The sequence below is a fragment of the Dendronephthya gigantea genome, unplaced genomic scaffold (genome assembly GCF_004324835.1).
Source record: "Dendronephthya gigantea isolate DGI-Jeju-01 unplaced genomic scaffold, DenGig_1.0 000092F, whole genome shotgun sequence".
Taxonomy (NCBI): Eukaryota; Metazoa; Cnidaria; class Anthozoa; order Malacalcyonacea; family Nephtheidae; genus Dendronephthya; species Dendronephthya gigantea.
Genome location: NW_021163102.1, coordinates 4,984 through 141,059, shown reverse-complemented (window position 1 = coordinate 141,059; position 136,076 = coordinate 4,984). Strand labels below are relative to the sequence as shown.

Sequence of the window (136,076 nt, the reverse complement as noted above, 5' to 3'; positions counted from 1 at the left end):
TTGTGTTATATTTTCGATGAGGTGATGCGCGGGAAGCAGTTTTGATGGATGCAGTTACGGGTTAACTATAAAGCTGAAGCTACTATATAGTCACTAGAAAAAATCAATTGAAACCAAAAATATCCACAAAACCGAGAAAGCTGTAGATATAGCTACAACAGTACAATTTTTGCTTTCATTACCTGAAAATCAGGGTAACAGCGGGCTCATGTAAACATTCATCCCCTTAGTAGACTTAGTATACTGTAGATCTCAAATATAGTACAGTTTAACATACACCCACGAACATTGCTCGGTGCTCTCAAGGTTACGGCTTTATAGACCAGGATGGACAGATTACTGAAAATAGAAGCCATTGTAGTTGGCTCTTTGATTTCTTTGATTAAAACAAAGAAAATGAAGGTTACGGTAGTAATATCTGGCAGACTTATTCAGTAATATGGCAACCCAGTCATAGACACGTCGGCTGACTTGCAGTGTTTCCACCGATGCTGCATGCCAATACTTATTTTGGTAAAGTGTTATATAATCAGAGTGGTAGGTTACTGAATAAATGAGCCAAACATTGTTATAGACGGGCCTTAATTTGCTTTCTTGGTTTTCAAAACAAAGAAAACAAAGATTATGCTAATAATAATTGGGCAATATATTTAATGATCTACCTATATAATAGCCCCAATCCTAATTTATATTGAAAAAAATTCAATATATGATGTTCGATAAATAAATGTTGGTGACATTGATCAGGAAAAACGAAGATAGAAATTTAATAGACAATAGAATATTCACTGGCTGCCATATTAGTTTTTTGTTTGGCAGGCTCGCCGTATTCTTTAGATAATTAAGGAGATCATGCATTCTTATCGAATTTCATACAATCATAAGTTATGTAATTTTCTTTCCATATACTGACCGAGGGATCATCTGCATGTGCATGCATGTCTCTTTATAAATTACACGGGTTTATATGGCAAGGTAATGCATCACTTAATTTACGTGTTATATATACCGACACACGAAAACAGGAAGTTCTCCAGTTGGTTTGCGGTTTGTTTGAGTCAGCATCCTTTAGCACCGCCCAAGAATATATTCCCGCTTCATCGACAATATATAATGTACATAGCTTCGCGTGCCTTCTGGTCATTCCCGACATCGTCTCAGTTAGATATCTTATAATGAAGATAGCACGTGGCTGTTTAAAAAGCTGGATACTTTTTATAAAACTATTATTTTTTGTCGTTCACGTTCAGTCGGGTGAACCAAGAGGAACTTTGCCTAAAATTAAGCGTGGCGTACAAGACATAATCCAGTATGGTGAAAACTATCATAATATGGTAAATATTACAAATCTCGAAACTATGACATGTGATCATGAACAGAAAAGTTGCAGTTGCGGAAAAAAATATGGTTTTAATACTGTCGTTTATAACACCGATGAGAAAATTGTAAAATGTATAAAAGACGAAGATGTAGCTGGTGATATAGTTGGCCATGGTAAGTAAATCATGTTTGTTGCTCATTCGTACTATTAAATTTTCTTCTTTTCACTGATTGGTTAAAAAATTTCCGACGATATAATAAAACATATTCAAACATTTATATTTGTGAACGAAAATCAACTAACTTTTACCTTTATCTATAGCTACGATATTTTCCCACGAATTTACATTTATGATATAACATGCAATATCAAGTTCCGTTTAGTAAATACCGCAAAGCGTTAATTGTTCCCACAACTTTAAAATTAGTTTTTTTATCGATTTGAAAACGATACAGTGCGCACCTGTGTCGTAGAATGTTCTAACATACTCGTACCCAAGGTCTTTGACGCATGTAGCCGATGACACGACAAGGTCAAGGTTAAGTGAAACTATGAAGGGAACTTGAACACTGATCAGCTGGAACATTCGAAATGCAACGAGATTTCAGTTGCTTGCATGCTGTGGTTTTCATCTTCAACTTTTGGTAGGGGAATACTGTTATAACATGCAGTTTAATCATGCACTTTCGATAGCTAAGTCCCATTAAAACATATAAATTATGTAACGCAATAAAGGCATGGATATAGATTACATAATTTATAAACGAAAATTGATTATATAATTCACACTTAATTATATTCATTCTGCATGATTAAAGTTCACTTGAATATCACTTTGGATACTTAAACGCAAATATAAAGAATACAAGAATACAAGAATACACATTCAATCTTGCTGGGTGATGGACAAATATATAGAAATAATGATTGTCAATGAATGTTCTCCGGATTTAAAATAGTTTTTTATTGAGCTTTCGACTCGGTACGTTTCGAGTTTTCTTCAGAATATCTAAATTATTTACACGTGTCTAGCTTTATATATTCAAGTTTCACGCTGTTCTTTAAGACTCTGTATATACGTTGTTATATATATTCAAAGCGATATAGCTCGATATACTAGCTCATGTTTGCAATTCATGCCAGTTCGATTTGCATGCATTGACGCGAAGCCTTCCGGATGTTCATGCAGTGAATTGTTCGTATGGACAACTTGTGTATCATGCTGTTGTCCTGTTGTCCTTACCCAGCATCCTAGCTAAAAAACGAATTGCCGGCCACTAGCACTGATTAAAATTTTGCTTGCCTTGACAGATGGAAGCTACTTGAAAAACGGCAAAGGAGAATGTTTAGGAGTAAAAAATCGGATCATTTCTACAACAAAATGTTCTAAGGATGATCTCTCTCAACGTTGGTTATGGACAGGAGTCGGACATATACTAAATTTAAAGGCTCTTAAATGTTTGCAGTGGAACACTTCTACACGAGAATTCGCAACAGAACAGTGCAATGCAGCAAACAATGTCCAATTATGGAAACCTATAAATATCGGGAAGACCTGGAAAGTTACCCTGTCAAACGATGCTCTAAATTCCAGACCCCTTTTCAATAACTTCACAGGGAGTTTGCTAATGTATAAAGGTAACCGTGCTTGTGTTATATAAGTATAAAGTAGTATGTACATTCAACTAGTATAATTCCTAAAGAATGCGTGATTTGTTTAAACGCCCACCCACGTTTTCACGAAAACTACTTAAGTAGCATCTTTTCGTTATTTGTCTACCACCTGAAGATTCCTATACGGATGAAACAGACTGTAGTGGAAGCTTTTTGTTAAGAAAAACTTCTATAAATTATTCGAAATTCTATCTAGGTATATTGTATTGGCACCCTCAAATATGTATTTAAATACCACCTTTCTATAGGTTGTTATCGCTTTTCCCGAGATGAACTGACGGTTGTGGTGAAGAAACGAAACTGTAAACGCGTTTTTCACAACAAGAACTGTCACATCAGCCTGACCATTAACGCACCAATTTTCTATACACAAAAACCAGCTTGCAATATCATATGGAAAAACTCCATGTATTCGGTATTTGGTGAGGAGTGGAAGCCATTTTCGCTAAAAGATCCTGAAATGTTCACGTTGAATTCCATTGATACAGAAAGAACCTCTTTAAATGTGAGAAGTATTCTAGCTAGAAGTATTCTATATATATATATATATATATATATATATATATATATATATATATATATATATATATATATATATCTATATGAGGCTGATATGTGACGTATTACTCATATCAAGTTACTCTAACCAATCAAGAGTCACAAAATCTTCTTCTCAAATCACAAACCAAATTGTAAGAGACCGTGGCACAATCTCTATATTGCGTGCATTATACAGCCACAAAAGATCAGCAGAGCTATAGCATAGAGGCTAAATTTGAATTTCCGCACTAGATATGTTTTCAGTAACGGATAAATTTCATTTTACCGACACGAGTTTTTGTTTTCGTTCCTATAATTATAGATGGCAAACGGCGAAAGATTTTTTGAACAATGGTCGGGTACTCTGATTAGGCTTTCTATGAAGTGCAACAGTGAAGAACACTGCGTGGTTTTGAAGATCGAAGGATCACGGGAAAATGTGAGTATTTCTATATCAGACAAATATTTGTGGGAATTGTAGCATGCATATAAAGTTACTTTTTATAGGACATAGGCCGGCAGTTAAAATGCTGCATGGAATATCATTATGCAAATAGTGTTATTTAATTTCTTCAACTTACTCCAATATTTTTCTTAAGTTTATTGCTACAACAAAGAGACGAAACCTCGGCATAAACCTTTATTATTTGTTGCTTGATCCATATTCATACGGAAAGCTCCCTCACCCTGACTCAAACTCATTGAGTGTGATACTTCAATTTTTTTATGACGTTTCCATGGTGGAATTCCACTCGAATGAAAGCTTGATTTTCAGTTTTTTACCTTGAATCCTTTCACTTGTTGAGAAAAATCTTTCACATTGATCAATAATATTAAAATGTTAAGTTTCACACTCAATAAGTGTGAGTTAGCTTTTTGAACACAAGCGTAATTACGACTTAGTCACAATATAATAGCCCGCTATGTCTAACGGGACTGCAAACCCGAAATAGTCGCTCTAATAGTTTCCCTCTAATAGATAAATCTTCCCATCTATCACTATAGAAAACTCAGAACGTTTCGTCACCAACAACGTCAGCGTTAAATAGCACAACAACCTCTGACAACTCAACATCCTCTCCTGATGGTTCACAAATGTCTTCGATGTTTTTTATTGTTCCTGTTGTTGTGTTCTTTTGTCTACTTATTGTAGCACTTGTTATTATAGTGTACTATCGACGGCGTGGTAAAAGGTGCGTACGTGACGATTATTGCGTATGTTAACTCTTATCAAATAAGTAGTGCAGTTTTGTGTGCGACTTTCATCTTTTAATAGATGTGAACGAGTGGATAAGTTACGGATGTGCAATTAATAGCATTTAACAGCAGTGCTTAACACTGATCATGCAGAGCAGTAATTCTTAACTATTATTCTTAACGTATCTTTATATTGTAGAGATTTCGAATTCCAGAGACTTTCTCTGACCTTAAGAGCTTCAAGAAGTATATAAATCGATGCATCGGTCCATACGACTGGACGACTGACTCCTTGATTTGCCGCCATTTTGTTTGAAAATTTTTGCCGTATTTTTTTTGATATTCGTTTAGACGATCAAATTTTGACGTTTGTCATATTTTTTTTGACGAGAAAAACTGACAACCCAGCTTTTGAACAAATGCATTTGTCAAATAAAATTTGCTGCAAATTCCTAATTTACACGGTCAAAAAACATTTGATAAATGAAATTTGACAAAGAAAATTTGGTCGTGTAAAAGGGGCTTAACACTGATCATGCAGAGCAGTAATTCTTAACTGTCTATACTCTTTAACATCTATCAAAAGGAGAAAATCGCATATAAAAGCACGTCATGCAAAGAGGCTTTAAAGCACATAGCTAAAGTAAAAGGTACTGACACTTTCTCCCCCGTCTGTCGTATTAATTATAGCAGGACCAGTTGGGGCTGGGAATTATAGTTGGTTAAAAACTGACCGTATTCAGTTGTCATACCATATTTAATATACAATCTTCTAAATCTGCCCACGCGATTGGTCAAGATCAATCACGTGGTTTTTTGTTGCCTGGCGACAGATCATGCGATATAACCAATGAAGATTGTGATTTATTCGCAATAACCCATGGAAATCGTGGTTTTTTCAAAATTAATATACAATCTTCGTGCATTGGCCTAAATCAACTCGATTGGTCGAAATCAACCACGCGATTGGTCAAAATCAACCACGTGGTTTCTTATTGCCTGGTGACAGATCATCACAGTCTGTCATAGATCTTCAATGCAGCAATCAATGAACTCAGATTGTATATTAAAAATGTTAGAGATTTTATGTTCGTGTTTTGTTTACAAATAAACGCACTTGCTGACAATACATTGAACTCGAAATTTCAATATTGAATTTTCTCGTTCATTGACATTGTATGGTCAGCGCGTGCGTTAATTTATTTGTGAACAAAACACTCAAAAAAGTTTCTAACCCCTAAATACCTTACGATACACGTTAAAATTTATCCTAATTTCAGTTTTTTTATATATTAATATCCTATTATAAAGGTTAAATTCAGAGGAGGATCATCGTCCTTACGAAGGTATGTGCATATTTGATGCATTTGCACGAAAACTTCACATATTTTTATAAGTTTTAAAAAATAATAGGAATGGCCAATCTATGATTACGTAAAGCTGTGCACTTTAACAAATTGTTCTGCATGTATACCTTAAGAATGACAGAAACACATGTACAGTGAAGTCAGAAGTGAGCACTCGAACTACACAGGAGAAACTCCCATTGTTGTGACCATTTAGTATTCCTATGTGTATGTGACCATCAATTTAGTATTCCTTTTTTAAATATTATTAATTCATTATATTTATGTCATTTTTCAGATTCCTCAGCAAAGCCATTTGCGTGTTACGAAGATCCTGCTCTGTTCACGGCGGAAATGCAGGGACTAACTCCATACGATAGTCCCGGAATCACGATATGTTCTGGGAACCATTACGAGCGGCCTAAAGACGGCCCGGACCAACCGATATCCCGCCAAAATGGTAAAGACAGTAAAGAATTTCAATACGATTACGCAACACGCGAGGAAACCTCCCAACTTCCACACATACTAAACGGTGACATAACTTTAGCGGACGAAACGTCTGGTGCCGCAAAGCCTCGCCGGGAACAAAATTCCGATTCACTGCAACCAAGTGAGAAACGAGAGCAACGCATAGTGAAGACACCTATCTATCAGACTTTAGAAGAAGACTCGCCCGAAAATGATAGTAATAAATCAGCCTACGAAGAACCACACAAAAATCCAAACTCACGTGCAAGCGACAAACCCGTCTATTACACTTTAGAAGAAGATTCGCCCGCGGTTGATGATATAATATCAGCCTACGCGACACCGCACGAAAATAAAGACTCGTCCACAAGCAGCAAACCTATCTATCACACATTAGAGGAACATACACCCTAGATTCATGTTGCAGCTGAGAAACTGGAATATTGTAGAATAAAGAAACCCATCTTCCAGGCATCAGAGAAAAAACACACCATAATCAATAAACACGCCAACCTCGTACCCAGGGTCTTTTACCTCAGCTCCTTGGTACGAGGTTGTAAACATGCGTGCAGGACACGATAAATAGCAAAAGAAAAAATTATTCATATTTCCACAAATGCGCATGCATGTTCCCAGCGTTAAAATTTGGTTAGTAATCTGGGTTAGTTATCTTTTTTCAGTAGAAATTCTGCCATTATTCATCGCTGGGTGTGTTTAGTGTTCGTAACGATAGTAACTGAACATTAATACAATTACTCTTTTTCACGTATAGCTATATATAGTAACATGTAATATAAGAACAACAGATCTTAATGTTATCCAAAATTTTTTAAAAATATATTTTATGCTAATGATGTTTTTAAATAATAATTATCATTTTGGCAGCCAAGACTTTGACTTGCGCGTGTGACACTCGCGCGCGTGTCGCGCTTACGTTGTTTACCTTGAAAAAAATTAAACAATTTTACGAATTGTTGGTCAATGATCTATAGCTTTATTAATAATTCGCCTGATGAAAATCCTTCGGCAAGTTGGATGTTTAGACTATAAAAGTATTCCATCACATGAAACAGCACGACTGTGAGCGCACGTTTAGTAAACCTGTGATGATTTTTTTTTATTTTATGGATACAAGCCAGGGCCGATAATAGAGAGATAATTTGGAGGGGTATTTTACTGTGAACTAAAACACTCGTAGAACTCATGTACGCCACAACCATAGAAATAATAGACATTACGTCACAACCATAGAAATAATGTCTATTATTTCTATGGCCACAACGCCACTACTCTCCAGGACCCTGCGCCGAGGTGCGTATTTTCCGTATAATGCGTCACGCCATAGATTCATATATATTCACAGACTGTAGAGTGTACAATATCCTGTATTCCTGTTCTGTTCTATACACGTTCTATACTCGATCCAGTTTCGGTCCTGCATGTTACCAGTTCCAACTTTATACCAGCAGCGCCTGACAATAAGTATCTATGTCTGTATCGATGGCTTATCGATGTAAGCCGTGCAAACACAAGTTCTATCCCGTACGAAAAGTAATCGTACGTATCATAGTGAATCGATTATCGTGTCAACGTGGCATAATTGTATTATTTAAATAATCTGATCAATAATTTGGTTCTGTTTTGTAATGGGAAATTATGCTTTTGTTAGTAGCAGTAGTACCAGTAGAATAAATTTGAACTCGTTTATTGAAATATTGCAGTGTTTAAAACACACAAATGTTTAAAACGAAACCATAACGTTGGCCCTCTCAAAACGACGTGTCTTCGCATGGTCACGTGACCACTCTTGCACGACAAAACTAACTAGGGGGGAGGGGTGCTTCCCGCAAATGTCTATACCCCTCGCACTTTTCTAATGAGTTTTTTGTCACACAAGCAAAAATACGGCCCATCCTAAGAGAATATAATTTGTTTCACATCTCTCTTTGATCAGCATCAGAATTTTCACAGCCAGTATTATCCGCCCATGGGTAGCACGTATAGCTAAATTATGACCACTCCCTAATGCATAACATTTCCGTTTTCGATATTGGCACTATACCGGAGTTTACATCCTGAATAGCACCGCCAAAATGTCTAACTTCACAATTCTCACTTCATCGACAATATATAATGTACACAGCTTCGCGTGATTTCAGCTCATTCCCGACGTCTCAGTTAAATATTTTATAATGAAGATAGCACATGGCTGTTTCAGAAGCGGGATACTTTTCATAAAACTGTTATTTTTTGTCGTTCACGTTCAGTTTAGTGAACCAAGAGGAACTTTGCCTAAAATTGAGCGTGGCGTACAAGACTTAATCCGGTATGGTGAAAACTATCATAATATGGTAAATATTACAAATCTCGAAACTATGACATGTGATCATGAACAGAAAAGTTGCAGGTGCGGAAAAAAATATGGTTATAATACTGTCGTTTATAACACCGATGAGAAAATTGTAAAATGTATAAAAGACGAAGATGTAGCTGGTGATATAGTTGGCCATGGTAAGTAAATCATGTTTGTTATTCATTTGTGTACTATTGAAATTGGCAATGATAAAGCATATTTAAACATTTATTACTTGAAAACCACTTGTTGAGAAATCGTTCGTTTGAGAAATATTCGAATTAAGAACAGTCACGTTGAAGTATTTTATTAATTTACAATTTACATGCATTCCGTATATTGATATATTTATTTATGTTTATGTTTATATATGAAAAATAACATACAAAAGAAATAAGTTATAAGAAAAAAGAAGTATAGAATTTGCATTCCCCCCCCCCCCCCAATTAAGGGTCTCACAAGGTATAGCCCTGCTATAGAGGGTGCTAGTTTAAAAAACAACTGTCTGGCCATGCAAGTGCATCATTAAAATTTTTCTTGCCTTGACAGATGGAAGCTATTTGAAAAACGGCAAAGGAGAATGTTTAGGAGTAAAAAATAGGATCATTTCTACAAGAAAATGTTCTAAGGATGATCTTTCTCAACGTTGGTTATGGACAGGAGTCGGACATATACTAAATTTAAAGGCTCTTAAATGTTTGCAGTGGAACACTTCTACACGAGAATTCGAAACAGAACAGTGCAATGCAGCAAACAATGTCCAAAAATGGAAACCTATAGATATGGGGAAGACCTGGAAAGTTGCCCTGTCAAACGATGCTCTAAATTCCAGACCCCTTTTCACTAACTTCACAGGGAGTGTGCCAATGAATAAAGGTAACCGTGCTTGTGTTATATATAATCATAAGAATGCGTGATTTGTTTGAATGCCCACCCACGTTTCGACCAAAACTACTTAAGTTGCATCTTTTCGTTATTTGTCTACCACCTGAAGATTCCTATATACACGGATGAAACCGACTGTAGTGGAAGCGTTTCGCTAAGCAAAACTTCTATAAATTATTTCAAATTCTATCTATATGGTATTGGCACCATCGTATATGTATTTATACCACCTTTCCTATAGGTTGTTATCGCTTTTTCCGAGATGAATTGATGGTCGTGGTGAAGAAACGAAACTGTAAACAAGTTTTTCACAACAAGAACTGTCACATCAGCCTGACCATCAACGCACCAATTTTCTATACACAAAAACCAGCTTGCAATATTATCATATGGAAAAACTCCATGTATTCGGTATTTGGTGAGAAGTGGAAGCCATTTTCGCTAAAAGATCCTGAAATGTTCACGTTGAATTCCATTGATACAGAAAGAACCTCTTTAAATGTGAGAAGTATTCTAGCTATATATATAGCTATATATATATAGCTATATATATATATATATATATATATATATATATATATATATATATATATATATATTTATTCATTTACATAATTCTTAAAAAATTGGCATCGCTACTCTGAGTTTCATGCCACAGAGGCAATCATCAGGCGACTAAATTTCAGTTCGTTACAAGTTTGATGACGTGCGACTTTCTTGTTTGCGCGTGCGTTTGAAGTTTCCTGCCCAGAATTTTTCTCGGTGGCGGCACTTGGCGAAGATCTCTGATCTTTTGTTCAGGAGTTTGTTTGCGTCACCCTGCAAAAGACACAGTTTTTCTGCAATACAGAGGTTGCATCGTTTAGCACCCGGCGAGTATGCTGGCGCGCGTTTTGCGATGGACCAGGAAAGTGTAAACTTCTTATTATTTTTTTTAAATTCCAAATATACTTTGAAAGTTCAGTTTCCTTCTCGTACCTGGCGTGGTTAAAGGACTTTTTATGGTTGCTGAATCTTGATTTAAACGAATTCGCGGTCATCCCGAGGTATTGCTTGGTCTCATCTTCGCTATTTAATTCAATTTCGGCTGAATAAACCACGTTCTTAGATAGGCACTTTTGGTCAAGTGGACATTGTGAGGTATTTCTGCAGTTACAATAACGGGGTAGTTGCTCCTCAGCAGCTTGGTTCAAGATCTTGTTGTTGTGTCGTGATATGATGTTTTTCACGTTTGGCATGCAACTGTAGCTAACCTTGACTGTGTTTCGGTTGAACAGCTTGTGCAGAGGGCTAGAAATTGGAAAATGCTTGTCGATGAGTCGCAGGAAGTCTCTGGCAACATTTGTTTTCACGGATTTACTAAACGGAGGATTGAACCAGATTACGTTTCTCCGCCGTGTTCTTTTACGTGAAGGGATTGAGGTGATTTCGGGATTACTGGGGGAATATTTTAATTCAGCATTAAAGTGGCTTTCTTTAAGTGCACTTTCGTAGACATGTTTACAAGCGTCAAAGGATTGCTGATCGGAGGATAAGGAGGATACACGTTGGTTGATGGATTTAGGAATTTGCTTAATGATAGACGGTGGGTGGTTTGATTGGCTGTTAATATACTGAGGGTCATTGTTTGGTTTTCTGTATGGTGTGAATTTGCCGTTGTTCAAATTAAGGGTGATGTCTAAGAAATTGACGATCTGGTGGTTAACCTGCGCTGTGATCTTTAGACCGATTTTGTCAAAAACATCGAATAAATTCTTTCTTGCAACATCAGCATCTCGTCCATTAGTGCCTGGAATTAGCGCCAAACCATCATCGCGGTAAAGTCCAACATTATCATTCCCCAACTCTTGTGTTAGCGTATTGAGAATGAACAGGCCGACTAATTCACAAATCTCCGCCCCATCGAAACTTCCCATAGTGACATCGAACATGGAATCGGCGTTCCGTTTTACCCAGGGCATATCTTCCTTAAACAGCAGAGATTTTCGTGCATGCTGGATAATAGTGATAATAGTTATTAGCGATGCCAATTTTTTAAGAATTATGTAAATGAATAAATATATATTGCTCTATTTGCTTGCAGTATTGAGCACTCTTTTATCTCATACGAAGAATTTCTTAATAATTGTTTATATATATATATATATATATATATATATATATATATATATATATATATAGCTATATATATATATATATATATATATATATATATATATATATATATATATATATATATATATACACCCATTTGCAAAAACGTTGGCCGCGGATAGATAGATAGATACTCGAAGTCTAATTATATAGAATTGCATATGATTACATTTGCATGGGATTTCAATCATATTACACAACATATGCCATTATTGAGGCTTAATAATTGAGGCTTATATGTATTACTCATATCAGTTAGTTACTCTACCCAATCAGGAGTCACAAAATCTCAAATCACAAACCAAATTGTACGTAAGAGACCGTGGCACAACAAAAGTTCGGCAGAGCTGTAGCATTGAGGCGAAATTTGAATTTCAGCACTAGATATGTTTTCAGTAACTGATAAATTTCATTTTACCGACACGAGTTTTCGTTTTCGATCCTAATTATAGATGACAAACGGCGAAAGATTTTTTGAACAATGGTCGGGTACCCTGATTAGGCTTTCGATGAAGTGCAACTTTGAAGAACACTGCGTGGTTTTGAAGATCGAAGGATCAAGGGAAAATGTAAATATTCGGTTTATAGTTGACAAACATCCGTGGCGCAAAGTTACTTTTTGGGATAAAATGGGAAATGTTTGAATGTTGGACAGCGCTATTCACCGGGGTGGCCCCTGTATATAAAAGACTAGTTAATTTGAACTGTAGTTAAGGACAGAATTGGCCAATCAGAGTTGTGTATTTCAAGGATTCAGTCAACTAGGATTTATATAATCACTAGGCAAAATGTAGTTAAAGAGTTTTATACAACCAGCCCCAAATAGTTGTTAACTGTTTTAACTCCAATACCCCCCTTAGTTTATTGCTTTAACCAAGATATCACACTTCAGCATTGTTCAATTAGAGTTTCTCTTATTTTTTATAAGCTCCATATACGTATATATTGACTACCTTTCAAGAATTTCTATTTCGAGGGCTGAAATAATCACCATCGCCCATCGGGTAGATAAAGTGAACTCAAATAAGACTGGAACGCTCACTCTGTCGGAAGTTTGAAGCTAAGATGGCGGACACTGAAGCCTTTCTGGTTGGTATGATCCAGGCCTCCGGCGCGGAAATTTCGTAGATAAAATGGCGGCAATTATGATTTTTCCTTTGCAATTTCCGCTCTAGAGGCCTGGATCATGCCTACAAGAAAGGCTTCATGATCTGCTATCTTGGCTTTACTCATTAATGAGGGAAAGTCAGCGAGTGAACGTTCCAGTCTTATTTGAGTTTACTGGGTGGATATAGCTATCCCAGCTTTCACGCCCCCTGCTGACATGCTTGCATATATAATGTTTTAAGTGCATGATCATGAATGAGTGGGGCGATTTCAATTAAGAGCACCTATCTGTATTCCTGCATGCACGTGTTTATAATCAATCAATAATCATGCACCTATATCTTGGAAAGATACTATATATATAATGTGTACATTATTTTTTCTTTTAATTCACAAGTCTCACGTGAACTTTGAATTCTGTTTTCTTTTTCGTTAATCGAAGAAAACAACAAAATCAACGACAACAGCAAAAATGGCAGACACAACAGTGATATTAAACCATAAAGATAGTAAAGAAAGTTCAGTGGTAACTATCGTTATTGCAGCAACAGTCTCTGGGCTTATCGTTCTTGTGCTTGTTGTGGTCTACTTTAATCGAACAAGGTATCTGCGTTTATATGATGTTAACCTTCTATTTATCAACTTCATGCACGGATAGAGTTATTGCATGAAGTCAATATAATTAATGTACGTAAGATAATCAACGTTATTTGTAGATTACAACTGAAGTTTATCATTTTCATGTGCAGAATAAATAGAGGTCCATTTGCGGCTATTCATTGCTGTATATGCCTGAATTTCTTCGTGGTTTATTTTGTTTACGGTGTTAAACTATACCGTTATAATTATAATAACTTGTAGGTACACCACGTAAGTATTAAATACTGCAAAGCTTTCGGTCCGTTAACCCGGACCTTCATCAGTGCAATTACTTGAATACACGTTTGCGCGTCACTTAAATATCATGTTAGTCGTGATTAGTTTGCTCGCGCTATTAATTAAACCGTTTCATTTAATTAAGTTCTAATCAATGCGCGCGCCCTAGACAAGTATTTGACTAAGTATTTGACTTTAGTTATGGCTAATTTATTCATGGAAGAATTTGAAAAGAAAGCTATAGCTACAGCATAGCTACAGCGCTATAGCTACAGCGCTTTATAGCTACAGCGCTATTAATTAAACCGTTTCATTTAATTAAGTTCTAATCAATGCGCGCGCCCTAGACAAGTATTTGACTAAGTATTTGACTTTAGTTATGGCTAATTTATTCATGGAAGAATTTGAAAAGAAAGCTATAGCTACAGCATGTTTAAAACCTGGTTTCTGGTTTAGATATGTAGATGACACATTAAGTAGTTGGTCGCATGGTTTAGAAAATTTGAATAAATTTTTAGATCACATTAATAGTATACACCCTTCAATTAAATTCACATTAGAAATACAGAAAGATAACTCTATATCTTTCTTAGATATCTTATTTGATGTAAAAGAGAACGGGACTTTGGGCCATAAAGTTTATAGAAAACCAACACACACTGACAGATATCTGAATTATAGTTCATTTCACCATCCTAGCATTAAAAGATCAGTATGCAAAACATTAATCAACCGTGCCAAAACAATTTGTGATCAAATAGCATTGACTCAGAGTTAAAGCATTTGAAGGATGTCTGCACATGAATGGTTATCCTAAGAAATTCATAGAACATGCTATGAATGAACAGCAAGACAGAGGCAAGACACGGAATATCTATCCTCTGTCTGTTTACCATATATTGGCCCAGCTTCATATAAAATCGTTAGGATTTTAAAAGAAGTTGGAAATACAAGTTTACCATTCTAGCAATAAAAATTGTTTCGCGCTCTTTACACACACACAGGATGGCGTCGATGAACAACAGAAACCTGGTGTGTACCGCATTCCATGGAATGTGGTTTGGTTTACATTGGAGAAACCGGTAGAAATCTCAATACGTCTAAAGAACATAAGACGAACTGCGAGAAAGGTAAACTGGATAAGTCTGCAGTAGCTCACCATGCGTGGACTTATGATCATCGCATTAAATGGAACGATGCTACCATTTTAGCAAACGATAAGTTTACTGTCTCTCGTAAAATGAGAGAATCTATTGAAATTTATAAACATCAAACTATCGTCCAAGAGGGAAAGCCACTTAATAGTACGTGGCGTGCTCTTTTCGGTGTCTCTTAGTCAAATACTTGTCTAGGGCGCGCGCATTGATTAGAACTTAATTAAATGAAACGGTTTAATTAATAGCGCGAGCAAACTAATCACGACTAACATGATATTTAAGTGACGCGCAAACGTGTATTCAAGTAATTGCACTGATGAAGGTCCGGGTTAACGGACCGAAAGCTTTGCAGTATTTAATACTTACGTGGTGTACCTACAAGTTATTATAATTACTAAAGTCGCCATGCAATCATACAAGAAAATTATACCGTTATACTTTACTAAAGTTAAGCCTGCAGGCTCATCAAAAATTCCAACCGGCCATGCACTATTTGCATGATAAACAATTATTGGATGAGGTTTTTGTGATATTCACAGTTATCAAGGTCGAGGTAAGCGTTATCCGAGACCTTGATAACTCTGCATATCACAAAAACCGAATTCAATAATTGTTTTATTATACATTTGAAGAATAGTAAACATAGTATGTTAGAATGAAAAACCTTATTTAATAGCAACATCCAAAAATACATCAATTATTAATATATAAATATATTCAAATGAATACCGCTTGTTAACCACCGCAGGCTCACTTGCAGATAACTCAGTTATCTGCTAGCAGATAACTGAATTTTGCGTGATTGCGCGATTTATCTGTCAACTATTAGCCAATCAAATTGCTTTTACTACTACTGTATAATGTATAATAATATATGTTAACCGTTTTCCACACGGCCTAAAATTTGTCCAGTGATTTTCTCATGCATATTTTCTGCGGTTTAGCGACAAATTGTCCAATCGGTTTTACAATCGGTTAATATAGAGAATAATAAAAAAGATATAGGCGAAGATATATAGATGCGGTTTATTGAGAATATTATCGAACGCGAGTGAGTGCAGCAAACGAGAGAGATACAAAAGAAGAAATAAATTTTATATTTTCAAGCATCCATGTATTTTTGTTTTTATTATACAATAAAAAACTGGGTTTTTTACTCTTATCTCCCAGGGCGCGTACGACGGCTTTCGATTGGTGGATCAAACACAATAATCGCACATGTGTTATTATCATGAATTATCTCTCACATCATGCATGTTTTATAATCGCTTTTGACATGATGGCATGGATTCGCCAATAAAACACTGCATATTATATAATAAAGCATATTATACTTTATTTTGTAGGTTTGTATGTTCAAAATACAGAAAGAGAGAGGATCTAGGTAATTATACATCTGCATGGTGCTCATCGGGCACGTTTTTGCAATATGTGGTGAATCATTTGCGGTACTGATTACTAGGGTCTAGTTTGCACGACACATTTTGGAATGCAACTACCAACTGAGTTTCGTTTTTATAAGTAAAATATACATCGAGTAACATGGAGTCTTTAGCTTATAACTAAGAATAATCCCAAAATTTCGACTACATAAGGATAAGTGGATAACAAAACATATAATCGAATTAAATAGTGCAGAATGAAGTATATTTCCTTGTTATATAGAGGTAATTTTGAGCGCACGAGGCCGCGTATAAGAGCTATGTTTTACAACTTTGGGAGAAAATTCATTCCAGAATGCTTTGTTAGTCAGTTTTGAAAATTTGATTTAAACTGTACCTAGAAAATGGCGCATATTCGTTGCCGTATAAAAAGGCTAATTGCATGGTTAGTTTGGCGACCTTAAAATAGTAGAGACAGAAGATTGTTACAACGTTCACTATTATAGTTTACTAGTTCATAGTTTACTATCTCAACCCACAAGCATTCTGTTAACTGAACAGAAATTACAAAAATTGCTTCTTTTATACCAGATCAAAATTCTTTACCGGTTGCTGAAGAGTTGCCAGAAATGCAAAACCTTTCTAACAACCAAGCAACTCCAACGGAATCTGAAATTTATGTTATACCAAGAATAGAACAAGAATACCTGTATAAAAACACTAACCATAGAATATCGCGGGCGCAATCCCAAGGTCCTGAGTACGAGAATCCAGAGAGGCCCAAATACGAATCTCCTGAAATCCACCCGAACCATCAATACGAGTATCCTTCTCTCGGCGCGACAGGAAAGAAAGATGTCGGTGTGAAGGAGGGCGAGTATTTTCCACTTAGAAGACCGCTATTTGAAAATAATGATGATGATCTGTCCGGTTATACATCTCTTTTGAAACTGAACAGTTCACAAGGTTAATAAAGTTCAAAGGGAGCAACGTAATTGTTTACAGTGCGTATTATTAAGCACTTTTGGGACCGTTATATAAACAGATATTAGGAAACTCGTTTTATTACATAGCTTTATACTGCCTGCCTGCATGGTCTTCTCGGATGACAAGAAGTATTTGTTATTACATGCATCTCCTCTAATGTGTATATTTGATATTTCCTGTTCTACATGCAGGCCAAGATCTAGAAGCAAATTTTAAACAAAATACAGACCCGCGCATACGTCATAAAGTTAACGTGTCTCTCACAACAGAACAATTCATTCATTGTTTTGTTTATTGTACGTGTTCAAATACTATAAGAACGGTTGTGTGAAACAAATGTACGATTGTTATGAACCGTGCGGTTAAAGTGATTACTGGTGCAAATTACGATGTCAGTCCCAGGCATGATATTGCAAAAATCAAATTTAGACACTCTTAATGTCAGGCGTGCTAAATTGAAGAGTGTTCTGTTGTATAAGGTCCTTAATGGACTTTCAGCTCCGGGCGTGACTAAAAATTTTATAAAACTCCGGGATTTGGAGGGCTACTACAATCTGCGAAATTATGACACTGATTTAAAATTACCAAAACCAAGAACCAATTTTTTAAAACGCAGTTTCAATTACAGTGCGTCAAGTATGTGGAATAATCTTCCGACAGAAGCAACAAAGGTTACCTCAGTTAGGCACTTAAATTCAAGCGTTTAATCTTAAGCCTTACATTTAATCTGTAATATAAAATTATTAATTAGTCTTTTATACATTTATCTCTATTCTTGTAAATATTGTACTATTTTCAATTTGTCTTTGTATTATTCACACGCCCCCCCTGGAAATCAACTATTATTATAAAGTTGAGGGGGGCTAGCGTGTTTTAAATAAAGTGATGATGATGATGAAAAAGATTATCAATATATTTAGTTTAATCACGTGGAAATAAATTTCACTCATGCATGCAGGCGAACATGTAATGCTTATAATGCCGTTTGTTTTTTAGCCATATTGCTATTTGTGGAACCGATATAATATTGAGGTTTTGAAGGCCTGCTGTTTCAATTTAGTGGTTTGACGTTGCCGAGGTGGCATTATTGCTATTTCTTGCAGTGCATGAATGCTTTAAAATTTCATATGACTATAACCATATAGTTCGTCTATATATAATTTATATTCGCATATATGTTTGAATGATATAGTTCTTGACGCATCATTCGTCTGTTATAGTAACTGGTATAGTATGGGGACTCCTAATTGTGCACTCTTTTGCCACAAAATATAATTTTTTGCAAATGATCAGACAAGATCAATGCACATAAACAATGTATGATTTACGCCTATTGGGCAGTTGAAACACTACACTGATTGAAAGCAAAACAAGTAAATATAATAAGTGTCGTCCTTTTTCACAGCTACCGTAACGTCCGTTGCGTATAAACACGACAATTGCAACTTAAATTTTGCAGCCACCATGGGCAGTCCAGGAATGCTTTGCGTGTGGCCTATATTGAGTATTTTCCACGCAGTGCACTTCTAGGCTATACCCACACAGCCACTGTAGGCAGAAAATCTAACAATACAAATATCAATACAAATATCCTGAAAACAAATATCAAAACGAACATAGAACAAGACTTTTTACAAACGAACAAACTTAAACGCCTCATGAACCTGCAATTGTAATTAAATATGCCGCAAGATAAATACAAAGCACTCTACAAGCATGAAATGAGAAAAAAATCATACGGCCCATCATAAAAGAATATAATTTGTTTCATATCCCTCTCAGATTAGCATCAGAATTTTCACATCCAATATCTGACGCCCATGGGTAGCACGTACTTTATGACCACTCCCCAATGCATATAACATTTGCGTTTTGCTTTCGAAAGACGAAAACAGGAAGTTCACTATACCGGAATCTGCCTTCTGTAACACCGCCAAAATGTCTAACTTCGCCATTCTCCGGCACTTCAATATATATTGTATAAGTTCATGTGCCTTCAGGTCATTCCCGGTCGACATCGTCTCAGTTATAAACATTTTATAATGAAGATAGCACGTCGCTTTTTGAGAAATGGGATACTTTTTAAAAATCTTTTACTTTTTGTTGTTTATGTTCAGACGAGTGCCTTGCCTGAAATTGTGCGTGGTGTACAAGACATAATCCGGTATGGTGAAAACTATCATAATATGGTAAATATTACAAATCTCGAAACTATGACATGTGATCATGAACAGAAAAGTTGCGGTTGCGGAAAAAAATATGGTTATAATACTGTCGTTTATAACACCGATGAGAAAATTGTAAAATGTATAAAAGACGAAGATGTAGCTGGTGATATAGTTGGCCATGGTAAGTAAATCATGTTTATTGCTCATTAATTTGTACTATTAAATTTTCTTCTTTTCACTGATGGGTAAATAAAAATAAAGTCCCAAATGATATAATAAAATATATTCAAATATTTATATCTGTCAACGAAAATCACTAACTTTTACATGTATCTAGCTACGATATTTTCCTACAAGCTTACCGCATAAGATATAACATGCAATATCAAGTTCCGTCTAGTAAATTTCAAAAATCAAAGAGTTTTGTTCCCACGACTTCGAAATTACATTTTCTTTCGTTTTCAAAACGATATACAGAGCCGGCGCCTGTGTTTAAAACGTGTCGTAAAATGTTTTACCTGCTGATCGTTAGTTATTGATGCATTTAGTCGACACGCGACAAGGTTAATAAGCGAAACTATGGACAGGACTTCGATCAAATCGATTATATAATTTATATTCAATTCAATCATTTACATTTAATTATTCTGATTAAAGTTCACTTAGCTAAATATATCATGCAGTTTCGGGATACATTTAGACACAAGTATAGAATATACAAGAATGTATATATTTATCTTGCTGGCTATACTGAACATATGTATAGAAATATTGATTATATATTCTAAGGGACTAATAATATTCATTATTTATTCTATAGCGCGATATACTTCAGGTAATCTGAAATGGCCGGAGAGGACTGGGGCTAGTTGTCAAATTAAAATACATTTCTCTTGAAATATCTCTTGAAATATACTTTATTTCGGTTTCAAATTTATGCCAGAACTATAGTTCTTATAACTAAACATAATCACAAAATTTTGACTAGTTTCTTAAAGAATAACAAAAGATCTAATTGATTACACACGGGAGAATGGACTTCTATTTCAACAAACGTTTTGAACGCTGATTGGCTAAAATATGAGCGCGTGACAACCTGGCTGTTATTACGAGTTTGAATCGTGTGGGAAAAACCTTCCGGATGCTCATGCAGTGAACTGTATGTTTACACTGGACTAATTGTGTTCCATCACCTATTGTGATTGGCGGGCGCTGCCTCGGCTGGATGTTGAAGTTAATTTAACGTCTGTTTTCTATGACCGTTGCTCTGATTATATGTAGTAAAAGAACTGTGTGTCGATTCCACTTACTCAAATGTTTGTTTCCTTGACAGATGGAAGCTATTTGAAAAACGGCGATGGAGAATGTTTAGGAGTAAAAAATCAGATCATTTCTACAACGAATTGTTCTAAGGATGATCTCTCTCAACGTTGGTTATGGACAGGATTCGGGAATATAATGAATTTGAAAGTTCATAAATGTTTGCGGTGGAACAATTCTACACAAAAACTCATTACAGAACAGTGCAATACAGCAAACATTGCCCAAATATGGAAGCAAAGCGACCGGGAACTTTTATCAAATGGCAGAACCCTTTACAATAATTTCACAGGGAGTGAGCAGTATCAAGGTATGGTTGTTATATTATGTAACTATGGGTGATAAAATTAGTGAAGAAGATATTTTAAGCGCTCTTAAGTAGCTTGCATGAGATTTAGCAGATCAAAATTTTAAAATTTAACAGCTATATAATTTTATATATCTAGCTCTATATATACCTAGGTTTTTATCGATTTCCCCGAGATGAACTGATGGCCATGGTGAAGAAAGGAAACTGTTTTTTTCACAACAAGAACTGTCACATCAACCTGACAATCAACGCACCAATTTTCCGGCATCCTGAGAAACCAGCGGCTTGCAATATCACATGGAATAGTTCCGTGTATTCGGTATGGGGTCAGAAGTGGAAGTCATTTTCGCCAACAAATTCTAAAAAGTTCATGTTGAAACCCATTGATACAGAAAGAATATCTTTAAATGTAAGTATTCTATATAGACTGATATGTCATATGTGACGTAGTTGACTCAGGATCTAACCAATCAAGAGTCGCAAAGACATCTTCTAATATCACAAACCAAATTGCTGTAAGACACCGTGTCAAACAATCACACACACACCTATCTCAATTGCAGCATTATACGAGCACAAAGGATCAGCAAAGGTAGTAACGTTACGATAGAGATCTGAACCTCATTCCTATATCTAATTATAGATAGCAAACGGCAAAAGATTTTTTAAAAAATGGTCAGGAACTTTGATTAGGCTTTCGATTAATTGCGTCATTGAAGAACACTGCGTGGTTTTGAAGATCGAAGGATCATGGGAAAAAGTGAGTACGACTGCATGCACCCACAGCCATTCAAGCATTAAATTTTATACGGCAAACGTGAAACACATATACGGCAAAGCTGAATTTCTAAATACATCAAAAATAGTCTATTGCTTTCTTACATTACTGTTAAACATCACGAGTTTAATGTAGAACGCTGGTATAATTTAACGAAATTGCAGCACACTCTAAGATAGTGGAGTTAAAACACGAAGTTTGTTTAATAGCGGTTTGTTAGCATAAAAAAGCCTAACAGCCTCAACAGCTGAGGGATGTTCAATTACGACTGCAATATATAGTTAAATAATACGTTCTCGTAACTCAGCCAAGTCAGTTACACATATTAAATTTAGTCATTCCTCTTTCCCTCTTTTGCAAATGTATTAATTTAGAAAACTAAGAAAATTTCGTCACCAACAACGCCAGCGTTTAATAGCAGAACAACCTCTTCCAACTCAGCATCCTCTCCTGATGGTTCACAATTGTCTTCGATGGTTTTTATTGTTCCTGTGGTTGTGCTCTTTTGTCTACTTATTGTAGCACTTGTTATTATAGTGTACTATCGACGGCGCATGAGAAGGTACGTACGCGAGCGATTATATTATACATACATAAAAAACTCTATAATTTATCACGTTAGCCTCAACAGCCAGCAGTTGGCTGATTTCCATGAAGGGCGTGAATTTAAGCTGAAAATATCTAAAATATTAGGGTAGGAATATATAAGGTATATATGGGAAAGAACAAAATACAGTATATAAGTAAGTACAGTAAAATACAGTATATATTTTGTACTTGGAACTCTTATTAGTCGTTATTAAAAACACTTTAATTAGATAATAAGGACATATAGCTGCATGGCACAAGGTGCTGACAATTGACAATTTCTGCTTGTCGTATTAAGTAAGTACAAATCGTAAAATTAATAAGTAGTATATATAAATTATATCAATTATTAACTGGATCAGTTGGCGCTTGGGAATTATAGTTCGTAATCTTGTATAATCTCGTAATTTAGTATTTTTGCACAAGTTAATATAACAAATCCTACATATTTATTGGTTATACTCTGCACCTTCAGGTGAATAACAAAACCGAAATTGCAAAATGGCGGCTAGACGTTTTGTGGACGTTTCTTACAAAGAGACAAGCGAACAAATGCAGTTCTTGGGTCAATTCACTTGTGCAAATATACTAAAACAATTTTCGTTTTGGTGAATATTCGCCGATAAACGCCGAGCTTAAGGCGAATAATTGTTAAATATTATGGAAACAGATGATATTCAGTTTAAAACTATACGTTACGATACTATGGTATGATGATATATGTATACGTTAAAACAATTCTAATTTCATAATTTTTATTAACATATTCTATTTAAGGTTAAAGTCAGAGCAGGATCGTCCCGTAAGCGAAGGTATGTGAACATTAGAATAATTTGCAGGAGATATATTTTTGAAAAAAAGTAAATTTAACAAATAATAGGAATGGTGTATATAATATAATTGGTGATATATGCATTTAACAAAATGTATTGTAAAAATAAAGCTTAAGATTGACTGAAAACATGTGACGGAAAAGCGAGCACTCAAAAATGTTGTCAGAGTCAGTCAGACAGCGTATCCTATAAAATTCCCGTATCGATGAGGGGATTTTAAAAATGTAAATGCATATAAATATATAAAACGTGCTCTCAAAATACAATGCAACCACATTCACGAGATCGCACTATAGATACCAATATCAATAAATATGAATAATATATTATATCAATTTCATTTTTCAGATTGCTCAGCAAATCCGCTCGCGTCTTATGAAGACCCTACTTTGCAGAAATACGATAGTCCCGGAATCACCATTCATGATGCGAATCATTACGAGAGGCCTACGGACATCCCCGACCAACCGATATCCCGCCAAAACGATCAAAACGACAACGAATTTCATTACGATTACGCAACACGCGAAGAAACCTCTGTACTTTCATTTGGTGTCGCCAAGCCTTGCCGGAAACAAAATTCCGATACCTGCCATTGCAGTCATACAGTTGATAATACGGAGCCACTGCAACCAAGTGAGAAACGCGACGATCAGGCTTCAGAGGATGACTCGTTCTGGGCTGATGATGATAATAAACCAGCCTACCAACAAGAACCACAGGAAAATCCAGACTCACATACAGCCGACAAACATATTTATCACACTTTAGAGGAAGACTCACCCGAGAATGATAATAGCTAGATCATGTAGGCAACACGATACCGCACGATAATCAAGACTCATGACTCATCCACAAGCAACAAACCTATCTCTAACACCTTAGAAGAACGTACACCCTAGATTCCTATTACAGGTGGAAATTGGAAAACAAGAATACCGAAGAGGAATAAAAAGAAAAACACACCAGACTCTATAATAGATGTGTGCAGGACAAGATAAATAGCAAAAGAATGAATTATTCATATTTCCACAAATGTATGCATGCATGTTCGCTTCTAACAAAATCTAAAAAGCTAAATAACACAGTAATTCTAGTTTCGCGTTGTTTTCAGTATGCATTTAAATAAGCAGTTTCATCTTCACGACTTCACAAATTTTCCAACAATTAGTTTATATATAGACATCACGGTCCGTAGGTAAATTAATGTCTATATAAACTTATTCCCCAATCAATTTTTTTGCCTACAAGGCACATTGTGACAAAGGGTAACTTTTATTTTCTAATTGCGATCATCTTTCCGATATTGGGTGTAAGAACTTTTAGTTCTGATACATTAGGATCATTCTGAAGCGGAAACGGATTTACGTGTCATGTAAAAGGAAATCCGATAAAAACCTTGACAACTCAATATATTCATATAATATTTTATTCGACAGCCTCGTGCCCAGGCGCTTTAATGTAAAATATATAACGTTGCAATCAGGTATTGTATGGAGGTCAGCTGAAAGAAGCAAGCGCACAGGGGTGCTTGGGGTGGTTTTTGTTTAGCGAGGAAGCCAAAACCACCCAAAGCATTAAGCACCCCCGCACGCTCGCGTTTTTTTCAGCTGACCTCTATGCAAAAACTGAATACAACATTATTTTTTTACTATTAATAAAGCGCCTGGGTACGAGGCTGTATCACTGAGCTATATAATAATTCCTGGAGGACCGGTTCGTCATTTTTCGGTAACTTCGCCGCCATCTTTTTGCACAAAAAAACATGGCGGATTTTGCCTTCTGCGCACTGCGCAGAAGTTTTGCTGACGCCATATGGTCCCTTTTGCCCAGGGTAATTACCACTGACCAGGCTCAAATCTGAGCCCGCTACGAGAGATGCTCCCCCCTGGTTTATCTAAACAACAGTATTTCCCCCCTGGTTTTTTATGAATATTTTTTTTGCCGTGAAACATGAATTGGAAACCTTGCTGTTTTGTATTTTTCGATTTATTTTTGTGCTACAAAGCGTTGCAATAAGGCGTTTATTTCAGTTCTATACAATCGTGGACGCTGTTTTGCGAATGCCAGAGAAAATATTAATATTAAAACGTAAAAAAAATTGTGGACGAAGGATTTTTATATACGATTAGCTGACAGGTTATTTTATTTATTTATTTATTTTCATTATTCATACATTTCTGTATAAAATTTTTGAAAATACTTGAATATTTTTCGAGTCTTGTCAGAAATTTGGATTATCTTTCGGATATCAATCGCCGACTAAAGGTTACCGGCAGAAAATATGTTGTTATGTGATGTTTTCCTTAGAACATCATGCTTATGCATATCAGCCCATAACTCAAGGAAAAAAAGGCCAAACCTCATGCAAGATGCTGGGCAGCTGATTATATAGTAATAGTACTTCAAGTCATTTGCATAGGATATTTTCATTCAGGTCATTATAGCTAGCCTAAGTTACCCCTATCTTACTGTATCCCAAGTAATGCATTTTCCAATCATAATCATATTCCAGATAATGCAAGGAAAGGCTATGGTAAATAACAAAAATTTTATTATAGTACCAACTACCAAGAAGAATATGGTACTAGTTGTGCTATTAAACAAATGTCTCATGAATTCATGAAAATGCAACTGAGCCTATTCATTCCTCCATTAGTCTATAATCTATTAACCTTCAATTCCTGATTAGCCCCATGATAATATTCCTTTGAATGGTGGGGAGGGTAAAACTGTCCAGAAGTTGCTGCAAATTGAAAACAAACTGCTCAGTCAATGCATGTCTGTATAAATTTATTTTCCATTTAAATAACTATCTTAACTATGACTAACAAAGTCAACATGGTAAAATTAACAGTTTAATGTTCCAGTAATTTGCAAAAAAGCCATCCCCAAATTCAATAGCATCTTCATCCTAAAAAAGAGAGATCAGACCAAGTTTAACTGTACTCAATAAAGTACACCCAGAGGACAGAGCCAGAGGGGAATAAAAACCATTGCAAACTGATTAACAATCAAGCTTGTAGCTTGATCAACAAGGTGCAAGATGCCAAGAAGTCTATTAAGCCATGATTATTGACTTTGCATTTGACAAGGCAAACAAGATAACATACTAGACTTTTAACAACCACTGTTGAAATCTGACAGTAAAATATTTTGTATCAGCACTCACACAGTCATCATGTTTAATGTTTTAAATTCATCTAAAGGATCAATAGAGAGACTAATAGATTCACTGGGAGGATTGAATATTGATTCATCTTAATTGTTTGGCTGAAAATACTCATGAGTTGGCATTAAATATGAGTGAAAGCTCCAGTGCAAATGCCATAAGAGTTCTATTCAAAAGCCAAAACTGGCAAGACATAGCCAAAACTCAAAAGATCAGTTATTGATCCTTTTTCATAAAGTATAGTTTTTCATAGCGTAACTAAGTCATGTACCATTGATCAAAAAGGCTGCACTCTGCAGCATATTTGCCGTTTTTAACATTAATTTCAAAAGAAATAAACTGCAACAGACGCTTTGGTAGTTGTCTATACCAAAGGCGAAAAACGAAAATGTTGTGAAAACCGGCTTACCTGAGGTAAAAATTGATATCCCGATAGGTGAATTAGGCCATTCACAGCATCATATGTAGAGCGAAAAATCACTTCTCCATTTAACTTGTTGAACAGGGAAAAAGAGTCTTTTTAGATGAAACGCGGAGAAAATATATGCCGAAAACAATACCGAAAACCAAAAATATTTTCATAAAAATCGGGAGGGTGATGGACACGTTTTTGACTTTGTATCGCGGTATGTCAGTGGTAATTACCATGGGCAAAGGGGACCATGTGGCGTCAGCAAAGCTGAAAATCCGCCATCTTTTTCGTTACACTTTTTGGTGGCGAGCCGGTCCTCCAGGAATTATTATATAGCTCAGTGGGCTGTATATTCGACCATTGCATATCAAGATTAGACTAAAATGACTTAACCTAATTGGTCGGTTTTGTTGTTTTCATAAACTCATTGTCAAACCTATTCCTGTCATGGCGTTAGCAAAAATAATAAATCAATTCTAATCGTGCAGTTAATATGCAGTAAGTATTAACCAAAGTTAACAATTCACACGATGTCATCATACTTTGGACTTGCCGTCTTATGTCTTGTCTCAATAATCGAGGTCAGACTAGAAGCGGCTTTTGTTGTAACTCGAGGGCAAACAGATAAATTTACAAATGATAATCCCAGCTCGGTCAGTGAGTGTGCTGAATATTACGCGAGATGTCAGTCAGCTTCTTGCGAGGTCTGTGTATGTGATAAAGAAATCCCGACCTACGTGGCAAGCGAGAAGAGATGTATGAAAGACCATGAAATATCCCCTCAGTCGGGTATGTTATGCTTGAGATATTGGACTTAATCCCTAATACATATGCATGTTTATGTTCTGTCGACTGACTCCCGCGAGCACTTTTCACCGATTGCAACAGACTATTGATATTAGGGAACCTTAAGCATACAGGACGGCAAACGGGTCGAAACGAACTTCTTTAATTAAATTAATATTTTGTGCTAATGATATGTCTTTGTATATTATTAATTGTATAAATTTAATTGGGTTATACCGTTATAAGACTTTTGATAACATTAGATTTGTGTTTGGGAAGAATTCTATGGATCACAACTTGAGGTGGTGCTCGCTAGTTGCGTCTGATATACAACAAGACGTGAAAACCTGAGATTTTCCTCGAGATTTTCCGGTGTAAATATAGCGTGGACTAGGTCTAAAGCCCTCATGTTCATATCTTTTCAAAGACGCATTGTATTGATAGCTGCAACAGTCGTGAGTCGTCGTGTAATACAACCATCTTATACACATTCTTACTTGCATAGGGCCCTATTTGCATTGAACCGCGCCTGATTTATTGTTTTGGTGTCGGGTTACGAATAAGCAATATTTCTTTCACGCTAAAAAATTGAGTACTTGATATTAGGTAACCGCGATGTTCTGCAATTTTTGTGATTAACCATAGTAGTTGGTCCCATTATTGTGAAGAATCAACATTTGATCAAATTCGTTGGAATTCAAGACCAAAAGTTTCTAGCCAGGCAACATCCAAGACGAAGAAATAGGTGTTAAGATATATGTGACCTATTTCTGTTATTGAAAAAATCTAATGTCATTCTGTGTAGTTGCAGTAGAATTCAAATAACGGACTTGAGATAAAAATTGAATAATTGTCTGTCTGAAAACCGCACAGGATATATTAACAAATAACAAGTCATCACAAATTTTTGAATTTAAAATTTTCACAAAAAGAAATTTTCACATCTCTTCAGTTGCTCAATTCAAACACCATTTGGTTGGTATGTAGACTGGGATAATCACTTTAGTGTGAGCTTGTTACTATCTAACTCACATAGAACCACCTTAAAATAATCAGCATTTTATAATTTAGATCATTTTATCATTATAGTTCATCATTAATTTCCAACAATACCTGAAGAACTTCAGGGCGTGAAGTTGCACTCATCGGTATATTGGATTCTAATTTAAAGTGTTGTTTATTTTAACTTTACAAATTACAATGTATACATAACTTACAGTTTAATTCTTTAGATTATTTTGGATACAAACTGCACATACATTATTATATATGTAAACAAACTATGAGTATATGTAGTAACTTGTTTGAACTTAAATATTATTGTTATATTGCAACATATTATTGCACAGAATAATGCTGAATTATGTAAAGTGTAGGAACAGCAGAAAAATGGTAAAAATTTCCAATACTAAATACAAATGGCACAAAACAATTTACAGATAGGATCAAAGCATATAAGCTTTTGTCTAAGACTGTTACAGTATGAAGGAGTTTGAATGCATAAACAGTTTGAACATGAAAGTGTTTTAAGGTGAATTGACTATGGCTGTTAACAAATAGGTACCAAAAACCCAAATCCAGGATGAAAGTCCTGAATCAAAAGTGCCCACACCCTAAAACAGTACTGATGACATAGCTCTAAATTCTGAACCACAAAAACTTTTCTGTATTCTATATAGCTATTCTGAATGCAGTTATAGTGTTTAGCATGGTGGATTTTAGGAGTGGTTAACCGAGAGTGTCTAGATAACATAAGTTCAACAAGAAAATGACTTTGTTGGTGTGTATAATTTACTCATTCACTAGGCAAACAAAGTCATGTATTCTTGTTTGGTTTTTTTTATTGATAGGATAGGAAAAATGCTTATTTTAATTCAAATCAGGATGAAGTTCATGATGAATATTGTTTTGTTGTCTCATATAAGTCACATAACTATAATATAACACATCACATCTTACTTACCCCCCGCCAAAATATTGACATTTGCATGACAGCGTGCTTGAGTCTTGTTCACGAATTTTCTCTTCGATTTTTAACCAGATATTGTGTTACCATTCCAAATCTTGCCGTTCGCTGCCCGAGAAATGCCACTTTCTTTATTCCAAAATAAACAAAATTGAATGCATTGAAAAATTCATAATTTGGAAGAGTCAAATACGTTTATAGTACGATCTTTACAAAAAGAAGATAATGTAAAGATTCGATTTGCTCTCGTAGCTAATATTGACGCAAATATTTCATTATTTTGACATACAAACAGCCCGAGTTAAATTGGTTAGTGTGCTAAGCACACATTTTAGTGATTTTAAACGTTATACCATATACGTCCTTAAACTCCCCCCTGAAATCTCGCCTACGGCTGCCACGAGTTTTCATGAATATTGCGCAAGCCACATAGTACCTCTTGCAATAAATAGTTAATACATGCCTTCATAGCTGCACTGCCTGCACAAGTGGATTATATAACATTGAACAACTCAGATCACTATGATTAGGGAGTATGATATATTAATGGCTAACTATGAATTTCATCAGAGGGGTGTAGGAACACCATGAGCGGCACACGTACGCCCCCCCCCCCAAAAAAAAAATAAACAATGCAGTTTGAATACTTTTGATGCAGTATGAATGGTTTTTAAAGGCTTTCCGTGTCTGATTTGTATGCTAAACCCATTTTCTTTCTCTTTAGTGCCCAAATACAGCTCATTTTCTATATCCAGTGAATTTGGGCAATCTTACATAGCAGCAGAAAAAATCTCAAACAAACTGGATCGCGAGACCGAATATACAGGAAACCAAAATCAGTTATGGTTGTACACATCTTCAAAAAAACTACTGAACTTGAAAACACTGAAGTGTCTCGATTCTAGAAATCTTAAAAGGTTGGCTTTGCAGCCATGTTCGGTCAACCAGACAGAAAACCAAATGTGGTATTGCAACAGAAATTCACGAATGGTTTACCGTGTAAATAACGGAGTTAAGTTATATCTGGAATTTTCAGGCCATTTTCAGACGAGGTTTTACGACGATTCCACTAAATGGGTAGCAGATAAAGGAACTAGTGCCCAACGTCGATCAGTATGTGCTTTACCTGTCAAATACAGAGGTTTGTAAAATGTTATCGTGATACAGGTTTAAAAAGACGAATTCCCTGTGCAAACAAACAGTGCATGCCAGCGAAAGCTCTCGCATATATTTCAAATCAATCAATTCCTAAATCTTTTACCAAAAAGACAATTAATCTTTTTCTACAAACTCAAGCGTCTGTCGTTGAAAGAAGAAAGAATACGTCGACCTTTGGACTATACACAAACTGTCCTCCATGTTATAGATAGCTACGTGCATCCATATTTTCTATGTTTTTTCCCCATCTATAGTCTCACTTTCATTCTGAGATATCAGGGACCACGGAGAAGGGGTCTCTAAAAAACATTTTAAACTAGCTGCAGCTGGTGACTTTAATTGAACATTTTCAGTTCTGATACTTTCTGGCACGTTTCTCCGGGGTTTTATGTATTGGCTTATCATGCTGCATTTGGAAAAATCGTTATACGAAATAAAAAAACGGCCTAGTTTACAATAAGTAAAATGTTGAATATAGCCTTGTGCACCTTCTATCCATTCTCGGATACACCTTCAAATTCTAAAAATTGTTAACATGCTTCGCCCTAATCAACAGAGATTCTGCAGATTCTACCCTTGACCTACAATTCCGCTTGGCCACTTCAGCTATATAATGTCTGACTGAAATCATGTCATTTCCCTTCAAAGGATGTTACAGATTCACAAGCGGTTCCTTAGTCAAAAGATTGAGTGCTAAACCACAGTTAAATCCAGATAAATTCGAAGAGATGAAAATTTCAGCGCCTATTTTCAGACAAGAGAAGGCCAAAAATCCCACTTGCGTTCTGCTGTGGAATAATACTGTGTTCTCGGTGAATGATCAGCCTTGGACATCCGTGTCAGCGTATGAGAATAACTTTGACAATAAGGGAGTGACAGAGCCGTTGGGAGAAGTTGTATTTCGAGTGAGTATTAATGTGTTATATAGACTTGAATATATATTTGTAGTCTTTAAATTACCCTATTAGTTTAGCTCGACTCCATAGTTGTTCTTACAAAAAAAACATCATCACTGAAATGCTGCCTCGGATTTGAGGACGGGAAAAACCGTAAGCCTCTAGTATATATGTAGCTAATGGTCCTTACACTCTTCCCTCTCCCGGGGGGGAGCTATCCACAATTATAACACAATATAAAAGTATGGCGTATTTCTAGGACTCTGCAAGAGTGTGTGGGATTGTGTGGGATATACTTGCACGACATTTAATCAGTATTATTGATTTAGTAAATCTCACTTATATGGTAGTGACATATGCTAAAGCAGTTACTGAACACCGAGAGAGGGCAGATGAAATTACAAGACAATTAATCTATGTACGTGCTGTACCGAGTGCTTCTACAAAACCAAACCTCTAAAACATGTTGATAAATCAAATTTCAAATTTCTGTCGTGTTTATAGTTTAACGAGAAAGCAAAAACAATCTGGGCAGGTGCTCTGATGAAGCTTATGGTTCGTTGTATATATGAAGAGAACGCAAATGGGGAAACATATGAAGAACATTGTATTTTACTTAAGTTTGATGGAGTGTTTAATCAATCATCACGAAAGGTATGTGACATTGAATGAAAAGAAAATATTGTCAACAAGGCACTGATTCTGAATGTAGTGACGAGATACTATAAAAGGCATGCATGCCAGTAGAAATAATTATTAGAGAAACGTTGTGATTTGGAAGTTGATTTTGAAGTGCATGGTAGATACCAGAAAGATTTCCTAGTGTTAATTTTTAGGAGATATCAAAATTTTGTAATATTGTTTGGACCCATATTTTCCTCTTGATTTGACTTATAAAGCGGTAGCCATTTTATGCAAAAATTATATAAAATTTGTGATCGTGAATAGTCTCCCCAAGGCTGACCAAAGACGTATGTTTACAAAGGTAGGCACTTCATGGCCTCCAAGCTTATCAAAGTCATCATCATCTGACTCAAGCTACAAAGCAAGTACTATTGGTCTGTCTGTCGTATTGGGTTTTCTACTTATCGCAATAGCTATCGCCGCTGTTGTATCGTACAAGAGGCGCAGCAGCAACACTAATGATTACACGAAGCCGATTTGTGACGCTGAAGACCTGTAAAAAGACATCGATTCAGACTCCAGTCGAGAAACACGTGATTAACTGTAACTCAATGGGATCATTTATGCATGCAGGGCGCAGTAAAACAGCTATAATACTGTATGGTAGGGGCAAGTGATGTTGGACTGACGTTCACACGCTATGCATGGCAGTACTGACAGTGGCTAGGTTTTATCATCGGTGGTAGATTAGTTAGGTTGATTAGGGTTGAATGGAAACCAATTTTTTAAAAGACATCTAACGAGCTCTAAATGGAACTTTTAATGCGTACATTAGTATAAGTTTTATAAATTTTAATCATATTAAAAAAAATTACATTCAAGCATTATACACTGGCGGTCAAAACGAACTGCTCAAAACAAGTTAAATTGCTCTGAGATGAACGTAACTGTCCCTCTAACAATATATACGAGTAAACATAGACTAGATTACATGCTAAGCTACATGAAATATTAATATTTTGTTGACCCTCCTTTGGCCTTATAATTGATGACGGCCTTACACCGGTGTGGCATACTTTCTGTTAAGGTGGTAATCGTCACGGCAAAAGAAATTCATCAATATCCTAGGGACAGTCTTTACAGCAACGCATAAATCATAGACGCTTTATGAATGAATTCCTTTCTTGCGCTATCCCCTGGACAATGTCCCACAGATTTTCAATTGGTTTAACGTCTTTTGACAGTGCAGGCCAATCCATTTCTGTCACTCCCTCTTCCTGAAACCATTGTTTGACTATATCTTGGAGGGGTGGCAGGTTGCATTACATTAATGAAATATTGCTCGGAATAAGAGAATTATCCAAAATGCCTTAGTATGAAGCTCTCTCCTATATTCGCTTCTTTTTTATGAATTTGTATCTAAAAAGTTCTTTTTGACTGCTAGTGTACACTAAAAGATTGATTGTTATGATTCCTGTTACATACGATATTAATAGCAACATTTGAGCAATTCTTTTTGACCGCCAGTGTACTACATGGTTTGTACCGTGTATACATGCATGAACTTTACCACATTTCCTTCAACATATATCCAAATTTGCAGTCGTGCAGTACGTAGATGACATGTGAATCGACTATTGAAGTATGAACATTGCATGGGGAAATCCACTCTCTTAAGGCGGTTTTTACGTCACCATTTTTTACATAATCTCGGGCCGGTTGTATAGCTATAAAAAGGTAGTTAGTGGCAGAATAGTTGGTGGCAGAATTGGCCAATCATGCAGAATAATATATTTTTTTAGTTAACTACCATTTATCTCCCTAAAATGTAGTTAAGAGTTTTATACAACCAGGCCCCTGCCGATAAAAATTTTTTAAGACAATATTTTGCCATTGAAGCGTTACAGTTTACAGCCGAGAATATCACAAACTAGAACCATGTAATCAACCCAAAGCCAAAGGAATCGTTCTAATTTGCAAATAAAGCACATATTAATGAAAAGCCATCGAAATGTTTTAATTTCAATTCAATTTCAATTCTTAATTAACACCAAGCTTTTTTATTTATATGCAGATATATATATATATTTAACACCAAGCTTTTTTATTTATATGCAGATGATATATATATATATATATATATATATATATATATTAATATATATATATATATATCATCATTCATATCGCCATTGCGATAAATTTTATGCTGGAAATTTCAAACGCACGCGCAAACATTAACAGTGCGCGTGAGCCGACCGTTAATCACGCAATCCAACGAACTGAATTTAATCGCCTGAAGATCGAGATAATCGTGAAACTCAGAGTAGCGATAGCTAAATAAATTCATTTTAAGACTTAATTTCATCTACTATATATATATATATATATATATATATACTATATAGTAGTGTACAGTCTCTACCACAAACGGAAATCTTTTTAAATTACCATTATTATATACATACATATATATATATATATATATATATATATATATATATATATATATATATATATATATATATATATATATATATATATATATATATATATATATATAGCAAATAATATGTTTTAGTAATCCTTATATATGAATTAGATTAGATCCTTGCAGACTAGCTTGGATCCCCAGTGCGCTCTCTTTACATCAGCGAAAATTCGTCTGTATATTGCCTTTCTATATCGTTCTACCATATTTTTTGAATGGACATCATGCAAACATATCATCAGATAAAACATCAATTATAGTGTCACTTTGGATACTTATCGTATTATTAACAAATAATTATAAACACATGTCTATCATAAGCATTGAATTATCTGAAGATGTGACCCGATGTGACGTACCTATATTGTAGCTCTTATCTCTAATTTTCTATTTCCATGCGAGCCTGACAGGAATGTCTATCAAATGCATCTATATGTAGTGCACATCTGACCTCGTCTGAAAACAACATTTTAGCAAAGATGTTCGCCAGCCCACCACGTCGGTCAGTTGCTTTATCAGAATCCTCTACAGCCGATGTGAACTGCTGAACTGCATGATTTAGAAAATGTTAAAATCGTTTGGGAGCTCATACTGTATTCTTGGAATCGGCTTAGTTGTGTTTAGCAAGGGCTACACTGACAGATCGCTTGACCTTATTCGTGGCAAATTCCGAGACAAGTTTGTCAATCCATTTTGTACGAATGGCAGTTGTGTGGTGGCCTCATGTGAGAAATACAACGCAGTGTGCGGTTCTAATGGTTGTAAATATTGCGTTTGTAATAAGGACAACCATAGCACCACCTATTTTCCTAGTAAGGAGGGCAATTACGGACAATGTATACAAGATTCAGTCTTGGCAAGAAATTCTGGTAGGTTGTTAAAAAGTATATATAATTCGACCGTTGTGATTGCAATCATCTGTTGCTACGGGCTGCAAATCTCCTGATTATAAGACTTTTAATGCACACGTGCATTGAAATGCCACCAAAATAATTCGTGGATAAATAAATATTTTGGGAACACAAATGCAACGAATTCGATTAGATGTACTAATCGACTAAACTCAACTAAACCTTCTATGTCATATTACGCAACGACACATCCCAGTGAATTTGAGCCAACAATGTGAGATAATGGTAATTTGAACTACATCAGTGGACCCAGATAGCTATGGCATATGGGTGAATGCTATATAATGATCACACATGCAGGACAACAATATAACTTTAGGTGGTGCTCCTTACCTCCAAAAGGTGGCTATGGTCGAAATCACGTGAAACAGGGGAGGGGGAGGGTTCAAGGTGTATTTATCAATATTGCTTGAAATAACCCTAGTGCATGGTAATCCAACGATTACACATCGGTTTGCTAGAGTGATTTAATAACGATGAGGTATACTTAGACGACGTTTGCAGTCATTTAGAGACCCAGTTAATGCATGTTTAATGTTTCCCAGTTATATACACCGACCATGCAGATTTTATTGCGTCTTTAAATATAATCAGTCGACTTCAGCCATTTTGAAACGATCTCAGTTACAAATCTAGTTACAGTGTTTTAACATTTTTCTGCAGGATGCTTTAATCAGTCCATCGGTGGAAAGGCAATGTATATTTTGAACACAAACATTGATAAACTTCATAATATTGAAAAAGTCAGAATCGGCTTCTATCCTTCGTCAAAAACACGATGTAAGCTTTGGTGGGCAGGTTCGTCGTTTTCAATCAATAACCAATACTGGAAACCAACAACAGATTTTATAAATGATTTCTCACTGTCCTTTAACGTTAGTGCAAATACACGAAGACCGTTATACGTGAAGGTATCTAAGAATTAAGGATGCTACTAGGTTCAATTTTGTGTCATTTTTATCATGGTAATGTTAACAATCTCGTTTAAATTGATTGAAAACCGCATTTCAGGTAAATATTCAGGCCTACAAACGTTGGACTGGAGCCGTACTGAAGCTGAAATTTCAATGCTACACTCAAGAAAACAATCAGCCTCGTCATAATGAAGACTTTTGCACAGTCTTTAAATTCACTGGATACTACAGAGCCTACCAGGTATTCAAAATTTTAAACATTCAGTTAGGAACACATCCGAATTCGTCTTCAATTAATCATTGAAGTTGTCATACATAAATCATAATACTTATGACTGTATGGAACCAATAATATAGAGCACGTGAAATGTCGATCGACGAACAACTCGTCACAAGGAGATTCTGAAAGTTAATATCATCAGCCTTGTTTTACACATCATTACAGTCAAATCAAGTCAAACCCATTATTGCAACAGCATTATCATGAATTACTTATATATATATATATATTTTATTATTTTGGCTGATGCAAGTGCCACGTACTAATTGCCAACTTCGCTAATTGCTGATGCAAGTGTATACTTACCTATTAAGCTATAATTCTGTTTAATAGTTTAACTATTTGATGGCAAATTTGTTGATTTCAACATACTTCCACGTCATTTTCGCTGTACTAAAAAACCGTTCTTAAGGCCGAAACACACCGCACGTGTTCCGCCAACGCGACGCGATTTTCATTTACGAATTTTTCAGTTTTTAAAAGCCGCTAATTCTGACAATGCTGTGACATTCTTGGCAATTACCGATTAATTGCATATTTTGACTGGTCTGGTAACCATAACTCGCAAAATGCTTTCAGAATTGAATCTATTTGCTTTTGAAAATGGAAAATTCGCGTCGCGTTAGCGAGTCCAGTCCAGTGTGTGTGGGCCTTTAGCAGTGGAAATATGCAAATGAAGTGAAATTGAGGGGGGGTGAGAACCTGATGAGAGTTTAATGATATTTATTGCAGCATTCTAGAAACGAGCAACATTGCCAGAACCCTGTGCGTTGTACGTGGCGGCTCTGTACTGACACACGCAAAATTTCGTGATTTCTTTCATATTACAAGTTGTCAACAGAACGTATCCTAACCCTAATTCTAATCCTAATCTGAACCGTTAGACTTGCAGGATGATTGCTCCAACAAATCAGTACATTCATTGTGTAATAATATTCTGGAAAATATTATATTTTCAATTTTTTCATTCTAAGTCTAACTTAAACAAGGCATTTTGACCGCGCGGAACGCAACGAAGACAGAATTTGATGAGATAATAATGAGAAGTTAATAAAGCTTATCACCTCTTTATCTACTGTCTCAATTTATTCGACGCGACAAAAATGCGACGACAAAACCAGGCTTTATCGAAGAAAATAAGTCTTGCGAAAACATACAACAGCCTGGCAATCTCTCTGATAATCGACGCAAGTGGTTACCAGCTTCCTCTTTATTTTCAGTTGTGTATTTTTTATATCTATAGATTGCGCCTGTTACTGTTGAAACACTGGTTTCCCCAAATACAACAAAAAACTCGACAGATGTATCGACATCAGGCCGTAAAACAATGCCAAGACCTGGTGATCAATACCTAGCGAGTACCATTGCTCTATCTGGTATTTTATCCTTAGTTTTCATGTTTCTTGGGTTTGGAATTTTTCTCTTATTGCGAAGTCAAAAGCGACACGACTCTGAGGAAGCTACGACGGAAACAGACTTAGGGACAACGCATCAAGAACATGAACTACAACTTCGAGTTTGAATCGAATCTTTACCAGAGACATGTCACATGAGAAAATTGCACCCTATTAATATTCTCGCAAGCGAGTGATTTATATCACAAAATTTAAAAAGAAGCACTATACTCTTCCAAATTAATTGTCACGCAACCCATTGCTATATACAAATTGCGTGGAAAATTGCACCGTGTAATACATGAACATGCAGCAGGATTTAATACTAATAATAATAGAAGAGCCCGAGCATTCTCACTGAAAAATGTAATGAACAAAATTTATATAAACAAAAAATTTTGAGAACGTTCTGTAACATCTTTCTTCGCGCTGCATGGTGTTAAATTTACATGCAAGTTAATGAAATAAGTTGGGTATATTTCTTGACCTTGCTTTTTGAGGCAGGAGTAATGATAAATGGTTTGATATTTTACATGCAATGTACAGACTGAACAAGCGAGGTCAATAGTCTGTTTGATTATCCAGCTGATCTGAGATCATGACGTCGATATAAGGCGTCTCGACAAAACTGAGTTATCATGCATGCGCCTGGTGTTATTTGTCCCTATATACTTCTAACTAATAGTATAAAGGACGAACATTTTAAATTCTATAATTTACAGTTGGCAAAAAATAAACGTGTTTTCGCAAAAATACAATAAAATTACTTGATATTTTCGAGGTTCGAATTAAGTCATATGTAATGAAGGAAATGATAATTGAGTTTTGTCGAAGATTTGCTTCTGATTGGTTGATTTTTATACCCAGATCAACTGGATATGGCTAAACTGCATGAGACACCGGGATACTGGTCTATAAATACGGCCAGAGTAATAAAAATTATATATACGGACCACGGTCCGGATATGGGTTTTACGGCCCGCTCGTCACTGACCAATCAGAATAGAGGATTTTGAGAAGCAATATATAATAAAACATTTTATTGCATCGAAATAATCGCGAGAAACATGGAGGATAATACAGTGAAACACAAAACAGTAACATTTTCTGCTTAATATATATTTACCACTTTACAATATTTTTTAGCATTAATAACAATACGAGCAACGGTGTATACATAAAACTAAAACGATGATATCATCGCGTCAAATCTAATGATTAAATCATATAGCATTACTTTTTATATTCTTTTTGTCACCCATGTTAGTGCAACAACGCAACTGCTAAACTATAAAATAGCATGCACCACTTAATATAAATCGCTACCATTACGAATTAACCGTTGAAACTTTACAATTTTTTCAGACCTGAGTATATTGCACCTCGGAAATTTTTATTAACTGATGAGTGATGTCACACAGTATTACAGTGTTACACACACAGTATTATATCACTCAGGACCGTTAGTATGTCCTTATAATGTAATTCATACACTACCATACAGAATTATCTAAATACGTTTTTTTCGGCTTGCCGCTGTTGCTATAAGGTTCGCGGTTTAATCTGGCTCAAACCGGCCTTTTTTATTTGTCGCATTTGATATTCTACGCTTCTACTTTGATACCTCGCTTCTTTATTTCAGAAATTAAAGTTTCGTATTTCTTCCTCCACTCATCTCGTTGCAGTTTAGCCAGATGTAATTCAAAGCCAGTACCGGCAAGTTCTTTTTCTAAATGAGAGTTGTTTTCTTGTAAACTTGTAGTTTCATCAATTTTTTTCTCTCGACATGATCGGGCGTAGCCACGATTCTTTAAAGTTCTACGTCGATGTTTTATTTCATTAACGATTTTCTTCGGTAAATATTTTACTCTTAAATTTAGTTCCTTTGTATCAAGAGCTATTAACTCTTCATCGTCAAAATACGCGTTGGGATTAACCGGGGAAAGAGATGGTACTTCGGCAGCGGGGCTTGACGTCGAATTCTCACCGAACGAGGTTTGTGCACTTCGACGACTTCTTGACTTCGTGTCGGATCGACCCCTACGGCGTCTTCCGACAGTACATAGCGACGCGTCTTTGGTTTTTGTCGAAATAGCCGACTCTGAATTCTTGGTATTGAATTCGGAAACGTTTAATTTTGGTTTTTTATTTTTATGTTTCTGTTCCATTTCGGGAGGCCTTCGCCTTTTTACTTCGCCGAAATGAGTTCTTTCGATTGAAGTTTTACCTTCGACTCCTTTGAGCACATTTTCATCAATTTTGTGAAATTTCTCTACGAAAGAGTCTATCTCGTCACTGTTTGTCAAAGATTCAGTTACTTTTTGGTTTGGGGTACAAACGCCCTCCTTTAAAGCGAGGTCAAGCGAGTTCGTAAAAGCGAAGTCCGGGTCGTCTGCAATAACCTGTGCATCATTTACAGTGCTTGCTTGATTGTGAGGAAAGACAGGACGGTGTTCTGGCGGTTGGGCAAACGTATCTGGTTGCAACCAGTTATCCAGACATAAATCCTCGCTGCCGCTTTTACTTGGAAGCCCCTCACTTGAAATTTCTTCGCTGACGCATTCTAGCTCTTCCTTGTTACCAAACAAAATATCACCCATCCAATTCGATGTTGGATTTTGGAAAGCCGTTTCGTTGTTTTCAATGTTATTATTAATCTCTTCTTCTCGTGTCTGCGATTCTTTGTTATAACTCTCGAAGCTCGATTCAAAGCTAAATTCGTTGTCCATGAAGTCAAAATTTAGGCTCTGTACATCTTCCATCGTTTCTAAGCAGTAACCCAAGTGTTTTAACCGCCACCAAACGTTTTCAGATGAATGAAATGCTATTTTAACACTGTTTTATAATGCTTTAATTTTGTTGTTCACACAACGCTGTACAGAAGGGAAATACTCTTTTCCCTTTTGTGTCAGTCGCCTTATGTAAGTCCTCATCATGTGATAGTCTAAGTAACATCTTTAACCAATCAGCGATCAAGACCACTTGCATATATCCAACACAAACTCCATGACGCAACACTGATGTATTACTGAATGAAAACATACAGCAATGAATGAATTCTACTATATCTTTCTTCATTTTTATACAAGGTGGACATTACAATAAAAATTTCCACTCTTTCAATATGGGAGCAACCGAAATATAGACATTAGACGTTTAAATGTGAGGCTTCATCAGGGTTTTGGAAAATTGTTTATATACCAAGAATTCATCTTACTGGCATTGGCATTACATGCATGCAATATACACCCATATATAAACCATATCTCCCTAGAACGACGTAGATATAAACTGTACATCAAAGAGGTTTTTGTGATTTATGCAGGATGAGCGTTTCATCTTAGTAAGACCGATAGGCGATAGCAAGTTTGCTTGATAAATGCGACAAGTATTGCAATTATTTCCTTTTAAATTCTTGAGAAGTAATTTATGCATATTAAATGCAAGGGATTTCCCCGGTGTGATATACTTGTTGTTTTCCCCGTTCCTAGTAACAGTATTATATTACACCCGATACAAACATATAATCTAAGCAATATTCATATAATCTTTTACACGAAGTATATCTGAATAAATAAACAGGAATCATTTCTCTAACAATTCGTTCATTTTACTTACTAAAATTCGGTAATGAAACGTAAATTTTAGACGTCCAGAGACTAACAGCAATGTCAACCTGTCACTTTGCAAAGCAACCATGCACATACAATGGAAAGGGAATTTGACTGGGCCAAAGGGAATTCCCTTTTCTTAATGAAAAATTCCCATCTACAAATACTGAAACGTGACAAAAATTTTCGAAAAATAAGTATACACGATAGTAACATTTCTGCTTGCGATGGTTTTACCAAAATTATCACGTAACACACCAAGTTTAAGTCGTTCAACAGATTTGCAGCCGTAACAACCCGTCGCTTTCTAACAACTAACCACTCAATTAGAATAAAAAGGGAATTTCATAGAGTCCAAGGGAATTCCCATGTTCCCATAAAAAATTCCCGTATTTTTGGCGCCGAAACATGACACAGCGTTCCAAAGTCCTCCAGTGGGTGGAAATTCGAATTTTTTGAGTGAAAATTGTTATTGAAATGTGTTGTTAGTCGTTGCATTATTTGTGTATTATATTCATCGTTTTAGTATGAATTTGAATAAGAATTATTGAAACAAAAATTTCGACTCAGTTCAAGTGTATTTACGGCAACATAGATTACAGAAGGACTCAAACAGTATTTGTATTCTTGGGTCAATATGCCGGTATAATAAAGTTTTTAGCTACATAATTCGTAAAATATCCCACCGTTGTCTGATTGCAAGATTTCAAATTAAGGAAAGAGATCACACATTTGTTTCCGGACTGAACGGGAAGCCTTTGCCACCAAATCTCATATTTCATGGGGTTGTTAAGGAAATGGTTCCGAATTGTAAAGGGGAAAAAGAACTAATTAACCAAAATAGAGTTAACCACAAACTAACACAAACTGGTTTGTACGCTTACCAGTGGTTGAGAATAAATTATTAAAAATTGTTTTTGATAATATTTCATCTTTATATACATTAAAACGAGCCAATTTTTTTCGCTGTTCGAAAATCCAAGAACCCGCTCGGAGTCCCCGATTTCATTTTTAAGTAACTATGCACTGATAGAAACAATTGATAGATAATGAATAGTTTTTCTAACATGATGAATGAGCATTTCAAACTCGGGGCTTTGACCTCCGTATAAACGCAAGAAATGGAATTACGGTAAGACGAATCATGTTCATCATCAAGACTAGCACAAGATTGCCGTCTAGATAAGCTCGTCCACCCGGGTTCCTGGGATGGCCATAAGGAAAATCATTAAGTCAGTCCACTGGTATAGTTATATTTATTATTATTTATCCAGAGGGACTGGGAAAAAATTATGTTGTACAGAGAAATCACTGGCGCACGCTCAAATTAGACGCATGCATGTATCAATCATATATATATTGTAACATTCAAGATCCGTCGCCAACAAAACACATTTATATATTTTAATTTATTCCTTGGAGATGATTATGGCTAAACCTGTGTAGCGCGTTGTATGGATTAGGCCTAGGTTATACGTCACATTTTGATCGCGTCGAATGCAATTCAAACAATAGGTAATGAGATGATAATAAAGCTTAATGAGGTTTATCAGCTCATTATCTATTGTTTGAATTGCATTCGACGCGACCAAAATGCGATGTATAACTATGATATAACCTATGGGCCTTACGTCGTTAGGAAAAAATCGCGAAAACCTTACAATGTACGCACGCGCCAACAGCTGTATACATTTGAATTTACTGCTTAAAAACTTAATTAGCGATATTTTATATACAAGCTGTTATTATAACTGATTTATTTTAATGATGAAAATGAATAAGCTGCAAACTATTATTATTGTATTTGCACAAATTAAATAAAATAAAAAAAGCAACTCAATCAGTTTTTAAATTGTTAATTATATTGGCAAATATTAAGGTTATACAAGTGCAAGGACTTTGCATATTTAAGAAATCACAAGAAATTTCGATACCATATATAAGTTTCGAGTACTTCCCGTTTAAGGCTGATATCGAGCGGTGTCGATACCAAATAAACGGTAATCACTACCAGTCAGCCTATATACCCTTACCCTGCTGCGTCATATTTGGGACCTTCGTAAAGAATTCATTCATCCTGTTGGCTGGCTTCATTATTAGAGAGCGGCAACTTGCTTGCAATCAAACGCTGTTTTGTTGTTTATGACATACGTCAAATGGCTTACAAAACATTTTTTGTTCAGTGCTGTCTATGTATTTTAATTGTTTGTCCAAGCGGGATTACAACAACATCTATCATCATCAATCGAGAAAAACACGACAAATTTTTCCTTCAAAACTTGACACATTTGGAAAGTCAAAAATCTAAGCAAAGTCCGGAAAATCTGTGTAAGAGTTTCAAAGCTGAATGTAAAAATGACGAATGTGAATCTTGCCAATGTAGTGAAGAGGATAGAAACACACTTCTGCTGTTAACTCCTACCACAGGCAATTGTACTAAAGACCAAGATATTATACCTGAGTCAGGTAAGGAAGTTTATTTGTTAGTATTGCTCTTTACTGAACTTATATAATATTTATTATTTATGGTATTACGCTTAATTAATAAAAATTGTATAGTCTATAGTCTATAGACAGGTTTTGAACAAAATGCACATGTATATAGTTAAATTAAACATAAATTTTACCGGCGGAAAGGCTCAAAATTGGTCGGTGAGCGGTGATTATAGATGATACTTTTCGGAAATCCACAATTGTTAAAACAGAGACAAGCTGATTCAAAGTTGAAAGTTTCAACATTTTAGTAACCAATGGGAACTATACATGGTTGATTATGATGCCATCTTTCAGTATGTGAAATATTGTGACCTAAATAAAACAAAATTACCTATCAATGTAAAAAATTCAATACAAGACCAATTTGAATGATATCAATATGCGAGACTATAGGCCATGCGCTGTCTGTATTTATGACAGACATACTTTCGAATTCTCTGTCAAAGTGTCTGTCAAGTAGTGATTAAGGACTTTAGCTATTCCATGCACCGTAATATTGATCTGTTACAGATGCTTTAGACTTGGATGTATTTATGCTTATACTTGTAGAAATTTGATGGTATATTTCGAAGCCTATATAGACAATGCAATGAATAGCATATTTTTCAATTCAATTGTGGACCAAAGTTAATATATATGTGGTTAGACAAAGATTCTTTGCTGCATAAAAAATATCGTATTATACGCAATCCAACTTATACGTGATGCGGATACGTAAATCGGGTTGCGTTTACAATATACCAAGGCGAGTAGAAATATGCATCACCTTCTAGGTAATAAGCCTACGCCTATAAGGACATTTGATGATTTACCTTGTTTGGTAAAGGCGGAGGAAAAAAGAGATATAGTAGTCAGGAAAGGGAGAGCCGTGAATGCACAGGCCAAGCATGCAAGATAAACTCTAAGACTAAGGCAAACCCCATGCAAGATAAACTCTAAGACTAATGCACAGGCCAAGCAAGATAAACTCTAAGACTAAGGCAATACACAAGTTATTATGAGTTACGTTGTACAATAAGTCGTAAAAAAATGAGTTTGGATTTTTGAACGAAAGTACATGCATGACAGAGGTGCGAGAAATAATAATATGACATAATTCGTCGTAATTCATAAGTCGTATTTTTTTTAATTTGTTGTGAATCGGTTTTCATATATTGCATGATAACGCATGACAACGAATTACGACATGTTACGTGCGGCGAATTATTAGTGACATATGAAAACCAGCCTTTAATAATATATTTAGGCAACACAATGATGATTCCAATTTATATTAACATATTCTTAGTTTTTTCCCAAACATGTGCTCTCCCCTTTTCACTTTCATACTAACTCTCCTTACGAAGGGAAAGGCGATGCGCGGGATTCGAGGGTAAAACACGAGAGTTGAGAGTCGAAAGTGTGATCGAGAGTCGAGAAGTAGATAAAAAGTCGAGAGTTGTGTGGGAGACTGGCACTATTGATAACGTAATCATATGGGGTTTCAATCGCATGTGATGTCGGCAACATAATCGTAATTTGAGACGAGGGCAGTTAGACGAGAGTGTGTGTGATAGTTAGGTGTGATGTGAACAGCCCGTGCGCTGAGTGGGATTTTCTGTTACTTGCATAAATTTATAAAACCTTTGGGATTGTGTCGAAGATTAAATCTTGGCGAAGGCAGCATTCTCGACAGTTGAACAGAAAGTTGAGAGTCGAAAGTGTGATCGGGAAAGCTATAATTATTAAAACAAAATATAATTAGATCGAGTTTACAATTTAGTCTAAATCTTTTTCTTTTGCTATATTATATAAATCATTTTTTCCGTGTATTTATATTTATACTTATGGAAGTTTGGGAGAAGTCGAAAATCGAAATAATTTATAAATGTGGAAATCCACTGAATATTTCTCGTTCTCCCAAACCCCCACAAGTGTTCGGTGTCAGAAACACGTGATGGGGAATGTTTTCAATACCATATGGGTAAACTATAGTGTGCAATTATAAAAGGCATAATTAGCTAATTGCTCTTCTAATTTTTTTCTAGTGACCAATGAACATTTTCTGCTTTCAATGGAACGCGGTTCATCTTGTCTTACGGTAACTGGGAAACGCAATGAAAACGTATTTGGAACGGATTGCAACCCGTCTCTTAACATGCGCATGCGTTGGATATGGGTAAATGAAACGGGAAAAATTCAACTTATGAATGCTATGACACTGCAGTGTCTTGAGTTTGTTATACCTATGTCAGCATGTGACTCGTCTGATGGTACAGTTGAATATCCTGTAGTTATGAGGCAATGTGATAGAACCAATAGGCAACAGCATATATATGAAAAAGGTAATTATATATATACCAAAATGTGCGACGGAAATTGGAAATTTTACCTTGAAATCAATGAACACAGTAAGAAAGCAAAAAGTAAGAGAAGTAGCACGGGACAAGTTTGGAAAAACGAGTATGATCGTGGGCCTTTGAAAAGGAAAACAATTACTTACAACGGTCAGTATTGCACATGCGCTTATATCATAAATGTACGTGGAGGGGGTGCAGCAACATTTTTAGGTCCGTATACGCCTATATATGGCTATGATGACGTATCAGGAGTTATCTAAAAAGTATTCCATCCGGATCTTATAACAAAAATTATTAGACGACTTTAAAAGCCCTTTTAAATAATTAGCATAAATGACAAATTATTTTTTATTGGCCATATATGTCATGAAATATTTTTAATACCCAATAGTACCTTGATTGTTACCAGGTTGTTACCGTTTTTCAAACGAAACATTCATGCTTTATCTGGACAAAGACGTTTGCTCTACAAAGCCATGTACTCGCAATTTTTTTGCCCCAATCTTCTCTGAGAACTCGCAATGTAGCATTATATGGTCGAAATCTACTATCATGCGGAGTGATATGTGGCAGAAAGTTACGAATATGACAAACAAGAAACCGATTTTCATGAAAGGAGTTTCAAAGCATCTCAAAATGTTAAAGGTATATATAAGGAGTAATAGACCTTTTTCATAATGACGTCAAACGCGGAAAGTCTGATGTTACACGAAATTTGATTGGCTCGACAGTTTTGTGAAGCCAATTAAATTTCGTGTAACATCAGACTTCCCGCGTTTGACGTCATTATAAGAAAGGTCTATTATCTTGTACTACGAAGGGCATAAATATGATTTGTATTCGAAATATTGTAGCCTATATAAAAATCAAACATTTCGAAATTCTCGTTGTATTATTGTCGATTGTATTTTTATTGTCAGTTTTTCTGTTAAGATTCAACATTCGTACCGTTTGACATTTTTCTTTTGTCATGCACCTGGTTACTTATTTATTTGAACAGCAGCTTTGAACTCACAAAAAAGCATCATCAGACAACGACTATAGACGCTATTTTTTCATTTTGTAACGTGATGTAGACATGCAGTTGCATGTGTTATTTTAAATGAAACTTTCATGTACAAATGTTAAACTTCACTGAGTTCAAGAATTTGTTTCTACAATTATTTAGATCAGAGAAGAAGCATTCAACATCTTCAACGGTACATTGTTAAAGTTGGCGATTTCCTGTAAAAACAAAACCCACGAGTCAAAAAAGGAGGATCACTGCTTGCTTCTTAAGTTTAGGTTTAAAAAACAAGCCGATGTGAAGGAGGTAAGTTTTTATAAAATGCAGATCCATGCAGATCACCAGATGGTTTTCAACAGAAAGTTTTGTGGCGAAATCATTCATCTTTTTGTGTCGACCGCAAGGGCTCCAAGGCTTAGAAAATTGATTCCAACTGGGTTCGTCGTGCATGGGGCCGGGTGTTTTGCTGCGATTATGAAGTGCGTTATAAACTATATCTTAAACTACATCAATTCGAATTTATCCATGCAGGTCATTCTACAATAAAATATGCCACCATATACACATGCAGAGCCGGATACCGCGTGACTTCAAAATGTCCTGAAATCTTGCATGCAACGTAATTTTAGGATGACTTTTAGGTTGAATTTCACAATGGAATGTGAAGTTGTAGTTAAACTACCCGAAACGTAGTAAAATAAAAATTTTGAAGCCTCTCGTGTTGTACATCCTTGAGTAAATAATACTAAAAATATAAATAAATTAATTTCGGGGAAAAATAACCCGCGTTGTTTATATGATATCACATCTCAACTCGTATAGTTCCGTATATAAAGTCCCGTATATATATAAAGTCCCGTATATAACCTGTATAGTCCCTATAATTTATATATACTTTACGCTTAATGTATGCTACCGAGGGAAATAGTGAGTTATTTTTTCCCAAGAGTCTGAATGTTTCCCGAGACGAAGTAGTACATGTACATTAGGGCCGTTTGTTATATAGGAACAAAAACATACATCCTGTTACACAACAATTTCATTTCAAAAAAAAAACACTTTACTTTATTACGACAATATGCGGCAACAATTTTTCACTTGTGTTTCTCTGCATGGCGGGAAACATTGCATTTATTTCAAGTCATGTATGTGACTACGAATGAACCAATCACATTTAAAATACACAGCACCTATATATATATATATATATAACAAAATCGTTTAAAATCTGAACTTATGGCAGTTCTATTTTCTTTTTCGTAAATTAGTGGAAAATGAAAACAATATCAACGACAACAGCAAAAATAAGAGACACCACAGTGATATTATCGCCGACAACAGCAAAAGTGGGAGACACCACAGCGATATCAAAACATAAAGAGAGTACAGAAAGTAAAGAAAATTCATTCGTCACTATCGTTATTGCGGTCTCAGTCTCTGTGCTCATTATCGTTCTGGTGCTTGTCGCGGCCTACTTTTATCGAAAAAGGTATCTAATTATCACTCTATGCACAAGCTAGGATACTTGCTGTGTTGTAATTTGAAAAACAAAAAACTGAGTTAGACTTTAAAAAATCAGAGTGAACCATGCATGTGAAATTGTCTCTTTGGTGAAAAATGCGTGAATATATAAAGCAGGATAAGAAGTGCTTACAATAAAATCAATATATTAATTGTATAATGGGGAAGGTCACGGTGGATCCAAGGTACGAGTCAGAATGAATTACCAGCTTTAACTTGCAATCGCACAGGTAGATATTCATGTAAAAAAAATAATAACCAGTGGCGTTGTTATGAAGGTATTTTGAAATTTGAATTGGAAATTATAGGCCGTGGAATTTATTGACTTTCTCTGAATCCGTCACTGGCAGGTCGAGTTGTGTAAGAAACGTTCTTTTCCTGCTAAACATTTCTGTACGCCTTAATTACTTCGTGGTTTATGACTTTATATTGTGTTCGCCATAAGTTAAATCATCGTTATTTACAAAAAATCCTATCCGAAACATTTGTATATATTACACCTGTTTCCTCACAGCTTCATTATAACTGATTTAAATATTTTCCAGTTATATTTTGACATTTTCTGCGGTCAAAATGCAAATGGCAATATGCAGGAAAAAATGCCCAATTAGATGATGATTGCATGATTGTTATATAACAAAAAGAAATTTTAAGCTGATCGAACTTTGAGGAACCGCCCTCAAATTTACCAAATAAGTAGTCCAATCGGTTTATTATTATAATCTATATTTGTTCTCCTTTGAATAGGTTTGCAAAAGGTGAGAATTCAGGTAATTATATCCTTCACAGTTGATCCCGGGGTCTAGTTTACACGTCATATTTTGGTTTTCACGTTTTCATGCAGTTTGGGTCGCGTCAACTGTGTTTCGTTTTCATAATTAAACTAACAATATACAGGCTTATAGCCTAGACGTATACATATTGTTTCACGTTTTTCCTGTTGCACCCACGACGGCGGAAGATCGTTAAGTGGAGGGTACCAAGTACACTGTAAAAACAATCAATTTAACAAGGAACTACCATATAATAATGCGGAACGTGAATATATGAATATTAGCCCCTCCCCGTCACGTAACGATGCTCTACCGCAATTGTGGCCTTTCACCTAACAAACCGTTTTACTGAATTTCTTTAATCATATCAGGCAAACAATGGAATGATGTCTGTCATTGCAAGTAGTTAGGTAGCATATAAAGAGCTATATAATATACCATTGTTATTAGCTTTTCTGACGAGGACAAATATATAAATTCCGCCATAATGCGGATACTTTTTCAATTTTCACGCCTGTAAGCGCGGGGGCGCGTATAACAGGGACTTTAATGGGAGTAAACTCATTCCGCGAATGATTTTTTAGTTTTTCTGAGAAATTTATGAAAGCACTCAAAAAATTATCGACACGATGCGCCAAAAAAAGCACAAAGGATTTTAATAGCTAGGCTGGATTACATTCAACCCTAGTCAACTCTCTAATGTTGTACTCGCGTAGCAGAATTGAAAAATACTTCCTTTTATATAACAGATCAAAATTCTTCACCGGTTGTTGAAGAGTTGCCAGAAATGCGAAACCTTTCGAGCAACCAAGCAACTCCGACGGAATCTGAAATTCATGCTATGCCAAGGGCAGAACAAGAGTACCTGTATGAAAACACTAAACAAAGAATATCGTGTGCGCATTCCCAAGGTCCTGAGTACGAGCATTCAGACTGGAGCCCCAAATACGAATCTCCTGAAGTCCACCCGAACCGTCGATACGAGTATCCTTCTCTCGGTGCGACAGGAAAGAAAGATGTCGGGGTGAAGGACGGCGAGTATTTTCCACTTAGAAAGCCGCTATTTAAGAATGACGAAGATGATCTGCCCAGTTATACATCCCTTTTGAAAACTAAATAGTTCATAAAGTCACAAGGGAGCACAGTGATCGTTTACAGTGCGTATTAATAAGCAACCACTTTTTTGAAGCTTTTCATAATTAATTTAACACATCGTTTTACGATGTTTCAAACAGTCTAGTCTTCTTGAAAGGTATTAATAGGAATGAGTCTAGTCTTCTCGGAAGTCACGAATACTGAGAATGCAATCATATTTCCTCAACCGATAATTAATAGGTCTTTTATGAAGTTCGAGTATATTCATAGCGTGCATGAGTCCTGTTAAAATAGCGTAAAATAAAGTTTCGAAATTTATCCATGTCGGTTGTTTGAATCACTGTTTATAGTATAACGGCAAATTACTTTGAAATTGAAGAAAAATAATTCGGTGACAATTTTTGCTTTGTGGATACAGTGACAGATATACTAACAAGGAAAGTACTCCAAAGCCGGAATATTTGGTATCAGCTGGCCCACTTAATTTATGGGGGGGGGTATTCATTTCTTCATGTTCACATATCATAGGAACTAGCGTACAGAGGAAATCAGTCAGGTATAAGACGAATATATGAATGTGCACTCCCCAAAATTAAGCTTCTATAGCTACGACCCTATTTAATTGTCATTGAGGGTGGGGAGTTTCTCCTATGAATGTTTAATATGTTCTGCATCTTTCATGTACTTGCAACCCCCCAACACAACACAAAGGTTCTTTCATTGTTTTGTATATTATATGTGCTCAAATTCTAGGAATGGGTGTGTGAAGCAAAGTTTCCTTTAAAAATGCAACGAGGGAGGGAGGGTTTGTGTTAAAAGGATATGCATTCTTTCTAAAAGCTCTCTCGTTTGTTATTGTATCTCTCTATGAGGACAGTCATATGCAAATAAGTTTTGGAAGCCCAGCCTGCCCAGGTGTACATGAGACAAATCTACTTTCTAGTCAAACTTTGAAAAGTTACCAAATGAATATACTCGCGGTCTATCGCAGGCTGGAAATAATTTCAATCATAAAACCGAATAGAGTGGACTGGAATACAACTTTATACGACAAGTTACTTTGTAATATCACATCGGCAATTGCGACGGCAGCTAGGCTGTTTTAAGGTCTGTTCACACGATCCAATAGATTTGATTCACCTAATTCTGATGTATAGAATGTAATCTCGTTATTGATAAAGCGGTAATGCGTTATTGGTTTAAGGGTTCAAGACGCTTAACCTTAATATTAAGTGAAGCGCCACAATATTTGCTGCCCATATATGTTGCAAGTCAACTGATAACTAATGGGATCTGACAAAATTGGATAACCTTAACCTAGCTACCAAAACAACTGTGAAAGTAGAAAAATTGTAAACGTGGATATTGATATATTCATGCGGTGATTTATGCCATGAACTATATATGCATGTCACGGTTCTGGCATAACACTCAGTCACCCCGGAAGTTACATGTATAACACTAAATATAACCACATGATATACCACAGGATATGAACAGAAAAGCCTTTAGAGCTGTCATTGTTGTCACATTCGACGAATAACAAAGAAATATAGTTCATACACCTTGGCTTTACTTCGAGTCCTCATTATTGAAGAGTGGCGACCTTGTTACAATCAAATGCCTCAAATGCCGTTTTGTTTTTATACACACGTCGGTATGGCGTACGATATATTATTTGTTTGGTACTGTTTATACGTTGCAATTGTTTGTGCTAGCGGAAATACAACAGCAACGATTGAAATCAAACGAGGTAGATATGATAAATTTACTCCTCAAAACGTACATCTGGAAAGTCAAGGATCTAATCAAACAGCCGAAAATCTATGTAAGAGTTTTAAAGCTGAATGTGAAAATGATGAATGTAAATATTGCCAGTGTCGTGAAGAGGATAGGAGCACATTTCTGCTGGAAACTCCTACTACAGGCAATTGTACTAAAGATCAAGATATCATACGTGATTCAGGTGAGAATGTAAATGATTAATGTTGATATGTTTATAGTATTGCTATTTATGGAATGTAAATATTGAGGTATTGGAGAGTTTTATAGATTGGCATCTACAGTGTAACCCGCTGTTTCACTTTTGTGGTTAGCCTTTTAAGGTTGAACCATTTAAATATAATTATTATAAACCATTTCACTGTTATAAACAGAGTGTATTTAGCCATCAAACTTTGATATGCCGAAGCCAATATTCCCCCCCTTCAGTTATCGTTCGATTTACGCCACTGATATGAACAAGGTATAAAATTTCCTAAGCCAATCAATCATGACCTTTGATACCCTATATAAAACATTGAAACATTGCATAGGTAAACAAACAAGTAGAAATATGTATCGTCCTTTTTTACAGCTACTGCACAACGACCGTTGCGTCTAAATACGACATTTGCAAATAGCCTGGGGATGACGAATACCCACCATTTTGTGGGGTAATTTCAATTTTCTGAAATGAGTCAGTTAAAACAATTACAAGTATATGAAAAGCATTTTTGTCGAGTCAATACACCATTTGAAAAATAAATGCAGCCTAAAATAAAAGACAGCTGCGGTGACGCTCGCGAATTTGAAGAAAGTACCCTAAAAATGGCGGCATATTCGTCATCGTTAGAAAGGGTAGCCCTGCATGGGTATATATATACACCCATTTGCAAAAACGTTGTCCGCAGATAGATAGATAGATAGATAGATAGATACTCGAAGTCTAATTAGAATTGCATATGATTACATTTGCATGGGATTTCAATCATATTACACAACATATGCAATTCTAATTAGATTCGGGTATCTATCTATATCTATCTGCGGCCAACGTTTTTGCAAACGGGTGTATATATATATATATATATATATATATATATATATATATATATAATATATATTATATATAATATATATATATATTATATATATATATATATATATACAGGGTGTATCAAAAAAAATGTCCCAAATGTAAAATTTTCGTTTTTCATGGTATTTTGCAGAATTTGGGAAATTTTTGTCTTCCTAGAGATAGTTAGAACTTATCTGGTATACCTAGGCCAAGTTTGGTTTTTCATTAACAAAATTATGTTACCGGGGGGGTGGTTCATTTTCACTGATATTGAGAGGGCTTGCGCGCGAAAATGTGAAGCTGAAATTGAGATATTATTTAGCTGTCTAAAAGTAGGAAAGCTTTTTAACTGTCAAAGTTTCAGGAAAAATAATTCATACTGGGAGCAACGCGCGACCTCTAAAGGTGACAAATATTTCATTGCGCGCAGTGGATTAAATGCATCGTTGATTTTCGCGTGACCGATCTCATGCAAGGCTGTGCAAATGAATAAATTAAAGCGAGAAACTGAACACATAAACAAAGCGATTTATTCGTGATGTTAATCCTCAGCATGTCCACCATTTCATTCTAAGCTAACTGCGGCTCGTCTGAGCATAGTAAACACTGAACAGCAAACCATTTGTCTGTCCATTCGCCTAGACTTGCCGGTGTTAGCGTAGGCGATTTGCAAGAAAGAATTTCAAACGAAATGGAGAATTTGAGGCAGGACAGACAAGTGTGGTTCCGCCTTTCAGTGTTTACCATGCTCAGACGAGCCGCAGTTTGCTTAAACACCCTTTTACTCTTAATTTATATTAGTGTTATTAAATCTTGTTATTAAATCGCTTCGTATTTTTGTTCAACTTCTCGCTTTAATTTATTCATTTGCACAGCCTTGCATGAGATCGGTCACGCGAAAATCAACGATGCATTTAATCCACTGCGCGCAATGAAATATTTGTCACCTTTAGGGGTCGCGCGTTGCTCCCAGTATGCATTATTTTTCCTCAAACTTTGGCAGTTTATTAAAAAGCTTTCCTACTTTTAGACAGCTAAATAATATCTCAATTTGAGCTTCACATTTTCGCGCGCAAGCCCTCTCAATATCAGTGGAAAGGAACCACCCCCCCGGTAGCATAATTTTGTTAATGAAAAACCAAACTTGGCCTAGGTATACCAGATAAGTTCTAACTATCTCTAGGAAGACAAAAATTTGCCAAATTCTGCAAAATATCCTGAAAAATGAAAATTTTACATTTGGGACATTTTTTTTGATACACCCTGTATATATAAATATATATATTATATATAATATTATATATATATATATATATATATTATATATATATAATATATATATATATATATATATTTCATACACAAAATACCTAGGCTAACTATATAGTACAGCCAGTATGCAGAAAAACCAATTAACCAGATACATGCATGCATGCAACCCTGTTCACCGCGATATTAGGTAGTAATAGCAATATAGTGCTTTGGAGTTTGGAAAATTAAATTTACCTCTGGAAATAAAATAACTATATAATTAAGAGCCGGGCTTGTAAAGAACTGTCCCTTATCCTTTATATGAACTAGAGTGATAGGTTACATTCAATAATTCAATAACAAAGATGCAATCCCTATAATTTGAAACAAAACCATGTTGCTATAACGTTACAAAACTTACCACTTAGACTATGACAAAATACATAAATTAAATTGACCGAAACTAATAAAAAAATATAGTAAACTAATCTCTGATAATTTTCCTCGCTTCTTACATGCGAATTACGATTTAAAACTACTTTAACATGACAAAATACGGCAATATTTTTATAGTTTTTGATCAAAAATATTTCGTACGATGCGGGATGACAGTGGTCCCTGTATTCGTCATTGTTTTGAAATATTTTACATGATCCTATTGGTTGAAAAAAGTTCGTTCAAATACCTTACAGTTTGTTTATTTTTTCAACCAATAGGATCATGTAAAATATTTCAAAACAATGACGAATACAGGGACCACTGTCATCCCGCATCGTACGAAATATTTTTGATCAAAAACTATAAAAATATTGCCGTATTTTGTCATGTTAAAAGTAATTTTAAATCGTAATTCGCATGTAAGAAGCGAGGAAAATTATCAGAGATTAGTTTACTATATTTTTTTATTAGTTTCGGTCAATTTAATTTATGTACTTTGTCATAGTCTAAGTGGTAAGTTTCGTAACGTAAAAAAGAGCTTCCTACCTTATGTAATTATATAATACATTACATTGACAAATTGCCGAAAAATTCTTCGCGCGAAAAAATATCGCGCAATTTTGGGCCGCCCATGGTAATACGTCAGTATTATAATGACCTAAGCCGGTTGTATGAAAGCCGGATAGCGCTATTCACCGGATAGTGGTTTTTTCAGCCGTTCTAAAAATGCTTGAAGAGCAATAAAATTTCAGTGTTGGGACCAACAATTGTTGAAGAGGATCCTCGATTTAGGAATACTAAGATTTAATCAAACTTATACCCAAGAACGGGCGATTTTAAAGCTATTGAAAAAACCACTATCCGGTGGATAGCGCTATACGGCTTTCATACAACCGGCCCCGGTTGTTCGAAAGGCGTTTAGCTTAAACGGTGCATGGATAAGTTCAAAATAGAAAACAAAATTATCGATTTATTAAACAACCGAGCTGAAATATTCGATGTGAATAGTTCAATTTTCAATAGAAATACAAATCAAACGCATAAGATGCAAGTTCAGCCATATATACCCAAAATCTATTAGAGTATTTTAAAACTTTGGCGTATCCACCGTTTAAGCTAAACGCCTTTCGAACAACCGGCCCCAGAGCTTTATAAGGTCTCCGCCATACCATAAAATACGTGATATACTTATATTTATATTATATATAACGTTGATGTTTTAATTATACATATAATAATCTCTCACCTTCTAGTACCAAATGGAATTTTTTTTCTTCGAAATCAAAATTACGGTAAATGTCTTACTATAAATGGAAATCGCATTGAAAAACTTTTTGGAACGGATTGTAGCTCGTCTCTAAATATGCGTTGGATATGGTTAAATGAAACGGGAAAAATCCAACTTATGAATGTTATGTCACTCCAATGTCTTGAGTTTGTCAAGTCTTTGTCTACATGTTCGCATAATAGAACATTGGTTAAGCATTCAGTAGTTATGAAGCAATGTGATAGAACCAATCGAAAACAGCAAATCAAGACCTCTACACGTTATATATTTGCCAAAATGTGCGGCGGCCAAGCCAATTTTTACCTTGAAATCGACGAACATAGTAAGGGAGCAATAAGTAAGACACCCAGCTCGGGACAGACTTGGGAAAACAAGAATGGAGATCTGGACAGGAAAACAATTACTTACAGAGGTAAGTATTGTACGTGCTTATATGCAGGGTTTATAACGAAAAGCAGAGCACTCAATCTAATGTAATCTCAGTCTTATACATCCAATGAAGATTTATCTGTGAAAGTTGTGTCGATAATAAACCAAAGCAGGTCTTTCCCAGCCTCGTACCCAGCTACTTCAGAGGTGACTTTGAAAGCCACCTCAGCGCGTTCGCTTTTTCACATTTGAGCTGACTTCTATACACTAGCTGGATGTAACGTCATATGTTAATTTACTAGTAAAGTGCCTGGGAACGAGGCTGGGTCTTTCCACACGAGTCTGGGTCTTTCCAAACGCTATACGTATTAACACGATACGCACTCCCTTCAACACACACCCTCCGTAGACACGCTGAAGACGCCACTATATGGTACGCGAGTTAACACATTTGGTGGAAACATTTAGTTGGCGTACAAACTTCTGTCTCTTTAGCTCTGTCCTGACATAGCTTTGGTAACTCTTAATCATAGGATGATATATAAGGCCAATAACTGGAGGGTGTTTTAAAAAAGGTAGAGTGTGTTTTTAAAAAAGTAGACAGTTTTGGAATAGCCACAAAAATTGAGTTTGCATTGTTCTAAGGAAAATTTTTTATCCCAGATGTGTTACTTTGGCTCTTCTAATTCTTGAAACTATTTGATTACATTAGACACTGGTATCCAGACAGGGCGTCTGTCGTCGGCCGCGTCGTCAGCGCGCGTTGTCGCATCTTAGGCTCGCTAATTAGGGGGGGGGACGCGACTGATTTCCTTGTTAGCGATTGCTTTTATGGCTATATATGAAGATGCTCCTCTCCAATTAAGCTTTTAGGGAAAGCCCTCATTATTTTGAACCATCTTAAAAGTGAGTGCACAAAATAGTATGTTTTACGAGAAACAAATATTCTAAATATATATTCTGGTAATTTAGCATGCTTTTTTATTTTTTTTAAAACAATGTGTAGCTACGCCACGTTTATTTGTTAGCCGTATAATATAGCTATACCCGCCGTATATGAGCTGTTTCCTAACCTGATTGGCTGACACAGAGCTACTATCGGTATTAATTATATGTTATATAGCTCATATTCGGTGAGTAGTGACAAGAGCCAGTAATACAGTGAGAATTTGTGGTGAGGATTTCATAACAGTTTACACATTTCTTTATTACTCGGGCTACCTACCGTAGGTAGACCGAGTTGAAAATTGGGCTCGGTTTTTCCTTTTGCGTGACAAGTTCACGAAAATCACGCGTGGGCGGCGCGAAGTCTTCGAACGAATCGAAATCGTTCTAGGATCTTTCTCGCGCGGGTGTCACGAACATGCCATAACGCCAAAAATTAGGCGTTACAAGCTCAAGCGAGATAACTGTAGCCCGAGCAGGCCTCTTGTTATTATAAAGTTCCGGCTTTATTTTATAAAACAATAAAACCATTCGCTCTCGATCGTTACACAGGGTGTCTCAAAAAAGCGGACGCTATTGAATTCACCTATATATTGTTAGAATTTGAATGGCATATAGCACTATAAGTGGTCCAAATTGTCATTGAAAATGGACGCTGCCCAGCACTAAGCTGAACGCAAAGATGAATAATAAAAAATAACCTTGCGAAAATGATAATATTACAAATTAATCCTATGGCTATGACCAGTTCGGGAGAAAATGGTTCAACTGACCACAGAAGAACGAGTTTTTGCTGTTATAAATTATACGTTGACTATAAACAATCGGTTTATTGGGTTCAGGCCATTCAAAATTCAAACAAAAAGTGATTTCAACCGCGTCCATTTTCAGGAACACTCTGGAGCACTTATTGCATGTAGCGCTATATGCGATTCATATTCCCACAATGGGTTAATTCAATAGCGTCCACTTTTTTGAGGCACCCTGTATATGGCGGTTCGGCTTCGCCTCGTTTGCTATTCGCTCATAGTCTCATACATGATTCAAGCTCACGGTATAATTGTTACATATATTTGCCATGGACATTCTTTTTAACAATAATGTATAAATGCTTTGATGTGACTGGTATATATGAATTTACCCTGTATTTCTTTGAAACCGGATAAAGTCAGTCATGTAGGATGCAGAGTCAAGAAAATGTATAACTAATCGTGGGATAGTTGAAGGTGAATCAATTATGATTTTTGGTGCTTCGCCTGATGGAGATAAATTCTACATAGAGGTTAAAGGCGTCTTAATTTTGAGTGGAATTATACACACTTCAAATTCAAGCAAGGAACAGTTGATGAAAAAGAGTCAACTATAGGTCCTGTGGCAAGAGCATTGCACTGGCATCAACTGTTCCTGGCTTGAATTTTAAGTGCATGTGTATAATTCCACTCGAATTAAAACTCTTAACCCCTAGAACTCATGGGATAACTTAAATCATATATACGGTATAACGAGAGGTAATTTCGAAAATATGTGATGCTCCCGTTTCCAACTTCGAAACCGTAATTTGAATTCACGGAAATTGTCAATTTGACTTGATTATTTTGTAAAAAGATCTATGTTAATGCATGTGGTTCTGTCACAATTGTCAAACTTATGCAAATTTTCTTTTACTTTGTACGATTGCATGCGAAGGCCTAATGATTACTTATATATTTTTAAACATTTGAAATTAATTAGAACAGCTGGCTAGTATTTTATACAGCTTGTCGTGTTCTAAAGATGCAGTACATGTGAGAGATTCATTCAGAGTTTCATACTTCATCGTGCAAGTTAATAATTATTGCTATATCCATTTTGAGGTTGCTACCGTTTTTCAAATAAAAAGTTAATGCTTTATCTGGACAAAGACGATTGCTCTAAGCCATGTACTCGCAATTTTTCTGCTCCAATCTTCTCTGAGAACTCGCAATGTAGCATTATATGGTCGAAATCCACCATCATGCGGAGTGATATGATGTGGCAGAAAGTTACGAAAATGACAAACAAGAAACCGATTTCCATCAAAACCATTTCAAAAGACCTTAAAATGTTATTGGTAAGAATTAACATGTGAGAGAAACTTTGATAACTTATAATTTGTAACAGAGATTGAAATTGAACGCTGAATACGTGCAGTATAATGTTAGCTTATACAGTCAGTTATATGCAATCTTATAGACAGTTTACGAGATTTTTTATGAGTTAAAATCGATGAAAAAACACGCCCAGTTAATGAGGAGTCGGTTATAGTGTAAAACTGAGTGTCTAACATCTAAGTCATCTAAAAATTTGGATAAGGTGTGAATATAGTTTTCAAGTTCAATACTTTGTATCATGATTGGTAACCGTACTGGTAAAAGTATAGCCTGCACGGCACAATTAAGGCACATGATGTCGACTGTCATAACCCCTGTGCACAACTTAACTGATGGTTCGACATTCTGTTTGCATTTTTATTTGGTTGATACTGATTTATATCGTATTATATTTTAACATTGTAACTGAGCACAGCATGCAGTCATGACTACGTTATTCTGGCTACAATGGATACATGCAGTGTCTTCTGTCTTAGCCTCTCTATCACTTACCAAATACACCATAATATTTGCTTCCACAATTATTTAGATCAAAGAAGAAGCGTTCGACATATTTAACAACTCACTGTTGAAGTTGGAAATTTCCTGTGAAAACAAAACCAACGAGTCAAGCAAAGAGAATCACTGCTTGCTTCTTAAGTTTAGATCTCCGCCAAAAAAAGTGGGATCAACGGTGAGTTCGAATATTACAGATACATATCATATATACAAACATACAATTACATTATAATCGTGCATTTAACTCCCCATTAGAACTTTTCAGTAGCCCATCACCATGCAGACTTGGAAAAAAGTGGGATCTCGAGATTCTGGTTCCTGTGAAACATTCGTCTTTAGGCCCGTTTACACTTGCAATTTTTGCTGCGATTTTATGTGCGATTTTCCTCTTTTGATAAATTCACGTCACGTTCCTTACCCTTTATTATAAAAGTTTTATATAATTACTTATAACATATATATATAAGTAATTGTCGTCTATATTCCAGCTGATGCATGGGATTACGGGACATTGTATATTGTTATAACCAGGCGGTTTAGTGTTCTCATGCAATTGAGAAAACGTGGGTCGTACCCAATGTGGTCAATGCTCACCGGTTGCACTACCATATATATAGAGCAAAAATATTCATTATATTCACCTCCTGATATTTGACAGCCTGCTATTTGGGCGTTCACGTCACAGGCATGATTGGAAACAAAGGTTCCCTAGCTCGTATATGAAATGACCATGATGCTGTTTTCTTTTTAAAAACATGAAAGATGACTGCAATACCGTCAACAACAATACTAACAGCAAAAATGATAGACACCACAGAGATAGCATCAACGACAACAGCAAAAATGACAGACACCACAGAGATAGCATCAACAACAACAGCAAAAATGACAGACACCACAGAGATAGCATCAACGACAACAGCGAAAATGGCAGACGCCACAGAGATAGCATCAACGAAGCAACAGCGAAAATGGCAGACGCCACAGAGATAGCATCAACGACAACAGCAAAAATGGCAAGCACCACTGTGCCTGTGATATCAAACATAAAGAAACAAAGAAAATTCAGCAGTCACTATTGCTATCGCGGTCACAGTTCCTGTGCTCATAATCATTTTGGTACTTGTTGTAGCCTACTTTATCGAAAAAGGGTATGATTCAGTTACAATACTAACGATCACGACAGACTTAATAAAATACTATAGTATACCGTTATATCTAATATTTTTCTTGCCTCTCTCATCTTCACATTTCTTTATTATATTACATTCCTCACTATAAAGTCAGTCTAGGTTTTCACGATCTGTACGAAACTCTTCTCATACAAATTTACTAACATGTATATGCATTAGGGGGGAGAGGGAGGGGCAATTAAATTAACGTGTTATACGTTTTTAAATTTGAAAAAATATAGCAATATGCAATTCAAAATAGCAAATTACCTTGGTAAAAACCTTTGCATCCATGCTGATGGCACACGTGCATGCTGTGTGCACGAATTCTCATAGTTAATAATAAAGTAATATAACCATTGAAGCTCACGCAGTAGAAGCTCATGCAGTATCTTTTCATAGGCTAAAAACAAAAAAGGTCAACCAACAACCAAGTCCAAGGTATTTTTTACCTAAAATCTCAATTACCCTTTGGGCTTTTTGGAGTGTATATATAAGAAAGAAAGATTGTGATCGCAATTATGCTATATTATGTTGATTCTTTTTAGGAAACAATCCCAGCTATACCAGAGTCGTTTATGACGCTCCGAATATTTACACAACACCTGGCAAAGAAGGTAAACTGCATGCATTTAAATGACCGCATCTAAAACAGGTATAGCTATAAAGCATCGGGAAATACAAAATAACTATTAGATTTATAATAAATCATATATAGATGGAAAATACGTTTGTTGTTTTTCCTTTTTCTTTCCCATTTCCCAATGATGCATGGTTATACAGTGATTTATCGCGGTTTGGGGGATTGTTTACTTTGTCAGGACTGTCTAAGAAGTCAGATAAATGCCTCTTTAATACCATCATATGTTGTAAGTTTCAATGAAAGCCATAACATTAATTGAATTTATTATATGGCACGCGATCACGTGACTAAAATGGCGTGTGCTGATTGGTTCTTTGCCGGTCTGGAATCCCCCAGTATTAGACCGTATCATTTTTATTTAACGAGTAAAAAAAAGTTTTGGAAGCCACTGAACAGTGCTTGCTTGGCGACTGGCTGGCGAAAGAGCCGGCAAGAATGCTGCAGCGCATTGTATAAATAAATAAACTAAATAATCTATGCCATATAATAAATCCCTTATTAACCGAATACGTTCGGTCCGTACTGGAAAAATATCAGACCTCGGTCTTTTATGTACGGACCTCGCTTTTGCTCGATCCGTATACGTACTGTCAAGACCTCGGTCTGATATTTTTCTAGTACGGACCTCAAATTCGGTTAATAAGTGGTATATATTTCGTTATCTATAGAGTCGCCTGCCAGATATGAATATATCGATAATGCCATTGTAAACCCGAAGCCAACCCAGCCTGAACTGAAATACGACTACGCTACAAACACTGAAATACCGCGCACAACTCTGAATATGAAGCCTGAGGATGCTGCTGCCCAACCTGATCTACAGTATGACTACGCCAAGGACACTGAAATACCGCGCACAACTCTGAATATGAAGCCTGAGGATGCTGCTGCCCAACCTGATCTACAGTATGACTACGCCAAGGACACTGAAATACCGCGCACAACTCTGAATACGAAGCCTGGGGATGCTGCTGCCCAACCTGATCTACAGTATGACTACGCCAAGGACACTGAAATACCGAGGACAACTCTGAATGCGAAGCCTGGGGATGCTGCTGCCCAACCTGATCTACAGTATGACTACGCCAAGGACACTGAAATACCGCGCACAACTCCGAACACGAAACCTGGGGATGTTGCTGCCCAACCTGATCTACAGTATGACTACGCCAAGGACACTGAAATACCGAGGACAACTCTGAACACGAAGCCTGGGGATGCTGCTGCCCAACCTGATCTACAGTATGATTATGCGGCGAACACTGAAATTCCAGAACTTGATTCGAAGCCTGAGTCGGACACTCCTAATAATCCACTGTATCATTCACTTGAAGAACCCAGCCCACCCCCGACAGCTGTTTATGCGACATTAGAAGAGCCAACAGATGAAACAAAGCTGGTATGTATATTTAAAATTCAAAATCTCGCACTTTATGAAATAGTTTGTCAAGCTTATTAAATCAAGACCTTCCCAGCAGGTGCAATGACATTAAGACTAGCTGAGTGACGAAACCCGACAGTAGTTTATCAAACTTGATAGAAAAAGTCACTATACTTATAATCTGTAGCAGCATATTGACTTTAATAACCAAATATCAAACGAGCTAGCTGCATGCTACATTAATTCTTGCATGTGTATAAAAAATTGAGAAAGCTTTATTATAGGAAGTAGGTTGACAGAATTTTGACAAACCTAAAATACTTTGCTGTGCTTTTAGGCAACCTACGACACACCACACTCGGGCGATCCAGTGTAATATTTTTGATGATTTAAACGAGACAAGTTAACAGCCGTGAATTACACTACATTGTTTCCTTCTGCTAAAAATGGTTACCGTTTTTCGTGGAAAGTTTTCGCATGGGACATGAAATATCCTTTTATTCAAAAGGATTGATTTTTATAGGTTGTGCATGTCCTAGCTTTTGTAAATTATTTAAAGTAATAGCATTATAGCCATTGTAGTATAAGAGTCACTTCAATTTAAAGTCGAAGCATGGTACGGCGTTATACAAGATGAGTTCTGGTAATTGATCGAAATAATCGCCTCCCTACACTACAGGCAGTTCCTATGTATGCATGGACGTCTAGATGAACGGTGAATAACGGACTTATAGTTGTTAATTGCTTGTGATTTACACCATGTAAAATGCGTATACGTTTTCTGACGATCTTTTCTAATTCGATATCTATCCCTTATAAAATGATGCATATATTTACGTCAATATACTTTATTTGGTAGATATACAGCAATATACTTAACATTTATCATAAGTGTAAACTAGGGAAGTTTTTATATATCACAAATAGTCATAATAATTTTCTGTACATAAAGAAAATAACGAGTAAATATTTCAACCTCTCAGCTGGCGATCAATAAATAATAATGAATATTTAGGTGCTTTTTATATGATCTCGACTACCAGGGTCAGGGACGCCCTGTACCTCCCGAGACAACTTTACCAGGAAGTGATAGTGCCTATTCACTATTGCGCACGCGCAGGAAAGAAGGTTAGGTTTAAGGAATGGTTTAAGGTTACATGAATAATAGTTGTCCCTGCGCATGCCAACAGGGTTACCCTCTTTCGTAAACAGGGTGTTAGTGAGATAAGAATTCGTTAATTAAGAATTCGAAAGCATTTATTTTGCATTATATTATTCTAGAACTCCACAGGAAGTCCATGCAATCATGCATGCATGAAAAGGTTTAATCAGTATATACTTATTATAAAAAACACGTATTTAAGAGGTTCTGCTTTATATTGATATTATAGTCATTCTTAAAGCTGTGCTGTACTTTCGCCAGATCTTAGAAATCGCCGGTCGGCCTGTAGAAAATGTTTTATTACATTTTATGTTATTTGGTTGTTTGTCTGAGGATATGCGGAAGTGAGGGCAAAGATGACTTCGAAATAATTCGACGTAGACAAGATATATTTAAAAATTTTGATTGTCAATCCTTTACAAGTGAAGAATGTTCTTGTGAATATTACAACGCTGAGTGTGTTAACCTGACATCATGTGAATACTGTCGTTGTTCAGAGAGCCACAGCACTTTTATGGTGAGCAAAGATGGTCCAATCTTTGGAAATTGCACGAAAGATGAGAAAATAGTACCGACATCAGGTAGTTATACTTCGTTATTGCTGAACTACATGTGAAACATTATCGAGCTAAGATTTGAAAGCCAATTTTAAGCGATGGGGCAAGAAAAGCCGACATATTGTGAAATATCAATTATGGCCACCAACTTAGCCTTAGGCAAATGGACAAGCAACGCGCAACAAATCAGTCCATGTATGCATGGCCAGAAATACGCGACATTTACGCCCAAATACTTAGAGTGGGCACGCTAATCACCGGTCATTACGTATCATTACGACGCATGTTATATCAAATCACTCAAATTAGAGTAAGAAATTCCCTTTTCAAGGTGGTCCACTAGAAAAAAAATCATGCTGTTTTAAAAATTTAAATGTATCCCATACAAAAAACGCGAGAACTGAAACAAAAACTTTTATTAATTAGGGTTTTTTCCGGGCAAACAAAAGGGGTCGATTGACTTATTCTATTGTTTTATTGTTCTATTGTATTGTTCTCTATATAATTTATGATATATGCAAAACTTTTTTGTCGCTTTTCTTAGCAAACTAAAATTCTCATTCCCCTTACTTTCGTGCACGATAACTCAAAAAGTAAAGCTAACTTCATAAAATTTTCATGGTTGACTTTAAAGACAATTGGGTCGGAGGTGAACCTAAAAGTGGCGTATTCCGTTCACTCTAAGTAAATTAAATAGCGACTGTTTATTTTGGATAGATCGTGGAGGTTTTATATTTATAGCCTGTAAAACGTTTAATACTGGAAAAGTTTTATTTATTATAGGTTTAGCTCCGAGGCAAAAATATTTAGAAGTAAATAAAACCAATTCCGTCGTTCTAGAGTCAAAACCTAATCTGTTATCGTGTTTACAAAAATCGTCTATTTTCCAACATTTGGTGTGTGTGGTCTGCGTACTTTAGTGATTGAAGATTCGTACAAGTCGTTTTTCACTCAGAGCAACTTGGCTTGCAATATGGCATAAAAAATTGTACGAATTAGTATAATGAGATAATGAAAAATTTGCATGCCTGTTAAGCGGTGTAGTTTTGGATCATGCATGAGTATTACCTCAACTTTATATAATCCTAAATGTGACGATAACCCCGCCCTGACTATAAAAACCCTAGAGGGCTATAGATTGTGAATTAGCAATTACATTCGTGGATTCTGCATGAATATGCACTTGTTACCAGTCTGGCAAAATACTCATAATACCACGAAAAATTACACTTATATTGTGATTGATTTTTCTTTGCAGTACCAAATGAAGCATTTCAGCTGATTAACAGAAAACATGAAACCTGTGTAAAAATTGATCCGGCACACAATTATATATTTGGAGCAGATTGTTTTAATACCAAGTTAGATTCGAACAGATTGTTAACTGATATGCTTTGGATATTAACAGCTGGCAAAGAAAAACTGCAGCTCATAATGAATGTTAAAACACTCAAGTGCATTGAAGGTCATGGCGAAATGAGGAACCTGACCATGGAACAGTGTCAGAAGGGATCTGATAAGCAGAAAAATTTGTGTCGGTATTTCTGTTACCAGTGGGGCAGAAATTGTATAGGCATGACATTTTGGTGGAAAAAAATTGGTTTGTATTTACGTCTACCTAATCCCAAAGACTACGCTATCTCAGCTAGTTGGAATAGTAATTTTTGGAATACTCAGCTATGGTTGAAAACCGGCTCTTGCAAAACAGCAAAGGCCTACACAGGTACGAACTATGCTATATATATATATATATGTACTTTAATTGTATAGTTTATATATAAAAAAACTTATAGTTTAAAAAAACTGTCTATAAAAATATATATTAGCGTGCATATATAAATGTATAAATATGTATATATGTAGCTACATTATAAACAAATAATCAGCAGTATATCATTGATATAGACTATATATAAAGTAACAACTGTAGTCGTTCAGTGTCAAGCAGAGCATGCACAGACACACGTGCAAATATGCATGAACAAGACATGTCTTAATTGTGCACACAAGGAAGGCTTGGCAGCTTAGGACAGCTTTCTATACGTTGGGTCATGCGTGTCGGTGTGATTTTTCAATGCTGCATTAGCTACCAAAAAATTGTCACCCCCGTGTGTGACAGATTCTCAAACTTACAGGTTTGAGATGGATTTCATTTATTTGATGACAGATTATCTTAATTATTAATATGTACAAATTTCATTCGTGCATGTTCACCCTTAATTTGTAAATTGTACATATTCGCAGCCTGAACCGTGCATGCCATGCCAATAAATTAAAACCTGGTGTAAACGGCGTAGACGTGGTGTATTTGAGGTACCACCACATTGACCGGGCTCGCTATGGTTTTTCTGTGCATGGCTGTTTCCCGGCGTCACCCATAAAAACGGGCAGAAAACTTTCACTTCAGCCCTTATGCACAGGACCTTCTAGACTTCTACAAAAACTGCAGTTAACCTTGACGACGAACTAATCAACTAAATATATCGGATTTTCAAATTAAAATTTTTTTTGCATTTTAAGTGTAAACGACTTTTGTATATGGTGTTGTAAATTTGACTGACTTTCCTGACAACCTTGTCATAGAGGCAGCCAAAAATTGCGTGATAATTTGAAAGCGAGAAATTTTTTGGCAATTTCTCAGTTTACTCCTCAGACATAATGATCTCATGCATCCTTGATCTCATGCATGGACCGATGGATGATCTCACAGAGCCTGTCCAAACGGTTTCTGGTTTTTTATCGTTTTGTGTTTTTGAGAATACAATAGAACAAATTACACTCCTATATATATGAAAGCAAACATTCTGAACTCAACCTGCAGGTAATTGATGGTAGCTGTGACGGCGAATCAAATCAAAATCATGCATCTCCAAGTCCCTTCCGTTACTGACTATATTTTTATATGTCCTAATTTGTCATTTGAACTTTCAATAGGGTGTTACCGTTTTTCCGATGGCTCTTTTATGAAATACCTGAATTATAGCGAACCGAATTTTAAACTACAGATTTCAGCTCCAATTTTCAGAGAAAACGATAGGAATTGCAAAGTAGACGACATGTTTGAATGCATCCGAGATGGCTGGAACTGGAAAACAACTGGCGGCGGTCGCAGCCTTTTTTCCATCAAAAACGAAACTAATTCCGTAAAAGTGTTAACGGTAAGAACTAAGAAGACAAAGGATGGCCTTGAGTCACATCAACAGAAAACTAGATTGAGACATAAAATTGAACATTTCACAAGAAAACCATGCATATAAGAATATATAAGTTCGACAGGAACAAGGCCATGCAGCCAGAACTTTAGCTCTTTCAAACAAATGGCAGGGTAAAAGCTTTGAGCATACACTGAGCACAATTTTAATAAAAGTTCGTGCATGGACGACAGACCGAAATACAATTGCAAGCAGGTTTGTCAGGTGCATGTGCTTTTAGGCTTATATTATGTATAGAAGCATTACGTCTTACGATATAGAGCACTGATATCCGCAAAAGACAAGAAATGTCATTGCAGGAAGACTCTGAGGCTTTCTCAGCTACAAAAGAATAAATTACACATTAAACTAACTAACTGTCACATTTCTAAACCAAATAGATTAAATCGATGTACTTGTTGAAACAGTGGAATGGTTCGTTGGTAAAGCTGAACGTTTCATGTCATGAGGAACAACACTGTGTTCTTCTTAAACTCCAAACTTTATTCCAAAGACATTCTTCAGAGGTTAGTTTACTACACTGCAGTTTTAAAAACTGTCCGTCCATTCGAATTAGGAGTATAGACAAACCTTTTCCTATTTTCCAGGTACCTCCTATATCGTCGACTGACACTACATCGTATACAGACTATGACACCACTACGCATACATATACGGAGCAGTATTCCTCGAGCCATACATTAACTGATTATTCATCGAGCAGTACAACAGCCGCATCCACCAGTGCATCATTCAATGATTATTCATCGAGCAGTACAACAGCCACATCCACCAGTGCATCATTCAATGATTATTCATCGAGCAGTACAACAGCCACATCCACCAGTGAATCACCCAATGATTATTCATCGAGCAGTACAACAGCCGCATCCACCAGTAAATCACTCAATGATTATTCATCGAGCAGTACAACAGCCACATCCACCAGTGAATCACTCAATGATTATTCATCGAGCAGTAAAACAGCCACATCCACTAGTGAACAAACTACGGAAAAGGAAGACACACCCTCTGTGACCTCTACAACAGGAAACTCTAATCTTGGTCTCAGTGCGGAATCATCGGGGGAGAAAAACTCCACTGTTGTTCCTGTTAGTGTTACTATTACACTTCTTTTAGCAGCCCTGGCAGTGGCAATAGGAGTTTTAGTCTACTACCGAAGAAGAAAAAGGTAGACAAGCCAGGGGTGTGAAGTATCAATAATACGTATGGTATTTTACAATATTCTTTTAAAAATCATGTGAAGTCCGTTCTACGCATATCTTCTGCTCATAGAGAATGAAACAACATTCAAGGCGTCACAACATGACAGTTGGTATATTAAATAGTCAGTTTTGCCTTGCAATTGTTTTTTGTAAGACCAAAAAGGTTTGAACTGACTAATCATTAATTTCTGTTACAGGACACAAGTTCCGCAGAACAACGCAAACAGTAAGTGCTATGGTGTTTTCATAATTAAGAGATGATGTTGATCAGGGAATTTTGATCTTAAAATCATTACGAGGTTATTCATCTTTTCTTCTCCGCGAGACCCTTGCAATCAAGATAATTATGTGACACTGATTATACGCTATTACACCCATACAACACAAAAACTTTTTTTCCTCTCACATTTATGCATTATATATGCCATTTCTGATTTCACTTATCCCACAGCCTCTGGTAACGAGATTGACAGCTTGATATGATAGAATGATAATGATTGAGAGATTAAATATCTGTCTAATCGCATATTTCAGATTTTGGAGTTGTTAACTACAACAATGAAATTTATGAAGATCCTGATCGAAACTATGAAAGGACAAAAGAGGATGACACCAGTTCTCAAACTGTTCACACGAATAGCGACACTGGCAGAGGGTTAATTACGAATACAATATCTCTAGATTACGAGACACTAAAAGAAAATCGTTCCGATGTATTATTCAATCGACCAGGAACTTCCTCTGGCGCCAATACCCACGTCAACACTGATATACCAAGAAAACCAGAAGAAACAAAGACAGCGCCTGAGAGAGGACCAGAACTGTACCACACTCTAGAACAACCGCCTTCTGATGATTTCTATAACTACATCGACAACACCAAAATCAAAAACCCGTCAGCGTCACCTGAATTAGAGTACACCTATTCCAAAGACACTGATATACCCAAAAATCCACAACAAACAAAGCTTGCACCCAAAGGACCTGCAGTGTACGAGACATTAGAAAATCCGTCCTCCGATGACGTCTATAACTACATTGACAACACCAACATCGCAAAGCCAGTCACATCGGAACAAGAGTATACTTATGCTACTGATACAAACTTGGCAAGAGCTGGTCAAAATGGAAAGGGAGAGCCTTCTGCAAGTGATGCAGTTTATCATACGTTAGAACAAGACCAAACCCTACTGTCTAGCTTTGAAATCCCGTCTGAGACCGGATCATGTGTCCCTCCTACCGATAATGATCTGTATCACACACTGGAGGAACAAAACCAACCAAATGTACCTGTTTATTCAACTTTGGAAGAAGGTGATGCAGAGAACGCACAGGTGAATGAAAATATGTAAAATTTTATATCTCATTCCTAAAATAGTCGTCTTTTCTGAAAACACTATTATTGAGTCGGACACTCCTAACAATCCAATGTATCATTCACTTGAAGAACCCAGCCCACCCCCGACAGCTGTTTATTCGACATTAGAAGAGCCAACAGACGAAACAAAACTGGTATCTATTTATTTAAAATTCAAAATCTCGCACTTTATGAATAAGTTTGTCAAGCTTATTAAATCAAGACCTTCCACATTTTTAAATGCCAGCAGCCAACGTGTTGGAAAGTTGCAATGACATTAAGACTATAGCTGAGTAACGAAGCACGATAGCAGTTAAACAAAGTTGATATAAAAAGTCACTACTTATAATCTGCAGCAGCATTAATTCTTGCATGTGTATAAAAAATTGAGAAAGCTTTATAGGAAGTAGGTTGAGAGAATTTTGACAAACCTAAAATACTTTGCTGTGCTTTTAGGCAACCTACGACACACCACACTCGGCCGATCCAGTGTAATATTTTTGATGATTTAAACGAGACAAGTTAACAGCCGTGAATTACACTACATTGTTTCCTTCTGCTAAAAATGGTTACCGTTTTTCGTAGAAAGTTTTCGCATGAGACATAAAATTTCCTTTCATTCAAAAGGATTGATTTTTATAGGTTGTGCATGTCCTTTTGTAAATTATTTAAAGAAATAGCATTATAGCCATTGTAGCTAGTATAAGAGTCACTTCAATTTAAAGTCGAAGCATGGTACGGCGTTATACAAGATGAGTTCTGGTAATTGATCGAAATAATCGCCGCCCTACAGGCAGTTCCTATGAATGCATGGACGTCTAGATGAACGGTAAATAACGGCCTTATAGTTGTTAATTGGTTGTGATTTACACCATATTAATTGCGTATACGTTTTCTGACGATCTTTTCTAATTCGATATCCATCCCTTAATAAAATCATGCATATATTTACGTCAATATATCTTATTTGGTAGATATACAGCAATATACTTAACATTTATCATAGGTGTAATACAGCAATATACTTAACATTTATCATAGGTGTAAACTATAGGGAAGTTTTTATATCACAAATAGTCATAATAATTTTCTGTACATAAAGAAAATAACGAGTAAATATTTCAACCTCTCAGCTGGCGATCAATAAATACTAATAAATATTTAGGTGCTTTTTATATGATCTCAACTACCAGGGTTAGGGACGCCCTGTACTTCTCGAGACAACTTTACCAAGCGTTGATATGATAAAATTGCAAGCAAATAGGAAGCGATAGTGTCTATTCGCTATTGCGCACGTGCAGGAAGGAAGGAAGGAAGGAGAAAGAAAGGGTTAGGGTTACGGTTACATGAATAATAGTTGTCCCTGCCAACAGGGTTACCCTCTTTCGTAAACAGGGTGTTAGTGATGCGTCTTTTTGTACACCATGCATGTATATAATTAAGAATTCGAAAGCATTTATTTTGCATTATATTATTCTAAAACTCCGCAGGAAGTCCATGCAATCATGCATGCATGAAAAATGTTTAATCAATACTTATTCCGAAAATACGTATTTAAGAGGTTCTGCTTTATGTTGGTATTATAGTCATTCTTAAAGCTGTGCTGTACCTTCGCCGGATCTTAGAAATCGCCGGATCTTGGAAATCACCGGTCGGCCTGTAGAAAATGTTTTATTATGTGTTATGTTCTTTGGTTGTTTGTCTGTGGATATGCGGAAGTCAGGGCAAATATGACTTTGAAATAATTCGACGTAGACAAGATATATTTAAAAATTTTGGTTGTCAATCCTCTCCAAGTGAAGAATGTTCTTGTGAATATGAGAACACCGAGTGTGTAAACGCATCATGTGAATACTGTCGTTGTTCAGAGAGTCACAACACTTTTATGGTGACTGACTATGATCCAACCGATGGTGTTTGCAAGAGAGACGAGGAAATAGTGCCAACATCAGGTAATAGCTGAACTGCGTGTGAAACATTAACGAACTAAGATATATGCAAGCCGTGAAATTTTACGCCACGCGGCACAGTAAAATAACTGGCCGATCGATACATGGCGATAGTGTGAAATCCAATTTTAATTTCTTTCACACACGTCTGAGTTTGTTTAGATACCAGCTGTGTGCTTGTATTATTTTTTGTACTGTAGTAAACTGAACTATACAGTATAGTTCCCCACATTCCTGTCGTATAAATTGTGGTGCCCTATGAACTAAAAAAGGCCATACAGAAAGGCCATGCATGCATTGCCATTGAAAATTGTCCTAAAAGATCTGGACGAAGCTCGTCTAAAATTCTATGGTGTTAATATCGTACGTGTTTATCATGCTAACTTGCATGTATCAACAAATAATTATGCATAGCGAGTATAATTCGAGATTAAACACTTTTAGACTGTGCGCACGGTGACGTTTTCGAGCGTTTTCATTTTCGTTTTCATGCCAAAACGATTTCAAACACCGTCAATTTAAAATATAAGTTGAAGCTAATTAAACATATTGAGCATATTTTCCCTTGGATCGTGAGGATAACGTGTCAAAGTAGTAAAATAGATAAAAAAAAAACGCTCGAAAACGACGCTCGTGTGCACGTATGCGGGCCTGATACAATTGCCTTCGACCAATCAGAGCACGCCTTATTTTACACTATGTACCAATAAGTACTAATTATTGTACTGGCCTTCGTATAAAGCCCCGTACAGACGGGCAAGTTTTCCTTGACATGTTTTCTTGATCAGTTTACTTGCTTGTGGCCTGGTGTGTATGGCGAACAAGTTTTCGCTAACAAGTTTTCTTTGCCATGTTTTATTTGCTCGTGTCTACGTGAAAAGTTTGATAAATTTTTCTTGACAAGTTTTGCGATAACATATATGTCGAGTATATTTTGCGACAAAATGATAAAATGAGTTAGGGCCTAATCTCAAAACAAATAAAAATGATAAAATTTCCAAAACCCGCTCAATTGGCTCGAAGATATTGTTACGCAACTTCCTATACTACGTTTTTCTTGACGGCCGTACACGCGAGTATGTTTCCTTGTTGAAAAACTGGCATGACTAACTTTTGAACATGGCTCCTTGGTAAGGAGAACATGTCCATTTTTTGCGTACACACGAGCAAATAAAACTTGGCAAGGAAAACATGCCCATCTGTACGGGGCTTAAATGTAAAGACATGAACTTATCACTGTTTTGGCAAATGTACATGCAGGGTGTATAAAAAAATATTCATAAATATTCGATCTTTTGTGATTGAATATAGAAAGCAATACAGTAATTATCATAAATATTTATAGTGTGTTTTTTATGCACCCTGTATAATACCGCGAATAATTAAAAACATAAACATTGATTTTTTTGCAGTACCAAATAAAGCATTTAAGCTGATGCACAAAGAACATGAAACATGTGTAAAAAGTAATCTGGAAAACGAATACATCATAGGAGGAGATTGTCACTTAGATTCTCACAGATTGTCAACTGATATGCTATGGATATTATTAACAGTTAGTGAAGAAGAACGGCTCATAATTAATGTTAAAACACTCAAGTGCATTGAAAGGCAAGACGAAAGTTCGAATGTGGTCTTGGGACAGTGTCAGAAAATTTCGGATCAGCAGAAAAATCAGTGTCATCAATACTATGAGCATAATTACTATATATGGGGGTTTGAGTGGGACAACAACAAGTATTTGCGTCTACCTAGGAAATATCCCCAAGGGCAAGGCTACGCTATCTTGGATAGTCGGAATAAGAGATGGTCTACTTGGCAGGCTTGGAGTTGGAGAAAGTCTGATTGGATTGAAACAAATTCTTGTGAAACAGAAAAGGCCTACGCAGGTACAAAGCTATGCCATAATAATCTTCAATAATTATTAAAAAATTGTTTAAAAAAATTATAAAAGATCTCTGTCTATAATAAATATATACAGGGTGTATCCCAAAATGAAGCACTTAATATTATATACTATAGTATTTCCTCACTATTTCCTGAGGTTGTGTACATTAAGTGCTTTGTAATATAGAAACAAAAACATACATGTTACACAACAATTTCATTTCAAAAACACTTTGTTATGACAATATGCTGGCAACAATTTTTCACTTATTTGCATTTGCATTAATTTAAAGTCAAGTGACTACGAATGAATCAATCACAATTAAAATATACAACACCTATATAACAATCATATCTATTATATGGATGGGGGTATTTTACTGAGAACTAAAACACTCGTAGAACTCATGCGCTACTACCCGGGGTACAGTGCGGATATTTTCCGTATGCAGTAGCGTAGCCAGCCTGTCGATTTGTCCCGCTATGCTAATATTTTGGTGTTCACTGACTGTGAAAACAATAGATTTTTAAAGACATGTATAATTATCATAACTTGAAATTTACATAGCGGGACAAAATGGTCAGGCTGGCTACGCCACTGTCCGTATGTCACGTTTTGGGTGACATAACGAGTTTCAAAAATTTTCCCGCCATTTTCATTGTTGTTGTGAAAATACAAATGGTCTTTGGTTCGTAGCTATATAAAACGAAATTAACGTTGGATATACAAACGAAAACATTTGAAAAACATCTTTAGATAAGTAAAATTTATTCTACTTTAATGTTTAGGCTATAATTCAAAAAATATTCGCTTTTATAATTAATGATCTTTCACGGCTTTTTTACTTGTCGTCTTTGTGTACTTTTGTCACTCCGAATTTAGTCCATATATAATAAACAGAGCATTATACAAGGTTCGAAGATATGGGTTTTATGTTCTCGGGTCGAAAACAATTTTTGCCACTCGAACATAAAAACCATATCTACTCGCCACCGTGTAATATCCTATATTTGTTATATACAGTAGGTGCTGTGTATTTTAAATGTGATTGTTATTCTATAGTCACATGACTTTAAATAAATGCAATGTTCCCGCCAGGGAAACAAGTGAAAAATTGTTGCCCGCTTCTTGTCCTAACAAAGTATAAAGTGGGGTTTTTTTTAAATGAAATTGTTGTGTAACATGTATGTTTTTGTTTCTATATAACAAAATACTTAATGTGCACAATCTCGGGAAATAGTGAGTTTTGTTTTCCCTCGAGTCTCAATGTTTCAAACATTCAGACTCTTGGAAAAACAAAACTCACTATTTCCCTCGGGAGTATACATTAAGTGTATAATATTCGCTTCTATTCAATAACAATAAAAGATCGCAGTCCCCTGGGAATTATTTAAATTACAGTTTTTTTATACACCATGTATATATAAGGGCGTGAATGCGTATAAATTAAGAAGGATATTCAGGTCATTCAGTATGCATGTGATCGTATATATGTCATAATTTGTCATTTGAACTTTCAATAGGGTGTTACCGTTTTTCTGATGGCTCTTTTATGAAATACCTGAACTACAGTGAACCGACTTTTGAATTACAGATTTCAGCTCCAATTTTCAAAGAAAACGATAGGAATTGCAATGTAGACGACGTGTTTCAATGCATCCGAGATGGCTGGAACTGGAAAGCAACTGGCGGCGGTCGCAGTCTTTTCTCCATCAAAAGCAAAACTAAATCCTCAAAAGTGATAACGGTAAGAAGACAATGGAAGTTGAGTCAGATCAACAGCAATCTAGATTGAGGCATAAAATTGAACGTTTTAAAAGAAAACCATATAAGCATGTAACATCGACAGGAACGAGGTCAGCCAGAACTTTAGCTCGTGAGCTTTCGAAACAAATTTGTAGTTTTTTATGTGTAAATAGCCTTATATAGCTCCTTTTGCTCAGCACATATATATATATATATATGCATATATAATATATATATATATAATATATATATATATATATATATATATATATATAATATATATATATATATATAATATATATATATATCCAAATAATTGACTGTAACAAAAAGATCACAGAACTTGACAATGGTTGGAGAGCGCTCAATACCATTACTGGCAGAGCGATAATATATATTTATTGAAAGACTAGCTTAGCTACTCGGAGTTTCACGCTATAAAGCGATCATCCCTGATGATCGCTTTATAGCGTGAAACTCCGAGTAGCTAAGCTAGTCTTTCAATAAATATATATATATATATATATATATATATATATATATATATTATATATATATATATATATATATATACAGGGTGTCCCAAAAAAAAGTCCCCGCTATTGAAATGAAGCTTTTGTTGGAATTTGAATGCATGATCAACGCAGTAGTGTGTAAACAGCATATTTATTAGGTTGAGGCATTCAAATAAAGCGTCTTGCTTTCAATTGGGTTTATCATAATATTAAGGCAATCAGATTCGAACAAAGGCTTGATTTCAATAGAGGGGACATTTTTTTGGGACACCCTGTATATATATATATATTATATATATATGATCTATTTGATGAAAATTCCATGTCCGGTAATAATATAAGGATTAAGAGATAAAACTTCAACGGACATACTTTTAAAACCATTTATTGAAAGGTTGTTAAAAACTAGCTACCAGACGTTTCGCTATTTACAGCTTCATCAGTGGATTAAAAGATTTTATCACTATCGTCCTCTATTTATACAAGTGAAGCCAATTACAAAATCCATTGATAACTAAATACTGATAATCCTACCTATACAACCGTTCATCAGATGCTGGGAGCATTTTTGAATTTCAATAGCCTCTATTATCTTACGTTCATTATAATGCCTAACGTTATTATGCATAATTTCCCATGTAATATGAACGCCCTCCTGAGGGTTAACATCATGTGATTTTAAATGTAAATATACTGTTTGTTTGTTCATCTTTAAATGTTCCTTTATTCTAGATCCCACTGTACGACCCGTTTCTCCTATGTACTTAAGATCACAATGGCCACAGAAAATCCGATATACAACATTTTTCCTAAGACACTGATTTTCTTTCAATGCCATCCTACATGTCTCGCAATTCTGCTTACAATTTAGACCTTCCCTGGGCGGTGCAAAAACCCTGGCCAATGGCAAACCACCAACAAACGAGACTTTGATGTTGCTAATTCCGGTATTGCGAATCACTGATAGCGCCCTGCGCTTAAGTTGCTCATTAACAAATGGTAATTTCAGATAAATGGTATCCGTATTCTTTTCCTTGCTATTATGTTCCTCTCTTGTAATACGTCTTACAACCGATGTTAAAAATCGTTTAGGATAGCCATTACTTCTAAAAATCTTCATGATCTTTCGTATCGAACGTCTTTCCGATTTTTTATCAGTAGAGCATATCATAGCTCTTTTAATTTCTCCTACGACTATGCCTCTTTTAGACGAGACAGATCCATGACTATCCCACGGTGTTATGGACTTACTATGTATGGGTTTCACATATAACTCGGTTGAAAACTTGTTGTTATGATCAAGCGATACTAATGTATCTAGGAAAGGTAATTTACTGAAGGAGAAATTAAAAGAGCTATGATATGCTCTACTGATAAAAAATCGGAAAGACGTTCGATACGAAAGATCATGAAGATTTTTAGAAGTAATGGCTATCCTAAACGATTTTTAACATCGGTTATAAGACGTATTACAAGAGAGGAACATAATAGCAAGGAAAAGAATACGGATACCATTTATCTGAAATTACCATTTGTTAATGAGCAACTTAAGCGCAGGGCGCTATCAGTGATTCGCAATACCGGAATTAGCAACATCAAAGTCTCGTTTGTTGGTGGTTTGCCATTGGCCAGGGTTTTTGCACCGCCCAGGGAAGGTCTAAATTGTAAGCAGAATTGCGAGACATGTAGGATGGCATTGAAAGAAAATCAGTGTCTTAGGAAAAATGTTGTATATCGGATTTTCTGTGGCCATTGTGATCTTAAGTACATAGGAGAAACGGGTCGTACAGTGGGATCTAGAATAAAGGAACATTTAAAGATGAACAAACAAACAGTATATTTACATTTAAAATCATATGATGTTAACCCTCAGGAGGGCGTTCATATTACATGGGAAATTATGCATAATAACGTTAGGCATTATAATGAACGTAAGATAATACAGGCTATTGAAATTCAAAAATGCTCCCAGCATCTGATGAACGGTTGTATAGGTAGGATTATCAGTATTTAGTTATCAATGGATTTTGTAATCGGCTTCACTTGTATAAATAGAGGACGATAGTGATAAAATCTTTTAATCCACTGATGAAGCTGTAAATAGCGAAACGTCTGGTAGCTAGTTTTTAACAACCTTTCAATAAATGGTTTTAAAAGTATGTACTACTATAATTAATATATATAATTAATATATAATTGATATAATTACTTATAATGATTTAATTACACAAACTAACTGTCATATTTCTAAATGAAACTGATAGATTAAATCGATGTACTTGTTGAGACAGTGGAATGGTTCGTTGGTAAAGCTGAACGTTTCATGTCATGAGGAACAACACTGTGTTCTTCTTAAACTGCAAACTTTTTTCCAAAAACCTTCTCCAGAGGTTAGTTTATTACACTGCAGATTTCATCGTCCATTCGAATGAGTCGTAGTCAAACCTTTTCTTACTTTTTAGGTACCTCCCACATCGTCGACAGACACTAAAATAGAAAACTCTAATCTTGATCTTAGTGAAGAATCATCGGGGGAGGAAAACCCCACAGCTGTTGCTGTTAGTGTTACTATCACACTTCTCTTAGTAGCATTGGCAGTGGCAATAGGAGTTCTAGTCTACTATAGAAAAAGAAAAAGGTAAACTTGCTAGGGTATCAATTATCAATAATTATGTATTTTTTAACATTTGCGCATATCTTCCATTTCTAAAGGCCCTGTTACACGGTGCAATTTTTCTTGGAACTTGTAATGCAATCTTACTTTTGAGAGATGTACATAAATTTGGCAACTATACGAAACTTGTATATTTATTACACTCCAATGACTCCATGTACGTTTCTTACACTTATACATTTTGAATACTCTGCGCTAATTTACATCTCTTAGTATAGGTAATAGTATGATTTCGAGTGCAATTACGGATTAACAAGCACGAGTGAGTTTTTAAAGGCTACAAAATAGCGCGAGTCCCAAGGACGAGCGGTATTTGCAGTCTTTAAAAACTTAAGTTCTGAATAGATTTCGGCTCTAGGTATGTTGCCTGATAGGTATACAAAATTTTAGCCTTCTAGTCAAACATTCATATGCTTAATATCCCTGTTTAAAATGGGCATTGATTGAAGCTTTGTCTTGCACTTGTTTTTTAAGACTGTAAAAAATCAATTGTCAAATATAGTTAATTCAACTGACTAATCCTTCCAGGCAACCTAGTTTAAAAAGCTTGCGCGGTGTATTGAGTTGGATGAAATTTCAAAAGAGTAAAATATTTTAAACTGCCACCAGAACCGAGACAATTTTTACATGCACTCCTATTAGAGACAACGATTGATTAACACAAAAAATGGATGAATCATTTATTTCTGTTTCAGGACACAAGTTCCACAGAACAACGCTAACAGTAAGTCCAATGGATTTTTAAGAGATTATGATGTAAGAGGGAATTTTGATCTTGTTAAATTTAGAGTCGTTACGAGGTTACAACTACCCTTACCACTAAGAGGATTATTTCACACCGACAATACGCTACTATATACCCATACAACGCAAAACGTTTCCTCGTGTCACATTTATTTCACTGAAACGACCCTTCGTACGGTGACAACGACAAAATAATTTCTTATTTCACCTATCCCAGTGCCTCCGCTTCCTCGCTAGAGGATCGCGGCCTCGGGTAACCAGATTGGCAGCTTGATATGATAGAATGATATAATGACTGAGAGATTAGATATCTGCCTAATCGTATATTTCAGATCTTGGTGTTGTTAACTACAACAAAGAAATTTATGAAGATCCTGATCGAAACTATGAAAAGATAAAAGAGGATGCCACATGTTCTCAAACTTTTCCCACGAATAGCGACACTGGCAGAGAGTTAATTACCAATACAATAACTCCAGAATACGAGACACTAAAAGAAAATGGGAACGAAGTATCATTCAATCCACCAGGAACTTCCTCTGGCGCCAATACCCATAAACACGGTAATAGTGGCACCAACACTGATATACCAAGAAAACCAGAAGAAACAAAGATGGCGCCTGTGAGAGGACCAGAACTGTACCACACTCTAGAACAACCGCCTTCTGATGATTTCTATAACTACATCGACAACACCAAAATCAAAAACCCGTCAGTGTCACCTGAATTAGAATACACCTATTCCAAAGACACTGATATACCAAAAAATCCGCAACAAACAAAGGTTGCACCCAAAGAACCACAACTGTACCACACTCTAGAACAACCGCCTTCTGATGATTTCTATAACTACATCGACAACACCAAAATCAAAAAACCGTCAGCGTCACCTGAATTAGAATACACCTATTCCAAGGATACTGGTATACCCAAAAATCCACAACAAACAAAAGTTGCACCCACAGGACCTGCGGTGTACGAGACATTAGAAAATCCGTCCTCTGATGACGTCTATAACTACATTGACAACACCAACATCGCAAAGCCAGTCACATCTGAACAAGAGTATACTTATGCTACTGATACAAACTTGCCAAGAGCTGGTCAAAATGGAAAGGGAGAGCCTCCTGCAAGTGATGCAGTGTATCATACGTTAGAACAAGACCAACCCCTACCCTCAAGCTCTGAAATCTCGTCTGAGATGGAATACTCGTATGCGAAATCCACCGATTTACCGAGAAAGCCATCAGCTACAAATGATAACGAGTACTGTATCACTGACGTGTCGTCTATGGGTGTTCAGCAAAATAACACCGGATCATGTGCCCCTCCTACCGATAATGATCTGTATCACACACTGGAGGAACCAAACCAACCAAATGTACCTGTTTATTCAACTTTGGAAGAAGGTGATGCAGAGAACGCGTAAGTGAATAAAAATATGTAAAATTTTAGATTCCATTCCAGAAAATAGTAATCTTTTCTGAATACACGAGCCTTTTGTACGACAGGAATACATTGTCATCCGTCAAGTTATCTGCACAGCTCTAAAGAACTACGACATATACCCGCCGAAAGTTATTAGCCACCCATATATATATACGACAATAACCGAGATTATCAAGCCATACATGCAGTAATTGATAAAATCGGCCTATATATGTATACGATCAGTTTTATACTTACATATATTTTTTATTTTTTAAATAGATAGCGAATGATGGACCAAAATTTAACAATTCATGAATATATTGATGTTACCGGTGGAAATATAAAAAATGCCAAATCAGATTTTCGAAAACAATCAGTTCACCATTTTATATTAAGAGTATAATCTTAGTGTTCGTTAATAATAAAACCAAATACAGTATACGTATATATATATATATATATATATATATTAATATATATATATATATATATATATATATATACATGCATAATATACTGATACAGGCTTCTATATGGGAGCATAAAATATATTTTCATTATTTTGATATATTCAGGGTCAGTTATATAAAAGGTATAATAGTTTAAGATATATATATAGTTCGAGGTACAAGTAGTGACAGAATTGACCAACCTGCATTAATTACGATTTAACAACGATAAATGTAGCTTTAACTATAATAGCCAGTTTAGAGTATACTAATTTTATTGCAACCGGCCCCATGCAAGCTTGTCTGATATTATAAAATATAAGGCCTAGCCGAGTTGACTTTTTTACGGGGTGTATAGTAAAACGAAAGAAAAATAATATTTTTAAACGAAAGCACACTATATGCACAATAATAATTTACAGTATCTCCGGGACGTTTTAAATCTTGTAGCAACCAGTTACAGCACTAACTACCATTAACGCACCAGGCATGTGGAAGAACTGCAACAGACCCTCCCCACCCCATACCAGGCGCGCCTAGTCTAAAGATTTACGGGAGCGAACGAACGATTTGGAAAAAAAGGGAGTACAAATTGCCCGAGTTATCGCTAACTTCAGTAGAACTGGGCAATATTCACTTCGCAGTCCGGTATGCGTAAACTGTTTTGATACACTTTGGTCATGAAGTGACTTCTGAACGATGTGAACATATAAAAACACGAGGCGAGCTCTCATGTACTGTCACTAAATAGTGATGTTTTAATCAGTTCTGAAAACACTGAGAAGCCTGAAGGTGCTGCTGTCCAATACGATTCGAAGCCTAGCTGGGTTGGACACTTCTAGTAATCCAATGTATATATCATTCATTTGAAGAACTCAGTCTACCCCAGACAGCTGTTTATTCGACATTAAAATTAAGCAAACATGCAGATAAAACAAAGCTACACTGGTATGTTAACATACAGAATTCTTAATCCTTCATTTAAAATGCTAAAAATCATTTTAGCTGAAGTATGGTGCAAACCCGAACAATATTATAATATTCTTGCATATTTAAGTGTTGCGTTTTTTTTGAGACACCCTGTATATATATATGAATTATTGAATAAATATAAAAGTTTGTCAAGGTTAGAAGTCAAGTCCTTTCACTTATTTAACTGCATTGATATAACCATTAAACTACACATTACTGCATGAAATTAATGTTCATACATATTCATAAATGGTACGATATGGCGTGCAAGAAAGTTGTAGTTACTAACATTAATACTTTAATAGCAGGTGAGTAACATATAACATATAGTATATATAATATATAGTATCTAGGTAACCTACGACACACCACACTCTTCCAATTGAGTGTAATAGATTTTTGATGATTTAAACGAGACAAACAACCATATTGATTCATCTACACGCTTTCCTTCCGTTGGAACGGGAATTAACGTCTTTCGAAGATTTTCACAGATTTTTAAATATAATTCCGGTCATGATCATTCGGAAATGCTCCGTTGTTTCCTTACGTTAAATTCGAACCTATACATGGCACGTCGTTACAAGCTGGTACAGGCAGCTCGATACCTTTGTAGGATATATGTTTTAAAAAGGAGTCGGTTCCTCGAGTTTCACGATCATCACTTTTTAACTGTATTTTTATCCCTTTTACATAAATTATAACATTGCTCCATATTCCATAACACTGCGAGTTGTCGAGTCTCGACGTCGTGAACATTACAATTTACACTTTGTTTAATTAAAAACAATAATGTAAACAATGCAATGACAGCCCAATTTGTCAACATACAGGGTATATAAAAAAATGCAACCATATTCATACACGTTCGCTTCTATATTAAATAACAAAAGATCGTAGGCCCCTGGGAATTATAAGGTTTAATGTTGCGTTATTTTCAATACACACTGTATACACGCAGAATATAGTTTATGTAGTTATAATATGTTGTATGTAATATAGACCGATTGTTCAAACCTGCGTTTTTTTAATAATCTGAAGATGTATTAAATTGTAAATTCAGAATATATAGAAGAAGTTTACATTTGGAGATTTCTAAAATTTACGAGTAGGAATGAAAATTCTAACTGCCCAAGAATACAAAAGACCTAGCAAACTTTTAAACACCCACGAACTCATGCATATTATGGGAATATAAATGTTTTCAGAACCACGCACATATATCTTAATGTAAAATTAGCATACACCATTTAATTATGTGTTCACAAACTCTGCAGGCAGTCGATTAAAACGAAATGTTTTCGATAAGTACAATCCGCGAATTCCTGTTTCATTTAAGGCTTTGTTTTATCGTGATACTGTAGTATTATTTAGCTTTGCGACGTTTTTACTGATCGACGTAAGAATGTTTTACTTTCTGCTATGTTCTCTGGTCGTTAATATATACGTATGCGGAAGTCAGGACATAGATGGCTTCGAACTATTTCGACGTGAACAAGACATGTTTACAAATTTGAAATGTTATTACGGTACAACTCATGGTCAAGAATGTTCCCAACAACAAAAGCTGAAAGAATCTTGCAGTAATTACAACGCAGAGTGTGTAAACTCGACGTGTGAATACTGTCGTTGTTCAGAGGGCAACAACACTTTTATATTTGAATCTGATCCAATGTATGGAAAGTGCATAAGTGACGAGAAAATAGTACCAGAATCAGGTAATTATAAATATTGCTGAAACAGTACGTACCGAACGTAAGGGTGCACTGCTAACTGAATCAGTTGCACTGTTAACAAAGGGATCTCGATATATTGACTTCTCGACCTAACAATGAACTATAATCAAAGATTCAAATTGTGCAATCTTGAAGGGTAATGAACATCGAAGGTTAATGAAGCGGGGCTGAGCGCCAAATATCCAAAATGTAATATACCATGCCAGTTGTGTGTTGTCAGTAAATACTTCATTTATACAAAATTATTGTATCTTGATTGATCTATTTTTATATAGCACCTAAGGAAGCATTTTGGCTCAAGAACAGAATATTTAAATGTGTTAAAAGTTCGGCAAACAACTATGTCATTAAAACATATTGTTATTATTCCAACGACAGGACTTGGATAATGGTGGCTAGTTCCAGAAGTGCGCAGAAAAAGCTCTTAATTAATGTTAAGACACTTAAATGTGTTGAAAGCCAATTAGGTAGGAACAAAAGACTGACCATGGCGCAGTGCTGGAAAGAATCTCATCTACAAGAAATAGAGTGCCAATCGTTTCGATCGTCTTCGTATCGGTATATGACGATTAAGTGGAGTGTTGGATTTCTTAATCTAAACCGTAAATCCGAGTATGCTTTTTCAAGAAAACAGACGAATGGAGCCTCTCATTGGTTCGATACTGATAACAAACATTGCCAAGAAAACATATCCTACAAAGGTATGCTGCGTCCTTTAAAAGCTTTATTGATGATTTGATGGTTTAAAAATTTGTTTTGGCTATTTGTCTACGTCGTTTACTGAGGGTCTATAACAAAAAGGGTCATTTTAAAAAAAAATTCATCGGACAGAACGAACTCATGAATAAATCCCCCTCCACAATTTTATCATTATTGTTTTCTCAAAACCGGCTTTTGCTAGCGTCAACAATTTTAGAAACGTAGAAACTATTATTTGTAGATATGACGTCACAATTACAGAAATCAGGAATTATTTGTAAATTTGACGCCATAATTGCAAATATCGGGAATTATTTAATTTGTAGGTGATCAAAACGGAGATCACATGCATGTATATAATTATAGTGAGTAATAAACGTTCTTATTTGTCATTTGAACTTTTTTAATAGGGTGTTATCGATTTTCTAATGGCTCTTTTATGAAATACCTTAACTACAGCGAAAAAAATCCTAAATTACAAATTTCAGCCCCCATTTTCAAAGAAAACGATAGGAATTGCAAAGTAGAGGATATGTTTGAATATGCTCGAGATGGCTGCAACTGGACAAGCACTGGTGGCGGTGACAGCCTTTTCTCCATCGAAAGAGAAACTAATTCCAGCAAAATGTTAACGGTAAGAAGACAAGGGATGGCCTCGAGTCACATCAACAGTAATTTAGAGTTAGGAATAAAACATTGAAATTTCCACAAAAAAACTTTGTATGAGCACACACTGAGCATTAATACAAGCTTGGAGTGACAGACAAACACGTTCCCAGTAATGAAGATATGTGCTTTTAGGCTCCTATCATGTGAATATAGCAGCATTACATGAGTGTTACGATATACAGCAATGATATCCGCAAAAGACAGGAACTAAAGCTATATACTCAACCACTAAAGAATACATTAAACTATAACTTACAATCTAACGCATCTGTCGCATATTCTAAATGAAATATTCGGTCATAGATTGAATCGATGTACTTGTTGAAACAGTGGAATGGTTCGTTGGTAAAGCTGAAAGTTTCTTGTCATCAGGAACAACACTGTGTTCTTCTTAAACTGCAAACTTTTTTCCAAAGACATTCTTCAGAGGTTAGTTTACTACACTGCAGTTTTAAAAACTGTCCGTCCATTCGAATTAGGAGTAAATATAGTCAAACCTTTTTCTATTTTTCAGGTACCTCCTATATCGTCGACTGACACTACAACGTATACAGACTATGACACCACTACACATACATATACGGATCAGTATTCCTCGAGTCATACATCAACTGATTATTCCTCGAGCAGTACAACAGCCATATCCACTAGCGAGCACACTACGGAAAAGGAAGACACACCCTCTGTGACATCTACAACGGGAAACTCTAATCTTGGTCTCAGTGAAGAGTCATCTGGAAAGGAAAACTCCAATGTTATTCCTATTAGTGTTACCATTACACTTCTTTTAGCAGCCCTGGCAGTGGCAATAGGAGTTCTAGTCTACTACCGAAGAAGAAAAAGGTAAACATGCCAGGGGTGTGAAGTATCAATAATACGTATTGTATTTTACAATATTCTTTTAAAAATCATGTGAAGTCTGTTCTACGCATATCCTCTGCCCATAGAGTGAAACAACATTCCAGGCGTCACGACATCACAGTTGGGATATTAAATAGTCAGTTTTGCCTTGCAATTGTTTTTTGTAAGACCAAAAGTTAAGGTTCGATCAGACTAATATCTTACGGGCAACCTTGTTTAAAAGTTGCGCGGCGTACTCGATGTTTGTGAAGTTTGATGAACTTTAGAGTTTAGATAGCTGCATGTAAAAGGCCGAACAGAAAAAGCTTTAAAAAACTGCCTCCAGAATTAAGGCTAAAATCTTTCTTTTTTACCCGTACTCCTATTCTTAGAGACAACGATCGATTAACATAACATAATCAATAATTTCTGTTTCAGGACACAAGTTCCGCAGAACAACGCTAACAGTAAGTCCAACTGGTGTTTTCATAATAAGAGATGATGTTGATCAGGGAATTTTGATCTTAGAATCGTTAAGAGGTCGTTATTCATCTTTTCTTCTCCGCGAGATCCTTGCAATCAAGAGAATTATGAGACAACAATTATACGCTACTGTACCCACACCAAAACGTTTTTCTCCTCACATTAATATAATTATATAACAACTTCCCATACGATGTGAACGACGACCATTTCTGATTTCACTTATCCCACAGCCTCTGGTAACGAGATTGACAGCTTTATATGATAGAATGATAATGACTGAGAGATTAAATATCTGTCTAATCGCATATTTCAGATTTTGGAGTTGTTAACTACAACAAAGAAATTTATGAAGATCCTGATCGAAACTATGAAAGGATAAAAGAGGATGCCACCAGTTCTCAATCTGTTCCTTGCTATAATGGCAGCGGGTTAATTACCAATAAAATATCTTCAGAGTACGAGACACTAAAAGAAAATGATTACGAAGTATCATTCAATCGACCAGGAACTTCCTCTGGCGCCAATACCCACGTCAACACTGATATACCAAGAAAATCTGAAGAAACAAAGATGGCGCCTGTGAGAGGACCAGAACTGTACCACACTCTAGAACAACCGCCTTCTGATGATTTATATAACTACATCGACAACACCAAAATCAAAAACCCGTCAGCATCATCTGAATTAGAGTACACCTATTCGAAAGACACTGGTATACCCAAAAATCCACGACAAACAAGGGTTGCACCCAAAGAACCAGAACTGTACCACACTCTAGAACAACCGCCTTCTGATGATTTCTATAACTACATCGACAACACCAAAATCAAAAACCCGTCAGCATCACCTGAATTAGAGTACACCTATTCCAAAGACACTGGTATACCCAAAAATCCACAACAAACAAAGGTTGCACCCACAGGACCTGCGGTATACGAGACATTAGAAAATCCGTCCTCTGATGACGTCTACAACTACATTGACAACACCAACATCGCAAAGCCAGTCACATCGGAACAAGAGTATACTTATGCTACTGATACAAACTTGCCAAGAGCTGGTCAAAATGGAAAGAGAAAGCCTACTGCAAGTGATGCAGTCTATCATACGTTAGAACAAGACCAACCGCTAACCTCCAGCTCTGAAATCCCGTCTGAGATGGAATACTCGTATGCGAAATCCACCAATTTACCGAGAAAGCCATCAGCTACAAATGATGACGAGTACAGTTATGCGAAGAACACTGACGTGTCGTCTATGGGTTTTAAGCAAAATAACACCGGATCATGTGCCCCTCCTACCGATAATGATCTGTATCACACACTGGAGGAACAAAACCAATCAAATGTACCTGTTTATTCAACTTTGGAAGAAGGTGATGCAGAGAACGCGCAGGTGAATGAAAATATGTAAAATTTTATATCTCATATTCCTAAAATAGTCGTCTTTTCTAAAAACACTAGCCTTTTGCACGACAGGAATACATTGTCATCCGTCAAATTTATATTATATAGAAACGATTTAGTAATTATAATTAAGTTATCGGGGACATACATATAGCTATAGTTATTACCCATATATGCATGACAATAGCCAAAATGCATGCAGTATTTGATAAAACCGTCCTAGGTTATATCAGTTTAGATAATTTTGTTCATATATATTAATGGGACCAAAAATGAATATATGATAGTATTGATTTTACCAGTGGAAATATAAAGGCTACGTTCAGACTGAGTGCACAGCACTGGTGCCCGTCATTTTTTCTGACGCCCGAGTTGAACATGTCGCTTCCAAATCAAATTAGGGGTGGTGCCCAAGAACGGGAACTACCTGCAGTGGTAGTACTCAACGAGAACACTGTGTTCTGCATGTTTTATGAACCAGTTTTGACTTTAGGCACAGGTACATGGCCAGGCACTCATATTCTGGACGCAGCCAGACCTTCTGTAGGTCTGCGGAGCATGCTCATTGTTGCATGGAACTCGCATAATGAAATACGAACGTTAATCAACTATATATAAATATATATATATATATATATATATATTATAATATATATATTATATATAATATATATATATATTATATATACTAATACCTTAAAATGATACTAAATGTTACCCTAGCGCAACATAATTTACACTACTTGAAGAACTTGGATTGTTTACACTTTTTACGTTCGTAATACCCGAGTGAAAAGATTTTCAAAACAAAATGATAGGGAAAAAAAGGCTCCGAGAGTTTTAAATCTTGTAGCAACCAGTTACAGCACTACGTACCATTGACACTTCTGGCAGAGTGGAAGGATTGCAACAGACCCCCATACGGGCCATACAATAGGCGTACCCGATCTAAATATTTAGGGGGGAACGAACGATTTGGGGAAAATTTAGGTAAACTGTCCGGTAGGTAAACTGTTTTCACACCTAGCTTTGGTCATGAACCGGATGTGAACATGAAAACATGAGAGGAGCTCTCGCTGTCATAGTGATCGATGCTTTAGCCTGCGTAGAATAAACGAAATTAATTTTGAAGGCAAAACAAACTCTCATATATATATATTTTTCGACTACGGGTAAGTGAATTGAAATTCATATGAAAAAGGTTGAATGTAACTGATTTTTGGCAGCAAATGTGGTATAACAACTGCCTAAAATAGACAAAACACTTCTCGACGTTACTAACTCGCCTAACGAAGGCCCTCAGGTCGAAACGTCGAGAAGTGTTTAGTCTACTTTAGGCAGTTGTTATACCACATTTGATGCTAATAGCATCAAATCATGCTAAGTTGTTTAAAGACGCTGCCACGCTGCTCCCAGTTGGCAGCATTGACAGTGTAATTTGATATGATATCTGATATATGACGACGTGAATTACCAGTCGCCAGACACCACCTAATGACCCAAAGCGGTTCAAAACGCTCTCTTAACCTCAACCTTCTTGAGAAGAACCTATTCACATCAGGTATGTTTTTAATTATCAAAGCCTGTTGTCTTCACGTTAAACTATGTAGAAAGTCTTATAAAGAACAGTGATTGAGCGCCTTTCATGTGGAATCATATTAATTCTACCAGCGAGCATTTCTTATATATTATTAATACGAGTGGTTAAAATCGAGTTATATTCTTGATTATATCTTTGAATTTTGAAAGCACTTCATTTACACTATAATAAGTGCAAAAAAAATCAGATTTCCACAGAATTGAATCCCCATATACAAGCAACTTTCGTCTTGTTCTGTTTGTTCCGTAAACGCCAGAGATAGGCGATCAAATTCCACAATATTTAACAGGAAATTTGATTTAGGTTTTGGCCCCACAGCAGTGATGTTTGCCTGTGTATTAATTTCGAAACTCAGGTGAATTGACTGAATTCGAGTCCTACAGGCTCCTACATGATCATCAACGCCAACGGGGTTAAAGTTCTTATCGCTTATTAAGAAGATTACTGCAATTGACAACATTTTTTTTTATCATTTCGACGGAAATTGCTTGGATATCGGGCATGTCAGACTATTAGGGCTTTTTGACCACGGAACTTTGTAACTTGTAAGTGCACAGTTTATGGAAATGTATGCGAGTCTTTTGCAATCAGGCGATTGATTGAAGTATTTGGATGCTAAAGAGACAATATTGACAGGTTAAAAGCTTTGTGTTTAGATTTCTGACAAGGTTACTGGCTTCGAATTAATCGGAACGACATATACTGAGAACTATTCGATATCACTCTTCTTTAATTGGAAGGAGTTTTTGCCAAATATTATAATGAAGACCCAAAACTTCTCTTCCTGTGTGAGAAATTCGAAGATATCAAAAGAAAAGCTTTTAGCATGGCTTATCGCATTCTTCGCGTTATCCGTGAAGTTATCTGACAGTCAAATCATTATGAAAACTACCATGTTTGAAATAGCAAGAAATGCCGAAGATCAGAAACGGTACATATTGAAAGATTGTCGCAAGATGGCTGCTGGTGACATTGACTGTAAATGTACATATCTTAGACACGACTGCCAACAGGCTGATACGACACGTTGTGAAAACTGTTTCTGTTTTAATGGTACAGAAAGAATATTTTATATCAAGAAAAGATATGGTGCATTGTGTTTAAGTGTCAACAATCTCTTTAATGCTGGTAAATATTTTTGAGTTTAGGCTTTTCGATATGTAAAGGCATTGAATTCTATATCAGTAAAATGCAAGAGAGCGTTTCTTTCTATTTTTCCCCATCCTCTCCAAACAGTTATATTTTGGAAGAATTATATATATAGCTTATATAGCTATTGACGAATACTTTTTGCTTCTTTGAACAGTTACCTATAGCTAAAACCTGTCTATCTCAACCAACGCTTTAAGCAAGAAAATCAAAAGACAGCTATAGCATGCAATGTTAAACACTTCTTGATTTGCCTAAACTCTTGAAACTTTTTTTTACATCTTAATGAATAAATATATCATTTCATTCTTAACTAAATGCGTCTCTGGATAAGATAAGGCGAAATAGGTATCGTGAAGATGCTGATTTGTCGACATACTTTATTGACAATTTTATTGACTCAAAATCTCATGATCTAAATCAAACATCATGCTAGCCTCCTCCGCAGGCATGCCTATAATGTATTAAAGTAATATTCATATTTGGCTTCGGCTGGCTGTGTCGCGGAAGAGAAAAAAAATTGCAGAAATTTCTGATCGAATCTATTCTAGCTAAATTAGAGACGCCTGCGGGGTAAGCTACAGACATGCCTCGAACATACAAAAGCATGAAGCGCAAAAAACATATTTGCATCTAATTTGAATTGACCGCACAGCATTGCACTTCCTTAAACAAATTTCGATTTACACATAGTGAATATCCGAACGGTACGATTACCTTGAATCTGTTAATGAAAACAAAGAACATATTATTTCTTTTTCTGCAGCTGGGTTTAGCAAAAAATTCCTGATTTACAATCCTACGCCCTCAAAATGTGCACTACTGGCAAGTAATAACGGTATTCGACCTATGGACTGTGACTCTAACAATCTTCGTCAAGTGTGGCTTTGGACCCCAGGAAACTTGCTAATGAATGCTCAAACATCAACATGCCTGGGAACTAGAAAACGAAGCGGTAATTACCTTCCCATGACTACAACACAGTGCAATTCATTGAAACTAGAACAAGAATGGCTCTGTGAAGCGAGACAGTCGGTTCATCTGTTGGGATTATCGTTTTCAAATTATCCGAATATAACTCACGCGGTTAGATATCTAAGAAGCATGCCGAATCTTCTCGCGAAAAGTATAATGGAAATAGCGATCAGGGGAAATTCCTGGACTATATTTCCCACTAACAATCAAAGCGTGTGCTCCGCCAGGAACAAGGAAGGTAATCTATCGAATCAACCACAGTACTTTCAATGTGTTGCTTTAATCCAGTCATTATGACTGCACTAAGGCATGCACCGAGAAATAATAAAGAGAATTTTTGTTCTTTGTGCTATATTGTTTATGTACAAATAGTTGTCAATGATTTACTGATTCTAGGATTTTTATATTTGGATGAGGAAAACAATGAAATATCCGAGATTGATCTGGTAGCTGAATGTCCCAACATTTGTTCCAAGAAATTATCATCAACAACCCCTACCAGTAATTTATCAAACTGCACAATTTTATGGGAAGAGGGTTTTTCTCAAGATATTGAACCATTCATGGTTGAGAATCAAGAAGATGGATTATACTTCAAGGTTGGTATGGGCTAGTTTTCGTCTTTCGTTTTGAGACATCACCCTCCTGTTTGTTTTTAAATATCTTGCTGTTATAGTTTATTGCAGAATCTGCTTCCTTTACTGAATTCCCGGAATCCACATGCATGTGATATACTACATCAGCTACTATGACTTAACGATCAATTAATAATCAATTCCCTATAAGTTCCAATATAACCAAGGAGCAGCGTCTCGACGTTTCGACACTTCTAGGCCATCAGGTCGAAACGTCGAGAAGTGTTTTGTCTATTTAGGCAGTTGTTATACCACATTTGATGCTAAATTCCCTTATAAGTAATCATTTTTAGCAATGATAAGTACTGATGCATATTCTCCGGTATAATCTATATATGTTGAGATAAATTTCCTTAAAACTTTTAGTGGAAATCGAATCCTTATTCAAGATTAAAAGGAATGACATTGAAATTGACTATTGAATGTTTAATGAACAACAGCAATTTTAAAGAATATCTTTTCCGTTTGCGAGTGAAAGACGTCAATTTTTTAGAAGAACGAGGTAACCAAATTTTATTTAAAATCCAGAGCATAGGCATGATGATTTATTTAAAATCCACAGCACATAAGTACCATACTGCACGAAAAATTATACTCCCGCAATTCTAACCAGATTGGAAAGTTCTTATCAAAGACGCTTATCTGCGCCCCGCTACAGCGCTTGCATTACTACAGAACAATGGTTTTACAAATTTGCAGAAAATCATCGTCCCAACAACATCGGAATCGTTGATTTGGGCAGAAATTGTACGAGAAATACATGTTCGAAAAACATACCAGTTCCACAAACATTGAACAAGACAAGTGCAGCCTGTTACATTGAATGGGATGAATCAAAGGCAAAAAAAACGGACGAAAATACAACAATTGTTACTGAAAATCTCAAAGATTTGCTGTCTATACAAAAAATTGCAAGAAATCATTTTCTTAAGGTATATATTCATTACTTCTATATCAATCTTAAAATGTTCTGTGGAATATAGAACATACTTCCGCAATAAAAATGTAGTACTACCTAAAATTTAGACAATGTTAACTTAAGAATTACTTCTCGAGGTCGTTAAAGTCTTTTTTCAGTTTTGGAAAGATCGGGGTGACGAGGTAGGGTTGTTATATACTGACACACATTAAGCGGTGAAATTACCGAAGAAAAACTATATATGGTTCCCAGTTTTTTTACTGCATTATATTTTCTATTCCAGTGGAACTTGACCGCAGCTCCATTGCTGGCAAATATCAAACTCAACCTGACTATTCTATGTTATAACGACGAGAACAAAAACGCCACCACAGTTGAAAAAATATTTTTGGTTCTCCAGACAAGATGTAAGTATATGAATTTATAACCTAGTCCGTAAGTTTATTCTGTTCTGATGCTTATACTGTATAGTTGCCTAGTCACTAAAGCCTCCTTTTGTGAGCCTCTTAATTTCTGTTGTGATAAATAAAAAACCTTACTTTTTCCCTCACCTGGAGATTCTAAGAATTAATTTATCCTAGGTATTACACTGTATGCAATAAATCTCGCAGTGTTTCGCCAACACCAAAAAGGAGTATAAAACATTAATTACGTATTGTGTTGAATGGAACATTTCAGTGTAACAATACACAAAGTTAAGCTCGCTAATGTTCCTATACACTTTTCGATGTAAGAAGAAAAAATACTCTACTCACACTAAATTCAAGTACAATCTGAGTTAACGCCTGTATTCTATAAGAGCTCACTCACGCTCAAACTCATTGAGTGCGAGATCTTAATTTACTTTATAGAAATTCCCTTAGGCTTAGTACACATAATTTCGTAAATACAAAATAACTTATTTATCACCTAAATTCTGTATTTTACTGCTTTAATAACCCTGCACAGACCGATCAACAATCACTACAAAATCATCTCACGAGTATCGCCTGTACCTGGCTATCACTTTACCTATAATAATCCTGCTTGTGATCGCGCTAGCTGTTGTACTGGTGTATTGTGCCCTGCATCGTCGAAGAAAAAGGTATGCACGAGTGTCATAAATACGCCTGGAGCGAGGTAATGCGATGAAATCTATAATGATTGTCTGAATGAATATAGACATGCATGCTTGGCGATCTTCCCATTTCCCAAACAGTATATTTGGATAATTTTTCGATTAATCGAGTAAATACATCGTTAATGCATGGGAAATAAATAAGCGTTACTTGCGCGAGTTTTTATCTCTTTCCCATAACACACACTAGCTTATTTTAACCAAGATTAGAAAATCTCTTATAATCGCAATATTCACTAAGGTCATGATACACAATTTTTTATTTTTCATATTAAGAAAATTAAAAGAATCATTAAGTACCCGTAAGTAGAATTTCATATTTTCATATATCGCTGCATGGATTCCTCATAAATGTATATTCCATCCTCGGTCATTTCATTTCATACGCCTCGTTTTATAGCTTAATTATTATTTTGTTTTAATTCATCTCTCCAGAGCATCTTCACAGCAGAATTGAACACCAAAACTCAAGTGTCAGTTTTCAATTAAACAATATCGGTATTGAAAACAAGGTACCCTTATACATTAATTCGAAAGACTGCACGTGGATGCAAATTACCGTGCATGCATGGTGTGACGATTGTCCTCCAAGAGATTCAATTGTGGGACATAAACAAAATATAACCTGTATGTGTATTCATGAATATCAGTGACATAAAATCTATCAAATTTACGACGCGGATATGTTTTTCGTTCCAGTTTCATGATAGAAATAAAAATTATCGACTTCCTTTGGTAAATACTGAAAACAAGTGCAAAAAATTAAAACTGAACTCCTAACACTAGCATCTTTTTTCACGTCACATCCGCGTAGATTTGGTGCGTCCTAAACGCGCTAATATATAACTAAAGAAACACATTTGGGTAGAATTATTTTGCACAAAACTTATCAAAATTATTATCTACAAAAGTATAGAATAGTGTCGCAAAACAAAACAATTTTTGCATGAATGAGCTGGTTTTACAAAGTAGTAGCTATATTGTTTCCTCTATGACTACGTGAGCACTAAAATGCTCCTTTATCTACCTAAACCTACTCTCTTTCTCGTTCTAGAGCGAAGATAACCCGGTTTACGAACAGTGTACGTCAGTAGCACATCCAGCAGTGACAATTGGTAAGAAAATTTTACCTGCGGTTACAAAAAATTCTCCAAAAATCTTTTTCGTTAACGCTTGTTTCCCGCAAAATACCTTCATCAATCTCTGCATAGTCACCTAAATAGTACTAAATACTGCCATCAGTACAATTTGATCTGTTTTAACAATTTAACTAAAATGACTACTAAAGCGACCTAAACAAGTAATAAACTGCATGTATACTTTAGCGCATTATTATTTTTCAATATATTATATATTTCAGCTCGGAACGAGTTATACGAATGCACAAAAAGTCAAAAAGCAAGAGTGGAATCTGATATTTACGAACAGCCTTTAGAAAACGTGAAAGTTCGCCAGAACAAGCTTTATGTTAGTGTTGACCCATCAAAAAATTCAGGAAGCCCGAAATTACATCCAGCATCAGGAACTAGCCCAAAATCTAACCCGTACATTGCCCCTAAGCCAGAACTTAAGCCTAAACCTGTAAATAAAGTGGCCACACCCAAACAATACAAAGTTCCCAGAGTGATCCAACCCTCTGAAGAAGAGCAAGCCGATATCTACGACCAACCGTCAGATTATATACCAAGCTCGACAGGAAACAACGAAGGCGAGATGGGCAAAATTGAAATACCCTTACAAGATGTCGGGGGTGAGAGAATCCATTCAATATACGACAAACCTTTACCGAATTCTCCTCCGAGTTCAGGCATTTACGATTATGCTTCGAGAGATGAACTGACATTTGAAGCTACTCGTTATCAGGCTGAGAAACCTTTTAAGCTCAAAAAAGAGAGGGAAACAAGTGGAAGTGTAAATTCCAATGGTTCATTGCACGACGCTCCGCATTATGATGTGTTGGAAAGGATGTAGAAGAATAGCCGTAAAAAAGGTTAAAATACAACGATTTGTTGGGGCACTCCAGATGTAAATATAGCAAATGTCACCATAGAAATATTATCAACGATCTTCAATGTTCGTCATATTCTTGAAATATCTAATAATCCTTCTTTGAAACCAGAAAGAAGGAAATGAGTCTTTGTATAGAATTAGTGTTAGCCTATGCCTCGTCCAAGATATAAAACAATTTACAAATTTACATGTGGCTGGGTTGATCAAAATCGCTGTATATTGTATGCTGTATGTGGGTACCACTGAAATTTCTCGTAAATGCACCATCTCAACAGTGTCCTGACAAATCGTATAACGCCTGTTTCAGACGTCGAACTTTTCATGGGCCAATCTAATGTTGATGAGCTAAAGCCAATGTTTAAGTTCATTTGCATTCGATTCAGCACATGAAAAGTTCGACATCTGAAACGGCCAGCCTAAGTTTTAATAGAGCCTTGTAGCGATCTCACACGGCTTTTCTCGTAATGCAAAAATAATTCTACATATATGATTTCATTGGGAAACACTTACATGCATGTACGCTATAGTTGCCGCTGCATATGCGTTTAAATAACATCGTCTTTAAAGTAGACAGAAGACAGTTGCATATGTACATGCATGCATTGCATGCGTAAATTGGAAAGTTTGTATTAATTGAACGCAATTATAGTATATCTCAAACATGCAATAATTATCTTCTATAATCAGTTGCTGGGCACCAGACTTAAGAGGCATAGATTGTTTTGCATATAAAGATCAGTTAGAGTACAGTCTTTTTATACTAGAAGCAATTTTGAACGTCGTTATATAATGTCCACTTATATCATTTCCAACCTTTAGATATATGATTGAGGAAATAATTGTTATGTTTTACAAGATTTACTGCCGAATTTTATTGCCGAAATATGATTCTCCACATGAGGTTCATGTTTTCAATTTACCATAGCAGCTAATTACGTAATTAAGCGAAACATGGGCTGCTTTTCTCCCACTTTACAAACCATTACCGGCGGTCGCCTTTTGATGTGAAGTGGATAATTATTGCAAAAAGAGATGATGGAAAAGCTCTGTATCTATATATAATATGGTAAACATATCGATCATCTCTATCATTGAACCAACAATGCTTCAATTAACCTTCCTCCACGGTGTTTTAAGGAACTTCCATTACTACCCCCATCGGAAGACCTGAGTACGAACTTGAGAATGCTTATGCAAATTAAAATAATCAAGCCCAATATTGGTTGAAAAAATTCTTCATTTATTACTATATGCTGACTGACACGTCTAAAACCAACAGCTAAAGTTAGTACTAAAAGGGTATGATATATCTGCCTGGGGTTAGCACTGTAGCGAAGTAGTGTTTCCTTTAAAACTCTTATTTTATCCAAAGTTATCCGATGCATTTCATTGATTTTCATTTTTCAAAGACTTCTTAAACCAGGAGGCGAAATAGAGTTACAGCGGATGCAACGTACACTTGTCGTTAAATCTTTATTGATGTTTTTAAAAAAGGAAAAGATGATTATGGCAGTTGTTGTAAAAAAGCGGAATTAATGTCGGATTCCTGAAGCCGACCGATAGCAACATGCATGCATAATATTAACAATTTTCTTTGTTCATCGACACCGATACTTCATACTAAAGCTCCCGCTCGTAAACGAAGGTTCAAACATCATATAAACCGAAAAACTGAAAAAATTCAGTTCGGACTCCATCCATCGTGTTCTAGCGGCTTGTTGCAAAGATGGCAAGAAAATTTCGGCGTATTTTATTTGAGATTGCTCTTGTAATATCGATCTCAAGTGTATTGTCGAAACGTGTTCAGGTCTACAGATTTTCTAGAAGAGATATTTTCAATAATCCAGAATATTCTTCTCATACAGAATGTGGTACGACGACATGCACAAAATACCAGGCAAAGTGTTTGGAAGACGGAAATTGTTGTTTCTGTCGCTGTAATTCTAAGTTTTCGACGTATAACATTTCCCGGGAAGAATGTGTATTGGATGAAACAATATTGTCAGCCGGTAATTATTTGATTGACATTTTAGACTATATTTCATTTTCGCATCTGGATGCACTGACGTATAGCTAGTTTATTCACAGCCTGGTACAGGCCTGGTAAATCGTTTAAAAAAAGGATAGCCCATGCAGAATATGAGGTCGACACGCAGTCTACCATACTGGCGTTCTAGATACTAAAAGTTTAGTCCGGCTTTTTAGATCTGTTCACTGTTCACTGTATGAAGTGGGCTTTGATGGTCAGTTGACACGATCCAACTTTGTCGGATCCAGTTTGCGTCTGACGTATAAAACTATACTGCATTGGATTGATTTGCTACCATACATATATATATTGCATTAACATATGCACTGCAAGCTAACAGGCTTTAAAACAGCCATCACAGGTGAATTGCATGCATCGGACAAAATTGAAATCGTGAACGGATACTTCAAAGATAAGAGCAATTTACCAATAAAATATTCTTTAGTGAAATCCCTTATTTATCATTATCATCTCAGTAAAATCCCTTATTTATCATTTACCATTGGTAGAACCGTACAACTATTTTAACTTTTTTACGATCATAGACAGCGCCTTTCGTTTCGTTTGCGAGGATGAAATTCACAATAGCATACCAATGAGAACACTAGGTGCACCGAAAACCTTGGGCATTATTGTATCAAACAATGGCAGAAATTCAAAATTAAAGAAATGCCGGTTTTTAAAAAAGGAGTCATATTACTGGTCTGATAAACCGCCTGGAGCCTGGAAACCACTAATGGAGACACCCAACGACGAGATGTTTGAAATACGAGCAACAAAGAAGAACCTATCCCTAAAGGTTAACCTAAGTATCATTTTTAGTAGTCAAAATTTAGTCTCAGTAAAATACGGTAACAGCAAATATGGCGGACAAAGAGGCCGCATGCTCCGCAACATAGCTGCTGACCCTAGTATATTACTATGGCATTTTCGGGTACATCTATCAGGCCAGCACTATTAGCTAATAATTCGTCATTCAAATTAATAATTATGTATATTAATTCACATATACATAGTGGGTTTATAAAAATTCTACGAAAAGTTCGTGGTTTCATGGCCGTCTTTTCCGCCTCGGTATTCAATGCAGAGAAATGACGTCGACCATTATTTTCAAGTCAAGAAAAGACTGTAAGTACGGCCACAATGTATATTTTTTATATATGTAATATAAGTTCACGTAAACTATTCACTGTAGAAAAGTACCCACTAAAATTGATATTTCAGCGAATTGGATGCTTTGCATCTCTTTTGTTTTCCTTTAGACAACGAAGAATACTTTATTGGGTGTTTAAGTCCAAACAAAGAAGCAACCACACCAATAGTAACGTTCAACAGCAGTGGAATGACACCAAGAAAATGCAAAATGTTTTGTCAAGAGCATGGACATTCTGTGGCATTGTTAAAGCATGGAGCACAATGTTTTTGCTCAGAATATAGCCACATTGTATCTTGGGAAGAAAACAAGTCTTCCTGTTCAATTCCATGCACTGGGGAAGAACAAATGTTCTGCGGTGGCAAAGAAACATACTCTTCCTATCGAATCGTACCAGGTAATTTTTGTTCTTTGCATGTTTCCGTTGCCGTTTCTTTTGCCGTTTGTGTGTTGTTCACGTCATTGCCGTATTTATATGCTAGCTTTAAGTTGTTGCAGTTGGCGGTTTTTCAGGGCAGTCGACATGACCTCGATATGCTCGCTGCTGTTATTTCTGCTGATTTCGCTAATGCTTCTGTCTTTATAATTATTAAATATTTTGTTTTTGTTAAATACTGTTGTCGTTGCCGTTGCTATTCGGATGCTGTTAATGAGTTGTTGTTGTTGTTGCATGTCGATAAAAAAAGATTAATAAACAAGACGACATTCAAGGGGATATTAATCATTAAATAGTAATTTATCTAAACCTTTGTGGATTAATTAAACCGTGTATCAAGTAGGTGTCTATAGCTCACTTAACCATTTTTTCTCGTTGCACCATATAGTCCGCTTTAACGATACGAGTTCGAAGGTGAGGACTGAATTTTATGGTTTAAATATATACTTGCATATTTGAATTACACGTTGTCTCTATACCATTCTATTCTGAATTCCTAGATATCGGTGCCTATTCAAAACGCAACATTGCACACTAACATGACAATATCAACGCCTACCTTCATCTCAAAGACTCGAGAAACAAATGATTACATCTTACCTCATGCATCAGTCCCATCTCAGCGTTTAACCACTTCAACATCTGGTTCAAAGCGTGGCTCTAAAAAAAAAGACAAAAAACATAGCAACCATTTAATCCCACTGTATATTTTCATCGGTCTGATGTGTATTCTGTGTGCTTTGACCGTCAGCATTTGCGTTTGGCTAAAGAAAAAAAAATTCACGAAAAAAAAATCCACGAAATGTTTTAACTCGTCTGTAGGACTTTCAAGTGAGTAATTTACTAGTCAAACTGCTTTCTACTATTATGTTTTTCATGCCTGGGTGTAGTAAGCACGGAAACAATAGATTTGTAATTTTTTGTCACAAAGTATTAATACTAAATAGAATAAATTCAGTATTCAATATAACTTCACCCCAGGCAAAAATTGTTCTCATCAATAGCTATTATATCAGTGAAGCCATTAGCCATAACAAGTTCAAGTTGTAACAACATAATTGTGTATTTTTCATTTCAATCTGCAACAAGGGTGATTTATTATCCATGACTGATTTATTATACCAGAATCATATATATAGTATATGCCCCATGCAGTATATGCATTTCTTTCTTTCCAGACAGGAATTGACTGTAGCGAAAAATACTAAGCAGCATGATTATAGCAACCGTATGAATTAACGGTATAACTAAACTTTTGTATTTAATGTTCCTTAAACAGACCTTAACAACCTTGCCTGGCAGACGGACGCGGAAACGTCAGGTGCGAATGAATCTGGTCGGCAGATCATCATCGATTATAGGCGAAAGAGCCGAAAAGAAAGACCCCCTTCACTACCATCCATAAAAGACACATCATATTCCCTACAAACTCCAACTATCAATACAGAATCCCTCGTTATCCCTATTAAAACACGGTCAACTTCATCCATGAACCGAAACGCCACTAGAGCCCCTGTAACATTGGTATCCATCGCCGAAGAACCGAGCAAAACATTGAAAATGGATAGTGGAATCTATGCCGAGATACCGATGACAAGTTTTAATCATTCTTTGAAGGAATGTCAACCAGAAAATGAGCCCAATGCCAACACTGACGCAGTTCATAACAGAATGAATTCATCAGGAAATGAAACATACGACTGCACTGTCGATAACTTGTTAAATCCTGAGTGTCTATACATTGAAGTACTACCGTGAGAATACTGCGAGATTCAAACTGTCAGGAAATTATAGATGATTGAATAGATGTTTTAAATAAAAGATGTTTGAAGTTTGTAGAAACATAAAAACAGTAAAAAGTTAACTATGTATAGCATAATATCAATAGCTGATTTTAGACAACCAGTCGGCCGGCATCGACTTGTTTACACTGATAGTTCTTAGCTTTTAGGTTCGTTTAGATTTTGTTGACTCTGCAAGTTGTGGTTAATATTGCTAGAATATTGACCTTTTTTCTTTGCAAAGCCTTTTATAGAGTTTGTTACCAACTAACACTCATAAAATACGCCTGAAGACACGATTCCCAGCTGCGATATACAATATAAACACGTCATTAATCAACAACCCCACGCTACCCTGCCCCTTCCTGTTTGATTTGGCAGCTACACTACACAAATATGTCAACTCTCCGGTGTTCTATGGGCGGAGTGTTGGTCGTGTGTCGAGAGTGAAAACGATACACTGTAAAACCTGGTAAAACTGTAAAACACACGACAATGGTTGAGACGCACCTGAAATGCACCCGGACCCGCAACTGCACCTGAACCCGACACCTAGTTTCTGACCCGACCGTCTCTCCTCGTGTTCCTTAATTTTCGGCGTTAAATATTTGATGAAAATGACACGCATGGACAGAAAGTAATAAAACGTCCAAGAACAACTACGTGAAATCGCTTACGAAATCGCCTTTTATGTAACGAAATTTCATTGTTAATTTTTTCAAATGTATTTGAAAATTGAAAATAAATATGAAAACTCTCAATGGGAAACTGCTTATTATTGTTTGTATATTTTCTCGAAAAATACCGAGAAATCAGTGGCGTAGCCAGCCACGACAATTTTGTCCCAGTGGTATGCTAATATTTTGGTGTTCATTGACTGTGAAAACAAATTTCTAATGAAATAAATAATGTGATAATAACGTAAAATTTGCACAGTTGGACTAAATCGTCAGGCTGGCTACGCCACTGAGAAGTCGAAACAATCAACTTTCTATATTAGTTTCTGGCATTCTGGGCCACGATTATCAGTTTGCCAGCAAAATAAACTGTTCTTTGTTCGTTATGCATTTTTACCACTTCAATAAAATGTAACACGTGGTAATCATGGTAATCATAAAGCCTAATACCTGGGGCCAGAAGTATCATGACTATCATCAAAATTCAGAAACTCATTAAACAATTTAACTCACGATCCACGACTTCTTATCCACGGCCCACGACACACGCTAATGGATATAATATTATGTAAATATAGTATTCACTTCCGCGACTATATAAGTCAGATGGATATGCTGAGAATAAAACAGCAGTCGTGATCGTGCTGATATGAGAATATTCTAAAATTCCGTCAGACAGATTCAGATTGTATTCCGTCACACAGATTCCAGATGTTGACTGGTCGCCTTTAATGGTTCGGCAGTATAGCGAAATACGCAGAGGTTCATTTGTGCGCTGTTTGTGTCCGCTACAGTCAATTTAATATGTATGAATGCGTATGGTTTGCGTGTATAATACGAATGTGCCTGTGGTTCGCTGTTCTTGCTAATAGTAGTACCGTCGCAGTTCCAAAGAAACTCAGCATTGATCTTCGGGAATGGAAAAGCGAATGTGAGTAAATTTATAATAATAGGCTTTTTATAATAGTCAAGTGAACTAGTTCTTTGTATGTCGTAATGCGGGTTGAATTCAATTAACTGTTTGAGCACTTTAAATATTTTGATGTGATATCACTATTTGCAACTGATATTACGTTGTATCACAAAATATCCTGCAGAGCATAACTAATTCGCCAATTAATTAACTAATTTACGCATTTAGGGTGCAGCTATGTACGTATAACGCAAACTTTTAATTGCTGAACCAATCACTTTTATAGAAATTGAAACAGAAGATTTTCACTACATTGTCGCAAAAGCAAACTGAAACATATGTATAGTGCTTTGTTTTCTGTTAATATCAGTATATTGTGTATTATACTGGTTAGTGGTTACGTAATCGTGTATTTGGTCATAATTAATTAAATGCTAAATCACTTTGAACGCAGGCTCAGCCAATGTTATTTTTTATAATGTAGTTTAAAATAACCTTTAGTGTGTCGAACTCACTGTATGGGTAAGTGGTCGAACTGGCGTTTTATCAGTAACACAATTTTGCTTTTCTTACAACGGTAATTAATCGCCATTTTAGGAGTACTGCATTTTTTGTCTGGATACGTCATAGGGGATTTTTATTCAGTGCAATATGTCACGCACAGCGTTCTTGACTTCTTGTGAAACGTGCTGTCATTCTCATGCATCGACTCCACGCCAAATATATATACTAAAATCTAAATATCTAGTATAGCCATAGGTCAGTGGGCTTATCCACTGTTCCGCTTGGAAATCCGCCTCAAAATCAGTTTTTCAAAAAGCATATTTTCTGCACAAAGTGAATTCAGTCTATTGTTATTTGTGTTCCAAATGGTTGCTGTTGTCGTTGAGAGTATATAGATGTATATAAAGCTATTCTATACACATATAACAATATTTCCAACGTTTTACAAAAAACTGTTTTGATCTATTTTGCATTTTTTTTGCCTCAGGTAATTGCTCGTGTTCAACTGAAATATCAAATTGTACAATAAACGAAGCCTATTCCATGAGGGGCAATCTTTGGAGGAAGCGAAACTATCCGCCAGAGTTGCTGCCAAAATCATCGCGGTTTTTATCCGTAAGTTTAGTTACAGTACATAGTTTATCAGTTATAATCTATATGACTATATATGGTTGCTCGTTGCCGCTAGTGAGAAACGTCAGGTTAAAGGTTACTGGTGATAGAGGAACTTTGTGAGGAGTGAAAAACGCGGGGGTTCACGCCCTTCCCTTTTATGGCTTATTGGGTTTTTAAAGCACAAACTTCGTAATCGTGTTGTTTTCGCCCTCATCGGATGCATAAAGGCATAAACTAACAGCACATCCAGATAATTAGTATTGGCAACCATTTTTATATTGTCAATCAACCAATATAAAAGGAAAATGTTAATTCCGTCTGAAGGATATTCCTTGTTTATTTCTTTCCGATGATGGCCTTTGCTTTGGAGTACGGTTTCTTAACTCAACATGTAACGATTAGAACCGTTTTTATTTCCTATACACCGCGGTGAATCAGACGGAAATGTGTGATCAATTTGTTTCTTTCCTGTTAGGCCTGTTTTCCACATCAACTGTATCGTAACGTAACGTAGCGTATTTCTTTGTTTCCGAAGTATTCGACTTGAACTGATGACTTTAAAACAATGAAATACGCTACGTTTCGCTACGATACGGTTGAAGTGGAAAACGGCCTTTAAACTAGGAAAAGTTCCCTTTTGAACACCCTCCCGAGTGTCTTCGTTGATTTGCAAATTTTTAGTTTTGCGCTTTTCAAGTTTACCCTTCATAGTTGGAGGAATAATGATGAATAGCAGTTCTGACGGTACTCAGGGTAACATTCGCATAAACCGCCTAACTGACAGTAGCATTGCTTTGAAACCAATAAGGTGTCGGGGACTTAAAGCGTTCAGATATCGTGCAGGGAAGGCCACTATCGGGCATCTTTAAATCAGACATTCCGCATTCTTGAAAATCTTGTCGCGTTTCGAAGTATAGCTGCAGTGAATACTGAATTTACAATTTCGACTTCGAGCACCTAATGTAGACCTGTAAACCTACCATCTACCTTAATATTTTTATTTAGGCTATATTATTTCACCTGGGTACAACCTGGTAAATACGAGTTGTAGACGAAATACATTATCAATAATCCATAGATTCTAAATTTGTATTTCCTTTACCATATAGTGTGAACCAAACCCAGACAAATTTCGATACTTCTTATTCAACCTCAGCTGCAAAGGAGAACGTGCGTACGTTATATATAAACGGAGTGAGCTCAGTAAGTGATTAACATGCACCATTTTCTTATCCATTGCATTATATGGAGTTCATTTACCACGCATGCATAAGCCACCACCTATAACTGCTGCATCTTAAAAGTTAGCACCATTTTGCTCACATGCCTCCTAACCATTTCTAAAAAGGCCCAGGGTTGTCTGGATACTAAAATAAGAAATCAGCTGAATGAGACTAGTCCTTAGTCCTCTTTTACACAGTTTTGCTTTTAGCAACGGCATTTAACGCCTTCGGCAACGAACTGGGAGGAAGCAAACAATCCACAAAATGACTAGGTTGCGCGCAACAAGGCCTATAATGTGGTCTGCAGTTGCACTTATAGGCTTAACAGTTAACACAAGCCCAAGAAATAACTTGTTCGATATCTTTTTCTAGTCAACATACAACTTTTATCTACATCACGTCCATCAAAAAAAGTGAGAATAAAAAAAGCATTTTGAAAAATAAAATTACAATTCACGTCTTTTAACGACATTCTACTTGTTCTTGGCATCGAAATATTTATTTAGACTATTCTTCAAAAATTTAGGAAAGAGGGACTAATCGCAATCCTCCGAACAAATTAGCTATTGGTCTGTCCGTTGGTTTTGCTTTATTGGTAACTATTATCGTTTGTTGGACATGGATTCATTGTCGAAGAAGAAAAGCGAAAGAGTAAGTGTATCTGGAACTGAGTGAATTTAAGTGATTAAGACAAGTGAAAGGCGGAAACAACAAATGTTTTATAATTAAAACATTTATATCAACTTCTTCACATCCATTTGAATTGTCTTGACATTTCTCATACTCTCATGAGGAATTTGAATAATTATGAAAATTGTACTTTTTGCTGTAGAAAATCTGATAGGAAGAATCAACATCCAGAACATGGATATATTGACGGTGAGTATCGTCTGCGTAGATTTGATAAAGAAAATACACGAAAGCATTCATGCATGACATCATATGATCTTAAAGCTTGAGTGACCATTGCAATTGTTGGGGGATTTTAAACAAAAAATGCGGTTGCTCTTTGCAGAGGAAGAGGACAGTGTCCCGTACCGTATCGTGGATCTTCAGACAAATATTTCCACTGACGCCTCGGGTTATACCTTCCTTGAAGCAAAAAAGGACGAAGAGCAGCCTTACATGAAGTTAAAACCAAACTGTAGCAGAATTCATAATGAGGTATTGACAATGATGAAATAATTTTTAGGGGCTGTTCACACAGATGTATTGAAAAAAGTCTTTTTTAAACAGCCTCACTGTATATATGCTTAGTTAGGATGATAACACGACTACCAGGATCGTGTTATTTACTCATTTCAATACCTCAAAGTCCGTTGTTTCGTTAAATCTCGGTAACTGGGCTCATGTGAACAGCCCCTTAGTGTATATTCGAGAGCATTTTTCATATAGCAAAAAATCTCTGACTGATCTACTGAAATAACGACCAACAAACATTGGCATCTTCATATAGGAGGGCGATATGGGAGAAACAGAAAATGGGAACCATTCCTTCGAAGGTAATGTTAGGATTATATATTGTAGTATAATGCTTAAGGCGAGATTAAAATCAATTCGAGGCACGATAAACATCCATCAACGAAACTACCTCGTTGCGCCAGGGAGAGGACTCTTTTAAATGCAAGACGAGAGGCCTCAAGTCCCTTGTTAAATAACATAGCGAACGAAAGAATATATGGATATTACCCACCCTGCCCCAAATTAGGCGTTTAGCTTCGCCTTTGCATTCCATGCGAGGTAATTAATATGTGGTAATATATGTGGTGATATGTGGTGATATGTGGTGATATGTGGTGATATGTGGTGATATGTAGTGATATGTAGTGAAATGTGGTGAAATGTGGTGATATGCATTCCGATACTCCATTTCAGAAATCGCTGATGAACCTGTGTACTTTATGTTAGAAGGAAAAGGAAAGTCATCAAAAACGTGAAAACCTATGTGACACGAAACTTCAACGATATATATACAACATAGGTTTTTGAAATTGTGTGATATATTTATAAAATTAGGGAGATTTAGTTTATTTAAATACAATAAAAGAAAGGGCACTAAACGTCAAATGTAAAAATTCATTTCCCAGTATGCGAATGAAACAAAAAGTATTACTCATTAATCTAATAAAACCAGGGAGCAGTGTGAAGTGTTTTGTCCATTTTAGGTAGTTGATGGTAAGTTCATGAACCTAATATTATTACAATCCATCCTTAGTGGTAGCATTCTAACCAAATTCACATAAGTTTCATAAAAGATGATGAAAAGAACTAGCTAGTCACGAAATGAACAAGGCAACGCAGTTTTACGCAGTTTAGCAGGGATTTTTTCCTCAAAGTCAGAGTATTTAAATATTGTGAACCACGCTTTTACGGAAATGACTCAGTGGGTGTACATGGCGAAAATGGCGCCGTACGAACCGGAGGTCACTGAGAGAACAGCCCCCTTAATTTACAGTGATGAAAAAAAAAATGCCCCAAAGAACCTCACTAAAGCCTTATCCCCGCCCCTCCACCAAACTAGCTTCCACGCTCCTATATTAAAAATGTGACATTAATCGGACAAACTCTAATAGGTTTAGTTTAACAATGCCACACAGCTGCACATGCTAATTTACTTAAAGACCGAATCTAGCTTATTTATATATAAACGTATTACCTATATATTCTAAATATATCAAATGTATTTTGAGAATGATGAACTTCGGTCGTTTCGATCTTCCTTCAGTGTTTTAAAGATGATGACGCGTCAGCTGGTAAAAAACAAGTCTATCGCCAGTTTGACTTCCTTCCTTCTCTTTTTATATAATTATATCGCATTCCTGTCCCGTGATAAACAATTTTTAGCATCTATGATTTATTGGTTGCGAGTCAAATGCTAACCAAATGGATAAGGAAAATCTTATGACAAATTCCTCCAGTAAAAAAAATATAAATAAAAAAATATTGGTAGTCAAAAAAATACCTTTTTTAGAAGTAAGAACCATTGAGCAGTTACTACTCACTAGACTACGAATTTGTAATCACAGAGATTACCAGTAGCAACCTGGCGATAAGCGCCCTGATTTTAAACATTTTGTATAACATGCATGGCTTTATGCGGTAACATGTTTACATTTTTCAACGGCTTACCACCAATAATCAATCTTTAAAATCTTTGTATATATTTTAACACATATTAAGTAAGTATAAAAGATAAAAATATTTTGAAATCTTTATCTTCCAGTATTGCTTTGACATGAGATTAAGAAGCCCGATGAGATTAATTTTGATAGGTGAAAATCGCAAGTACAATTTATTAAGGTGATTATGCATGCAACGCATGTGTGTGAACTGCGAATCGTATATGGTAGACTATGAGATTATCGTTATCTTTATTAGTAATAACATTATGGTTGTGTTGTACTATTATATGAAACAATGTATTCCATTTATCAATATCAATAATTTCGTTTCAATAAAGCTTGTTATAATTCCTCGTCGCGATGGCGTCGATAATGTAACGTGATACCGTGGATCACTCCTTGGAACTTAAAAGTCTAGTATTTCACCATTTCTAGAGTGAGTAGAAGCGACGGTTGGATCGAGATCAATCAATTTAAAACCGCAAGATTAATACATAGACAACACCCGGGTCAATAATGATAATGACGATGCATGGACGACACTGTACATCTTATCACAAGTGGCAATGACTGAAGACCACCAACTGAGGTTTTAGTGGTTTTCACTTAACCTGTGACTTATTAAAATAAAAACCCATCTATCTGCTTGATAGGGTCTCATTCAGAGCAAGATAAAATTGGCTATAAAACATTTTGCCGATATGGAAGATGGCCTTGAAGAACTATTTTCATATATTATTCTATATATTTACCCCGCCTCAACTCCCTCCCCTTCTTTCGATGTTGCAACTTAATCAACCAAAGTGAACCGACATCGTTTTGTCATGTCATATTCTGTGTGGAATTAGCCATAATCCGGCTCGGGTTGCAAGCAGGCTAGTTTGGAATGAACAATGATTAAATAAGCTAGCCAGCAAAGAGAGGCACATAATGGTATGAAATGTAGGTATACTGCACAGTCTGCACTATCCATCTTATGTATCAGTCTACTGCCTGGTATCATTTATTACTACGGGTAACTGAAATTCATCCACTTTTATATAATTCTTCGAAAGCATGAGTGAGATTAAATTTTCATTAGAAGAATAGTTGATCAATACTTCATTCATTTCCTCAGAACTTTCAGTTTTTAATTTTCAAGTGTCTTAACGTCATTCCTGACTGTTTACTCGAGCACTGTCAGACTGAACGCGAAGTCGTTACAGCAACTTATCTTAATCTGCTTGTGCAATGAGCTCGTAAAAATACAAACAATTTTGTTTGTGATCAGCTAGTCTAATAAACAGGGAATTTACAGGAGTTTCAGCCTTTCAGCCTTTCAGTTTCAGGCAGCTGGAACAAAGTTTCCAGACGTGTCCTTTTTCTAGTCAACTATAACTCCGTCTTCTCACACTCTGCGTATGGAGTTCAAGACCCGTGGACTATTGAAGGTCTATCTGAAGACTGAATTGCAATATAAAACATATTGATTGTCTCACATTCTCCACAATGGCTTCTTAAAGGTTCAGTTAATCCATTCGCGTGGTAAACAAATCAGATCACCATTGTAAAGAAAGCTTTTCTCTCTCAGCTACTAAAGAAAAGGTAATAAAACATGACCGCACTGGAACGTAGGAATTCACAGGAAGCTCTGTCTTAATCAATAGGATTACCGAGCAATCGACAGAAAAACCTAAGGGCCTGATAAGTTTCACAATTTATTTAATTGATTTAGAATAGCCTTTAGGGAGCAGACACTGAGACACCATGCAAGATCCAGTTACCCTTGCAGCTTTGTTTATACCTTCACGAAGTAATAAGGGTAATGTCGGAGTTTGCCGACTTACCCCACCCGCGGTGTTTTAGTATAGCAATGAAGTGTTGATTGAATTCATTATTTCATTTCCTATGTGAATGATAAACCTTCACCTCGCCCTTGTAAATATTCGACATTAAACAGAATATTAGATGGACGTTGGTATAATAGTTCAGTATACTCCGCAACTGAGCGTATCGAAACAAGCTACCCCGACCAAGTTCAACTCTACGAGGAATCCACACTACACAAAGTGTGAATATTGTAGACAGATTACTCAAGCATTATATAAAGCGCATCAGGAAAATAATCGTCCAATCTGACAGTTCTGACTGAAACTGTTGTCTGGATTCATCAATTACTCGATACAACCGACATCAAAGAAAAACATCAACCTCATTCAGCCAGGTAGCTACAAATTTCTGATACACAGGAGAATCAGTACACTCTAGGTTACTTGAGTATATAAAGACATATTATATGATATATTTACCCAAACATTCGATTGCATCAACGATGAACTGCATGTATTCATCAAGATATTTACGTCGTGTGGTTAAATGTTTATTTGTCTTGGTGACTCTCCTTTGTTTGTTCGAGTACGCTCATTGTGCTAATGTCGAATATGTATGTCGAATGCAAGACGGAGATCAATTCGCGAACCCTTTTCACGCGAACGGAGGCAAGGATTGCGCAAACACGAATGCTACTTGCGTCAAATCGTGGACGCACGACTGCAGTGGATGTAAATGTAATTCAGGCACAGAAACATATCGTGCTGATATTATGAACTGCGTCTCGACGAAAGTGCTGGCTGATTTCACAGGTGAGCATACTAAATTTTAGAGAGTAAGACTGACCATATGAGATGTGTATATATATATGAACATGGCACACCTGACGATGCACAATATTTCTCATACCCTTTTGTAACATTGACATTAATTAAAAAATCCAGGGAGAATGCCTGAGCACACGGATACCCAACGATATCGTGATTAATATACCCCGACACGTTTCTACGGATACATGTTAAAATACTTCACAAATAGTGCGCGAAATATTGGATAGTAACCTAATTTGGAGTTTGCATGATTGATATTTTCCCACTGTATCAGACCATCACTATAGGTGCTTGTTTTATTTTAATTCAGTTGTTATTCGGCCTTATTAATCGCTATATTCTGTTAATTTTCACATTTTTTGAAGAGAAAGGACATTTGTTTACGCATTAAAAAACAATTCTCACGAGTCACGACAAGTTTTCAAAGGTCATAAATTGGATCAAGTTTATTTTAATTATTCTGGGAAGAGAAAAAAGTATTCCGTTTAAAAAGATTTGAGCCTTGAGGTTGCATAGTTTTCTTCAGAGATTTTGTAGGCTATGCGCCCAAACAAAATTTTATCTTACAAATAACGCCTTTGCTTGATTTGAAAACCTTGCCGAAGATAAAAAAAGTTATATACACTGTCAACAGTCTATGACAAACAACACTTAATTGAAGTTCTCATATAACCAGCAACAAATCAAAGGTTTCTTTTGAAAAAGCATTATTCTTGACATTATTCTTTGCCCCTTCATAACATGCAGTAGGGCGCATTTGTTCGAATTTTTTTGCCACTTTTATTAAGGTGTTACACTATATTGTTTTTGACAAGGCCGTTGCAGGAGTGCAAAAATTAAAAGCCACATTGTGGTGCACAATATAAAAACATATTAGTTTGAACGGATTTCCGATGCCGCCTGATCAATCCATAGATAATATGAATATGATTTACGCTACCGGCCATGTTCAACCCGTATTACAGTCAACAATATAACAACTTAAAATATCGTTCACAAAAATGACAAAATGCCATTTCTATCCCCACATATAATGTGCATATAATTTTAATTTATATATTAAATTGTTACATTCTTTGCAATTATTGTCACAATTTAACTTCAATAAAAAACAATGCTGACTCTTCTGATATTATAAAGAAATCCCCCACGCTGACATAATTTTAGAAATGACGGAGCTTCCTTGTTTACGAGAATGTTAATGACATTAGGAATTTTTCATCCTTCTTTAAGAAAAATATTGGCCTCCAGAACTAATGCGTTAAACCGGTCTCCGTAACGTAATGGAGTTCCTGTCCCACTCAATGTTTGGTTGAGCCTGAAGGATACCGCTTAAAAACTGCGTGATTGATTATTTTTAAAAACAAAGAACACACTTACACACCCACACAAAATCCTGGTATCATGCACTATCAAGTATGAATCAACCAAATGGTTTTGTTGAGATTTAATTTTTGAGATAACAAAGCGCATTTTGACAAGATCTGCATGCTGCGGGTGATTCAAACCGAACTGATATTGCAGCCAGGATCAAAATTGCTGTGTAATCGCTATTCATTAGGCTTTGTTTACAACTTTACACAGTGGTTTACAGGATCCCGCTTTGCCAGATTCACCTGAGTGTGAATTTTTCAGTATTGAAATATTATGATTCTGGTGTTGTAGACAAAAGCATGTGTTTGTTTGGTTCATTTGACGAGCATCAATGAATTTGGCCTTCTTCGTTAATCTGATAGAACAGAAACGCAGAAAACAATAGGGGAAAACGGCGTTTCAAGACAGTATTTGTACTCCAGTGCCATGCGAGCAAATTAGGAATGCCTAATTTTTAATATCGCGTTACCTTCTCTGTGGCGTCTGTGCCTAGTTTATACGTCGCATTATGCGACCAAAATTTTAGTCGGCAGACTGCAATCGGAATATATCAGAACAGCGCATCGTGTGCGCCTGGCTTATTAGAACAATACTCAATGCCAATGGTGTCAGTCTGTCAGATGACATATAGTGGCTCCTTATGGATGCTCCTGTTTGCCCGTGTTTATGGACTAACGATTTATTAAACAATTTGTAAGCAGCAGAATCTTTTTTCCAAAGTTCGTCCTAGCAAATAATCCGTACAAATAGAGCCAAAGTTGATGCGATATTTCACCCGGAGCCCGAGGTGTTGAATAATTCGTCAGGCTTTGTTTGAATATTTAACACGTGCAAGGGCAAAATTGACTTATTATTAGTGCAACTGAAACCTAAAATGGCAGGCTTTTTGTAGGATATTTATATATTGTAGACAAATTAAATGAGGCTGCCTTGCATTAGTCAACACGTATAGGTATTAAACACGTTTGTACATCATCAGATTTCATTCAAATATGCACAACACATATAAACACGTAAAAACAGATATAAACAATCTAACCATACTGTACGCAAATATACTCACACATTACTGGATACCGTTGATTTCTGCTGTGTTCCGAAGGAATACTGGAATAGCTTTTAAATTCAATGATACAATCATATAAGTGATATAACTGTAGTGCATGTTATAACAAGCACGTTCGATTGCCAGTTAATTTCATGATTTTCATCCATTTTACTTTTCAAATATGATATTGAACCACGATTGGTAGAATAAGATCACGTGAATAAATCATGTTGTATAGACCCCCTCCCATAGCCAAATGTTTTTCCGCTGAGAATAGTATGCGTAAAAATCATCAGCAAGTGTGCATGTAATTAACTGTCAAATAGATTTTGTATTTAAAAAAATTGCTCATAAGTCATAACATCGCATCAGTCAGCCAAAGGCTGGGTCCGCCCGTCCGGTATTCACCCAGGACCCTCCTTGGGCGAGGAATTCATATTTTTTTTGTTCCATGCATACTGTTAAAACTAAATCATTCAAAAGAAATCAGCCAGGTATAAGACGAGTATGCATGAATATGTACACAAATGACGAATTTAATTAAATGGCTCTTTTTATTATATTTTCCAAAATGGCCCTATTCTCGAACGGGAATAATAGAGGGGATAATTTGTGATGTCATAGGGTACGGTCAGAAACGCCGCAGAAACTAGACGATGAATTAGGGGGTTGGTTTATGTATTAGTTCTGTTCCCGTCTCGGCCGTCTGTTTTTTTCGTCCGATTTCTATATACGGTATGTGATTTGTTTAATATGTCCATGCAACTCTTCTCATAGACAATGATTATCATCGCTTCTCACGAAGTTAAAAAAACTCTCTAAAGACTGAACTCTGTCTCATGAAAACTATTCTAAAACAAGACCGGAACGGCAGAAAAGTCTCCATTGTGTTTAACTATATTTCAGCAAAGCCGCTCGATCTGTGAGTGAAATACATTCTAAAAGACAAACCCAAATCAGCCCGGATTGCGGATGATACCCCCTAGAACGGCCTCTGGATAAAGATTCAGTGAATGTAGCCTCTTCCGCAGGCATTTCTTATCTACAGTGAATGTGTTATACATACATATTTGCTCCAATCACCTCGCCATCGTTTAACAATCAATTCTCGTGCTTATATAATTTAGGCTGTGGTGGCAAGGGCATAAGGGACGATGATCCACAGCTCACAGATAAAACACTTCCGACGTTAGATTTCACGAAAAGTGGAACTAAAAATATTCGTGGCCTTTTACGCATCCATCATGGTATACCGGTTAATGATATAACGTGTAAAATCAAGAACAATACAAGTTTCCTTAGCGATGATGGCAACTGGATAGCACTACCTAACATGAGTAATATACTGACTATTACGCCAAACGAGGGACGTGACACCGATCCAGCTCACCTCACAATGGAAGTAAGAAAATTTTACATTGTCGTTGCCTTGCGTTTTCAACAGTCACACTGAATTACTAAGCAAATTATTTTGTCATACCTTTTGCTTTTCTTTCTAACAAGCAAAGAAATGATGCAGAAATAATCAGTAACCTGGTAAAAATAACACAGACAACTATATTTTCACTTCCTGCCCACTAATTTTTTATATCTTCGCATGCTCATTTGCAGTGGGAAGAAGTTAACGGTTTCCTGTCTGGACTTTTATTGAAGCTACAAATTTCTTGCCACACGAAAACAGACCCCCCTGAAAATGGCTGCTTTGTATTTAAAATTAAAGATTGTAAAAATTATGGTAAGTGGATATTTCTCTCTGGTACTCTCTCATCTTTTGGTATACACTTCTAACGAACCATCTGCAATGTCGAGATGAAATCCACAAAGCTATTATATGCTCTAAGCTATCATCACCTTGATTTAAATTTGAACATGTTTCCAAACGTTGGTATAGTCGAAATGTAAGTTATGGAGGTTAATTGTCTAAAGGTTATCTCTTTTTTTTTGAGAAAGAGCTTTCCCAAATCATTGTTCTAGTTAAACACTTTCAGTTAAGACAAATACAAAGGGTAGTGTGGTGCCCCGTATTCGTTCCTACCCTTCCTTCCCAGTTTTTGGTCCGTGCACTGATGACAAGGCGTTTTAATTAAACATAATAAAACTGTTCCCCGAAAGCCAAACGTAATTCTGTTAATCGCTTTTTAAGATCTTTCTTCAAAGATGATTTCAAGCACAAAAGCACTCACAATTCATACAACAAAAGAAGTTAATAGGGAAACTACTGAATCAGAGGTACTGTTAACCTTGTCTTTGTGAGTGTATTTGTCCTGCCCCAGCACTCAAAAAAAAATGTCCTAATTCTGAAATTTTGTAGAAACCACCCACAATGGTCTCAACGACAGTCGTCAATAGCACGAAGGAGAGCGTAGTTAATAAGAACTACACGTACAGTGTTTCAATGCCTGTGATCATCGGTATTTCTGCTGGTGTTGGCCTGGTCATCTTGCTCATCATTATCTTGGCTGTATGCTTTGTTCGTCACAGAATCAGGTACGCGCGTACATTGCTGTTCAACTCGAGAACTCTTAGGTCGAAGAAACTCCTGGTCCTGGCCTGGTAGCCTCGTTTTAGTGTTACGGCTTATTTTACATTTATTTGTCAGGTTAAAAATTCTTTTTCATGCATGTGTTGATGTACGACATGATGTGTGCTCGTGCTCATGCTAAACACAGACTGTTTTCAGTTTTTAAGCTCGCCCAGACGTCACTACAAAGAAATCATGCTTTACCTATGATATTACTCTGCATTATAGGAAGCACGAGAAAGAAAAACCATCCATTGCTAACCCTGATGCTCCAATAAAAGGTGATGATTTACCATCGAACCGTTTACCCTACGGCCTGCCCTTTAAAACAATCAATTTGGAAGAAAAATTAAAGTACAAGGCACGAATATATGAGCATGTCTTTCTTTGTCCCCCAATTATCGTACTTGGTACGCCACTGAGTAGAGGTGCAAGAATACTGTGCGGCAAACAGTTTTCATCAAAACCGAGAGTGAATAAATATTTAATTATAATATTTTGTTTAGTTCATTTCACGGCAGAGACAAGATTCAGTCTAATTCAAGAAGCTGGGCCAGTGAATACTGATGATGAAGATTATACTAGTTTAAAAGAAGACAGAGAAAGTTACGAGCCTTATTATTCACTGAAAAAAGATGATGTTGATTTGGTAAGGGTCTAAGGAATACACTACACTATATGCACTCTACTACATCACACCACACCACATCACACCACATCACATCACGACGTCACATCATACCACACCATGCCCACCACATCACACAACATCACACCACTTCATACCACTTCACAACACATGCACCACACTACGCTAACCCACGTTACATTACAAAACACTACATCACGCATAGTTCTGCATGTTACATACAGTTTTCTGAGTATTCCACATGTATAAAACCTTGCTACATAATTTAAACGGGTCCTATCAAATAATTTCTCAATTTCTTTTCCAGAATGTTATTGACACAATTCTGAGGGATGCAGTCTCGATGGGTATAGATTTTAGTCCTATTCATTCCTTCTGGCTTTCAAAAGAAGGCCTGCTTATCATAATCTATTAATCTATTCTCTCAATGGAGTCATGCATGCGGCCGGTTGTTCAAAAGCCGATTAGCTTAACCCTGGATTAACTCAAATTTTTACATCAGTTTTTTTAATCGCTTGGTTATGCAGTTGAACATGTTTTCCCATAAATATTTTGTGGATAAATAGAAGTCTTATTTTGAAAAGTCTTGAAGCGAACAGCGGTGCAGAAGCATATAAACCAAAACAGCGGAGTAAAATTTAACCCAGGGTTAGCGCTAACCTAGCTTTGTTAGCCCCAGTGACCACTTGTCCAATGCCATTGATTATGCTTATTTTTACTCACGGACTTAACACAAAATAGTCTCTTATCCGTTCATTTTCCACTCGTATTCTTTACGTATTTAGAATGCATGAGTCCTTCTGCGGAGCCAAGATACAATTGCCATTTAACAAAGGATGATGCAATCGTGATAGAAAGCTCAAGACCTCGTTCACCTAAGCAACCGAATTACCACGTGCTTGAGGAACCTGGCGATGACATCGATCCTGATTACGAAGAAGTGGATGATGACGATGACATTATGACGTCACAGCGATTGCTCCCTACCAAGCCACCCCTCCCTGACCACGAATATCATCAGTTAGAGCCACCTCTGTCGAGATTACACTCTGATTGTTAACGTAGTAAATGTGCTTTCACGCCCGTTGCCTCAAAAATCTCGATCACGAAGTCGCGACGACCCTATATCCTAGTGTAGTATAGTATGGTATAGTATCTCCCATCCCTGGGGCCGGTTGTTCGAAAGGCGTTTAGTTTAACCGCGCTTTCCTTTATACGGTAAAAACGGCCAGACCGGTCCTGTTGTGTTTCAGTACAGACGGTTACTGGTATTTCAGTGTTTTAAGAAATCTGCACTCAATTATATCATTATTTACATCCGCCTACAACGAAAAAATAGTAGGAATTAAACTGTATAAGAAACTACAAAGGGGACATTATTTCCACGTTAATTTCATAATTTCTAGTAAAAAAAAATTCCGAAGAATTCCAAGGAATTAAATTTCGATTTTCATATTACATTTTGCCCACAAGTCCCATTATGGCCTTGACCTTGAAATGTCTCTTTGTTCGAGTCAGGGTGGCCAGGAAAAAAATAAAATAAGAAATTCAACATTTTTAGTGGTTTTGAGGGTAACAGTATTGATAAGAATTTTCTACCTGGTATGTATATACATCATATGGTATATATATGCAGCATATAGTCACAGATTTTATCAATACTTGGCACTTGTATACATCTTCTATATTTTGTTAGTTTCTTATGCAGACGTGGTGTCGTGTCGTCCTGATTTTTGTCCTTTAGTCAAAACTCAGAACTATATTCTGCCAAACTGAATTGAAGTAATCTGTTTCGGAATTATTTCGACTTATAACATACTAATCTATCCAATTTTAATCAATTTTATATCAATTTTAGTACTCAAATGTGCATGCGCGTGCGTGCCACATATAACTTTCTAAGCGATTATTTCCTCCAAAGACCAGAGTGCAGAGCAAGTACTCAACATTATAGTATTAGAAACCTTTAAAATAATATGTCAAATTTGGATTTATAATATAAAATTTTGGCTTACCCACCGTTTAAGCTAAACACCTTTCGAACAACCGGTCCCTAATCGCTAATAAAGGTTAGTAAGAGAATCATAGGACCCGTCTTTTATGGCTTTATTACATTCTTACTGAAAAAAAAATCTTTGCAAAAGAATTAATTGACAAATTTTAAAAATGAGTATATAAAGTATACATATCATGTAATCATGGAAAATATATTATTCAACTATATTATAAAGTATATATATATATCATTCATTAAAGCGAAGATATTTAATACTCCAAAAGCTCGTATCAAGGTAGAACGTCTTCTTTTGACACACATCCGTTGTACATTTTATAAATTCTGCTTTTCAAATTTCCGTGTTTTCCATTAAAGCGAAACGCAGCGGCGAGGTACGGAAACCCTCGGAAGGTGAACGGCTGCAAATCGTAGGCGCCAACAGTCAAGATTCCTTGGAATTTAGTAAATCGACCGTTTTTGAATTTGTACACCATAGAATGAGCTCGGAACTGTGTGATTTCGTCAAAATAATTCGCAACAGTGAGATACACTGTGTCATCGACATAGAAGTGATGAGCCTTAAAGCAAAGCAAAAAAACACATGCAACAGTTTATTTAGATATATTAAGGAAGATAAGTGCCAGAATAGCTTTTGATGATACTGGATTTCATCTACGTTTAGAAGTTTCTGACTTTCAGTGTTAGTTTTAATGAAACTGAAAACCAATTCAACGAACTGAAACAAAGCATTAGTTCAGCTGCGTTTGTTTTGGATGATTTAGCGAATAGTATTTGGGGAAACAGAGCTAAGCGGTCACTTTGCATACGTTTATTACAGTCTCGAAATAAACTGTGGTTACTAAGCAAACAAGCACTTGGTTAACTATATTTTAACCAGAAATATCATAATACATTATTGGCTTCGATTCCTTCAGAAAAGCAAACATCACAAATACCTTTATAGCTGCAGTTGTCTCCAGCTCTTGAAACAAAACGAATGCAGTTCCGTTCCATCGAAACACATTTGTCTCAGAATGCCAGGAGCGCGCTGTGCGATGACTTGCCAAGACTAAAAACAATCCGGCATCATTTTCGAATAAATCAGCACAAATAGCTGCCGATGTTTTTACATTCTGCACAGAGACGAAATGGCGCCCGTTCCATTGATACACCACCGACTCAGCGTTGAATCCATCGTTGACAGAGTAATAATTCGCAAAAGCCAAGAACATCTGTCCTGCTTTGCTTCGGTAAAATTTACAGTCGACTGCACCGTGCGTTGCCAATTTTTGAAAGATCTCGGGTTTCCCTTGGTTCCATTTATAAACCACCGAAAATATTGACACACTCGAGTCATTTCTATAGTTTGCAAACACGAGGTAACTCTCTCCGTTTATTTCGAAGAATTGCGACGCAGTTGCGCCTTGTGTTTCGATGTTGGTGTGATTCACGAAACTCGTACCGTTCCACCTGTATATGACTGAGGTCAATACATATGATTTCCCGTTATAGTGATTCGCAGCTACTAGGTACGAGTTTCCTTGATCGGAAACATACGTCAACGAGCGGCAGCCAATCGTCGGCAGCGTTTGAAGCATTTCAAATTTCTCTGTGGTTGAGTTCATCTTGTAGATAAATGAGGCTGTATTGTAACCATCTGCTGCTAAATAGTGATTTGCAACTGCGAGGAATGTACTATCTTTTATGTTATATATTTCCATCTTCACCGCTCCTTTAGTTTCGACTTCGTCATGAACGTGAAATATCAGTCGTTTCTGGCAGTCCTGATCAGTAGCTGGCGTCCCCGAAGATAAAGAAGACACGGTGGAAGTGAAAGTTGGTTCTGGAGTGGATGGATCTTCATAGCTATTGTCGTTTCTGGAAAGGGGTTCTTCTGGGGACGGAATTAGGTTATACGTGGTCTGGGGAATAAGGATATCTTGGAAAATATAGAATATACTGTTGAATACAGCTCAGTATCTCGATCTTGGTAATGTAATTTATTCACTAAGCTATTCTCTCATTGGGCGAGTGTTGCTATTATCAAAATGTCTTGATATCTCTATTAGTTCATTGGGTGGTATTATGCGAGGAATCAGTCAGCTTGTGGTATTGAGTGCGATCAGTTATTATGTCGCAACAAAACTTTTGCTCTACATAAATTAATATTTACCAGAATCTAAAAGGTTCTTCGCTGCTAAAATCCTGAACAGCTGTTGCGATTGTTCTTTGCTCGCTTTCATTTCTTCTTTCATTTCCTCGGCTGCCTCGATCATCAACTGATTTTTTGAGTCAAGCTCGCGAATACGTTTCTCTAACTCAAACACCTGAGTAAAAAAGCAAATATTTAAGCACCTAGTTGTTTGTGCAATACTGTCAATACTGTAATATGATTATAAAGAATGTGTTTTCACTGTTGTGACTGAGAAGGATGAGAATACTTCATAAAATGAATATTGAGTTTCAGCAATAAATTCTGACAACGTTAACCCACCGACCTGGTCTTAGATCTATAAACACTACTTCAGGGTATCCTTGTTCATCATGTTTTAGGATAACTACAGTAACTCCTTCAAAACCTACCTTATTTAGAGACCAATAAACGGTACAATCTCGACCATCCCTTCCTGGCCTACCCGGACGACCTGTGACTCCTGGGGGACCTGGTACACCTATATATATTGAGAAAATACTGTAGAAACTGAAAGGATAATCGAAAAAGAGGTTGATATTTGTGGACATATGTAAATAATTTGCAAGTTTATTATATCCTCACATGTCAACTATCAAGTTCTTATTTGGGGAATATTGAATATAGAATAGTCGAATATGTAGTAAGTCTACGCACTGAGTAAGTACAAGAATTGCTAATTGCTGATAATAAACGAATGTTTTTCCGTATTTTTATAATTTCCTACAACTATATGTTAACCCTGAGTAATCTTCGTGTTGACGATTTACTCACCATCACGCCCATCCCTGACAACACAATTTTCTCCCAAATTTGTTCTATCGATCACCTAAAAAAAAATACGGTTGACAGTTATTTGAGACCAAGTATATTTAATGATGCACTGGAAAATGAGCGATTGTTCCAATTATAGGCTCAACTAGAACAGCAATGATTCTAGCATGAAGCCAGAAGCTAGCATAGGTTTCCTTACTCCACTTACTGAACAACAGACTGAATTAATTGGCCTAAATGGCCTGTTGTAAGAAGGGGGGAAACTTAGAAGCCGGATTCAATTAGTGGCCTTCGTCTCACCACAGAGATTCTCCTTCGTATAATACTCCGCACTGCGGGGTTCATTATGCAATTTTCGCCACTATTCACCAGGCCATCACGGTTCAAAGCTCTTTGTCATGCAAATGAGTCACTATAAAAGACACCACTTGCCCAACCCACATTGTCTTTTTTTCGCGTGCATGCTACCTTGCCATCATGACCGATCAACAAGCTCTTAATCAGCGCGAAGTACCTTCAACGACTCCAAGTTTGTCTGTTGAAGCTCGCGTGGATGTTCTTGCACAGACCATGGATCGAATTACAGCCCAGTTGGCACATCTGACTGAAGCAATTAATACGGATCCCGTTGATCTAGACCTTGACGACGAACCTCAACAAATAGAAGCAGAAGTTGTTTCCGTATTTGATCCTGCTGAAAGTATTTCGCAAGAGTTAGGCAGTAAAAGCGTCGCCGAGGCTGAGTCAGAGTTACCCCATAACGATCTATACAAGGATTCTGAAGATTGCGGCCCGACGGTTTCGGAAGGTGTTGCTTCAAGAATGAATAGTGCCTGCACAAAACGTCCAGCAAAAGAGCAATTTTTGCAGATTCAGAAGAAATATTTACGACCTGCAAATTGCGAATTTTTGAAATCTCCCCGGGTTAATCCCGAGTTGTGGGATGATTTGCATGATAAAACGAAGACTCTACTGAAGCATCTGGAAACGCTTCACCCTATTGAAAGTCTGTCACAAAAACAGCTTACATTGAAAACAGTTGCCTTGGCCGCCCTTGTTTCAGCTCAACGAAGTCAGACACTATCGGCATTATCCCTACATTCTATGGTGAGAACGGCGGAAGAATATCGTTTCACTGTTACGGACATTCTGAAAACTTCACGTCCTGGAAAATCTCCGTTGAACGTCTCCTTCCCTAGATTTTCAGACAACAAGAAACTTTGTGTTTACAGTTGTATCGATTATTATATTCAGATTACGAACAGTTTTCGGGACTTAATTCCAACGCGGAATCTATTTCTTTCCTTCGGCAAACCACACAAAGCGGTGTGCGCATCTACCATTTCTCGCTGGTTAAAACTTACCCTGGAGGAAGCGGGAATTGATGTAGCAACTTTTACTGGCCATAGCTATCGCTCGGCATCTACGTCGAAGGCCTGTAAACAGGGAGTGCCCCTTGATGTGATTCTTAGAACAGCTGACTGGACACATTCTGGCACCTTTCGTAAGTTTTATAAGAAAGACGTTTATCAGGAAGATACATATGCGAGGACTATTCTAACTGTGTAGTGCGTGTTTTATGTCCACCATATTTGGGTTTTGTTGTATTTTTTTTTTTTTCATTCATCATTAAAATTTATTGTCAAAAAGACTTGGGTGGTTTGTGGACTATGCTCCGGCCTCACTTTGCTTTAAACAATGCATAATGAACCCCGCAGTGCGGAGTATTATACGAAGGAGAATATAAAATTAGACAAGGGTCTTACCTGCAGGATAATTGTGATTCTCCAAGTATAATACGCAGCACCAGGGGTTCATGGCCCACCCTCGTGCTTACGCTGTATCTGAATACCCACCCTAAAGGTGAGACCTTCGCAGCGTCACAGTGCAAGCCCGCTAAAAAGACAATGTGGGTTGGGCAAGTGGTGTCTTTTATAGTGACTCATTTGCATGACAAAGAGCTTTGAACCGTGATGGCCTGGTGAATAGTGGCGAAAATTGCATAATGAACCCCTGGTGCTGCGTATTATACTTGGAGAATCACAATTATCCTGCAGGTAAGACCCTTGTCTAATTTTATATTCTCACACTGTAGGTCAAGGCATAGTGGTGCTCGCTTGATTAACCTCAGCATGCTATAGCCATGCTTCATTGAATCATGTCACTTGATTCTTTCTTTACTTTTTTGACCTCGTGACTAAGGCAAGCCGAAAAAATGAATTATCTATTGCATGTTCTTTTATGTATTCAGTCAGTTATCGAAAATCCAATCTGTTGAAGATTTTCGGACATCAAGCTTGGCAAAATATAAAATACTGAGCTCAATGGAAAGATGGACCGATACCGGAAACACGATTACCAACTTCGTTGTTAATCTGTGAAGACGGCATTTTCGAATCATAACAGGTAGTAAAATATAGCCCTTGAAACAACTAACTATATCGATTTAGATTTTAATACACTGACAATAAGTTTATATAACAAATTTTAGAAATGAAGTTGGACATGAATTGATAAGGTGATTTGCATGAACAATAGAAATTAAGAGTACTGACGCTATAAATCCATAATTGATCGATCTCTTTACCACATTGACACATGAGAAGATATTCAAAGGATATTTTCGCTACAATGAATTTATTACCAGGCATTACAAATTCAATATGTATAGCTCTGATAATGTTTTCTGAAAATGAATTGCATGGTATTGTCAACTATGGTATTGTTATAATCAATCGCTATATATATCAACAAATGAACTCAGCTTGGAAATCAGATAACAAAAGGAGTGCATTAGGTTTCTCGCTAATCAGGAATTAACATGGTTAGAAAAGTCGGCGAACTTCAAAAATCGTATACACGTAGACTTCAATTGATTCTTTGTTAAATGAATTAAATCTTTCGTCACATGATTGAAGACAAATTGCTTTTCTTGTTTGATATATGATAATTATATAGCTACTGCGAAAATGTGGCTGTGAACGTCCAAGTTCCAAAAGCATGAAACTAACAAACAAGAGCAATGAGAGTAGACTGGGATGTGTGCATGAGCACTTTCGTCGTTGCCACACTGAACACTGAATATATAGTGTATGTATTACAGGATCGCGATGTATTCAGCTACCACAATCATGCACCGTAATTCCTCTGCCAGAGGCCAAATCCTAACTTGTTTTGAACGTTCCACTTTTAAAGGTGTTTAAACTTGCAAGGTCTTGCTCCTTTAGTCCTTTTCAAGTTATGTAAATATGCATTTGATGATTTGTGCAATGCTTTGAACAACTGTTCTAACGTCACAATCACGGCATTAATAATGAGAAAACCATGCATGATTCGTATTTGAATTTTTATTATTAATGAATTATTTTAGGGCCTAAATTTTATGATCTTATCAGGTGTTTACGGTAGGCATACAGATTCTCAAAGCAAGACTAAATAAATACACAACCTCAAGTGAACACAATGAGTACTAAAATTTCAGTTTTAGTTGCTCAAAAATTATGTAATAAAAAGTAAATGTACATATACCTCTTTTGTGAATACTGGGAAAAGCAGCATTGATTGAAAAATAAAACACAAAATGCTTCTCCTTTGGCTTTGATTCCGTACCATTTTCCAATATTATTTATAATACTTATTAGTTCCTCAAAACAATTTTTTCGAACTGAGATTAAGTGCGTATGTTTCTCTTGCGCTTGCACAAGTGAATCTAGTCGAGTTTCTGAGACAAGCAGCGTTTAAGAAGCCAACATAGCAACACAATTATTACGCCATTATACGCAGTTTGCGCAAGAGTTGGTTAACAGACGAATTATCACAGTTGGATCTTGACAAATGTGTAAATCACCTAAATTGTACATAGGATAGTGTTGAATGAGGAACATGCTGAAAAAGGATCTAAATGCCTGAGTGTATTGAGATTAAAAGTGATTAAGACAGAAAATAGGCAAAACACACAGTGCATGGCTCCTGATTGAAATATCGAATTTTGCAGAACATTTTTAAGAGATATCCGTCACTAAAACGAACTTCAGTTCTCAAACGAAAATCGTCCAGTTCACAACGATTTAGATGTCCCATCTAGTACTTTATGATATGTCTACATACGATACAGTAATGATGTTTCAATATCTTTCCTTTTCGCAATACGTCAATGCGTCATGTTTACATGATCGTTCATGTCATTAATTGTTTATATATTTTCCAGATAGACTACTTTCATTAACATACACATAACACGTCTATTTTGAATTATCTAATGCACAATGCACTCTTATATCGAAACAACTATTATTCCCCTCACTGTTGAAGCTTTTGTTAAAATCCAGGATTACGGAAATAATTGAGCACGCACATTTTACTAGAATATACGTGCAGGGCGAAAGGTAATTTTCTGTGTTTTTTTGAAATTTCACTGATGTCATTCGGTTTCATTCGTGAACAGTGGCCGCCATCTCTTCGTAGATTAAAGAATGTAGAAAGCCTAGTTACTAGTAGTTAGTGAATATTCCTTTCTGTTTTGTAATACGTATATATATATATATATATATATATATATATATATATATATATATATATATATATATATATAATATAATATATATATACAATATGTTATCAACATGTTAAGATATAGAGATGAAAACATTAAGCAATTTAGCTAAGTTTAATGAAGGGTATCTTTTACTATACGAAAAGGAATTTCTCTTATCATCATTGGACAGTGATGAAATTTCTGTATTAGGATTTACCCCCTACAATTGTTTTCACGCTATGCCCGCAGTACTCCTGTCTTCACCGTCACAAATGAAAGTGTTGTTAACAAGAACCACACATGCAGTTTGTTAAGTGTTTTTAATCATCGATTTTCTGTTGGGTTTACATGACTAAGTCTAGTTCAATGTTATCTTGCCTTGGTGTTTATTTTATGCATTAAGGTGATATAAGGCTAAGACACGCGAAGAATGACATTACAATAAGCTCACAAGAATTAAAATATTGTTGGCTATTCGCTTTTTTTCGTCTTTAATTAATGCGAGAACTGCAGTTTTTAATTTGAGCGGTACTACAGCTGCCGCTATATCTATATCTCATTAATTGACCAGCACGAAACAGCAGTCATGGAAAGCCAACAAACCTAGACACATGTATTCCCGCATGTATTCATATATCAACACATGCACAGACGAATCCTGTATTAGGACGGAAACGAATTCGAATGCTATAGCTATGTGTGTGCTCACACTTGTGAACCGGCTATCATGCCAGACATACGGATTATGGACTTTAGCATGCAGCTAGTCAGACAAACCAGTCCTCTGAATAACATAAATCACTGACTTCTATTATGGATTCACTCGTTAAATTTCGCATTTTTTTCGCAAGATTTATTTTACATGATTTATCATCGGCACGCCCCTGCACAGGCAAACTTTAAGCGCATGATTCCAGGTAAAATCACAGCACGAATTCATCAACAAAGAATTTATTGATCAGTTTGATATAATCCTATTTCTAATCTTAGCCATAACAAGTTTTTACTCCGTTTTTATATAAAGTACTTTGCATATATACAGTAGTTTCACAGGCGAGCGAGTATGTGAAATAGTACATAACACACTAACAAGCATTCTCGTCAGAACTTATAATATTCAATTACATATGATATATATCATAAAGCATATATAGTTCATTTGAGGTGCAAAGCTGAAATTAGGGTAAAACGTTTTTCACGCATCCTTTGTGCATTTTATAAATTTTACTTTTCAGATTTCCTCGCACGCCATTGAAGCGGAAGGCAGCGGCGAGGTACGAAACACCTCGGTGAGTGAACGGCTGTAGATCGTATGCGCCCGTCGTCGGGATTCTTTGGAATTTACCAAAACGACCGTCTTTGAATCTGTAGATCATGGAATGTGTTTCGAAGCTTGTGATGACATCAAAATATTTCGCAATGGTGAGATACATTATGCCATCGGCAACGAAGTGATTAACCTTGAAAACACAGCAAGGAATCAAGTTATGGGCGTCCGACCCTAATCAATCCATACATTTTTGGGACCGGTTGTATAAAAAAGAAGTTACCAACAAACTCAGGGTCGTGTACTTATTAAAGTACGATTTAATCACTACAAAAATATGGGTGCTTGCTAAACTATAGCAGAGGTGGGCGCGGTGCATATGGGCGTAGGAACCCAGGACACTGGAGGTACTGCATTCTCCTCCCCCCCCAATTTCATCTTTTCACGCCCCTCGCCTAATAGTATCTAGTTTCAACATATACCTTTATAGCTGCAGTTGTTTGCAGTTTTTGAAACAAGGCAAACTCAGTTCCATTCCATCGAAACACATTTGTCTCAGAATGCCAGGAACGCTTACTGCGATGACTCGCGAACACTAAAAACAATCCGTCGTTATTTTCAAATAAATCAACACTTATAGCCGCCGATGTTCTTAAACTCTGTGCAAAGACGAAACGGCGTCCGTTCCATTGATACACCACCGACTTAACCTTAAATCCGTCGTTGATAGAGTAATAATTTGCGAAGACTAAGAGAATCCGTCCTGCTTTGCTTCGAAAGAATTTACAGTCGACTGCACCGTGCGTTGGTATTTTTTGAAAAATCTCAAGATTTCCTCGGTTCCATCTATACACCACCGAAAATATTGACACACTCGTGTCATTTCTATAGTTTGCAAACACGAGGTAACTCTCTCCGTTTATTTCGAAGAACTCCGACGCGGATGCACCTTGTGTTTCAATGTTGGTGTAGTTCACAAACCTATGACCGTTCCACCTGTAAATGGCCGAGTCCAGCACATGTGTTCTTCCGTTATAGTGGTTCGCGGCTACTAGGTACGAGTTTCCTTGACTGGATACATACGTTATTGAACGGCAGCCAATCGTAGGTAGCGTTTGAAGCTTTTCGAATTTCTCTGAGGTTGAGTTCATCTTGTAGATAAATGAGGCTGTATTGTAACCATCCGGAACTGCATGGAAATTTGCTGCTGCGAGAAAAGTGCTTTGTCCTATGGTGAATATCTCCATGTTCACTGCTCCCTTAGTTTTTACGCGGTCATGGACATGAAATGCTAGTCGTGTTTTGCACTTCTGATTACGGACAGGGGTGTCAGTAGGTGTGAGGGTTGGTTCTGGGGTTGATAGAATAGAGCCAATCCGTGCATGGTGTCTTATTGGGGATACTGCCGGGAGAAGGTTGTTTTCGTGCCCAAGGATATCTTGAAAATGATTGAAAATACAGTTTAGCGTATACTGAAGCCTAATGTGGCCCACCGATTCTGATTTATTAGTCTGTGATGCAGATCCGCGGTAAATGACGGAAAGTAATGTGAACACAATATAAGCATCGATAATGCATGTATGAGTATAACTCGATCATAATACTTGGCGTGTGTAGAAAATGCACAGCAAATTAATGGTCTGTTCAGCTTTGCAGTGGTTAGAGAGCTGCCCTAAAAATTGCAGGCTGGCTCGCATGCAGGTGTAAGTTAGAGAATTTGCGCAGAAACTGTATTCACAATTCTTGCATTTATTTACTAAGGGATGAATCGTGTCGCAATGAAAATTTTGCTTTGCAAAAAATTGCAATACTCACCAGGTTCTAAGATTTTCTTTGCTGCCAATACTTGAAACAACTGCTGTGCTTGTTGTTTGCTGGCTACCAATTCTTCTTTCATCTCCTGGGCGTTTGTTTCGATGAACTGATATTTTGAGTTCAACTCGCTGAGACGTTTTTCCAGCTCAAAAACCTGATGAGCAAAAATTAACAGTATATAGCGTGAGGGTGGGAAACGGGGTAGTTACCCAGGGAGCCCAGGATAAAAATGTGATGAAGTTTTGATAGAGAGGTGGTGTAATAAAAGTGAATGTGCTCCGCCTTAAAAACGGGCACCACCACATGTCACCGTCTCACAACGAAGGAACCCAGAGCGAAACATTGTCCCTGTTCTGTTCAAACAAACGTCGCCAAAACTATATATATGATAGGGAAATATAGACAAAATATATATGATAGAGAAAAGAAAATTTTTGCTGTTTTTCAAAAGTGTGATACATCATGGTTATAGTTTTGAAATAAAAAGGGAAATGAAGAAAAGAAAGAAAAAATTTGCACGATCGAAAGACCCACTTTGTTGCGGGCATGCCATTGACTTAAACTCGCCAATCCTGCTAGGCCAGAGTATTCTTTCATTGCAGTAGGTTGTAAAATACTTTATTAGCGAATACTGCCTATACATTATAAATTATACTGATACTTGGCTTACTCTTTGTATTTTATTTTCTTAGCTATCTCGATCTGTACCTTATCCAGTGACCAGTTGGCAGTACAATCTCGACCATCTCTTCCTGGGGGGCCTGGATGACCTGGTATTCCGGGGGGACCTCTGACACCTACACAATGAAAAGCGGAAGAATAAAATTTAAACCCCAAACTTGAAGCTAAAGTAATTGTCGTTTCCGTCAGTTCCGTGATTTAATAATGCACAATTTACCAACCATCTCGTCCATCTCTGACAACACAGTTGCCTTGCAATCTTGTTCTACCAATCACCTAGACAAGGTAATATTCAGTTAATTTTTTACAGGAACAGCAGTGGAACAGTTTGGGAAAAAAATTGTGCTAAACTACTCTGTCACAACAGATCGAAGCAGAGACGTCTGGCTATTGTTATTCAGACATGGACGCAAAGAGCCTAAGTAGAAGTAGCTATTTCGCTGCTGAAAAAAGATGCTGCCGCCTGCCGGTTCAAATTATACAGTGGCTTATTATTCATAGTGATATCAGTTTGTCAAACTGGCGACTTCGCGAAAGTATATTTTCTGTATTTTTCAGTAATATTTCGCAACCAAACTGTGTAAGATAGATCTTACTCATTTCGATTCGATCAAAAACTTATGCAATACTAAAGTCTTATTCTACTATGACCATGGATCAATTAATGAGGGCCCCATGTTGACGTGCACAAGCTGCGCTCCGTTCTGATACCGAAGCATACCAAACTACCACAAGTATACAACTAATAAGTTCAAGATTATTGCTTTAATGAATGATGTAATAAAAAGTAACAATATACCTTTTGTGAGAACAGTGGTAAAAACAGCAGTGATTGGAGGAAGCAGCAAATCATGTTTCGCCTTAAAATCTGCACCATTTTCTCTGTTATCAGTTTTTCTTATCTTCTTTAAAATATTGTTTCTTCAACCGAGATTAAACGGCTGTGTTTCTCTCCTGTGCGTGCAGGTAAAACTGGTCCAGTTTAATGAATCACGCAGCTTTAATAAGCAGTGGGGACCAATACGATTATTAATCGGCTTTGAATTGTTGGCATACAAGACCGTTAACTGATCAATTATCACAGTTGAATCTTGACAAATGTGCAAATTATGGGAATTGCACTTCGAAAAGAGTTGAGTGAAACACATGCATGCCAAAGCATATATAGGTACTTAAACGCAAGTGAAAGATAGAGTTAGAAAGATGGTAAAACATATGGACTTCTACTTATCACATATCACATGCCATTTAATTTTTTTTTCGGACTATATAGCGTTAAAGGACTGTTTCCGAAATAATCTGACCTACCGGACTGATTTAAGTCACGAAAATCTTCCCTATCCCGTGAACTATAAAATTTAAAAATATGAATCGTCTTACACGGCAGGTTTTGCATTCATCGTCCCTTCATCATCCAAAACTTTGTAAAGCCACCGTAATATGCGAGATAAGATACATAAAAAGCAAGGCAAATTTATTTGAATGGCTGTCACGCTTCCCAAAAAACTATCTCCTGGATCTAGTCAACTATCACCAGCGCCGTTTTAGAGCTTATAGATGACAGATAAATATTAAGTCAGAGATGGCATGTTGTTTTTGTTGAAGATTTAGGAACATTCAGGGATCAAAAATATTCCCGGACACTCACCTCACACGCAAGTTAGTAAAAAAATCCATACCTTTCCATTGAATCTTTTCGTCGTAATACGTTCAGGATATTAATTTAATGCAGGATACTCATTACAAAATTAAGTTGCCTAAGTAAAACATCTTTGAAACTAAGAACTAGATTTTAGTCGAAATCATTCATACTTTTATATTTCGCTTCATTTGTCTGGACTGAAAAATTATCTTGTTCTTCACAACGCTGTACGTACCTGAATTAAATCGTTCTATATATTTTTATATCTATAGAAGATGATGAAAGTACACCGTAGTAAATGATACGAGTACTCAGTCTGCACTTTCGAGGAACCTCGAACTCTTTCGTCTGTAGGATTATGGTAATTTTATTGGCTTTAGCTTTGGCTTTGGAATTGGTCGAGTTTAGTGAGTTTCCTGGATCTGAAGAATACTCGGCTTTGATGTGATCTTGTTAGCTGGAGGATTGGAGGAACATTATAGGATAATACTTCTGATAATATGTTATAATTCTTCCGCTAATGTAAAATTTTTCTTGACTTCTTGGGCACAAAAAACTAAGTCGTGCATACAAAAACACCAATAAGCCGGCGAAAGGCCGGAAAAGCTTTGGTGCTAAATTCGTCATCAAAAATGATCGAGCCGCCTAACAGCCTGTAATGTAAACAAACTCTTTGTTTACATTTTGAACCGTTTCCCAAATATAATGTCTCTTCAGAATATTTAATACCTTTTGGATTTTGGTTTTCTCAAGATGGAGTTTATATGTCATTCAAAATTCTTAAATCATGGAGTCTCTGGCTTAATTATGAAAAAAACTGTTGGGCGAAACCGCTGCAACATCTCTATTAACTCTCCTCTACAGGCTACAGCCATTTGTATTAAGTATTAGATACACAGCCAATGTAGTAAATTTACAAAGATGGAAATGGTAGGTAGATGGTAGGTAGATGAACACTTTCACATCTGCATGCGGTTTAATTAAAGCACAAAAGCTGAAAAACGTTTTCTTCTATCATAACATTATACTCTGTTCATTTGTAACATACATGGAAACCACACTTTAATTAAACTCGTAGCAATTAGGCCTGCATCGAAGCTCACATGTTCCGGCGATCTTAACTTTTCCATATAGACATATTTATTGACATGTTTGACTGTTTTTTACTGACTATTTCAACTTCGACCCCAGTCTCAATACCATAACCGGAATTCAAAATGGCCGCTTACTCAGAGGTTTTTCATAAACAGTGCTATAAACCATAAACAAAGGTTTGTCAAGTCCTTTTTTAGTTGTCAAGCAATTTTTTGTACTCCGTTTCTTCTTATTTTTCTTTACATGCTAATTTTTAACCTCAGTTTTATTTGTATCATCGGGTGAATTATGAATATTTCTAAAATTTAAATTTTATTTATTGTAATTTTAAATATTATATTGTATTATAAATCGTTGGTTGTTGTTGGTTGGTTTAATATGGTTGTCAGGTTTCTACATTAATAAATCTTTTTTGACAGCTTGATGTAGTTATAATGGATTTTCTACAAGCTGAAATCGAGAGAAAAGCAAAGCAGTTGAAACAGAATGAAGTTACTGCTGTATGTTTTATTGTAATTTGTATTAAAACTGTACAATACATCATAAATTAATATATTTTAAAACTACCTGGACATTCTGCACCAGAGATCTTTTTAAAAATCAACTAACCTTTGGTAATTTTGTATTATGGTCTGCCTTCCAAATTCCTGAATCATTCAGTTCCCAACAAGATCTTGGGTGCAGAGAAACTATAAAGTGAATGCATAGCCAGGATAGTTTGGGTCAGGTTGAAGGGACTTGTTCTGTTTTGAAGGATGGTCAGTACATGTAGGCAGCACACTTATGCAACACCTAGAGGCAATAGCTTGAAAAACTCCATTATTATGTAGCTAATGCACACAATGCAATAACGGTCACAAGGTATCATATGATTTAAGAACATAATACTTTTTAAATTCCCTCTTTGAAGTTAAAGTCTTTTTATAGGGGTAAATGATTCCTTAGTATTTCTAACAATGGTTGTGTAGTTTTATCGACCTCATTTATTGCAGTTGTTACAATGAAATGCAGTGATTCAATTGATTGCAATTTTTATAGTGTTTACATTCT

The 136,076-nt window shown here is 36.2% G+C and overlaps 14 protein-coding genes across 16 annotated transcripts in view; 12 read left to right on the top strand and 2 right to left on the bottom strand.

Annotated features, from left to right (window-relative positions):
- Positions 1-3,359: 3,359 nt before the first annotated feature.
- On the top strand, positions 3,360-7,308 carry LOC114533463. The gene is made up of 5 exons (XM_028554981.1): positions 3,360-3,500; positions 3,858-3,974; positions 4,541-4,728; positions 6,044-6,078; positions 6,377-7,308. The coding sequence occupies exons 1-5, from the start codon at positions 3,402-3,404 to the stop codon at positions 6,961-6,963; spliced, it is 1,026 nt and encodes a 341-aa protein (XP_028410782.1). The 5' UTR covers positions 3,360-3,401; the 3' UTR covers positions 6,964-7,308.
- A 12,240-nt stretch (positions 7,309-19,548) lies between these two features.
- LOC114533464 lies at positions 19,549-24,529 on the top strand. Its single transcript, XM_028554982.1, has 7 exons — positions 19,549-19,799; positions 20,952-21,248; positions 21,401-21,657; positions 21,892-22,008; positions 22,401-22,588; positions 23,392-23,426; positions 23,796-24,529. Exons 1-7 carry the CDS (start codon positions 19,637-19,639, stop codon positions 24,248-24,250), a joined length of 1,512 nt encoding a protein of 503 aa, XP_028410783.1. The 5' UTR covers positions 19,549-19,636; the 3' UTR covers positions 24,251-24,529.
- A 2,857-nt stretch (positions 24,530-27,386) lies between these two features.
- LOC114533461 lies at positions 27,387-33,365 on the top strand. The gene is made up of 5 exons (XM_028554978.1): positions 27,387-27,820; positions 30,508-30,924; positions 31,590-31,846; positions 32,342-32,491; positions 32,823-33,365. The coding sequence occupies exons 1-5, from the start codon at positions 27,562-27,564 to the stop codon at positions 33,018-33,020; spliced, it is 1,281 nt and encodes a 426-aa protein (XP_028410779.1). The 5' UTR covers positions 27,387-27,561; the 3' UTR covers positions 33,021-33,365.
- A 1,695-nt stretch (positions 33,366-35,060) lies between these two features.
- On the top strand, positions 35,061-38,832 carry LOC114533529. The gene is made up of 4 exons (XM_028555059.1): positions 35,061-35,821; positions 36,527-36,774; positions 36,875-37,018; positions 38,301-38,832. The coding sequence occupies exons 1-4, from the start codon at positions 35,518-35,520 to the stop codon at positions 38,577-38,579; spliced, it is 975 nt and encodes a 324-aa protein (XP_028410860.1). The 5' UTR covers positions 35,061-35,517; the 3' UTR covers positions 38,580-38,832.
- A 729-nt stretch (positions 38,833-39,561) lies between these two features.
- LOC114533559 lies at positions 39,562-41,804 on the bottom strand. Its single transcript, XM_028555090.1, has 2 exons — positions 41,669-41,804; positions 39,562-41,479 (listed from the first exon to the last, which is right to left on the bottom strand). Exon 2 carries the CDS (start codon positions 41,211-41,213, stop codon positions 40,056-40,058), a length of 1,158 nt encoding a protein of 385 aa, XP_028410891.1. The 5' UTR covers positions 41,214-41,479; positions 41,669-41,804; the 3' UTR covers positions 39,562-40,055.
- A 2,230-nt stretch (positions 41,805-44,034) lies between these two features.
- LOC114533534 lies at positions 44,035-51,592 on the top strand. Of its 2 annotated transcripts, none has more exons than XM_028555066.1 (7): positions 44,035-44,528; positions 46,586-47,044; positions 47,307-47,542; positions 48,066-48,209; positions 49,172-49,392; positions 50,172-50,182; positions 50,947-51,592. In XM_028555066.1, exons 1-7 carry the CDS (start codon positions 44,219-44,221, stop codon positions 51,315-51,317), a joined length of 1,752 nt encoding a protein of 583 aa, XP_028410867.1. In that variant the 5' UTR covers positions 44,035-44,218; the 3' UTR covers positions 51,318-51,592. The 2 variants fall into 2 exon arrangements, with proteins under 2 accessions (XP_028410867.1, XP_028410866.1); XM_028555065.1 differs by having other exon boundaries at positions 50,172-50,194.
- A 1,209-nt stretch (positions 51,593-52,801) lies between these two features.
- LOC114533484 lies at positions 52,802-62,042 on the top strand. The gene is made up of 5 exons (XM_028555013.1): positions 52,802-53,258; positions 57,074-57,520; positions 60,276-60,511; positions 61,081-61,224; positions 61,812-62,042. The coding sequence occupies exons 1-5, from the start codon at positions 52,913-52,915 to the stop codon at positions 62,040-62,042; spliced, it is 1,404 nt and encodes a 467-aa protein (XP_028410814.1). The 5' UTR covers positions 52,802-52,912.
- A 597-nt stretch (positions 62,043-62,639) lies between these two features.
- LOC114533561 lies at positions 62,640-64,901 on the top strand. The gene is made up of 4 exons (XM_028555095.1): positions 62,640-62,662; positions 62,770-62,838; positions 63,533-64,263; positions 64,583-64,901. The coding sequence occupies exons 3-4, from the start codon at positions 63,649-63,651 to the stop codon at positions 64,619-64,621; spliced, it is 654 nt and encodes a 217-aa protein (XP_028410896.1). The 5' UTR covers positions 62,640-62,662; positions 62,770-62,838; positions 63,533-63,648; the 3' UTR covers positions 64,622-64,901.
- Positions 64,902-91,422: 26,521 nt separating this feature from the next.
- LOC114533560 lies at positions 91,423-99,044 on the top strand. Of its 2 annotated transcripts, XM_028555094.1 has the most exons (13): positions 91,458-91,503; positions 91,846-92,087; positions 92,199-92,670; positions 93,458-93,904; positions 94,063-94,265; positions 94,668-94,803; positions 95,001-95,233; positions 95,504-95,627; positions 96,169-96,304; positions 96,614-96,639; positions 96,773-96,849; positions 97,392-97,452; positions 97,698-99,044. In XM_028555094.1, exons 3-13 carry the CDS (start codon positions 92,304-92,306, stop codon positions 98,306-98,308), a joined length of 2,421 nt encoding a protein of 806 aa, XP_028410895.1. In that variant the 5' UTR covers positions 91,458-91,503; positions 91,846-92,087; positions 92,199-92,303; the 3' UTR covers positions 98,309-99,044. The 2 variants fall into 2 exon arrangements, with proteins under 2 accessions (XP_028410892.1, XP_028410895.1); XM_028555091.1 differs by lacking the exon at positions 91,846-92,087 and having other exon boundaries at positions 91,423-91,503.
- A 2,423-nt stretch (positions 99,045-101,467) lies between these two features.
- On the top strand, positions 101,468-103,723 carry LOC114533483 (uncharacterized protein in LEU2 3'region-like). The gene is made up of 3 exons (XM_028555011.1): positions 101,468-101,504; positions 101,639-101,926; positions 103,245-103,723. Exons 1-3 carry the CDS (start codon positions 101,468-101,470, stop codon positions 103,721-103,723), a joined length of 804 nt encoding a protein of 267 aa, XP_028410812.1.
- Positions 103,724-105,263: 1,540 nt separating this feature from the next.
- On the top strand, positions 105,264-109,640 carry LOC114533482. Its single transcript, XM_028555010.1, has 9 exons — positions 105,264-105,354; positions 106,328-106,455; positions 107,565-107,658; positions 108,051-108,091; positions 108,205-108,329; positions 108,511-108,557; positions 108,694-108,842; positions 109,135-109,180; positions 109,554-109,640. The coding sequence occupies exons 1-9, from the start codon at positions 105,264-105,266 to the stop codon at positions 109,613-109,615; spliced, it is 783 nt and encodes a 260-aa protein (XP_028410811.1). The 3' UTR covers positions 109,616-109,640.
- Positions 109,641-112,741: 3,101 nt separating this feature from the next.
- On the top strand, positions 112,742-120,346 carry LOC114533511. The gene is made up of 9 exons (XM_028555039.1): positions 112,742-113,421; positions 116,989-117,263; positions 117,473-117,596; positions 118,005-118,090; positions 118,173-118,348; positions 118,611-118,663; positions 118,889-119,031; positions 119,339-119,378; positions 119,817-120,346. The coding sequence occupies exons 1-9, from the start codon at positions 113,076-113,078 to the stop codon at positions 120,089-120,091; spliced, it is 1,518 nt and encodes a 505-aa protein (XP_028410840.1). The 5' UTR covers positions 112,742-113,075; the 3' UTR covers positions 120,092-120,346.
- Positions 120,347-129,489: 9,143 nt separating this feature from the next.
- On the bottom strand, positions 129,490-134,022 carry LOC114533523. The gene is made up of 6 exons (XM_028555053.1): positions 133,089-134,022; positions 132,511-132,565; positions 132,317-132,405; positions 131,609-131,762; positions 130,276-131,231; positions 129,490-129,986 (listed from the first exon to the last, which is right to left on the bottom strand). The coding sequence occupies exons 1-6, from the start codon at positions 133,164-133,166 to the stop codon at positions 129,705-129,707; spliced, it is 1,614 nt and encodes a 537-aa protein (XP_028410854.1). The 5' UTR covers positions 133,167-134,022; the 3' UTR covers positions 129,490-129,704.
- A 1,058-nt stretch (positions 134,023-135,080) lies between these two features.
- LOC114533459 (pre-mRNA-splicing factor 18-like) overlaps positions 135,081-136,076 on the top strand; it is a gene marked incomplete at its 3' end in the record, with an annotated part of 5,728 nt that continues 4,732 nt past the window's right edge. The window contains exons 1-2 of the mRNA XM_028554975.1: positions 135,081-135,202; positions 135,446-135,526. Coding sequence (XP_028410776.1) covers positions 135,461-135,526 — 66 coding nt within the window. The remainder of the gene's footprint in view (positions 135,203-135,445; positions 135,527-136,076) is intronic.

What these genes read in the sequence shown, in the direction of transcription:
- LOC114533483 (XM_028555011.1), top strand. Translation starts at nt 101,468, where the DNA reads ATGACGTCGACCATTATTTTCAAGTCAAGAAAAGACT. An exon ending in TTTCAAGTCAAGAAAAGACT is followed by an intron (nt 101,505 to 101,638) that starts GTAAGTACGGCC and finishes GTTTTCCTTTAG; the next exon opens with ACAACGAAGAATACTTTATT. An exon ending in TTCCTATCGAATCGTACCAG is followed by an intron (nt 101,927 to 103,244) that starts GTAATTTTTGTT and finishes TTCCTTAAACAG; the next exon opens with ACCTTAACAACCTTGCCTGG.
- LOC114533461 (XM_028554978.1), top strand. Translation starts at nt 27,562, where the DNA reads ATGTCATCATACTTTGGACTTGCCGTCTTATGTCTTGTCTCAATAATC. An exon ending in TTTACCTGTCAAATACAGAG is followed by an intron (nt 30,925 to 31,589) that starts GTTTGTAAAATG and finishes TTCCCTTCAAAG; the next exon opens with GATGTTACAGATTCACAAGC. An exon ending in TTAATCAATCATCACGAAAG is followed by an intron (nt 32,492 to 32,822) that starts GTATGTGACATT and finishes ATGTTTACAAAG; the next exon opens with GTAGGCACTTCATGGCCTCC.
- LOC114533523 (XM_028555053.1), bottom strand. Translation starts at nt 133,166, where the DNA reads ATGGTGCAGATTTTAAGGCGAAACATGATTTGCTGCTTCCTCCAATCA. An exon ending in TACCACTGTTCTCACAAAAG is followed by an intron (nt 132,566 to 133,088) that starts GTATATTGTTAC and finishes TACCTTGTCTAG; the next exon opens with GTGATTGGTAGAACAAGATT. An exon ending in AAAGAAAATCTTAGAACCTG is followed by an intron (nt 131,232 to 131,608) that starts GTGAGTATTGCA and finishes ATCATTTTCAAG; the next exon opens with ATATCCTTGGGCACGAAAAC.
- LOC114533463 (XM_028554981.1), top strand. Translation starts at nt 3,402, where the DNA reads ATGTATTCGGTATTTGGTGAGGAGTGGAAGCCATTTTCGCTAAAAGAT. An exon ending in CAGAAAGAACCTCTTTAAAT is followed by an intron (nt 3,501 to 3,857) that starts GTGAGAAGTATT and finishes CTATAATTATAG; the next exon opens with ATGGCAAACGGCGAAAGATT. An exon ending in GGATCATCGTCCTTACGAAG is followed by an intron (nt 6,079 to 6,376) that starts GTATGTGCATAT and finishes GTCATTTTTCAG; the next exon opens with ATTCCTCAGCAAAGCCATTT.
- LOC114533561 (XM_028555095.1), top strand. Translation starts at nt 63,649, where the DNA reads ATGAAGCCTGAGGATGCTGCTGCCCAACCTGATCTACAGTATGACTAC. An exon ending in CAACAGATGAAACAAAGCTG is followed by an intron (nt 64,264 to 64,582) that starts GTATGTATATTT and finishes CTGTGCTTTTAG; the next exon opens with GCAACCTACGACACACCACA.
- LOC114533482 (XM_028555010.1), top strand. Translation starts at nt 105,264, where the DNA reads ATGTGCCTGTGGTTCGCTGTTCTTGCTAATAGTAGTACCGTCGCAGTT. An exon ending in TCGGGAATGGAAAAGCGAAT is followed by an intron (nt 105,355 to 106,327) that starts GTGAGTAAATTT and finishes TTTTTGCCTCAG; the next exon opens with GTAATTGCTCGTGTTCAACT. An exon ending in CGAAGAAGAAAAGCGAAAGA is followed by an intron (nt 108,330 to 108,510) that starts GTAAGTGTATCT and finishes TTTTTGCTGTAG; the next exon opens with AAAATCTGATAGGAAGAATC.
- LOC114533534 (XM_028555065.1), top strand. Translation starts at nt 44,219, where the DNA reads ATGGCTTACAAAACATTTTTTGTTCAGTGCTGTCTATGTATTTTAATT. An exon ending in AGATATTATACCTGAGTCAG is followed by an intron (nt 44,529 to 46,585) that starts GTAAGGAAGTTT and finishes ATTTTTTTCTAG; the next exon opens with TGACCAATGAACATTTTCTG. An exon ending in AACAAGCCGATGTGAAGGAG is followed by an intron (nt 48,210 to 49,171) that starts GTAAGTTTTTAT and finishes TTCGTAAATTAG; the next exon opens with TGGAAAATGAAAACAATATC.
- LOC114533559 (XM_028555090.1), bottom strand. Translation starts at nt 41,213, where the DNA reads ATGGAAGATGTACAGAGCCTAAATTTTGACTTCATGGACAACGAATTT.
- LOC114533511 (XM_028555039.1), top strand. Translation starts at nt 113,076, where the DNA reads ATGATATATTTACCCAAACATTCGATTGCATCAACGATGAACTGCATG. An exon ending in AGTGCTGGCTGATTTCACAG is followed by an intron (nt 113,422 to 116,988) that starts GTGAGCATACTA and finishes TATATAATTTAG; the next exon opens with GCTGTGGTGGCAAGGGCATA. An exon ending in GAGGGATGCAGTCTCGATGG is followed by an intron (nt 119,379 to 119,816) that starts GTATAGATTTTA and finishes TTACGTATTTAG; the next exon opens with AATGCATGAGTCCTTCTGCG.
- LOC114533529 (XM_028555059.1), top strand. Translation starts at nt 35,518, where the DNA reads ATGTTAAAATCGTTTGGGAGCTCATACTGTATTCTTGGAATCGGCTTA. An exon ending in AGTCTTGGCAAGAAATTCTG is followed by an intron (nt 35,822 to 36,526) that starts GTAGGTTGTTAA and finishes ATTTTTCTGCAG; the next exon opens with GATGCTTTAATCAGTCCATC. An exon ending in GATACTACAGAGCCTACCAG is followed by an intron (nt 37,019 to 38,300) that starts GTATTCAAAATT and finishes TTATATCTATAG; the next exon opens with ATTGCGCCTGTTACTGTTGA.
- LOC114533560 (XM_028555091.1), top strand. Translation starts at nt 92,304, where the DNA reads ATGAAGACCCAAAACTTCTCTTCCTGTGTGAGAAATTCGAAGATATCA. An exon ending in CAAGAAATCATTTTCTTAAG is followed by an intron (nt 95,234 to 95,503) that starts GTATATATTCAT and finishes TTTCTATTCCAG; the next exon opens with TGGAACTTGACCGCAGCTCC. An exon ending in ATATCGGTATTGAAAACAAG is followed by an intron (nt 96,850 to 97,391) that starts GTACCCTTATAC and finishes TTCTCGTTCTAG; the next exon opens with AGCGAAGATAACCCGGTTTA.
- LOC114533464 (XM_028554982.1), top strand. Translation starts at nt 19,637, where the DNA reads ATGGTAAATATTACAAATCTCGAAACTATGACATGTGATCATGAACAG. An exon ending in AGGGAGTGAGCAGTATCAAG is followed by an intron (nt 21,249 to 21,400) that starts GTATGGTTGTTA and finishes ATATATACCTAG; the next exon opens with GTTTTTATCGATTTCCCCGA. An exon ending in TATCGACGGCGCATGAGAAG is followed by an intron (nt 22,589 to 23,391) that starts GTACGTACGCGA and finishes ATTCTATTTAAG; the next exon opens with GTTAAAGTCAGAGCAGGATC.
- LOC114533484 (XM_028555013.1), top strand. Translation starts at nt 52,913, where the DNA reads ATGCCTCAAATGCCGTTTTGTTTTTATACACACGTCGGTATGGCGTAC. An exon ending in AGATATCATACGTGATTCAG is followed by an intron (nt 53,259 to 57,073) that starts GTGAGAATGTAA and finishes CTCACCTTCTAG; the next exon opens with TACCAAATGGAATTTTTTTT. An exon ending in CAAAAAAAGTGGGATCAACG is followed by an intron (nt 61,225 to 61,811) that starts GTGAGTTCGAAT and finishes AAAACATGAAAG; the next exon opens with ATGACTGCAATACCGTCAAC.